This window comes from Eleutherodactylus coqui, chromosome 11, assembly GCF_035609145.1.
Source record: "Eleutherodactylus coqui strain aEleCoq1 chromosome 11, aEleCoq1.hap1, whole genome shotgun sequence".
In the NCBI taxonomy this organism is placed as follows: Eukaryota; Metazoa; Chordata; class Amphibia; order Anura; family Eleutherodactylidae; genus Eleutherodactylus; species Eleutherodactylus coqui.
The window spans coordinates 14,089,251-14,222,745 of record NC_089847.1 but is presented as its reverse complement, the minus strand read 5'-3'; the positions used below and the strand labels follow the sequence as shown (position 1 = coordinate 14,222,745).

General features: G+C 47.0%; 5 protein-coding genes across 9 annotated transcripts; 3 read left to right on the top strand and 2 right to left on the bottom strand.

The window, feature by feature from the left end:
• Nucleotides 1-3,984: 3,984 nt before the first annotated feature.
• ORC6 (origin recognition complex subunit 6) lies at nt 3,985-11,806 on the top strand. Of its 2 annotated transcripts, XM_066583043.1 has the most exons (7): nt 3,985-4,112; nt 5,864-5,993; nt 7,945-8,108; nt 8,857-8,946; nt 9,546-9,658; nt 9,782-9,856; nt 11,368-11,806. In XM_066583043.1, the coding sequence occupies exons 1-7, from the start codon at nt 4,045-4,047 to the stop codon at nt 11,496-11,498; spliced, it is 771 nt and encodes a 256-aa protein (XP_066439140.1). In that variant the 5' UTR covers nt 3,985-4,044; the 3' UTR covers nt 11,499-11,806. The 2 variants fall into 2 exon arrangements, with proteins under 2 accessions (XP_066439140.1, XP_066439141.1); XM_066583044.1 differs by lacking the exon at nt 8,857-8,946.
• A 3,652-nt stretch (nt 11,807-15,458) lies between these two features.
• MYLK3 (myosin light chain kinase 3) lies at nt 15,459-60,701 on the bottom strand. Of its 2 annotated transcripts, none has more exons than XM_066582765.1 (13): nt 60,605-60,701; nt 44,804-44,894; nt 44,280-44,637; nt 36,613-36,992; nt 35,378-35,483; nt 29,391-29,484; nt 27,834-27,943; nt 26,097-26,238; nt 22,501-22,571; nt 22,301-22,429; nt 19,707-19,859; nt 19,084-19,216; nt 15,459-17,543 (listed from the first exon to the last, which is right to left on the bottom strand). In XM_066582765.1, exons 1-13 carry the CDS (start codon nt 60,695-60,697, stop codon nt 17,472-17,474), a joined length of 1,932 nt encoding a protein of 643 aa, XP_066438862.1. In that variant the 5' UTR covers nt 60,698-60,701; the 3' UTR covers nt 15,459-17,471. The 2 variants fall into 2 exon arrangements, with proteins under 2 accessions (XP_066438862.1, XP_066438861.1); XM_066582764.1 differs by lacking the exon at nt 60,605-60,701 and adding an exon at nt 54,742-55,421.
• Nucleotides 60,702-77,152: 16,451 nt separating this feature from the next.
• On the bottom strand, nt 77,153-97,506 carry C11H16orf87 (chromosome 11 C16orf87 homolog). Of its 3 annotated transcripts, none has more exons than XM_066584076.1 (5): nt 97,377-97,506; nt 85,483-85,579; nt 83,937-84,119; nt 80,836-80,949; nt 77,153-77,642 (listed from the first exon to the last, which is right to left on the bottom strand). In XM_066584076.1, the coding sequence occupies exons 1-5, from the start codon at nt 97,440-97,442 to the stop codon at nt 77,524-77,526; spliced, it is 579 nt and encodes a 192-aa protein (XP_066440173.1). In that variant the 5' UTR covers nt 97,443-97,506; the 3' UTR covers nt 77,153-77,523. The 3 variants fall into 3 exon arrangements, with proteins under 3 accessions (XP_066440173.1, XP_066440175.1, XP_066440176.1); XM_066584078.1 differs by having other exon boundaries at nt 80,836-80,946; XM_066584079.1 differs by lacking the exon at nt 80,836-80,949.
• A 2,018-nt stretch (nt 97,507-99,524) lies between these two features.
• Nucleotides 99,525-113,234, top strand: GPT2 (glutamic--pyruvic transaminase 2). The gene is made up of 11 exons (XM_066582556.1): nt 99,525-99,780; nt 101,537-101,626; nt 101,700-101,808; nt 102,325-102,458; nt 104,646-104,889; nt 104,966-105,045; nt 106,823-106,959; nt 107,186-107,360; nt 107,444-107,599; nt 109,973-110,085; nt 112,056-113,234. Exons 1-11 carry the CDS (start codon nt 99,577-99,579, stop codon nt 112,144-112,146), a joined length of 1,533 nt encoding a protein of 510 aa, XP_066438653.1. The 5' UTR covers nt 99,525-99,576; the 3' UTR covers nt 112,147-113,234.
• Nucleotides 113,235-118,644: 5,410 nt separating this feature from the next.
• On the top strand, nt 118,645-130,280 carry LOC136581683 (borealin-2-like). Its single transcript, XM_066582308.1, has 10 exons — nt 118,645-118,927; nt 120,410-120,538; nt 120,695-120,738; nt 120,815-120,872; nt 121,087-121,172; nt 122,152-122,219; nt 128,193-128,276; nt 128,372-128,486; nt 129,431-129,517; nt 130,129-130,280. Exons 1-10 carry the CDS (start codon nt 118,789-118,791, stop codon nt 130,198-130,200), a joined length of 882 nt encoding a protein of 293 aa, XP_066438405.1. The 5' UTR covers nt 118,645-118,788; the 3' UTR covers nt 130,201-130,280.
• Nucleotides 130,281-133,495: the final 3,215 nt, after the last annotated feature.

Below are 133,495 nucleotides of genomic sequence, written 5' to 3'. Positions count from 1 at the left end.
TTTTACGTTCGCTTTCGGCCACAGCTCCCTGCGGCGACAGCGTGTTTTAGCGCACCCCATCATTGTGATGGGCGATGAGGTGCGCTAAGCAGCCAAAGATAGAAAAGTCTCCGCTCAAAAATCGCGGCGCTGCAAAGTGCCATCCAGCGCCGCAATAGAGCACATGTCTGCCAGCCTCCATTGATTTCAGTGGGAGCGTTCTACCGTGATTAATGCGGCGTTCAAAACACCATATTAATCGCGGTAAACAGCGCCTGCGTAAGAGAGGCCTCACGCCGTCTGCATGCGAACTGGTCGAATTTCGCATGCGGAAATCCATCTCTGACCGCCGCAGACGACCCTGCCTACTTGTCATGAATCTTTTTCCGTACTGCAGATGGTCCGGACGGCTCGCCGTTAGATGTGCGCAGTACAGATTTTTTTTATGTTTCTTTTTCCCACACCATCACTAGGCGATGACGCAGAATCCGCGACCTTTCCGTAAAGGGCCCCGCGGGTCGGACGACTTTAATTGACGGAATGCAGCATGCTGCGATTCTCCTCCATTGGTGGAAACGGCTATTGGTTTCCGCGAGTGTGCAGAGAAAAGCGATTTCCCACAGCATGTTATGAACTGCGTTCCCAGTGGATCCGCGGTCCGGGCACTGACCGCGGATTCTGCAATACAAATCCGTTTGTATGCGAGCAGCCTATAATAGTTCTCACAGCTGAGGGTTTGTTACAGTTGTCTGCAGTCCTGGCTCTGATCCGTTTTACCTGCTCTACGACATTGTAACAAACGGCTGGTGTGTTTACGGTCGCTCTTACTCAGGCGTATTGCCATTGTGTGCCACCAGATGCCAATAGCCCATTGATTTATATTGGGCCACATATGATTTTTTTGTGCACGTATTCTGAAAAAAAAATCGCAGTGCGCACCATCTTGGCGCAGATTACACACTCATACGTGCCAAGATGGTGCAAGGGGGTTGACTGGATATGACTGTGGCAAATCCTCAGCTGTGAGACGGGTCAGATGTGAAGGGTTCGCATCCTCAGGATGAAGACAGTAATGTTCCTGCTCACCAACAGCAAGCAGAGGTTTTGACTGCAGCGAAGAACTGAAACGCAAAAGAAGAATTTACTTCCATATTTGCGCTAAATTCTGAAGCAAATTTTGGCGCACCCCGCATTCACACTGAAATTTACAACTTTTTCATTCTCAATCCCCTCCTCGCACTTTTCTGAAAGTGGGTGGGCTTACCTAAAGCGGTGGGGCCATTGCAGTGAATAGAGTCTGTTGCATCACACTTTAGGAGTCACTGCAAGGAAAAGCTGTGGGGAGACAACCCCTTTAAGACAGTGGCTGGCATAAAGTATAACTTAAAGGGGTTATCTGGGACTCGAGACGGCAGGTTTTTCTGGCATTTTGCACAGGCTTCTCTATAGGCAAAAAAAAAACGTGAAAAGCGTTAAAATGTGTTAGTAAAAAAAAAGTCACCTAAGGAAGTCTTTAAGAAACAAATGTACCAGTAAGGCTAGCTTCACACGGGCAAGCGTGATATCGGGCCATAAGCCACGGTCTGATATCGTGCTCGCCAACATGCGATTTCTCCGTGGATGCAAGGCGTTTTTATATCAAAACCAATTCGCATCATCTTCGGGGAAATAGCGATCCTTCGGGGTGTCAATTGGAGACCTCACATCGCATCGACCGTATGCACCTAGCTCGTGGCGCAATGCTGCCGCCAGCTCCAGTGCAAACAATGGGCAATGGGGGGGCACATCCAAAGATAGGACGTGCCGCGATCTGTTTGTCGCATCGCATGTATAACCCCATGCAAAAGAATGGGCTTCGTATTTGTGCGAAATTTGTGCGTCGCGCAACATACAAGTCTCGCACGAGAATCTCGCCCGTGTGAAGCCGGCTTAAGGCCACTCTCACACATAGCGTCGGCACGACTTTACCGCAGGTTGCTGCATCCGACAGCGTTTTTTAACGCACCCTATCATTGCGATGGGTGATGAGATGTGTTAAAATGTGCAAAGATGCAACAAAATAGAGCGCGCTTGAAAATTGCGCCGCTTCTTAGTTCGTGAGTATGTCTGCGAGGCCCCATTGAAATCAATGGGAGCGTAATACCGTGATTACCGCGGTAAAAAACGCAGGTGTGAGAGGGGCTGGTAATATTGTGGTTTTTGTGTTCTCAGGGAGTTCACACAGAGGAATTCCTCTAAAAACTGCGGCAAACCTCGCGGCTTGTAGATTTAGCCCTGTAAGTGGCCGAAATCCGCAACGGAACGCATGGACCGCCAATAAATGGCGCTTCTCAGCAGCAATCCGTGCAGACGCACATTGGAATTCCGTACATGGATTTGGTGCATTGACAGAGCTAACTGCGCACGTGGAGCCGCCAAACAAAAATCGTGGCAGATAGCCGCGGATCTTGCTGGCTTTGAGGCAGAATTCACGCTGAAAATAGGGCGCGTTCGTACGGCGGAATTCACCGCAGAACATTCCATGGCGGATTCTGCCTCAAAGTCCGTCACTTCTTCATACGAAAACGCACTTCTCCACACATGGATTTTGTCCACAGATGTGGCAAAAAGCCGCCGATTATTACTCAGTGTTTAAGATGCAATCTGCGGTTACGGAGCGCAAATCAGCAGATTAAGCGGCGTCTTTAGGTGCGGACTGCAGAAATATCCCGCAGTCAAAACCTCCTCGCATCACTTCGGGGGAGCAGCGATCCTCCGCCATAGCTGGAGGAGGTTTGCAGAGTTTCTCCCATTGTTTTCAATGGGAGACATCCCACTCGCGTGCACCCAGCACGATGCCGCCACCGGTCCCATTGAAACGCGCGCTGCGAGAGATAGGACGTGCCGCAATTTCCCACACCGCGGTGCCAGGCAGGAACACATCGCTCATGTGTATGACCGCATACAAAAGAATGGGGCTCATATTTGTGCGTGATTTTCTCGCCATGTGGAGGCGGCCCTAGGGGGCGCTCTGGCTCCTGTTTTTCGGCGAGGTCAAAATTTAAGGTTTTATTCACACGACCGTATAAACGCGGCTATCGTAACCACGTAAAAAGAAAAGCGCCCATCTGAAGCATCGGATTCCAATGTATTCAGTCAGATAAGCTACTTTTTTTGGCACATAAAAAAATGGCGTCCGGGAAAATAGGACGCTGGAGACTGAAAACGGCGACCGTGCGTTAAAAGATTTTAGGGTTTTTTCGCCCTATCTTTGGCTGAGATATGCGGAGGCTCCCATAGACTTCTATGGTAAAAAGGGGGGGGGGGGAGTTTAGCCGCGTCCAACGATCGGAAAAGATTACAGCTACTCTGTTTAGCCATTACAAGTCATTCCGAGAATTTTTGACGACCGAAGGATTTCCGCTCTGCAGCGTATTTTTTTTTGCCGATATGCCGCCGGTGTGAACGTACAAGAAACGCTAAGATCAGCCCTTGATCATGGCTATTTTTCTTTCACGCAATTTTTTGGCGCCGTATGCCCGGACATAAAAACACACGCGGTTAGTTTTTTTACATGCTAAAAAAAAAATTCATTTCCATCAACAAACAGCAAACTTGTTTCTTGCCAACTTTATTAGTGCTTGTAAATAACCAGCACCTCCCGGACTTCCGGCCCCTGACGTCACATCTTCATCAACACTTCGGCCCTATTCCCCAATCAGGTTGCTGGAATTGTTAGACAGATAACCCAAACAACCAATCAGGTTGCTGGAATTGTGAATCAGAACCAATCAGGTTGCTGGAATTGCTGGATAGGGCTAAAGTGCTGCTGAAGATGTTAATACACCGCATATTAACATTTTCATCAGCATTTGTGAATCAGCCAACCCCAACAACCAATCAGGTATAAGCCCTGGGGCGCGCTGTGCATGCTGGGAGCGCACCACCCTGTTAGCTCTCACTTCCTTTTCAAACACTGCCTGCCGCACAAGAGTCTATTAGCTGCCCGCTGACCAATGAGGACACGTGTGGGCGGAGCTAGTGGAATCCTAGTAGTTTTCGCGCGAAAATCCGGCAGAGCAGCTGATGATGGAGTCCGAGGCGCTGAAGAGGCTGGCACCGAAACTGGGCATCACCTCCGCCAGGGTGCTGGGGTACGTATGGGGAAGGGGTCGGCTCTGCTCTGCTGGGGGTTGTAGTTCTACAGTCACTTGTAGCTGTTATGGTGGGGGAAGTCTGCAGGGGGCGGCGCTGGTGTGATGATACTGTGTGCTTATGGAGACCATGGCAGCTGGTTCTTCTAGATGGGGGGTGTAAACTCACTTTCACGGAGGGCGGTTTTTAAGCCTCATTCACGCAGGTGTGGTTGCGCTCTCTTTGGGGCGGCTGAACACGAACCGGTTTGAATGGCGAATCCGCGATTGTCACCTGCGCGGATGATCCATGGTATTCTGCAGCCACTTAAACAATAGAATGTTCGCATGTCTGCTCACACGATCGGATTGCGATTAGCGCTCACTAAAAATAAAATCACAGCATTTTTTATTTAAATGTGGATTCTGCGCGGATGGAAGTCAATGGAAGCCATCCGACCCGCGGCCCATCCACAATCGACATTTTTTGATGGGTCGCAAGTACCTGCGTCATTGTACCCACACATGTCCGATGTCGATCCGCTGCCGCCAACTGCAATACAGATTTAAGCCGTCCGGGAGCCTGCAGCGGAATTTGTCCGTGATCGCGGCTGATGACCGTGGGTACCTGCCTTCACCTGTGTTGTGGATGGCTGCGGTGGCTCGCCGTTGGTCATGCGCAGTATAGATTATTTTTTTAAATCAGTGTTTTTCCCATGCCGTTGCGAGGCGATGATGTTTGTTCCCGCGACCTCTCTGCAATGTCAATTGCGGATCGGACAGCTTCAGTTGACTTCAGTGGAAGCCGAACGTGCGGAATCTGCACTAAAATACAACATGCTGTGCTTTATTTCCATGAGAATGTTCTATTGTTTGAATGGATGCGGCATACCGTGGATTGTCCGTGCGGATGATGGTCGCGGATTCTGCAATCCAAACCTAGTCGTGTGCAGCCGGCCGAAGACAGGTACGCAGGGTGCCCGACCGCTATCAGGGCTGGCATCCGCTGCGGGCTCCTGCATATTTTTCACGCCTGTAATATGCACATTATGAACCCCATTGATTTGCCTTGGAGTATTCAGACGCGGTTTTCACGTGTGTATTTTGTGCACGTGAAAAAAAACCTGCAGCGTGGCCGGCTTGGGTCTGTAGTACCAGCCGATTGTAATCGTGTAACTGTGCAGCCAATATGGATGACAAACGTACATTCATTGTATATTTATGCAAGGCGGAAGAGATCTATGGGGCTTCGACAAGTTAGCGATTTCTTCCTCAGTGCCCTCTAGGGGGCCGCTGGTACACAGGATTTTTAGCGCCCGCCTTCGCTGTTTACACAGGATGAAAATCGCCCTTCGTAAAGGTACCTTTATCGCCCAGTTGGCGATTGTGGTTACACGGATTCACTGTCATTCGCCTTCACTCTTTCTAGTGACTATTTGGATGATAGTCGCCCCGTGTGAAGCCACCCTTGGTGAGCACTCATGTTCTGTGCACTTATTGTTCTAGAGGGCGCCGTATGCCATCATGAGGGTTGTGCTTAGTTTATGCTTCTGTAGCCGTTCTAGTAGCAGTTTGCCGCAACCATCACTCCCAGCAAAGTGCCTGAAGCCCCCTGCCCTATAGGTTGGAATTACTCAGTGTAGCGGTCTGCGCACGGGCAACTGAATATTTGGGTGGACAACAAATTCTCTAATTTAGGACAGTAAATGGGGGGGGGGGGGGGGGGAACAGAAAAAATCCTAATCTTGTATGTTTAAACGTCTGAATTTTAGGAAAGCGGAGGAGTTCCTACGACTGTCCCATGTGAAGTGTACCGGACTGTCAGCCGTGGCTACAGCGACCAGTAACGCAGTCATGTGTCTCCAGCTCGCAGCCACTTCGTTGAATCATCCCATCGACAAGGTGCGACTACTCGGCTTTCTTGGGGTTCACTACAAGGGTCAGCAGACCAGGACTTGAGAGCAATCTGCGGAACGTGGGCCGGACGCAATTTAAAAAAAGCGTTTTCTTGATGAAACCGCCCCTTTAAGGGTGATCATTTGTGAACTCTTGAGATCTTGGATAACACTGATTTCCATAAGGAGAGGCTAAGATTAAGATTTTCTGGTGCTGGAGAGCTGACGTATTTTAAAGGGGTATTGACTTGCCACCTATTCACAGAATAGCCTGATTGGTGGAGGTCTCACTGATGAGACACCCATCAATATTGAGAAATGGGGCCCAATGTCCCCCCTTCTCCTTGCTGGTGAACTAGTATACATCATTAGTCTAAGACACTGCACACCTGCTTTGATTCATCAGTGCCATCCGCACGAGCAGTGCTGACCAGCATGTAGTGTCTTTGTGTATTGGCATATACTGGTAGTCTAAGACACTACAGCACTGCTCGTGCGGACGGCACTGATTAGTCGAAGCAGATGTATATGAATATGCAATGAGCATCAGGTAGTCAGAGGTGGTGCAGCCATCTTTGTTTGTCCAAGACCAGAGGGTCACTTTTAGCTGTCATTGTTCTAAAGGGGTATTCCTATCTTGGACCCACAAGATATGCCATAAGTCTGATAAATGCGGGTCCCACCTCTCAAGATCTTGCATCCTCTGACCGTATCTTGGCTCTATGTGGTGGGTATGGAAATGGCGCAGTGCACCCCGTTTGGCGGTTTCTGTACTCCCAGCCACCCTGGCTGCGGTGTTCATGGGAGTATTCTCATAAAAACCAAGAAAAAGTCAGTGCTGGAGCTTTCTTGTATGAATAAGCCCATACAAGTGAGTGTTTTCCCATCGCATGTGAGTTCTTTCTGTCTCCAAATCAGATGGAACCCACAGGGGAACCTCGCACGTATGAATACACAGTAATACCCCATTTAGACGGGATGCCAGTCGTCTAAAAGACCGCACGAGCGTGGACGCCACCGCTAGGTTCACATGCGGAACGTTTAGACGGGCGGAGCACCGCTGGGTTCTCGTAGATTCTATGTGAAGTGCTGAGTGAGAAGTCCTGTTTGTCTGTTCTATCATGCAGCCTGTATTCAGATCAGATGGGTAGGTTAGTCAGACGGACATGACAGCAATGGATGGGCGTGGTGGGCCTAGAGCATGCACAGTGACATCTTCTAAATTGGCCACAATCAAGAAGACGCAGTGTGAGATGGTAGCTGTAGTACCCGGTTTCCCCGAAAATAAGACCCAAGATAACCACTAGGTCCTATTTTTGGGGCATGTCTTATTTTACTTAGCAGGCTCGGTTCACATCTATCACGCCGCTCTCCTGAGGTCCGTGCTTATCTTCAGCCACTCGTACATCACTTCCTGGTTAAGGGATTCTTAAATCCCACCTCCAGAAAGCAATGGCTTTGATTGGCTGAGCCGTGGCACTCGAAGAACCAGTCACAGCCATTGCCTTGGTTCATCCAGTGCTGCATTGATTGGCTGAGCCGTGCCGCTCGAAGAACCAGTTACAGCTATAGTTTCCTGGAGACGGAATTTATGAATCCCGCAACCAGGAAGGGATGTTGTACGAGTGGCTAGGACTGCGAGAACAGCGCGGACCTCTGGAGAGCTGCGTGGGGGACCCGGACAGCGCCTGTTAGGTAATGTATTCCTTTTTTTTTTTTCGTTAATGTAATCTAGCTAGGGCTTATTTTCTGGGGAAACGCGGTAGGACACACCTGGAAGGGGACATTACTGAAAATGGGCGCAGGCTGCCATAGAGCACCTACTTCACATGTTTACTGCCTCAGAAGACCCCTTTAATGAGACACGGTGCACTTACACGTTGTGGCCACTAGTGCACTCCTCTGAATGCTTCTCATATAGTGGCTACAGAAAGTAAACTATTTATTTCCTTTTTCAGGACTATCTGGTTCGACTCTCCGGACTAAACAAGAAGGTTTATCTGAGCTGTCAGAAGTCGTTTGAGTGTCTGCTGGGGGTGGACTCCAAGTTCAGCATCAGGGACCTTGCGGTACAACATGGCTGCCTGGAGGCTGTGAACACGGCGTCCAAAATCCTCAACAGGTCAGAAAATATGCAAATTACCGTTCGTGCATTGATTTTCGATGTAATCGTCATACTGGCTAATAACATTGATAAGCAGTAGGGAATGTCATCTGTGGGCTTCAGCCTCTGATCCCTACCGTTCCTAGAATTGAAGCTCCCCTCTGGGCCTGGAGAAACAAAGATGGCCGCACTGTTTCACTGACCGTACATTAGCATGCATCATTAGTATAAGACATTGCATATGACCAGAACCGGCCAATCAGAGCAGCATGCGGTGTCTTAGACTACCGAAGCTCAGTGTGCGTCCGGTAGCCAGAAGAGCAGTGCAGAAAGTAGGTCAAACTACTGATAAGATTGGGGAGCGGCTTGAAACATAAGCCCTACCCTGAAAATAAGCCCTATCTACACTACATTAATATATGTATTGTATTAAAATAAAATGTTTGTTACCTAGCAGGCACAGCCCAGGTCCCTCACACCGCTCTCCAGAGGTCTGCACTGTTCCGGAAGTCCTAGCAGCTCGCGCATCATCACTTCCTGCTTAAGGGATTCCTAAATCCCGCCTCCAGGAAGCGATGGCTGTGATTGGTTCTTGAGCACTGCGCTCAGCCAATCAATGCAGCACTCGATGAACCAATCACAGCTATTACATTGTGGAGGTGGGATTTATGAATTGGCTGAGCCGCGGCTTTCAGGGTCATGTTGGATGATTGTTTCTCTATTATTCACTAACGACTATTTGGACCCCTTGTCTTGTGTTCTGCAGATACGAGTCCAGCCTTCCGCAGGCTCAGCAGGAGGACCTTGATTTAAGCAAGCCGTTATTCATCGCCGCCGCTATATATGCCGCATGCAGGTAGGAATGTGTACCTGCAAATAAGTAGCTTCATATAGCCATATTGTCCATCTCTGAATGACGCCCACCAGAAGATGCTCCATGCGCCTCACTGCCCCTTCTATAGTATGAAGCCCCTTTTACACGGGATGGTGTCCTTCAGATTCTCTCTGGATCGCGGGAATCTGAATGATCGTTCGTTGTGCTGACATAAAAACCAAACGTCGATCAGCCCACGAAAATCGGCAATCCTTCATCTATGACAGACTGCCTGTATACTGTGATTGGAGGGGGGTGGCCGGAACGATCTCCAGCGTGCTCCACCGCCACTTACTGAGCGGTCATCGTTCCCGTGTCTCCTAAACGCATCAGGCCCTGTTGTGGAATAAAAAGGAGTCTGGTCTTGATTGCCTATTATTCCTGAGGAGGACTGCGCCATTCTGCCCAGCACTTCTGCGTTTACCTTTGGATACCGTACAACTGCGTCCCCCCTCCCCCCCCAAAAAAAGTTTTCTTTTTGTAAGTGGAGGACTAAAACAAAAGTCTAAAAAGGACAGTGTCCTTAAGGGGTTAAACTAGATTTAGGTTTCCCAGTCGGTGAAGTATGACTTGTTTCCTAGGTGCCTGAAGTTGAAAGTGGAAAAGAACAAACTGCTGTCGGCGTCAGGAGTGCGGCGGAGCATATTCGAGCGCCTGTGCGCGCAGCTGGAGAGGATCGGAGCGCAGATCTGCCGTGAGTTCATGCTGATTGTCGCCACTCCAGATGTTGTTGTGGCGCTCGGCTCGTAGATCAGAGCAGAATGTAACCCGTCTTGTTTGTTCTGTGACTTCTGAGGTCGGCCTCTTTATATTCTAGAGGAAAACACGGCAATCACACAGCAGCCGCGGAAAAAGACGAGAACCTTACTGGAGCGCATAGAACGAGACCGAGGTAAGCGAGGAGCGGGACGCGAATAACGATCCAGTCTTGCATAATATCGTACGGCGCTCTGTTCACGTCTCGCTGTTTGGCCACAACACACGTATTCTGTGACGGATGTCGCTATATAGACCTGCAGTTATGTGTTATCTGATAACTGGCATATAACGCTGGCTCTGATATCTGCGTCAGAGGTTTCATCGGGCACCTCCATCGCGGAACGTCTCGTGTTTTGTAAGAATAGCGGCAATCGGGACCTGTCATAAGGTGCGTGAGCTGCGGTTGGCATCTGCCATGGAACTCCAGCAGTGTTGTGGTTTCCATTTACTGGAAACAGTGCCGTGAGCTACGCAAATGTCCTATGCATGTTCTATCGCACGCCACGGTGAGGGCTGCATCTATTTAAGGCTGGGTGCACACCTGCGGTAAAAAAACATCCATATTGGGGTGCCTGCACACGAAGGGGGCGGATTCTACATGTGGGAGCTCACAGCAGAATCCGACCCTGTGCCTCACTGGCGTCCCCGTACTTTCTCTGTATTGTGGATGGTCCACACAGCTCTCCGTCAGACATGTGCAGTACAGTCTTCTTTTTTTTTTTTTGCCATGCAGTTGCTAGGCGATGATGCAAAATGCTCAGCCTTTCCGCAATGTCGGCAGGGCTGCGGAACAGGCGGCTTCGATTGACTTCAATGGAAGCCATCGGCGCAAAAAATAGAGCCAGCAGGAACCAGAGTCGGTTTCAGCAAGTGTTCCTGGAGAAAGCGTTTTTCCATCGCATGCTTTGGACAGTATTTGCTGTGGATCTGCAGTGCAGACGCCTGCTGCGGATTCCACAGCAAAAATCCGGTTGTGTAGCTGCCCTCAGGCCTCATGCACACGGGTGTATTTCCTGTCTTTTTGGGTCACCCAATCTCTAAGAAAAATGTATTTAAAAAGTGATCAAAAAGTCACATGTACTCCAAAAATGGTGTCAAGAGCGCCTCACAAATAGTACATGATGCTCCACAAAAGAGCCCTCACATAACTGGCAGCAAAAAACTTTTTCAAAGATTTTTTTTTTTTAAAGCGGTACAGCAAAAATTAAAACTAGATGAAATTTCTTATCGTCTTATTCCTACAAACCCACAGAATAAAATCAGTTTTGCTGGAAAGTGCACTGTGAAAGCAACACCCCAATGCCGCCCCCCCCCCCCCCCCCCCCCCATACAAGATGGTGGAATAGTGTGGTTTTTTTTGTTTGTTTTTGTTTTTCACGGAGAAATTTAAGTTTTTTTAGAGTACATTCAAATAGGACTATTGAAAGATACATCCCACCCTGCAAAAACCAAGCCCCCTCCTCCCCGACAGCTACAGCGGTAGAAAAGTAAGACTTTAGATTTTTTTTTTTTTTGTGCGGAGGAGAACCTCCTTTCCCCGGCATGAGATGTGTGGTTGATGATGTAATAGCCTGGTGCTTGTGACAGGTATGGAAAGAGAAGGAAGCCCCATGTAATTGGCGCATAATCTGTCTATGTCAACAGCATCTGATGATGAAGATGAGGACGTCCCACGCAAGCAGGCACGCAGCTCGGACGCCGATGTGGAGGACTATGAGGAGTGGAAGAGAAAGATACTGGAGAATGCCACCAAAGCTGCCAAACCAGATGTATAGCACTGAATGGACCCAGATAGCGCCGGCTGTAACCTCTTCCATGCCGGAGTAACCTGATGGTGATGATCAACAAGACCCGGAGATGTTCTATCAATTCTTGGGATCCAGAACCCATTTATGGGCGGGAGTTACATTTACTGCGAAGAAATGTGCCTGGCGGAGAGGAAATGTGGCGCATTCACGGGAACGTGTTTATTTGCATTGCGAGACGCACACAATTCACACAGAAGTAATCCCCAGTGGTTTTTGTTGGTCTGTTAACAAGTGGGATTTTGTCAAAATCTCTCCGGTTATTTATAATGGATGGGGGGGGGGGGGGGGGATCAATTTTTAATTTTTCATAATGAAAATGCCTTTTTGTTTTTTTTTTGTTTTTTTGGCGCATGAAATTTGCATAATCGGTGATGTGATTTTTTTTTTTTTTTCTTGCCAATCACAATACAATTTCACCAGCGTGATCTTGGTCTGAGTTCACTTTTGTGACAGTTGTGCCCGACTCGCACTGCCTATGGACACCCCATCCGTGTGTGATGTGGGGGAGACCGCACATCTGCATCTTCTCTTCTCATGCATGGCTTGCACTGAAATAGAACATGTATGATTATTCTTTTTCTCTGCCTGCATCGCTGCCAGGGAACAATCACCGTGTGAATACATCCATTGCAAATAATGGGTTATATAATTGCGCACCTCGCGATGCACAAAAGCCGCATGATTTTCTCTACCGTGTGAACGCGCCCTAACAGACTTGTAAATCAACCCCCCCCCCCCCCCCCCATCTGTCTTTTCAATCATTTTGCGCTCTCCACTGTACTTTTAAACAAGCTCCTGTGTCATGTGGCTGTACGAAGTGTACTGACAGCGCCGCCGTCCGCTCGCCGCCTCTTGTTTGATTTTTGTTTAATTGTTTTTAGTCTCCATTTCTGAAGTCGCCAAGTTCCTCTTCTTGGTCAGAATAAACATGAAGTTTTTAAAGATTGCAAAGCGATCAGAATGATTAAATTATATAAATTGTCTTGTATCAGTTCTCCTGTCAGTGAATGGAGACCTTCTTGGTGTTTCTATATGAATGGACTCTTCCTGATCATGTGGTCTAATCGTGTGCTATTGGCCCCATTCTAGCTATTGCTGCTCTGTCTGTAGGCGATAATATACCCCAATCAAAGAATAAACGCTGAACAAGTTTAAACAACTTTTTAATCCAAACGTTTATAAGAGCCTTTAAAAAAAATAAAAATAATAATAATAAAGCAGGTAGGTGGATCATCGTTACTAGAGATGAGCGAGCGTACTCGGAAAAGCACTACTCGCTCGAGTAATGTGCTTTATCTGAGTATCGCTGTGCTCGTCCCTGAAGCTTCGGGTGCCGGCACGGAGCGGGGAGCTGCAGGGGAGAGCGGGGAGGAACGGAGGGAAGATCTTTCTCTCCCTCTCTCCCGCCCGCTCTCCCCTGCTCCCCGCTGCGACTCACCTGTCAGCCGCAGCGGCACCCGAATCTTCAGGGACGAGCACAGCGATACTCGGATAAAGCAAATTACTCAAGCTAGTAGTGCTTATCCGAGTACGCTCGCTCATCTCTAATCGTTACATCTTGTATCGCCAATAAATGGCCACTATAATGAAATCCCCATCCGTTACCAGCCATCCCACATGCCTCACATGATGAATGAGCCTAGATGGCCTCTGTATTACACACCTGTTCTCCATCAGCGATCGCCATAACGCAAGTCCGGAAGTGGCACAGACGTAGACCACATCAGACGTTCCCATAGATAACTACAATCTCATGGCGCTCCACTCACGGACATGCGGATTACCTCTCTCGTAAGATTGGACAGTCACCTGCTCCCCCATAAACCTACAAGTACTTCTATGCCAAGACTACATTCCTCTTTACCCGAATACCCCATTCGCAGTCTAATATACAGCGTAAGTTCATTGGAGGATGGGGTATTCGGGTAGTGTTGGCGCAGAAGTACTTGTAGGTTTATGGGGGAGCAGGTGATCTGTCCAATCTTACGAGAGAGGTAATCCGCATGTCCGTGAGTGGAGCAGTCTATGGGAAACGTCTGATGTAGTCTACATCCACACCACTTCCAGACTTGCGTTATGGCGATCGCTGGGTATGATGAACAGGTGTGTGATAAGGGATTGAGCCCAATCAATCTTCTGTCTGGGGGAGGCATGTAGTAAGTAACGGGACGTGGGATGGCTGGTGACGGATGTACTTGTGTGCATTTGAATATAATGGACACTTCTTGGCGATAGCAGATGTAATGATGATCCAACTACCTGCTTTTTGCCTTTTTTTAAAATTTTTTTTTTAAGGTTTTTTTATGGACGTCTGGATTAGAGAAAAAAATATTTAAACGGTCGCCCCGTGTTGGTTCTTTGTGGTATAAGGTTACAGCTGAACACAAAGTGGCAAGTGCTTTTTTTTTTACTACTAAACGGAGGGGTTAATTTACTAATGCTGACTTAAAGGGGTTGTCTCGTGAAATCAAGTGGGGGTATACACTTCTGTATGGCCATATTAATGCACTTTGTAATATACATCGTGCATTAAATATGAGCCATACAGAAGTTATTCACTTACCTGCTCCGTTGCTAGCGTCCCCGTCTCCATGGATCCGTCTAAATTCGCTGTCTTCTGGCATTTTTAGACGCGCTTGCGCAGTCCGGTCTTCTCCCTGGTGAATGGGGCCGCTCGTGCCGGAGAGCTGGTCCTCGTAGCTCCGCCCTGTCACGTGTGCCGATTCCAGCCAATCAGGAGTCTGGAATCGGCAATGGACCGCACAGAGCCCACGGTGCACCATGGGAGAAGACCTGCGGTGCATCGTGGGTGAAGATCCCGGCGGCCATCTTGGTAAAGGAAGAAAGAAATCGCTGCAGCGCGGGGATTCGGGTAAGTAATAAACTTTTTTTTTTTTTTTTTAAACCCATCCCTTGGGTTTGTCTTGAGCCGAACGGGGGGCCTATTGAATAAAAAAAAAACAACCCGTTTCGGCATGAGACAACCCCTTTAAAGTTAGACGTGCAAACTTGGGGCTCCTGCACACAAGCGCTGTTTGAACGCTCAGCGTCCTGCTGTTTTAGCATGGCTATATGAGTGTTAAATTGGGTGAACGAATAGCGGCGGCGAGGGCTCCTCTTACACGGAGCGATGTATTATACGCAGGAGTGAGCAATGACTGGTCACAGGTCACAGGTTGCATGGCCAAAGATGGCAGTGCAGTCCTTCCATCTCAAACGCCATTTACTGATGGAAGTCGCCATAACCTTATTACCTGTACTAGAGGAGTACCCTCATGATGACGCTGAGCTGCCAAGAGGTGTTGTCATGGGGAGAAGCAGACTAGCTCACCTCTCAGGCCAGGTGGAACGGGTTGCTTGATAACTCCACAACCAGGAATGAGACGTATTTCACATTCTCAGTCCATGCGGAGCAGGCTTTACTGCAGCCTGGGATCCTGGAGTAGCATTAATGGTCATGACCCTCCTCCTCACTGTACAGTAGACATTCCTCAAACAAGCAATTACGGGCGCCCCCTAGCCCATGTGAGCACCCGCCAGGGAACGGAGCGCAAGGTCGCCAGTTGTTCCATTACAGCTCGGTATAAACAGGCAGTCGGCCATCTCTGGATGACTGTCTGCTTGCAGTGAATGGAGGTGGGTGACCGGAAGAGATCTCTGGCGCGCTACACCTCCATTCACTTCTGCACCCCTGTGAACTGACCCTGTGAGCGCAAAGTATAATAATATGCGCAGAAACGCATTGTTCGCGGCGCAGCGGCTCTTGCGCACTTGTGGAGGGGCCCCTAATGGTTAATCACACTGACTTTTACAGCATGTGTGGATATTTGGGTGTGTGTAATATGCCTTCCCCGTACGCCCGTGTGAGTGAGCCCTAATGGGTTTTCCAAACTGGACCCCCTCTTAAGAAATGATTCACCCCCTTCTGGATCAGTTTATTAACTTACAAATACATAATTTACTCATCAAAGCTTACTGTCCGTCACACAACGTCCCTAGTTCTAGACTTCACAATGACAAAGATCCCAACCTTCTTTGTGGCTCTTCTAGGTTTATTATACAGTCTTTTAACAGTTAAAGGGTTTTTCTGGGACTTCAACATTATCATGATTTAACCCAGCATCATGATCGGTCAGTGATGTCTTATTGATGGGGATGTTCTGCTTGAGACCCCAATGATCCGCTTGCTGTAGAGGCCCTTGGGTGAATACTAAAGCCACTTTACTACATAGCGGGCACAGCGCCGTAAGTTTCATAGTGGCTGTGCCTGGTATAGTGGCTTAATCCAATTCACTTGTAATAGCACAGACCTGAGTGCTATAAGCTCTTCCATCAGTTGATCAGTGGGGTGGCCTGGGCAGCAGACCCCAGCGCTCCAATGTTAATGACCTGACCCGTGAATAGGTTATTGACTTCTTGCATACGGGAAGCCCCTTTTGGGGACCTTTTACACAGGTGGAATATAGTTCTACAATATGCACCTTCATAAGCCACATGTATCAGTGCAGAATGTTCAAGGTCTGAATTGTGGAAATATTCCGCTTGTGTGAAAGGTCCCTTTACAGACCACATGAGTCGGAATTAGCCCAATCGCCAGCTATGGAATTCCCACATCAAAAACTGCAGGTTTGACTAGGAATTGTGATGCAGAATTGCAGGAAGGTTTTAAGCTATAGTCAAATTTGCAGCAAGCCTGTGGATTTTGGTATGGAACTTACTGCGGCTTGTCATGTGGTCTATTCCGTCCCGTGCGAAAAGGGCGGGGAAATGTCCTCCCCACCTTTTATGAATTATCCGTGTAAAGGGAAGGTAGACGAGCACCAATCTGATTGATCAGCGCTTGTCATTAGAACATCATCTAATTTAAAGGACTGTTACATGAATGCAGCCTACAGGTATGGCTTAATGGGCAATCTCCAATGGCAGCTCTGGGGGCTTTCACATGCCCATGGCAACCGAATAGCACCCTGCAGTCTTACCACAGGGGGCCATTCGGAACTCCCAAACTCTGATCAGGGCGTTTAAATACAGTTGTCAGAATTGACAGCAGCATTTAAAGAGTTAACAGCCACAATCAGTGGGAGTGCTGATCACTGCTGTTATAGGCACGTGTCCGCGGTAAGACACCGTTGACATCTACATTGTATGGAGTTGCATCGGGTCCCAATCTCCCTCCATACAAACCCCGGACTTGCCTCCATGATGTATCTACATCATGGATCATTAAGGGGTTAAGATACTCAGCGTGTCAATTCTGTTGGTATTATTTTCAGATTTTTCCCATTACTTTCAATGGGGAAGAAGAAAAGGGAAGGGGGAGCAGTCTTTCAATGGGGAAGAAGAAAGGGGAAGGGGGAGCAGTCTGCAATCTTGTCAAGCCAGTGATCCACTGTGTGTGACGTTCATATGCATGCAATGGAAAGAAAAGTTGCTGGAGTTGTAGTTTATGATTGCAGATTGTATGCAGCTCTTTTCCCTTCTGGTTCTGTTGCGATCCCGTACAATCTGCTCTATCCCGGGTAACCATTGGCCACAGAGCCGCTCGGTGCTACAATGTAGAAACTTTACTGTTACAGTGTGCCGCTACGAAACTCATACAAACACCGTGAGATGAACATTTAAACTAAAGTTTTGCTTTCAAGAAGCCTTTTAGGAAGGAGAAATATTCCATTGGGTGGTCCGTAATGCCCGCTCCTCTGTTATCGGACCATGGCGCTTGGCCATACTGTGACGATACATTCACTGTCTGCACAGAGGCCTTGGTGAAGCTGAAAGTTTGAAGACTCCTGGCGCTGGTGCTCGATGGCTCGTAAAAACTCTACTATATCCAAAATGGCTACATTTGTACTGTGTGAGCCGAACGCTCAATGTCCTTGTGTTGCTGCAGCTCTCGCAGTGTGCAGTGACCGGACCGATGTGCAGCCGTGATCCGTCCTCATTCTACGAGGGCTTGAGGGAAAGTAGCTGGAACTTCCTGAGCCGATTTGCAGCCGTCACCACGTAGAAATGTTTCTGGAGGAGAGGGTGAGACAGAAGAAGATGGTACATTAATCTGTACTTAGACTGGCAGGAGTGCCATCAATGATCTGATCTACCAAGGGGTCATCACCATCCATGGAGCACAGCTGTATATGGGGGGACTGGCAGAGAAGAAATATCCTACTTCACAGATTAAAACGAACACTTTTTCTGGGACATATTGAAATCCAAAATGTCTGACACCCCTAAACACAAATGCATCTCCCACGTGAGCCACGTCCTTATTCGTGGATACAGGTCTAGGTGGTGAGCTGGTTACTAGTCTTCTCTGTAGGGGGAGACGAGGCGTGAGGGTTGGGGACTTCGGCAGGTTCTGTACACTGTCCTACCAAAAGTGTTTGGATTGTGACTTATTAGTAGGTCACGTGTCCTAGACCACGCTACATAAGATGCAGACCCTTGGCGGTGTCAGCCATAGTCTGGGATGGGAACTGCATGCTATTGGATATACAGGTTATGCCGCTGCACACAAGCCATCCATCGTGAAGCACCATGCATTGGTCCATCTACAATGGTGCCATCATCATTGGACAGTTGAGCTATGGAAGAACTTTCTATTGAGTGACGAATCGCATTACTCCATCTTTGCTTTAGATGACGGTACCTGGGTGTGGAGAATCCCGTGGAACGTCTTCTGCCTGAGTGGGTTGTGCCAACAGTTAAGAATGATGGAGGTTCTGTTATGGTCTGGGGATGTGTTACATGCCATGGTCTCGGTCCGTTGGTTGTAGTGACAAGTACCATGAACACGGAGGTGACCCCGACATTCCAGACAATAATGTGCTGCTGACAATATGGTAATACTCTGGGAATGGTCGGCCATACTTCCAACAAGACAACGCGCCTTGTCACACATACTACGCTGCCTAACATTGGTCTAAGGATATGGATGTTCCATGTTTTGACTGGCTGCACAGAGTCCAGACCTGAATCCTACTGATCATCTTTGAGGTGATGGTAAACAGGCCATGCATCTTCTTTGAGAGAACTCACTAGACGTTTACAGGATGAATGGAGGGAAATACCAGCTGAAGTGTATCAGAGGTTAAGAGAAAGTATCCACAGAGAATATCTGATGTCATTTGGACCAGAGGAGCCCCACTAAGTATTAACATATGGGAATAAATACCACTTGGGATTCTTACTCAGTGGTCCAATTACTTTTGGTAGGATGGTGTACATTGGGGACTATAGCAGGAAACGTATAGGGCAGGACTCTGGGAGGCATTGTGTATGGGCCAATTTCAATTTTATTGTGGCTCCTTAAATAAGTGGAAAAGCCGCCCTCTACGCTAAAATAAAATTTCTGCACCTCGATGCAAACGCCTACGATTCTCCTAGTTTGGATGCCACAACCCACAGCCAAAAGAGCGCCTGCATTTTTTCAACATTTACTGTTTACTCTTCAAACACAGCAAAGCTACGGGAAAATATGCTCACGATTTTTCCAATGTGGTTTCTAAAAACTTCCAAACCGCCCCATATGAGTGCAGCCAATGAATGTAACACTTACTTTCCACTTCTTCTGGGCTATGTATCTCTGAAGCAGGACCTGGGACTTCAGGCGCACTTTGTACTGTTTGGCTTTTACAGGCAGGTTGACCAACCACTCGTGTTTCAGACATTGACCGGCGCTCAGTCTGCCGCTAGAAGGCAAAATACGGAGTAAAGAGATCTGGACTTGTGTGTTCCTAACATTATTAGAGGAGGCACAACTTGTTACTGCATCACTAACACCCGGCATTGTGGCTCCAGAGAGTAGATGGGCTACAGAAGCCATTGGATATGAAGCGAGCAACTAGTCAGCAACATTCATTATAGATCCCCTTTAGGGCCCATTTACATGGCCATACATTCCACAGACAGCTCATGGTCCCATTATAGCTTATGAGGCCGGTCAGACTTACAGTTCTTTTTACAGGAACCAATGGTCCGTGTAAAAAAAAAATGCTGCAAGTCTTCCTCTGGTCCTTTTTTTACGGACAAGAATAGGACATGCCAGGTCCGTAGAGATCGAAGAGGACAGGGTCCCATGTGCTGCCTGATGCAAGATGCTCCCAAGTTTCTCAAGCGCAGCTCGCATACGGCCATGTGAATCCGGCCTTAAGAAAATAATCGGATTCGTCCAAGTTTTACCTTTTTTCTTTCACTAGCAGCCTGGAAATAAAGTCTTTGGCATCTTCTGACACTTGATCAAATGTCTCGGAGTCAAAGTCCCAGTTACAGTTCACAATGTAGTTCATGGTCTCTGCATCACTCTCGCCCAAAAACGGAGACAGGCCACTGAGCCTAGGAAAGGAAGGGGCACTTAGTGCAACTGCGAAACTCAGTAACATTAAAAGGGGTATTTCAGGCATTTAACTTCTTGCAGTATATCCTCATGATAGGTCATCAGTAGTTGATCGGTAGAGTTCTGCCACTCGGGACCCCAGCCGATCAGCTGATATCAGCACTCACTGCAGCGGGCTGGATGCTAGTAACTCTATTTGCATTAGAGTCAGAGGCAGAAGTGCTATAGAAAGTATAGCAAATCACTTCTGGCTCCAACCCCAATTCAGAGTGCGGGGTCTGAGATCAGGTGATCACACGGGGTTTCGAGCAGCAGAACTCCACTGATCAACCACTGCTGACCTGTCCTAAGAACAGGTCATCAGTACTGCAAGGGGTTAAATGCCCAGAATACCACTTTAACTGACCTTCAACCTGTGGTTCTCTATAACTCCCAGCATGCACTGACAATTACACATGTAAACTCAGCCTTAGGATAGGTCATCAATATAAGATCAATGGGGTCCAACTCCATCACCCATGTTGATCAGCTGAGCGCTGCGGCCTCTGCTTTCAGCTTGTGGCATCACATTCATTGGTCACATTGCATTTCTGCAACTCAGTCCCATTCAAGTGAATAGGATTGAGTTGCAGTACCAGGCAATTCCACTACACAGTATATGGCGCTGTGCTTAGTGTACAATGAACAGGGCTGCAGCACTCGCTTGAGTGCCGAGGCTCCTTCAAACAGCCGGGTTGCCGGGAGTCATACCCTCATGGATCTGATATTGATGACCTATCGTAAGGTATTTTCCCATTAAAGACATTTATCCCCCTAACTGCAGTGATCATGAGATCGGCGCACCCCGAATACCCCATATGAATTGAATGACAATGCGCATTCTTGACCACCGCTGGATTCTCTTCTATGGGACAGGTGGAGGTTGATCGAAGCGCTGGGCAATCTTCCTCTGTCCCATAGTAGGGAATGAAGCGGTGGTCATCCATGCGCATTGCCACTCCATTCACATGGGGTATTCGGGGTGTGCAGATCTTGGGATCAATGGTGGTCCTGGTGGTTGGACCCCAGTAATCAGACATTTATTCCCTAGTCTTGTGAATAGGGAATAAATGTCTGTAGTGGGAAAATCCCTTTAACCCTTTCCTGACACGCGCTGTTCATGTACATCGGGTGTCATTGCAACAGCGGTAGTAAGGAATTGGAGATGACTTTGATCACAGCTGTTAACCACATAAATGCTGCAGTCACAGGATAGGTGATAAGTACCTCATCACTCGGACCCCCACTGAACACTAGAACTGAGGTCCTGCAGGGGAGCCCCAAACCTTCATGCTGTCTGAGGTGAAGTGTGAAATGGCACTAACATTTACCCCCCGCGAAGAAACTACTCATTTTACAGGCATTGAAGGTGCAAAATACACAAGATACCCAACACATTTAAACCACTAAGACTTGTCTGAAGTGGAAGAGTGATAGTGACCCCGGTAGTAATAGTGACCCCTCTTAGTAGCCCCAATAGTAATAGTGACCCCGTTAGTAGCCCCAGTAGTAATAGTGCCCCAGCCAGGCAGTAACCTGACCAGCATTTATCTAACTTGCCCTGTAGTTCCGCTCCAAAGGCGGTGCCTGTGGCCACCACTGCTGTGATCAGAGTGTGACCCTTGAACTCTCCTCCCAGTGTCTGCGTACAGGGACGCAAATGCCAGGCAAACAGGTCAGGGATCACACCCTGATCACAGCAACAGCAGCAGCGGCCCCAGCTGTTGTCGCCAGAGCGGAATTACAGAGCAGATGATTTAAATGCTCGTCGGGTTGCTGCCCGGCCATCTCACAGGTGATAATTATTTTTTATCAGCCAAGTAGCAACCCGTCACCCCTCTGAAGTCCTACAGATGCATTATGGTAGGGGTACCCCTGTGGTCCTGAACCCGTTTCTCCTCCCTGCTAGCGGGAAGGAGTTTAAATGGAGCGGTGGTCACAGACAAATGGAATAGACACAGTGCTTTAGACAAAGCCTATGGGACTGATGGAGTAAGCAAAGTTCAACACTCAGCTGGTTCTATCATTCCCATAGACTACGGATAGAGCGAGACCACTTGATCACCACTCCTACCCTGATGATAGAAAAAATGGTCTTCACTCATAAAACAGCACCATTCTTGCCCATGGGTTGTGTCTGGTATTACAGCTCATTTTTATTGAGTCTCAGCTGCAATACCAGACCGTGGGCAAGAGTGGCGCTGTTTTTTAAAAAGACCCTTCTTTCTAATATAGGACAGCCCTACGACAACCTACATTGGGTTGTTGGTGGTTCCAGAGCCTTCTAGCGCCTCCATTTTGCCCCCCCCCCCCTCTCACCCAATTGTTTACAGCTAGAGGTTTGTGAAGATGATTCAGAAAATAATTAGCATAGGTGACATCAAGCCAGCACATGACTCACAGCATGTAGGTAATGACTCCTACACTCCACATGTCCGTGGGGAAGGACACAAAATCGTAATTTACCACTTCTGGAGCCAAAAACTCCGGAGTCCCAAAATTCACTTTCAGCTTTTCACGTGGCTTGTACCTAGAAATCACCAACAATCATTAGCGTCGTGGCAGCGAGCTCCGCCGGTCACCTGATGAGAGGTCACTTACCTCCGCGCCAGCCCAAAGTCAATGATCTTTATCTGGTTCCCAGTGCGGCTGACACACAGAATATTCTCCGGCTGAAGGATACAAAGAATTAGCAGTTAGCAGGTTCTCTTTTTTTTTTTTTTTGCATAGTTGATTAATTGTTTTTAGAGGGTATGTTAACTTTTGCAACCATTTTTTAAATTCTTCCAATACATCTTACTATAAAAAGTGAAGCAACTTTACAAATAATCCTTTAAAAAAAATCTTCAGTTTTGTACATACAGCAACTACACAGAGCACTGTGCCTCTGCGATGCTACATACAGCAACTACACAGAGCACTGTGCCTCTGCGATGCTACATACAGCAACTACACAGAGCACTGTGCCTCTGAGAAGCTACATACAGCAACTACACAGAGCATTGTGCCTCTGCGATGCTACATACAGCAACTACACAGAGCACTGTGCCTCTGCGAAGCTACATACAGCAACTACACAGAGCACTGTGCCTCTGCGATGCTACATACAGCAACTACACAGAGCACTGTGCCTCTGCAAAGCTACATACAGCAACTACACAGATCACTGTGCCTCTGCGATGCTACATACAGCAACTACACAGAGCACTGTGCCTCTGCGATGCTACATACAGCAACTACACAGAGCACTGTGCCTCTGCGATGCTACATACAGCAACTACACAGAGCACTGTGCCTCTGCGATGCTACATACAGCAACTACACAGAGCACTGTGCCTCTGCGATGCTACATACAGCAACTACACAGAGCACTGTGCGTCTGCAAAGCTACATACAGCAACTACACAGAGCACTGTGCCTCTGCGATGCTACATACAGCAACTACACAGAGCACTGTGCCTCTGCGATGCTACATACAGCAACTACACAGAGCACTGTGCCTCTGCGATGCTACATACAGCAACTACACAGAGCACTGTGCGTCTGCAAAGCTACATACAGCAACTACACAGAGCACTGTGCCTCTGCGATGCTACATACAGCAACTACACAGAGCACTGTGCCTCTGCGATGCTACATACAGCAACTACACAGAGCACTGTGCCTCTGCGATGCTACATACAGCAACTACACAGAGCACTGTGCCTCTGCGATGCTACATACAGCAACTACACAGAGCACTGTGCCTCTGCGATGCTACATACAGCAACTACACAGAGCACTGTGCCTCTGCAATGCTACATACAGCAACTACACAGAGTATTGAAATGCTGCAGATTAGAAAATCTGCATCATGTCCTTGAAGGGACTCTCGGTTTCAGGACCAGATGGCGGAGGGGGTATATTACATGCACTTGATCTTCGACTCCTTCTCCCCGTTGCACCAGTTCCGCTCAGGATGACTGCTGCCATTTTCACTGCTCTATGATTGGCTAGCACTGATCACGTGAGCAGCACTGGCCAATCACAGAGCAGTCTTGGCCACCTAATAACAGGAGTGGAACCAGAGGGATGGAGAAGAAGATTAAATGCAGGTAATATAGCCCCCGGGGCAGAATTTTGACCTTAAACCATAGGGTTGCTTTAAAGGGCTTGGACCAAGATTGCAAGTTACCCCCTATCAATAGCATAGGGGCATCACTTGCTGATAGGTGTTTGGGTGTCAATCTTGAGATTAGGGGTCCCATGTCCCCCTTTCTCCTCACTATGGGGTTACTGCAGCCCCCTGCATTGAGAGGCTGAATGAAGCGTTGGTCGCACAAGCGCACCTGCGGTCTCTTCATTGTCACTTGGGTGTTTCTGTCAGCCCCATTGCAATGAATGAAGCACCGACCGTGCAGTCAGCGCTCCGCTCACACTGACATCACTGCGGAGGGAGAAGCGACCGCAGTGGCAGGAGAACGGGACAGGAAAGTCCTCTTCTGCAGATTGGCGGGGGTCTCAGAAGTGAGACCCCCAACACTCAGTAAGTTATTCCCTATCCTATGGATAAGGTATAACCTCTTGTTTGTAGTCTAATCATGGAAACACATACACTAGCCTACCAAAAGTAGTATTTACTTCCATATGATAATACTTAGTGGGGATCCTTAAGCCCTAATGACATTGGATACTCTCTGTGGATACTTTCTATAACATCTCATACACTTCAGCTGGGATTTCCCTCAATTCATCCTGCAAACATCCGTCAAGTTTTCTCAAAGCGAATGGACGCTGTTCATATTTCCTGATTCGACGTTCCAGTTTATCCCAGAGATGATCAGTAGGGTTCAGGTTGGGATTCTGTGCAGCCGGTCCAATCGTGGAACATCCATATGCTCAAACCAACATAAAACAGCGTAGTATGTGTGACAATGTGCGTTGTCTTGTTGGAAGTATGGCCGACCATTCCCAGAGCATTGCCACATTGTCAGCAGCACATTTTTGTCTGGAATGTCGGGGTCACCTCTGTGTTCATGGTTCTTGTCACTACAACCAACGGACCAAGACCATGCCATGTAACACATCCCCAGACCATAACAGAGCCTCAGCTGTACTTATCTGTTGGCACAACACACTCAGGTAGAAGGTGTTCCCAGGATTCTCCACACCCGGGTACATCCATCTGATGTGAAGATGGAGTAGTGTGATTCATCACTCCATAGAACGTTCTTCCATCGCTCAACCGTCCAATGACAACAGCCCTTGCAGCATTGTATACGGCCAATGCATGGCGCTTCATGATGAACTGCTTGTGTGCAGCGGCATAACCCGTATACCCAATAGTGTGCCGTTCTCATCACAGACTATAGCTGGCACCTCCAAGGGTCTGCATCTTATGTAGCGTGGTTTAGGACATGTAACACGCTAATTAAGACATGATCCATTCTATTGATAGTGGGTCCAACTACTTCTGGTAGGACAGTGTAAGTCTGCATAGGAGCTGTATACCAAAATAATAGAAGACTTTTGGGGTAGAATTAGTTGCTTTATGTCTTTCATCTAGCTGCACTGGCACTGTGTACCGCCAATGGCTGTGATGGTGGACTTGTGCTGTTAGTAGAGAAGAGCAAGTATACTCGCTAAGGGCAATTACTCGAGTGAGCATTGTCCTTAGCGAGTACCTGCCCGCTCGGAAGAAAAGATTCGGGTGCCGACGCGGGTGACAGGTGACTTACGGGAGTGAGCAGGGGTGAGCGGGGGGGGGAGAGAGAGATCTCCCCTCCGTTCCTCCCCGCTCTTCCCCGCCACTCCCCGCCCCCCGCTGGCACCCGAATCTTTGCTCCCGAGCGGGCAGGTACTCGCTAAGGACAATGCTCGCTCGAGTTGTTTGTAGTGATGAGACGTCCCCTTTAAGATGAGAGTATCGTAACGCGTCCGTAATGCGAATCCGCACGCGTTACAGATGACATTACAACCGTACGTCATCGGTATCTGATCTGTTTTTGCCTGGTCCGTATTTACCCAATAGAAAACAATGGCAATACGGAGGCAAAAAGACACAACAATAGGTCATGCTGCGTTTAAAAAAAATGACGCTAAAAAATACGACCACGCGAATAGATACTATAGATTTAACTTAGCCCCGTATTCCGGTCCGCAGCTGAATACGCTCATCTGAAAGCGGCCTCAGTAGCCCTCAGGCTGGGGTCCATTACCTTGAGGTCCAGATGTAGGATATACTGCTGGTGCAGGTAGTAAATCCCTTCGCAGATCTGTTTGGTGAACATGATGGCGTCCAGCTCCGTCAGAGGGAAACTCTCATCCGTGATCCGGTCAAATAACTCCCCTCCGTCCAGACTGAGGAGAACGAGTACAGAAAACGCATTAAAGACTTTAAGGAGTAACTGCGCTTCTTACAAAGTTTGGACATATCAGAGCAACAGGTCAAAAGTTTTGATCAGTGGGGACCGAGACCCCCACTGACCACTGAAATGAGGGGGCTGCAGTTCTCACCCAAGCACCGTGCCCCTTTGGCTGTCTCCTCTGCCCATCGGCTCCTCTATAGACTTCTATGCATCCACAACACGCAGAGATTAGAACCCATTGGGCTCATTAACATGCACGTGTTTTACGTGCGCATTTCGGTCACGCCAAAACATACGCAGCATGCTCTACTGACCTGCACATTTGCGCAGGTAAAGAGAACACATCGAACTCGTTACACTAATCTGCCAGCACAATGGCTGAGAGTATCGTTGCATGTTTTTTTGCACGCACACATGCGCAAAGGGTACAGTAAAAAAAACGCACGTGTGCGCACAAATACACAACGCACATCCCATAAGCACGCAAAAAAAAAGTACGCATAAATGCGCATACGCTCGCGTGAATCTGGCTTTACGCCATTTTCAATTCTGCATCAGGTAGCTGTGTTGATTTTTGTGTGGAATGTAACGCCGCCGCGGGGGGGTTGCAGGTTAATTCCACCCACGTGAGAGCGACCCAAGGCGGTATTGGCACGGGCAAGTGCGATTTTAGTCAGTGAAAACTGACTGTCGTCTATGTGATTTTAATGCGCATTTTTATTGCGCAGTTTTCTCTGCTCTGCACTTCCTGGTCCTTTTTCCAAGTGCCCCCCCCCCCCCCCATAATAATCTGTGTTAGGGCTCTTTCACACAAGCGTCGTTTTAACGCTCAGTGCGGCTATCTGGGCGTTAAATCGAGTAAACCAATAGCAGCCGCGAGCATGTCGCGGCTGCTGTCAGCAAGTATGCCGCTCTCCTGTCCCCCATCCCTACCCTTTGCCAGCCGTCTCCCATAGGAGTCTATGGGAGCCGCCGGCACTGTGCCATCAAAAGATAGGACATGTTCTTTCCTTTGATGGAGAGAAATCTCGGCGTCAAAAAATGTGCCTATCATTTGGCGCGCAATTTTTTCAGCGTGTCAAAAAAAAAAATCGAAAAGAACTCAAAGGAAACCATGGAGAGCCCTTAAAAACGTATTGCACTTACATGAAAGTAGCGTAGGATGCATTTTTTTTAATGCTCCCATAAAAAAATAATAGGCGACTCTTGAACAAGAATCATCTTTAAAAAAAAAAAAAAAAAAAATCGAACATTTTCTTCTAACTCCCGTGTGAATCAATCAATGGGTTCTTTTCCCGTACGAGTTCTGCTCATGTCTGAATCGGACAGAACTCGTACGGGACAGTCACCTGCGTGAACATAGCCTCAGGCGCTGGAGCTTCCGGAGGTTAAGGGCGTTCCCATTCACTGACAGACGGCAGAGATATTAGGCATGGAGAGGAACTGTAACATAAGGAATATTCCGCACTTGCGGGACTTTCATTATATGTTGATTACGGTTTTAATTGCATAAATCAGATCTTTGAAAGAACCGACTTATTATTTAGGGATTTTTCTTTTAAAGGGGAAGCGTCACTCATTACATACTATTCCATGATCAGCGTCAGGTCGTTCCTGCACTCGAAGGCATCGTATAACTGGATCAGGTTGACGTGATTTAACTGATTCATCACATTAATCTCGTTCTTCACTTCGTCCTGGAAGGAGAAAAACGAACAGTCACCATTGTGCTGACATCTCCTGGGAAAGGGGTACATAAACAGATAATTAGTGGCAACAGGTGCCCTTCTGAAAAGTGCCAGGGTGCCCTTTTCAGGTCCCCTGATCTGAGCATGTTATAGGAGCCCTGACAGCATCGCCAACTAAGAGGCTCATGAATATGCAAACGTATTCCAGCGAGCTCGTCAGAATCCCCGCCGTACGTCTCCGCACTAAAGGGCAAATGCCTTCACAGGCGGCTGAAGAGGCGCATCGTGGTGCAAAGTACTGAATAGCCATTAAAAGGGAAAAAAAAGAACAAAAATAACGAGGAAATTTCAGTCTGTTGGTCGCAAAAAATCTATCAAGGTTGGATTTTCGTGACCTTGGACCTGCAGTCGCGACAAGCTGTAGCTCACGCTGCGGCCCTATTCACTTCAATAGGAGTGTGAGGTTGCAGGGCTACACAGTGACCCCTGTTGCTGCCAAAAGTCGCCATCTAGCCCTAGCCTTGGTTTAGTCCATACTCAAACATTTGACCTGTGCTGATACATTGTAACAAACTATCAGAGAGAAAGGGTGGTTTAACACCTGCAGTCGGGGTTCCCCTTTCAGCTTTGTTACGGGAGCAGGAAAGGGGAATCCCCGCAGCCGAACGGCTCCGTCTCAGGCCGGAACCGAATAACGCAGAACGGACCCCATTAATTATAATGGGGTCCATTCGGCTTCCGCCAAGCTGGCCGGGTTTTGGACCGGTATTTGAAGTCGGATCTGCGACAGAGGGTCCAACGCAGATGTGAAACCGGCCAAATTTTGTTTGCTAATGTGTGTAGCCCGGGCTGAGTGTAGAGTCAGTCAGTAAAAAAACGGACCATTTTCCGTGCAAATTTTAACCCTTTCCAATCCAAGTTGTATTCTGGTTTTCCTAGGGGGCTTACTCTTACTCTATTTCTGCTATTATACAACGGCGCTATCTGCTGGCTAAAGTCAGTACTGCATGAGGTGACATGTTGGATAGGCTCTGATAGCAGAGAGGCTGGCAATATACAGTAAGAGAACCCCGACGGACGTCTTCCAACATCAGAGCTGTACAGCCTTAAATCATAATGTCTTCAGAGGTCAGACAGTGGATTGGAAAGGGTTAATGCAATTTCCACGCCTTTAATAGGCATTTTTGCGACTTTCATGCAGAATGTTTTCTGTCTATTTTTCACTGCTCCGCACTTCCTGGCTTTACTTTCATGGGGTTTCCATAGTAACAGGCATTAAAAACGGATCGCAGTCACATGACATGCGAGTGCAATTCGCTTTTTGTAAGCTGCCATTCAAAATAATGGGCAAATCTTAAACACGAATCGCACAAAAATAGATCGTACCGGAAAATTTGCGCGCGCAATACGTAATGAATAGAACCCATATCAGTTACGTCTCTTCTCCTCTACTTACCCGGTCCCTCGGTGCTTTTACTTTGATGATTTTTGCAGCCAGACGGAGCCCAGATGTAATCTCAACACACTTGTGAACTTGACCAAAGCGCCCCCTAGTGATCAACAGATGAAAGTGCGAAAAGTAAAGGCAAAGTACATTCAAACTAACAACCCAAATATATCTTTATTGCCTTGCTATGGGTTATCCTCTGTGCGCTTTAATTTGAGCCTTTTGATAACCACCAGATGGCGCTGTTGCTGTGACTGCATTAGACAACCACAAGTGAAGTTTGACCTCATAAGTTTGGAGCCTGCAGACCAACAGGGGAAAACTCAGGGTCGCTCCAGCTTTGGAGAACTCTTTACATATTTACACTATTCATACAGCCCATTGGTTTCGATAGGCGAAACAGCAGCTAATCATCTGGGCCGCTATGATTGGTCAGTGTAGCTCTGGCCAATCACAGCAGCAGATTTGAAATCCGCATCACAGTGGTTTCCGCACACAAACTATGTCAATGGCCACATGTGGATTTTGCGTGCAGAGAATGGGACTAAATCCGAGTGCCGATCCTCAGCGTTTTAATGCTAATCCGCAGCGGAAAACTGGGGGTCAGCGTTGGATTTCTGCTGTGGATCCCTTCGGTAAAATCTGCTGTGCATACGAAACCTCATACAAAGGCAGAACGGCATCCTACTGCATGGATAAACCCAGAAAGTAGTCTAAACTTTAGAGCTCCTCAACTCCAGTCCTCAGAGACCCCCAACAGGTCATGTTTTCAGGATATCCTATAGTAAGAACACCCGAGGTGGCGACAAGAATTACATCACCTGTGCAATACTGAGGAAATCCTGAAAACATGCCCTGTTGGGGGTCCCTGAGGACTGGAGGAAGCAACAGGTACGCTGGGGGATACTTACTTAGATTGGCGTTTCACTTGCCAGTGGAAGTAATCTATGGGCCCGTCTACCTGCAATAGTTGTGTTAAAGGGAACTGTCATCAGGTCCACGATAAACCTTTAACAGCGCTGCTAATGAGATGTCCTTATGGCTAATTGGTTCTGTAATCCGTGCCGCGGCACCTTCACAATCTGAAGAGTCCCAATTCGCAGAAAAAATTTAGATTTTTCCCTCAGCGCCGCTCCGGGGACGCCACTGATCTTGATTGGCATGCATTCCGATTTCTCGCAGGTGCCATAGAAAACCCTGCCCGTGCACCACAACTCAGGGAAAAGTTTGACTCTCTTCTGCAAATTCTGACTTTTTTCAGATCATTAGAATAGTCTGGGAAAACTTTGAAAGCAGATTGTGAAGGCGCCGCGGCGCAGATTACAGAACCGAATCGCCATAAGGAAATCTCGTTAGCAAGGCTGTTAAAGGCTTATCGTGGATTGGATTGTAAAAATTTGATGACAGTTCCCTTTAAGAGGCCCAATCTTCACTATTTCATCAGGTGGCGCCTTCATGCGCTCAACCGAAAACCCTACCGCAATCAAAGTAATGTAAACCTGGACCATTTTTTTCCGTTTTGCTGCCCCTTCGATGGAACGCTGATGTGAACGAGTCCTGACATCACATCCAGCCCTCTACATCCTCCGCTAACTGGGGGCATATGTAGGACAGCAGAGTTAACCCCCACTCTGCCACAAAAACAAAGGCTGAAGGAACGGAAAAAGTTAGACAAGTGGTTTACTGTGAGCACAAGCCGTGCCCCTAAGACCTCCGAGATGTTTTGGGAGTTCGTCAACGTGCTGTTGTTATCGCTGTTTATAAATAGCGCCGCTACGGGGTAAACAGCATTGAAAGACCAGGAGCATAATTCTCATCTTTCTCACACTTTACATTGGATTAGCCACTTGCCCAGCTGTCCACTAACCGCGTAATACAATGTTACTGCGCTTTCTGTATGCTTTAGTCGCATGCCGCTCGGTGTAAATATATCAGCCGGCGACAGACAACTCTGTAAGATCATTAGAGGCCATATATAAAGGGGGGATGTATACGAGCGTATCAGGATTGGCTGCATAATGACTCCTTTAAGGACCTTTCACACAGGCTGCACGACTTCATGCAAACCGCGGTAAATTAGAGGGAACTAAACAAGTCTGTGCACCATGGAGAGGCAGTCTATCGTATAGCAGATAAACAGAAACTGTGTGATTTCTTCACCAGTCTTCTTTTAACCCCTTGAGTGGCACGCCCGGAAAATTTCCGGGGACGAGCTCCACTGCTCATAGCAACATAGCCCGGAAGATTTCCGGGCTATGTATCACTATGGGAGCTGCAGAGCACAATGCCACAAGCTGTGACAGTGTGCTCTGCCTGCACAGACCCACACAGAGCAGTGCAAGGGCTTTGAAAAACCAGCAGAAGATATTGCCGACATGTCGGCAACCTCCTGCTTTGTTTACAGGTTGCCATAGAGACCATCGGCTTGTCAGAAGCAAGCCGATGGTCTCTGTGGCAGGGAGAGCTGGTTGTTAGCTGTCAGAGGACACCTAGGTACCAGCTCTTACAGCAGAGATCAGAGAAAACCTCCGATCTCTGCTGTGTTAACCCTTTACATGCTGCAGTCTATGTGACTGCAGCATGTAAAGGGCTGTCACCATCGGACCCCCGGAATGTGATCAGGGGTCCTGATGGGTCCCTGTGGAAGTCCCCTAAAGGGACAAAAAATAAAAAAATTAAAAAAAAAGAAAAAGTAAAAAAATTATTTAAAAAATTAAAAAAACACTTGTCTCCCTTTACTTTGTAAAAAATCAAAAATACAATCACACATGTGGTATCCGTGTGTGTCGTAATGACCCAGAGAAGGAAGTTAATACATTATTTAACCCCTTAATGACATGGCCCCTTTTTTTCTTTTTTCCCCATTTCTTTTTTTCCTCCCCCCTGTTTAAAAAATCACAACTTGTCCCGCAAAAAACAAGCCCTTATATGGCCAAGTCAATGGAAAAATGAAAAAGTTATGGCTCTTGAGACGCAACTGCAAAACTAGTTGAAATTCAATGATTAGACCATTTTAAAAAACCTGCCCTGGTGGGCACGACAGGGTGGTAGAAAACCTGCCACTCAAGGGGTTAAAGGGGTTTTCCAGTTTTAAACTATTGATCACCTATTCTCCTCTACAGAATGAAAGGGACCACGGAGTACACTGACCGCCAGTCTGTTGTATTCTTAATTCATGTTGCCTTAATTAGAGGGTACAAAACAAGTCTGTGCACCATGGAGAGGCAGTCTATTGTAAAGCAGACAGATGCTGCATGATTTCTTGACCAGTCTTGTCTTAATCCATGCTATTTGAATTAAAGGGAATTAAACAAGTCTGTGCACCATGGAGAGGCAGTCTATTGTATAGCAGATAAACAGAAACTGAGTGGATTTCTTCACCAGTCTTCTTTTAAAGGGGTTTTCCGGTTTTAAACTATTGATCACCTATTCTCCTCTACAGAATGCCCGGCAGTCTGTTGTATTCTTAATCCATGTTGCCTGAATTAGAGGGCACTAAACAAGTCTGTGTACCATGGAGAGGCAGTCTATTGCATAGCAGACAGATGCTGAATGATCTCTAAACCAATTTTGTCTTAATCCATGTTATTCGAATTGAAGGGAACTACACAAGTCTGTGCACCATGGAGAGGCAGTATGTTGTATAGCAGATAAATAGAAACTGCATGATTTCATGACCAATCTTTTTTTAAAGGGGGCTTCCATTTTTAAACTATTGATCACTTATTCTCCACTTACAGAACGAAAGGATCCTAAACAAGTCTGTGTACCAGGTAAGGACAGTCTGCTGTGTAGATGCTGCATGATTTCTTGACCAATCCGGTTTTAAAAGGGTTCTCTGGGACCTTCACTATTGATGACCCATCCTCAGGATAGGTCATCAGTAGTTGATCGGTAGGGTCCATTGTGCGGAATCCTTGCCGATAGCCAGACTTGCTGTCAGTGTGGGCAGGTAGCAGGTAGCGCTGCCATACTGCAGCAACCCAGCGGACACGGCGTACATTGAATTCAGTGAGAGCTTTTCCTGCCGTTGCAGTGTTGAAAGCACTAGGTGGCCATAGTTTGGAAAAAAGGTCAATAGAGAAGGGTTCTCTGCTGTGGAGTGGCCTCATTAGGCTTCTACTGAGAAGCTCTCATTGCAGCTCCTGAGTTCCTGGCTCCACTGTAAAGAAACTATATAAGCTGTAGACCTCAAGACACAACAGGGGAGGAGACAACCCCTGTACTAGGATATGATTGCTGATACATAATGGTCATCTGAAGCTTCTGGGCTCCCCTGCTGCAGTAGAAGAACGGAAAGGCGAATGAAGCTGTGTGATAAAGCCTCAGTAAGGCAAACCACGAAAGGGTATGAGATGCACCTTGCGCTGGTAAGGGACTGATTGTAAATCAGTCTATGCACTATTTGTGTAAGGTCTTGAAGCACTAGACCAACTGTAAGTAAGGGCAATGCTAAATGTTTAGGTAGAGGCCAGGTGGCCAGAATTTGTCAGAACCAGTTTTGAAGATGTTTCTGGTAAGAAAAGATGGCAGTCCCAATGGAGTGACTGCCGTAATACCCTCATGTCACATTATTTACATACCTATTGGTACTAAAATAGTGATCACCCAAAAAGGAAGTCAAATGGAAAAGACATTATTATGCAGTTACTGCAGTGGAGGATGAAGTCATTGGGTTGTTAATGGGGGTGTCCATCTGTAAACTATTGATGTCCTGTCTGCAGAATAGGTCATCAATAGTAGATCAGTGATGGAATTTCAACTGGGCTGATTTCTGCAGTTAGCAGACAGCTCCATTCCACTGCAGTGGTGAGGCTTGGTATTACAGGAAAAATTCCCATTGAAGTGAATAGCCTGTAATACCAAGCCTGGCCTCTGCAGTGAGAGTGGAGCTGTCTGCTTCCTTCAGAAATCAACTCATTGCATGAATGCATCGGGCCACCATACAGCTGATCGCTGGGGGTCACGTATAGCAGTCACCTGCAAATCTAATGGTCTGTCCTGCAAATAGACCATCAATAACTTACGACCGGATTTGTATTTGTTTCTGAACACGCTGGTAAGTAGTTTAACCCCCACTACAGCTCCAACAGGGACTGTCACCCAGCTTTCCTGCCATCCTGACCAGCACATCTGCCTAGTTAGGCAGTACTACATATCCTGGGCCACAGGAAAGCTGAGTGCTAGTAAGGCTGTATCAGACTGATATTGCACTCTCAAACCTGCGATTTTTCAAGTGCAGTGAGTTTTTGAGAACTGTATACTGTAGATGCGATTTTCACGCACGGTTTTCGCTTGGGTGAAAAAAATAAAAATAAAATAAAATAAAAATCGCATGTTGTTCCTATAGTTAAAGCAGAAAAAAATGCATCAGACTTGTATGCAAATCACAGAACATGTGACTGCGAGGCTTTTTTCAAAGCGCAATTGTTTGCGAGGAATCACACTAAAATAGGACATGCCGCGACTTTTTTTTCATCTTGGACTTTAATTCCGAGGGGGGGGGGAAAAAAAAAAAAAAAAAAAAAAAAAAAAATCGCTCCTGTGATTCCATCCATATCGCAAGCGCCCGCGTTATAAGGCATAAGGGAATTGCGTCAGACACCTAATATACGGTGCAAGCAGATCAGAGCCAGATCCTGGCAGCAGCAGGTGATTCCCGGCTGCCGTACATTAGAACACGCTGCTGTTTCCACCAAACGGTTAAACATTCCGCCGGCTCATGAGGAGCGGGGTGACATTTATACATTCGCCAACACAAACAACATGCAGGTGTTTTTAAACAGACGTTTTTCGGATTAAACATCTTCTGTTTTCTATCTCAATTTCACTGCCAAGTTGTAAATGTCGCGGCTAATTATTGCGGCGCGCTGGGGAAAAAAAAAATCACATTTTTCATTTCAAGTCCATTTACAAATAAATCTCTGTTTTCCCTATTATTCCCCCCAATATGTTAGAAAAACCAAAGGGGGTGCAGACTAGGAGACAGAGCTTACCCCCCCAGGACTTCGTGCTGGCACACCGTGTAGCAGGACGATAAGAGGGCTTGCTTGATGCTGACTATCCGGTGGTTGAACGGTGCCGGAGGGGGCGGACAGTCATCTGCAAGAGAATGATACACAGGTCTGACCCGTAGGTGGGTAAAGATGGCAGCTGATCACATGACTCTCATGCATTTGTTGCATCGCATTGTTGGAGTTGTAGCACAATGACTGCAGGAAATTACAATGTCCCTTCTTAACCTGCCTTATGGTTTAAACATTTTTCACCTCTAATAACATAAGTAAACAGGTCACTGCCGCCTTAGCACTTGTTGCTGAAATACTCTGTGCTGCGGGGACTCTGCACCATCCACTCATGACCCTGTCACATGCAACCCTGTCTTCACTAACTTTAGTGGACAGCTCACAGTCAGCCATATGATCACATTCCTCTCCTGAAATCCTTTGTGATGCTATAGATGCGTGCTCGTTCCACATGACCTTCTGCTTGTCTCCATTCTCCTCCTTACATTATGACAATTCTGTACTGAAATACTCTGTGCTGCAGTGTATTATGTTCTATACTCCATCCACTCCCATCTGTAACCTCCCTCTTGTCTGCATTCTCCTCCTCACATCATGACATTGACCCTCTCGTGCAGCCTTGTCATCCTTAACCCAATATAAGTCGACACATCATAAGATTAGCACAGTTCTGTAGTGAAATACTCTGTGCTGCAGTGTATTATGTGCCATGCTCCATTAACTCTCAGTCTGTAACCTCCCTCTTGTCTCCATTCTCCTCCTCACATCATGACATTGACCCTCTCAAGTGCAGCCTTGTCATCATTAACTTAACATAAGTGGAGACCTCATAAGATCAACACAATTCTGTACTGAAATACTCTGTGCTGCAGTGTATTATGTCCCATGCTCCATCCACTCTCGGTCTGTAACCTCCCTCTTGTCTCCATTCACCTCCTCACATCATGACATTGACCCTCTCATGTGCAGCCTTGGTATCATTAGCCTAACGTAAGTGTACACATCATAAGATTAGCACAATTCTGTATTGAAATACTCTGTGCTGCAGTGTATTATGTGCCATGCTCCATCCACTCCCGGTCTGTAACCTCCCACTAATCTCCATTCTCCTCCTCACATCATGACATTGTCCCTGTCACATTCATCCTGGTCCTCACTAACCTCATCACAATAGTGGACAGTGCATACATGATGTGATGACCCACCAATTATATTTGGAGGACAGGCTTCGGGCACTTTGGTGGCATCATCCACTGAACTAGAGGCCTGGGTCTCATCTGTTGTCTGGGTGGCATCACAGTTCTTGCTCGGGTCTCCTTTTAGATGCTTTACGCCACTTTTTCCTTCTTGGAGGATGTCTTTACTGTCTCTTCTTACGTGTTCTCGTCCTTTGTCCACATCAGTTGTCCTCTGGCAGGACTGAAGGTCTACGGTCTTGGCAGCAGATGACACCGTCTTGTTCTTACTTGTGGCTTCTGCTCCCCAAGATGTCCGTTCCTGCCTACTCATGTGTGGGGTAGATACATTGGACTTGATTTCTGAGCCGGAGACTTGTTCTTCTCCCGCGACCCCATGAGAAGATTCCCTGAAAAAAATATGTGTCAAATGTGTCAGAAAATCCCCCAAATCCAGAAGAGGACGATTCGCACATCTAACCGGATAGTCTGGCAAGAGGTTCCCAGACAGGAAAAGACATTAAAGCTTGTCTGGGACTTTAGTATGGATGATGTGTCCTCAAGATTGGTCATCAATAGTTGATCGATGGGGGCCTCCCTTTGGTATCCCCAACAATCAGCTGTTCAGCCGGCTCACTCTCGGTGCAGTCGAGCCAGACGTCCGTATTGGGGTTGGCTTCTACTGAAATCAATAGGAGCGACGCCTTCCATTGCACTTCCGATTCCGACCCCAATGTGGACATCCAGCTTGGCTGCACAGACAAGAGGCCGACCCCCGGTGGTCAATTATAGATGACCTACCCTGCAGAATGATGTAATACCATCTGATAGGCATGGCTGGATAAGCAATCTGCAACAGCAGCACTAAAGGCTTTCTGGAGACTCCCTGCTGCCATGCATGCACGACTGAACAACAAACCATAAATTCATTCTTCATTCAGTTTCTGCATGCATAAAAAGTGAATGACGTATCCACCCGTGTGAACAGGCAGACATCCATCTATGAACAGCTGCCTGCTTACTATAATTGGAGGTGAGTGGGCTGGAACGATCTCCGGATCACTCAGGCCTCCATTCGCTGAGCGATGACCGTTCCTGTAAAAGCATAGGACCGATTATTGCTGGGAAGACCTGTTGGGCAGCTGCACCTGACACCTCATCCCATGTAAACGGGCCCTAAAACACCAAACATTTACCCCAAATTAACCCCTATTACAATCCCCTGCACTATTCAGTTAGTCCAGGTGATTGCATGGTCAATTTTAATAACTTATTCAGAAATAAATTACATTTTAACCCTTTCCAATCCACTGTCTGACGTCTAAAGACATTATGATTTAAGGCTGTACAGCTCTGATGGTGGAAGACATCCGTCGGGGTTCTCTTACTGTATATTGCCAGCCTCTCTGCTGTCGGAGTCTATCCAATGTGTCACCTCATGCAATACTGGCTTTAGCCAGCAGATAGCGCTGTTGTATAACGGCAGAAAAAGAGTAAGCCCCCTATGAAAACCAGGATACAAATTGGATTGGAAAGGATTAAGGGCAGATTTCGGGGCGGATCCACACCATTTGTGCGAATTTTGCCGTTTTTTTTTTTAACGCAGATCTGCAGCTGATTTCCCCTTTTGTAATGTAGGGGTGAAGAATACTTGGAGGTATAAAACGTATTTAAAGTGAAACATACCAGATTTCAAAGCGTGGCCCTCTCATTTAGGCTGAGCTCACCCAAGTGGGTTGGATTCCGGCTGTGAGGTCGGCCGGTGTCCATGCGTTACCTGTAGTGCGGATGACCGCGGAGGCTCGCAGGCGGTTCTGTGCTTAGTGATGATGTGGGTACCCACAGGCCATACGCAATGTTAATTGCGCATGGGCTGCGCATTGGACGTCTCTATTGAGTTCAACGGAGACTGTCCACTCGGATTTCGCGGCCCAATCGAGAATGCTGCAATTTTTTTCCGCTTGCGGAATACGCAATTCATATCCACAAGTGTGGAGGAATAATCAAAAGAACATGAATTTCAACGGCGAGCGCGGAATCCGCAATGTCTTTTGTAATTGTTACGTCACCCTTTGAGTGTAATGTAAAAAAAGCAAAAAACAGATCCTTCCTGTTCGCTTTCCGTTTTTTAGCAGGAAAAAAGTGCTGCAATCTGCGCTATTTTTTCTGTAATAAAATGGAAAGCGGACGGAATATAAAGGAAGCTCAGAAAATCGCACTAAAACCAATGGGAAGAAAACCGGAACCGCTGTTTTCTGTTATGCTGCTCCACCAGAACAGAAGAGCAGAAAGTAAAGTGCTGATGTGAACGAGCCCTTACAGATGTAGGCTGGACCAAATATAGGTAAGAGGTGAGAAAGAGCCGGGGAATATCTGACCCTCTTGTAGAGACCCTTCTAACGCTGCCCTAACAAGGCCGGAACAAACAGTAATGAGTCCATCCTAGATATAAGAATGAGCGGCCGCCACAGATATCAACACCAGGCAGTAAAAATAGCAGATAGTGAGGCAGAGAGGTCGGAGGAATGTGCTCCAAGGGCCTCGAGAGGAGCGCCAGACATCCCAACTCTTCTTACATTTCCATCTTGCTATACTTTATCTCTTCTTCCTCGTCTGGATATCTATTCCAGTATACTCCTTGTCGAAAAGCCAATCCCTCCCCTAGAAGTTGTCGGATGGATGAAACTTACTCTGTGATTATAACATTGTTATAAGTGATTACATATCAGAGTAAAAGGGTCATTTATTGTGGAGAACGGACCCCTTGTAGGGAGGCTCTAGTACCCTGTTGTACCGCCTCTAGCTTGGATACAATATGTGATACAGAGGGGCATGGAGGCTCTAGTACCCTGTTGTACCGCCTCTAGCTTGGATACAAGATGTGATACTGGCAGGCGTGGAGGCTCTAGTACCCTGTTGTACCGCCTCTAGCTTGGATACAAGATGGGATACGGGCAGGCATGGAAGCTCTGGTACCCTGTTGTACCGCCTCTAGCTTGGATACAAGATGTGATATGGGGGCATGGAGGCTCTAGTACCCTGTTGTACCACCTCTAGCTTGGATACAAGATGTGATACAGGCGGGCATGGAGGCTCTAGTACCCTGTTGTACCACCTCTAGCTTGGATACAAGATGTGATACAGGCGGGCATGGAGGCTCTAGTACCCTGTTGTACCACCTCTAGCTTGGATACAAGATGTGATACGGGCGGGCATGGAAGCTCTGGTACCCTGTTGTACTGCCTCTAGCTTGGATACAGGATGTGATACAGGTGGGCATGGTGGCTCTAGTACCCTGTTGTACTGCCTCTAGCTTGGATACAAGATGTGATACAGGTGGGCATGGAGGTATACAGGTTCTGAATGGTATCCTGTGACCTATCGCTCCATATTTGCTGTAACTGAGCCTCTAGATCGTGTAAACTCATAGGCTGTGGAAGTTGGCATCCCAGGTGGTCATACATGTTCTGTTGGTGATAAATCTGGTGACCGGGCGGCCACAGAAGTGTGACAATGTTGTGGGGGCTCCTGGGACCCCCTTGTGTGTGCGGCCGAGCATTATCCTGCTGGAAGCCGCCATGAGAGGAACACATGTGGCTGCAGGATGTCCTGAACATATCGCTGAGCTGTCAATGTCCCTCGTACCACTACTAGGGGGGACCAACTGTCATATGCGATGGTCCCTCAGACCTGGTGGCCAACAAGCTCTACACAAGCGGAAGAAGAGGTCACTACACACAAGGAACCTCCGAGAGCCTCTTATAGGCCAAGGGGGGAACCACTTATAGGGCCTCTGGTGACAAGACCGTTCATCTAATCACCACAACTCTCATCATTACAGATCTGCTGAGATGGAACTGCAGGACGGGTTTTACAGCCAAACGACAACTTCTTCTGGGGGCGGGATGGTTTTTGACAAAGAGAGTATAATTGGTTCAACCTACACGCATATACCATAGGCCAGGTAAGGCTACGATTACACTAATGTTATTTTGACTGATCTAGTTTTGCTAAAAACAGAAATCAGCAAAATGGAAGTGAAACAGAAATAAGTAGAAAGCTTCCCTTAGTTTTTTTTGGCAGATTTATAGAACGGGTCCATCAAAAAACTGGATAGAGCGCTTTTTGCGAATTGCATTTCATAACAATTAAGATGAATCCATTTTCTTGAGCAACCTGATAGAGATAAGCAAGCTGAACCCACACAACAGTGGATGTGGCCCTTCTGCACCACAGGAGGCTTCTGTGCTCCCCTTAGGACACCTGCATTATTATTGGTGCTGGTGCCTCTTTCATAAATGTAGCTCAGTTGGCCTTGTTGCTTTGCAGCGCTGGAGTCCTAGGTTCAAATCTGACAAAAGTACAACATGAAAAACTTCCCACAGATATTGTCCGTGGTCAAACCTATATCTCCAGCACTGGAGGGCAACAGTCTTAACCACTGAGCCACCAAGCTTCGTCTTCCTTCTTTTCTCTCTTGCATCTTCTTTTCCTCTGGAGGAGTAAGAGAAGAAGAAGTAGAAGATCTCCCTTTTCTTTTTCCTTCTCCTCTTGCTCCTAGAAGGAGAAGAAAGGGGAAATCTTCTACTTCTTCCTTCTCCAGAGGAGGAAAAAGAAGCAAGAGTGAGAAGGAGGAGAAGGAAAAAGGAAGGAAAAGCATGGTGGCTCAGTTGCCCTACAGTGCTGGAGTTGTAGGTCCAAATTTGACCAAGGATAACCTCTGCGTGGTGGTTTTCATGTTGTTCTTGTTGAGATTCAAGTGTAGGACCCAGCACTGCAAGGTAACAGTGCTAACCACTGAGCCACATTCATTGCAAAGCCACGACTGATCCGCAGTTTCAATACATTTTCATGGGCTGTGAAACTGAAAATGTTTTCTTTCCATTTTGCTGTTCCCATGATGGAAGAGCAAAGCTGAGATGAAACCGCTGGTGTGTAGAGGCCCTCATGAGTATATTTGTATTTTGCTCTTCTGGATTTACACTTCCGAAATTGGCAACTTGTGGAATAACCTGCAGCAGGATGCTCCTTAAAATGCAGTTTTTTCCTCTACAGAGTTCATTTCAATTCAAACTCACTACCTTCATCCATAAAGCCCTCCACAGCACCGCGCCGCCCTACATTGCCTTCCTCATCTGAATCCATCACCTAGCCCGCGCCCTTCGCTCCGCTAATAAAATCAAATTAAGTGCCCCTTTATGACCCTCTTATTTCCACCTCCAAGTCTTCTCCAGAGCAGCACCAGTCATCTGGAATGCGCTACCCAAAACTATCTGGATAATCCCTGACACACAAAACTTCAGGCGTGCCCTAAACACGCACCTCTTCAGGGAGACATACCGCATTCCCTAAACCAAACCCTCTGTACTCTGCCTGATAACATGCTCCCTGACCTACTGACTGCAATCCCTGTTAGCCGTAACCAACCATATGCTGCAGTCATACCGATTCAGCCATCACCTGGCTTAAGTCTGACCATTGTCTGTGTATAGCATCCCTCACTCTCCACCTCCCCATACCGTGCACATCTCCAGCCTCTTTTCCTCCTGTATCACCCCATTATCTGCAGTATGTAAGCTCCTTAGAGCCCTGGACCCTCACCCCTACTGTTTCCATCAACTGATTACTCCATATAACAGTGGTTTTTGTATCTTTGTTTTTTGAATCTGTTCTCCCCTGTTTTGTTAGCGCTGCGGAATATGTTGGCGCTATATAAATAACTAATAATAATCTTTATTTGTATGGCGCCACCTTGTTCCGCAGCGCTTTATAAATAAAGATTATTATTATTTCATCAATGACATCACTACTATGAATCTCCTCTGATTGCAACATCCATATACTATTCCCTGCTTTATCTGGACCTCCTGTGTGTTATTCCTCCCACATTCGCTTACCTCTGTCATGTACAGTATGTTCACTGTGATTGTATTTCTTTACACCATTCCATTATTTTGTAGCTTGTGAAAGGGCTCCTCTTGCCTTAAACATCACCTTGTTATTATCTTGGCACTGCCATTAAAGGGTAACTAAACTTTTTGGAAACTTTTGTCTGTTTCTACCATGCATTGCGAAGTCTATTGAGTCTTCACAATGACAAATGAACAGACACAGCACTCAGCAGAGCACTTCTGCTCATTCATTTAAGCAATCAGTGGGGTCTCCGTACCCAGAACCCCACCGATCAAGGCTTCTGACATCTCACTATGACATGTCAGAAGTTTTTTTTAAAGTTTAGTTACACTTTAAAGGGCCACTCCAGCGAAAATACATTTTTCATTCCAACCTGATTGTCTGAAGGTCTCCTCTATGTATCACAGTAACTTTCCTGTAGTGCAGCCCCCTGCCTGATGCTTATCAGATACCATCTTTGAGAGTGAGATTTTTTTTACTTTCACTTTCAATCAATCCCATGATGCATCAGCCCTAGCTGAGGCTATACCATTTTTGCCTGCTGGGAGGACAGTTTAATTATCATTACCTTCTATATTCACCTACATAAACTACAGATCATAAGTATACAGTCAGGAGGATGAGCTGTGATCTCCTCTATTATATCTGTGTGATCATCATCAGTAACTGTGACAGGAGCGTTTACACCCCCATCTAGCCAGTTTTAGTGGTAGATCAATGTAACAGCTTCATGCAGACCAAGAAACTGACTAGAAACTGAACACATAAACCCAAGTAGACCTGAGCTTGTGAGAATTGAGATCACATGACAATCTGAAAAGAAAGAGGCCAGGTGTTTTAGGTAGAAATAACTAACTAACCAAGGTAATACAAGCTTAGGGCTTATTCAGATGACTGTATATCGTCCGCGTATTAACGCCGGCCGATATACGATGCCCCTCTCTGCAGGGGGAGGAGGCTGGAAGAGCCAGGAGCAGTGCTCTGAGCTCCCGCTCCCTCTCCACCCCTCTGCACTATTTGCAATGAGGGGAAGCGGGATGGGGGCGGAGCTAATTCCAGGAACTCCCTCCTCCTCTCATTGCAAATAGTGCAGAGGGGCAGAGAGGGGGCGGGAGCTCAGAGCACTACCCCTGCTCTTCCAGCCTCGTCCCCCTGCAGAGAGGGACACCATATATCGGCCGGCGTGAATACCCGGCTGATATACGGTCGTCTAAATAAGCCCTTACCTATATATACTGGGGGGATAACTACATGGTGAATAGAAAAAAAATCACCGGACTGGCCCTTTAAAGTTTTCTCTACAACTACTAGCACTTCCATCTCAGTGTGTGCCGTCCTTTTAAAATATTTGACTCCAATACTGGATTTACACATAAAGATAAATTGAAGGAAAGGGAGCGGCAATCGAGTATATAGTGACTCATCAGCATTTGCATGATCATCTTTTACACATGCTGTTAATCATGCATTTACGTTCGTTTTTTGAGATCGCTTATCGGATCACCTCGGAAGTGTTTCCCCTGCACTCTACACTCTCATCTTCAAACTATTTGCCAATTTTCCGTTTATACAGCTCACTTTCCTGCTGAGCAACAATAAATGTTGCCGGCATTAAAGATGCAATCAAAGACAAACAAGTAAACTCTCTTTAGGACACATTCGCACCGCACGATTACTGTTCATATTTTCTATAGAAAGAAACAGCCCTAAGCTGTTTTGTAACCCTTGTCGTAATCCCCCATGTGCTTCCATTATGAAACACAATGAAAGTTTTATTCATTTACCTTGGAAGATAGATTTCTATACAAGGAGGAGATATCAAGGAAACTGATTTCCTATTGACGGAACTCTGATTCCCTCCAGGTTCTTCTGGTATCTTCTTATGTTCCTCAAGCCTGTTGTCCTGGTCTATTGAACTGTGGGAACATTGACTGTGAGGGACACTTGGTTCTCCATGAACACTTTTCTCTTGAGGCTTTTCGCCTGCTACTTTCTGAGCCCATGGCTTGGGGGTCGGAGATGTTTCTGGACGCCGGACAGTATCAAGAGGAGATTTGCAGTCTACTTTGGTCTGAGGGCTGCTGTAGGGAGGCGTCTTTAGTGGGATCTTCTTCTCATCCAAAGAATTGCTTTTATGGGCAGCTGTAGAGAAGACAACATGGTATCAGGGCTACAGTGCAACAAACCATGCAAACTAGATGAAGCTTAAAGTGCCAACCAATCCAAGCATCTATGATGTTCCTGATCCTGCAGAGCCCATATCTGCCAGCACCCAGCTCAAGCCCTGATCACATATACAGAACATTACCTGTTTCGGTTCGCTGCATCTCAGCAGGGGAGTCTCTACTGGGGAGCACATGCTTCGTTTTTGTCTCTTTTTCTTCGGATTTTTCTTTAGCCTGAAATAAGGAACCATATTTTCCCATGAAATAACACAAACCGTTTTATATCTGGTGAAAGTGAACTTTAAAGAAAAACTTTTGACATCTGCAAAGTATTGAACAGTGGGGGTCCACTTTTCTGAGCACTTTGCCCATTTGGTTATGAGCAGACTTATGGACTTTCTACTGACCCGCATACAGTACACCAAACCTGGATGAAAAAAGCTTAGGTGACACTAAGGATTCTGCCCGTTTGTTTGTTTTAGCAATCAATAGGGGTCTCAACACCCGGACCTCACCAATCACTATGACATGTCAAAAGTTTTGTTATCGTTTGCTGGGAATATCCACTTTCAAACACCATGTTTTTTGGTTGTATTCTATATTAATTAAAGAAGTTTTCCAGGTCTAGAAAAATACTTCAGAGGCAGGGAAAGGTGTTAAAGAAGTAAGCCATAGCCTCCTCCTTAACCCTTTGCAATCCAATTTTGGATTCAGGGTTTCCTATGGGGCTTTCTCTTTCTGCCATTATACAATGGCACCATCTGCTGGCTAGAGCCAGTACTGCGGTATGGGACATGCTGGAGAGGCCCCCGACAAAGAGCGGCCAGTAATATACAGTAAGAATACCCTGCCGGACGTCTTCCGACATCGGAGCTGTACAGCCTTCAATCAGAATGTCTTCAGACGTCAGACAGTGGATTGGAAAGAGTTAAGCGTCTCTAGTGCTGGTTTCTGCCGCCACAGTGATCCCTGAAGAAGCTTCAGTGGTCATGTGCCATTCATCGTGCACATGACAACACAGATAGTCATAGGCTTTGGTAGTCACATGCCAGTGATGGCAAAATCACAACTGAAGCCTGTGATTGGCTGAGCAGTCATGTGTACAATGAAAGGCAGGTGAATACCCCAGCTTCTTCTGGGATCAGGGCAGAGGGGCCAGTGCTTCTGCACAGGACAGGGGGACACTTAAAGAAGTGATTAAGGCTGATTTCTTTATTTTGCTCTATTCCCTGCCCCTAAATTGTTTTCGTCCCAGAAAGCCCCTTTCTAACTTTTTAATATACCTTTATGACGGCCAAAGCTAGGTTTGTCCTGATACAAAGCTCCAAATCTCCTGCATAGATATAGAGGGACCGTAATGTTCCTCAATCACGCTCTATAATAACAGTCTGCAGTAAGGCCTCCTTCATACGGGCGTATGCACAATTGCACTTGTCTAAGCGCAATGTATTTGAGCTTTTTTTGCATGAGTTTTGGCGTATTTTACGGTACTTTTTGTGCTCACAGGGCATGATGTTTTTGCGCATGGGACACAGTCACACCCAGATTTAATGGCTAATTAGCCTAATGAGTTTTTTTCCTAGAGTATGACTCACGCATTTGCCCACTCCCATTGTCTTCTATGGGGACCTTTGGTGCGTAAATGCCCAGGAAAACAGAGCAAACTGCGTTGTTTTTTTTGCGTGACCGAAATGCATAGGAAATACGTTCATGTGAATGAACCCATTGAAATCAATGGGTTCTATTCTCTGCGCATTGCACATGTAAATTCTGCATACGCAAATACGTCCGTGTGAATGTAGCCCTAGTGATCTCTCCTGCACTTGAGTCAGCTGGACGGGTTGTCAGCCACGGGATGTGAACAAGAATGCATTTATTCACTGACTGCAAGCAGAGATATTGAAAATGGTGAAAGATTGAAGCTGAAAGCATGTTAAAAAGTTGCAGATTTTTTTCAGTGTACAGTCATTAAGCTTCACTTTCAGACATTTAGGAACCCCCTTTAATAAATCAGAGGGTGAGCATCCAGCATATAAGGTCCCACAGGTGTTATTCGGGGTGTGGATGGCCATTAATGACCAGGCGGCTATACGTGGACATTATGCCAGATGACTTGTCCTTAGCTCTGCATCTATTGAGTTAACTATATATGAGACTTAATTCCCTTTCAGGCAGCAGATGCTGAAAAATCAACATTCTCAGTCTGGGAAAATATTGAAGAGCCGCGCAGCGCGCAGAGACGTTCCATGGTATTTTAATTCACACTCGCTGCCAGATGCCATCCAGACGTCAGGACCAGCCGCGGGTTCGCTGTCCTAGAAGTCTGTCGTCTTTGTTTTCTTTATCTTCGTGAACGCTGCGAATACAACAAAGCTGCGATGTAGAGAAGGAAGGACACGGGGAGCGCTTTCATATTTCCTCTTTCTCTAGAAGGCGGCTCATTTCTCCGGCGCCCTGCGGAGAGTCCGAGCCACTTCATCTGTCTGACATCGTAAGATCTGTCTTGTGTAAAGCTTTGAAAAGTGTCTCTAAATCGACGGCCGCAGATCACCCCGCCAGTGAGTGGATGGTGGGAAGTGTAATGAAGCTCCAATATTATGACACTTGAGGGCTATGGTGGGCGGCAAATCGCTCGCGACACAGTAGGTCGGGGGTCCAAACCTGCTGCTTTCCAGCTTTTTGCAAAACCCTTGTAGTTTCGCAGTGTGAAATGGCTATTAACATAGAGCATTAGGGCTTATTCACACGGGTGATTTTCACATCCATGTGCTGTCCGTACAGCACACAGACAGCACTCTGATCTATTACAGGCGATGGCGTTATATAGACACACAGTTTTTTACATGGAGCATAAAAAAATACAGCAGGTCCTATTCTAGACTGATTTCTTATTGGTGCTGTCCAACCACACACAGGGGTATCCCCATTCAGTGGTGGGGATCCACATGCAGGATTAGAATGGAATACACCTGTGTGCAGATGAGCCCAATTTAGTGGAGTAGCACTATTCACTTGTGCCCAGGAGTATCCCCATTCAGTGGTGTGGATCTATGCACAGGAGTATCCCCATTCAGTGGTGTGGTCTATGCACAGGAGTATCCCCATTTAGTGGCGTGGATCAACACACAGGAGCATCCCCATTCAACAGTGTGGATCTACGCATAGGAGTATCCCCATTCAGTGGCGTGGATCAACACACAGGAGCATCCCCATTCAGTGGTGTGGATCTATGCACAGGAGTATCCCCATTCAGTGGCGTGGATCAACACACAGGAGCATCCCCATTCAGCGGTGTGGATCTATGCACAGGAGTATCCCCATTCAGTGGCGTGGATCAACACACAGGAGCGTCCCCATTCAGTGGTGTAGATCAACACACAGGAGTGTCCCCATTCAGTAGTGTAGATCAACACACAGGAGTGTCCCCATTCAGTGGTATAGATCTATGCACAGGAGTATCCCCATTCAGTGGTGTAGATCAACACACAGGAGTGTCCCCATTCAGTGGTATGGATCTATGCACAGGAGTATCCTCATTTAGTGGCGTAGTTCAACACACAGGAGCATTATCATTCAGCAGTGTGGATCTACACATAGGAGTGTCCCCATTCAGTGGTGTAGATCAACACACAGGAGTGTCCCCATTCAGTAGTGTAGATCAACACACAGGAGTGTCCCCATTCAGTGGTATAGATCTATGCACAGGAGTATCCCCATTCAGTGGTGTAGATCAACACACAGGAGTGTCCCCATTCAGTGGTATGGATCTATGCACAGGAGTATCCTCATTTAGTGGCGTAGTTCAACACACAGGAGCATTATCATTCAGCAGTGTGGATCTACACATAGGAGTGTCCCCATTCAGTGGTATGGATCTATGCACAGGAGTATCCTCATTCAGTGGTGTAGATCAACACACAGGAGCATCCTCATTCAGTGGTGTGGATCTATGCACAGGAGTATCCTCATTCAGTGGCATGGATCAACACACAGGAGCATCCGCATTTAGTGGTGTGGATCTACGCACAGGAGTATCAGTATTTAGTGGTGTGGATCTACGCACAGGAGTATCCCTATTTAGTGGTGTGGCTCTATGCACAGGAGTATCCCCATTTAGTAGCGTGGATCAACACACAGGAGCATCCCCATTCAGCGGTGTGGATCTACGCACAGGAGCATCCCCATTCAGAGTCGTGATTCCACACGCAACACTAGAATGGAGCACATCTGTGTGCAGATGAGCCCCATTCAAATGGTGCGGATCCATGTGCAAGATTAGAATTGAGCACGTGTGTGCAGATTAGCCCCATTCCATTGGGCTGACCCACCTGCAGCTGCCCGATGGGGAGTCTGCACCAATAAGTGACATTTCCCTTGTGTTATGCAACTTAGATTTCAAATTACAATCAGTGGGACATGGTATGGGGACAATTGAACTGGTGATGATTATCCATTTAGTCACATCCGACCCTCGGTCACCACGCATTCCTGTTTTTCACGGCTTCTTTCAGTTCAGGCGATTGACATATTCGTGGTGGCCTTGATTGTATCTAGCCACCACGAATATGTCAATCACGGATTGAACCAGCTTCTGTTTTATCTATGCATGCATGAGGTTTAGGTTTGAACAATGACTTGGCTGGTGTATGTCTGAAGGAGTGGACAGGGTTGTGTTCTGTGTATGATGTATTTCCCCTGTCTGGTGTATCTGGGTGTTACTATCTAGGGTGAGCCAGGTACCTAGGTTCCAGTGTGGGGCCGTCCTTATTGGGACGATTGGCAAGGTTCCCTTTTTGTGGTCTTAGTTGTCTTGTGAGTCCCTACTCTAACAACACAACAAGGACCCTTGACGTGGGCTTGTGTGCTTACATATTCTGGCCACAATACAAACCAATTACCTGTACTTCCATCTGTCTTTGTACTATTGGTACAAATTGGTCCTGTTTATGTTGTTTTTGGTGTCCAACGTGTATGCATATCCCTACTCCTCTTTCTTCCCACTAGCCTATATTGGGCTTGCGTTTGTGTAGGTCATTGTTCCTGCAGCCTACACGAACATTATAATACATACAGAATATCTTCCAAGGATCCCATATTATGCAGGATTGCCTTGCATAATGGGCTACAAAGTGGGAGTGGCTTATACAAATATACATGAAGGTGGTCATTTATGAGAGGCTTTGTGTACATTTAAGGATGGACTTAAAAGTGTTCCACTACTGGGGATGCAAATGCTGGGAGATATGCATATAGTACATGAGTAAGACAATAGACGCCATTCAGGGTTTATAGAAAACTGAGGGACAGCTGTGATATGCGTGGTGATATCTGCTCTTAGTATCTTGGAAACAGTGCCAGCCTTAGCTTAGATGGTACCATATGCAGAATTTATATTAGCATCCAAGTCATCAGAAAAAAACTATATACATTGCATTGATAAGCAGTCTGCTCGTATTCTGCTAGACGAAAGGAGCAAAATAGAAGCATACACAAACCAGAACAGCGCAGAGAATAAATAAATCCTGTACCAGAACCAAGCTCAGTACATAAATACAACCCCAGAACCAAGCTCATAAATAAATGAATACAGTACCTGAACTAAGCTCATAAATAAATACAGCCCCAAAACTAAGCTCATAAATAAATACAGTCCTAGGACCAAGCTCATAAATACAGCACCAGAAACAAGTTTATAGCATAAATACAGCCCCAGAACCAAGCCTATGACATAAACACTGTACCAGAACCATGCTTAGTACATATATACTGAACCAGAAATAAATACAGCCCCAAAACTAAGCTCATAAATAAATACAGTCCTAGGACCAAGCTCATAAATACAGCCCCAGAAACAAGTTTATAGCATAAATACAGCCCCAGAACCAAGCTTATGACATAAACACTGTACCAGAACCATTCTCGGTACATATATCCTATACCAGAAACAAGCTCAGTACATAAATATGGAGCCAGAACCAAACTCATTACATAAATACAGATCCAAGCTCAGTACCCAGATACAATTCCAAAATCAATCACATCACATAAATACAGTAGCAAAACCAAGCAATTGTGTTGCAGGGGAACTGAGGGACTGACAGGAGTGCATCGGAAGATCGCAGGGAAGGAGGCAGAGCTAGGAGGAGGAGGATTTGTGTAGGTCCAAAAGACACTTCTGCATGGAAGAAGGTCATCTGGCTGGGCCGACTTAAGGGAGGGGCGATCGCCTCCAGCCAACATCCATCTGGTGCCTCCCTAACCAGCTGGGGGCTAGTGTCCTGTGCGACCACATGAGTTGAACGTATCTAAGGCCGGCCATGCTTGGAAATCTAATGTAGCATCTATTAGATCAAAATTACCGATGGACCGAATGGTATAGTGATCTATTTCTGATACTTTCATATGCTAATAAATGTTGCCTGGAAACTATGAGAGAAGAAACTGCACTATGAGGGTTGTAACCGCCATTAAAAATATAGACTCCTTGTTCAACCCCATCCCTCCCCTAGAAGTTGTCGGATGAATGAAACTTACAATATTAGAGCAAAAGGGTCTTTTATTATGGAGAACTGACCCCTTGTAAGGAGGCTCTAGTAACCTGTTGTACCGCCTGTAGCTTGGATACAAGATGTGATACAGGTGGGCATGGAGGCTTTAGTACCCTGTTGTACCGCCTCTAGCTTGGATACAAGATGTGATACAGGTGAGCATGGAGGTTCTAGTACCCTGTTGTACTACCTCTAGCTTGGATACAAGATGTGATATGGGGGCATGGAGGCTCTAGTACTCTGTTGTACCGTCTCTAGCTTGGACACAGATAACTGGGACTGTGGACTCATCTGTCATCCTGTGAATCCTCCCTGTCACATCACTATTTTGTCTGCATCGGTGTCGCGCTGGCTGATGTAAAATTTGGACTGTAACAGTTTTTTTTAAGTAAACAAGCTCTACCCACCATTCCCGGTTTTGCTCAGAAAGTTATCCCTGTGTGTGGACTTTTTATTACCAACTTCTGGATTCACCGCAGAGGATGGAATGGTGGCATCACAAGTGAAAAAAGACTTAAAGGGGTTGTCTCGCGCCTCAACGTTTTTTTTTTTCCATAGCCCCCCCGTTCGGTGCAGGACAACCCCAAAGGATGTGTTAAAAAAAAAAATGTATTACTTACCCGAATCCCCGCTCTGCGACTTCTTCCTTCTTCTTCCTTCACCAAGATGGCCGCCGGGATCTTCACCCACGATGCACCGCGGGTCTTTTCCCATGGTGCACCGTGGGCTCTGTGCGGTCCATTGCCGATTCCAGCCTCCTGATTGGCTGGAATCGGCACACGTGACGGGGCGGAGCTACGAGGACCAGCTCTCCGGCACGAGCGGCCCCATTCACCAGGAAGAAGACCGCACAGCGCAAGCGCATCTAAAAAAGCAAGAAGACATCAGAATTAGACGGATCCATGGCGACGGGGACGCTAGCAACGGAGCAGGTAAGTGAATAACTTCTGTATGGCTCATATTTAATGCATGATGTATATTACAAAGTGCATTAATATGGCCATACAGAAGTGTATAACCCCACTTGCTGCCGCGAGACAACCCCTTTAAGGTAAACCAAGGACTAGGTTTTCCCTGAGAAACTCCCCCAGCAGTAACTTAGTTGGGTCCTGTGCTACCCCCAAGGGAGGAGATGGTAGAGCCCCGTGACAAGGCCTCAATCTACCCCGCTATCTCCTCGGCTGTGGGCCCGCTCCTCGGACGCTGCACAAGATGTGATACAGGTAGGCATGGAGGTTCTAGTACTCTGTTGTACCGCCTCTAGCTTGGATACAACATGTGATACAGGTGAGCATGGAGGTTCTAGTACCCTGTTGTACCACCTCTAGCTTGGATACAAGATGTGGTATGGGCGGGCTTGAAGGTTTTAGTACCCTGTTGTACCGCCTCTAGCTTGGACACAAGATGCGATACAGGCGGCCATGGAAGTTCTAGTACTCTGTTGTACCGCCTCTAGCTTGGATACAAGATGCGATACAGGCGGCCATGGAAGTTCTAGTATCCCGTTGTACCGCGTCTAGCTTGGATACAAGATGTGATACCGGCAGGCATGGAGGCTCTAGTACCATGTTTGGCCACCTCTAGCTTGTATACATGATGTATTACTGGTGAGTATGAAGGCAGTAGTACCCTGTTGTATCGGCTCTAGCTTGGGTACAACATATGAAATAGGCAGGTATAGAGGATCTAGTCTGTTGAGGGTGTCCTGAGCCCGGTCACCTTGTGTGCCCTCACACATCCACTGGTCCCAACACCTCCTAACAGTCTGGTCAGAACGGCCCAGGTGGAGGCAATTTATGGATACAACCATCCTGCTTCTCACATCCCAATAATGCGCCCCTCTCAGACTCTGGTAACAGGGTGAAATCTCTTCTCTGTGTCGTAGAGGCGTCTAGTGGTCAACAAGCTCTACAAGCGGAAACAGAGGTCACTACACACAAGGAGCCTCCGAGAGCCTCTTATAGGCCAAGGGGGGGAACCACTTTTAGGGCCTCCAGTGACAAGACCGTTCATCTAATCACCACAACTCTCATCATTTACAGATCTGCCTGAGATGGAACTGCAGGACGGGTTTTGCAGCAAAACAACAATTTCAAGGGGGGCGATATTATTTATTTTTTGTACAAAGCGTCTATTACCAGATATACTTTTATTCTATATTACACTTCCCACATGTCCTTCCTGCGAAGGTTGTTGAAATCAATCTCATTTAACTCAAGTGGACCCTCGGGCTCCCCTTAATCACACAAGAAAGGAGAAGAGGTGCCGCCGGCTAAATGTCTCATTATTCAGTCTTTCTTCTATCATTTATGAACACAGAAGATCAGCAAGACGCGAATAACACAATCTTCAGATGAAGAGTCATTCACATGTGAGGTTATGCATTTTAGCTTCATCGTAGTTACTCAACTTCATTGGAAATATACCTTAAAGGGGCAGTTTGGGAGACAAGACACTAATCTGAGTCATGTGTATGGATCTCAAAGCTGTTGGGCCCCAATGCCAAATCAGTAACAGGGCCTATAATGCTTTATTCTTATTCTACAGCATTTCCCCCACACCTGCCTCACACTTTTACACAGTACTGTAGATACCTCATATGCCATCATGTACAGATGCCACATAAATACCTGATGATCCAGCATTTTCAGATGCCACATACAGTAGATAACCCAAATACAGATTCTCCATAGATATGCCATATACCACAGTGTACAGCTACTCCATAGATACCCCATATATCACCACATACAGATATCAGGTAAGGAAGACAAGCTTAAAACCTTTAAAAGGTGTTGTCCCACTTCTAGCTGTTTTCAGACTGCATTGTGCAATGGTCCAGATTAGTACTGCAGATTATATTGTATTGAAGTGAATAGCACTCGGCCTGCAGTACCAACTCAGGCCACTGTGCAATGTACGGCGCTGTCTGCAGACAGCTAGAAATAGGACAACACCCTTAATTAAGAGCAGTGATGGTAGCATCAAGTAACATGCTCATCGTATCCGGTGCCTTTCTACTGGAAGAATTAGATATTTATTTTATGTGGCAAACGTAACTGGTTACATTAACTACAATACATAAGTGTAAGGGGGAGAAACTGAGGAAATTTGCATTTTTTTTTTCCAATTTATGGCTGTTTCCCTATAAAGCTGAGACAACTTCTAAAGATAATGGTTTTCTTTTTGATCCCATTAAAAAGACTTGAATGTACTGCAAAAACAACAAATTTTGGTAGGCAATGAAATATAAAAAATGCTCAACTTTAGAATGTATTTGTCAAAAATGCATTAATGACGTTTGGTCCTGAAGGAGTTATGAGGTCAGCTGAATTCCCTCTTTCCATTATATGCAGACTTAAGGTTTATTATCTCTTTAAGAGGTCAACAATATTTGACTTTTATCTTCTTAGATATTGAAGACCTTAGGTTTGGTAGTCCACTAAGAAGTCAACAGAATTGGACACTTACCTTCATAGTAAATCAAGGCAACAACAACATAAGAACATTATAATATCGAACATATAACCCACCTCTTCATGTGCCTCCTTCCTCCAGGGCATAGTACCTTTCAGAATAAACTCCACAATTTTAGAGTTTTTCAGCGTGTTCCCTACAAACTCCACAACCTTATCCATGGTGGAAACCACTTTCTGAAGACCATCAATCTTCTCTTGTTGGATGACAGAATCCATATGTAATACTTTAAGTAAATGGATTAACTCGTTGAAGCCGCCCTGCTCGTTGACCTGCTCATGACCATCCCTGATGTCACGCTGTCCTTCTACCATCCTTGGTCCACCTCCTGGAGAAACTGATAACCTGTCCATTCCTCTTTCTAGCACATCCATGCTATGATAGACCATCTCCAATTTTCCCATGACATCTTCCTGGAAGTTTAAGAGTTTATCCATCTTCTCGTTGAGGAGACTCAGTTTCCGGTCCATGGTTTGGACTCCACCGGTTGACTTCATCTGTGATTTTCCAGGCCCTGCAGAATGGTCCAATTTGCTTTCATACATTTTGGCCAAGCAAGAGGTTATTGAATCCTGCTTACTCATTTTCTGTTGTGGTGCCGATAAACACTCTTAATCTTGTTGTGTCCCGGTAATCCTTCTCTTAATTTTGCATGTACGAGGAGGATTTAGGTTTATACAGCGGTAACTTTAGACGGACGAATGGGCGTTAAATTCCTTGTGTGCACAGACATTTAGCTGGGACTATCTGCCTTCTCACGGTGAGGCCTCGAAACAACTGTCTAAACTTGGCCGCTGAAGTTCTTTTCGGGGGTTCTTTGACGTCACAGGGACATTTTAAATTCTTTCCTGAGAGGGTGGTGATGGATAAGCACGCCGTTAAGAATCGTTACTGCCTGACAATGACAAAGGAACGACATTGGACCATCCTAGTACAATGTATAGCAAGCCTTAATATGATAGGAACTCATGGAGCAGACCCCTCAACGAGGTCCCGAAGAGCAACATGAAGATTTTTGTGTTTATCATAAAACAGTCATTATAAGAGATCCACAACACATTCGGGGAATGACAAAGCTGACAGATTCGGCCGTGACTTGTGACTATTAATAGACAACAATGACAAGTCTACACGGCTCACATATAGCTCCTTGGAAGGGGAATCTGATAAGAGGGCGCTCTGCTCTCCCGTAAATACAAGACGACGATTCATTTGTTCTTGTTTTCATCACATCCAGTCAACAACAATTTAGGGTTTGGTGAAGTCCACATACGGGTCCCATTAAATAATGGACACTACGATCAGGAGTTTTGTTAACCCCTTAAGAACCTGGCCTATTTCGGACCAAAGAATGCAACGATTTTTAGGGGATTTTCAAAAACCATAAATTTTTTATTTTTTCGTCAACATGGCCGTATGAGGACTTGCATTTTGCCGCGATGCGTTTTTAACATTAGAAAGCCCCATGGACACCTGGGGGGAAAAAAACGCAGCAAATTCGCAAACGTGGGTCAATACGATTCCAACAATAGCAACATTTTTATTACATTTTTGGGGATTTTTTTTCTCCACTTTTGCACAACAAAACACCTTTTTTGTGGCAATTTTATTTTTTTTTCACATAAACCGAGCTCTGTAAGGGCTTGTTGTTTGCGTGACGAGCTGTAACTTTTATTGGTACCTTTTTGGGGTACATAGGGCCTTTTTGATCACTTTTATCACATTGAGGACTTATTCACATGAGCATTTTTACTCAGCTATTTAGCCGCGTGAATACATCTGCTGAAAGTCGCGACCATCTGAAGCATTGGTTTCCAATGTATTCGTTCAGATGACCAATTCTGAGTCGTGCAAAAATGGCGCGCCGGAAAAAATAGGACATTTATATGCTGACGGTAGGTCTTGCCCTATCTTTTGACAAATATACGCTGATGGCTCCTATAGGCTTCTATGGGAGCTGCACAAAAAGGGAGGGGGAAGGAGTTTAGCTGCGTGCAACGCTGGGAAAAGCTTACAGGGGCCGCTATTTAGGCATTAGAAGCTATTCTGAGGATTTATGTCAACAGAGGAATTTCCAGGCTGCGGCTTTGCTAATATGTTGCACCCATTGTAGTAGATTTTTGACTATTGAAATCCACATGTAACATGTACTTTGCTATGGATTCCAGCTGAGCGTTATTCGAGTCGAGCTTTTCGTAAAATTCGAGAGCTCTACTCGAGTAACGAACCCCATTGACTACAATGGGAGACTCGAGCTTTTTTGTATGTGGGAGGCCGGGTCTCTCCCTCTTCCTCTCTCCCTCTCCCTCTTCCTCTTTCTCTCTCTCTCTTCGTAGGAGGATGGGGCAGAGCGTAGGAGGATGGGGCAGAGCCTAGGGTATGAGGCAGAGCAGCAGTCTGAACCTCTGATGAGACAAGCTGGATGTCAGACTACCTCAGACTCCAATACATAATGTTGCTGAGCTGGAATTGCTACTCATGGTTGTGTCCTAATATAGACGCAAAAAGGATCATATACAAAGAGCAGGTCTGAGGACTTGCTTGGATTGGCAATTTGGCTTTTGCTAATGACTGTGCAATAGTTGGGTAGGTCCAGCACCTATGTAAAGGAGGGTTCTCTTTAGGTCCTTCCCCTCTATGGATCAGTAGTGTTTCACAGGTTCAATATATATACTCTTATTGAAAGGCATGTAAGTTGCGGTAGGTGGTCCACTGAGAGGTGGAGGTACTCTCTGGCACCAGTGTCAGGCGGATAATGGACAGAGATAGACACAGCATTGTTAGTCCCCAGCACCAGGGTGGGCCTGAACTTCACGATGAAGGACGCAACTGCCCAACCCATGTCCCTGCACATCTGCTACCTTGTAGAGAATCGCCCATCGCAGTCTTCGGCCTACAAGTCCTGTATGATCACTTGTTACTTTATTACATCAAATGGTACATCCCGTTTACATTCAAGGTATCAAAATGTGGCACAGTAACGCATCTTATTCCTATGAAGAGGACAAGTTGGGATCCGTGGCCGAATTGCACAGACCTGGGGTTCTATCTGGTACCTAGGTGAGCCAGAAGTTTCAAAGTCCAACCAGCTGCCAGCTTCTGAGGAGCCTCCCAAGGGCAGGTGTGATCTCCGTTGAAGCTCCCTTGTGGTCCAGGCCTGGGTCCTGGGAACCCCTCAGCTTTCCTCCGGCCCATCCACACCTAAACCCAAGCTCTGAGGAGAAGACAAGTGGACTACCCAAAAACAGTAAACATATTGCTACTACAGCAACGGTAATGCAAAGGATGGTAGAAGCTGCTGGATCACACACTGGAGGGAACTTAATGTGAGAGTATCTGACCCCTCTATCAGCATGTAACACCCCAACGTGTCGAAAGGCTTATCTCCTGCCAAGTACAAACAATGCCAACTTTCCCTTCCAATCAAACCGCTCTGTTCTCCTGAAAGCAGTGCATAGGACAGCTACTAAGGACATTATATTACATTCATGCATTTATATTCGACACGTTGCAGAATATTCAGAGACGTTGCTGTAGGAAGAGTTCTGACGACCTTATTCCCACCTGCAGGCCATGAGATTGGCCATTTGTAATGTTGGTGCAACCGTCCAATGAAAGTTATGAGACAATAGAATGAAATATCCAACTTCTCTGAATTTAGTGAATTAAAAGCCAACAAAAGATACACGTTTGGGGTGAAGCCCTTCATCAGAAGGACAGATGAAATAATTACAACATACAGTGAATAATGTTGGGTTTTTGAGGTTCTGTTAAGGACAAGTTTGCCCATTAGTTTGCTTTTGCAAAGTGGAATTACCCCCCCTTGCACGGCCTTATGAATCACCAACCGGTGCGACTACTTAAGGTGCTTTTAGACGAGCCGATTATCGTTTGAACGAACAAATGACATCACTACTAGCTTGTTCGCTCTCATTCAGCCTGTTTCGAAAGTCAATGGGACTTTCTAATGTTAAAAACGCACCAAAAACGCAAGTTGCACTGTGTTGCGTTTTTAACATTAGAAAGTCCCATTGACAATCGCGTTAACAAAAAACGCAAGTGTATGGGAGCCCTAAGGCAAGAGTGAGCACTCCAAGGGTTCACAGAGGGGCTGGGCGTACATGGCGAGCTACTGTCCAGCTTTCCCACTGACACTTTGGAAGGTGTAATAGAAATGGCGCCCCCTCTGTTGGAAGTTCTTCCGAAAGGCTCCTTTTCCCGGGGATAGGTTCTCTTTAAATGTCCCAGGTACCATAATTCTCAATTTGTGAGGAATCCATAAGAGAAGACAAAAATTCATGTATTGTCACCCTCCTTTCCCAATTATACACAATGTTTCAACCCTTCCTCCCATAACGACTGGAGACTCAAGGCTGTACCCTGCACCCTCCTGTCTCAAAACACTCCTTGCTCCAAAAGTAATTTCACATGGTAGCAAATAAACGGCACCATGCATTGCCCACATAAAAGTGCCAAGCAGCGCTACAATAATAGAACAGCTGAAAATAACACCGCCATACAGATCAAAAATAGTAATACAGACAATAATAATAATATTGCTATACAGTGTCTACATAGGTGCACAGCTGATAATATAACGCTATACAATGCCTAAACAGTGGTACGGCTGATCACTTCTGCTATACAGTGTACAAATTGCAGTAAAGTTGGTAATTATTCTGCTATACAGTGCATAAATAGTAGCTAGTAATACTACTACTACATAGTGTACAAATAGCACTGCTGTGAATAGTGCTATACTAGGCATGAGCAGTAGCACAGCTGGTAATAATATCATTAGATTGTGCATAAATAATAGTAGAGCGATTTATAATACTGCCATGCCATGCATGAGCCATAGGTAAATAGTAGCAGCGCTAATAATAGTACTGCTAAACAGTGCATGAATCGTAGCACAGCTGCTAATAATATCGCTATACAGGACATGAATCATATCACAGCCTGTAATAATGACTAGTAGCACAGCCAGTAATAATACCATTATACAGGGCACAAATAGTAGCACAGCTGATAATAATGCTATACAGTAGCACAGACGGTAATAATACTGCTATATGGGGCATTAATAGTACCACAGCTGATAATACAGCTAAAAATAGTACAGCTATACAGTGCATGAAGAAGAGTAGCACAGCTGGTTACAATACCGCTATACAGCACATAAATGGTAGTAGAGCTGTTAATAATACTGCTATATAGTGCATGTACAGTACCACAGCTAAAAATTGTACAGCTATACAGTGCATGAATAGTAGCACAACTGGTAATAATACCACTATGCATTGCGGAACTACTAGCGCAGCAGGTAATAATACTGCTATATGGTGCATATATACTTAGCACAGCCGATAATAATACCATTATACGGGGCATAAATAGTACCACAACTGATAAAACAGCTAAAAATGGTACAGGGGAGAGGGACTTGTTATTTGTATAGCTATACAGTGCATCAATAGTAGCACAACTGGTAATAATATCAGTAGACAATGCAGAATTACTAGCACAGCTGGTAAAACTACTGCTACATGGTGCATATATACTAGCACAGCCGGTAATAAAACAACTGCTATACAGAGTACACATAGTAGCATAGCTTGTGTCTTGTAATGGGTGCACGAAGAGCCATGGTTATACCACAATGTCACCTGCGGTTTTACATAGGACTACAGAGAACTTACTACATTGTCTCAACCTCACAGAGTTCGATGACAACTTCAGCCCTGCTGCATCTACATATGAAGTCTTACATAGTGTCATGTTGTAATGATATAGTTTAGCAGCTGGAAGCCGCACCTCATGATACGTGTGACTATCACTGACTTTCCCAGTATTGATCAAAGCTGAGACTTGTAGTTCTATAATGACATAGCGCCACATAGAAAACTGAACTGTTACCGCAAACTTCCTGATATAATTGGAGACGCTGAATCCTCCCGTGGCCAGCCGGAGAGATCTGTGGAGAGTGGAGTCCTGGTACAACGTCCCCATTTTCTTCCAACGGGAACCGATCAAAAAGCCGAAAGTTCTTTGCTAAGGTTTTAAGGGGGAAAAAAAAAACTACCCGGAAGCTTCCAGTCTAATTGGATCTTGTGTTTGGAATTTTGTTTTATCAGACTGCGCTCCTGGCGTCACCGCCTTGTCACCGCCTTATCTCCTGCCCAGCGGAATATAGCTTCCTGCAGAGGAGATACTGCTGGGCACAGCAGATGTGGCAAGACAGAAATCTCAAGGGGGCGTGCGGGGGTCTGAATAATCCCCTCATATTTCCAGAATATTCCAGGACGGGAACGTCATTTACCTTCATTTCTGAATATTGGTGTTATTATATGGGCGGTACAATAGGATGGCCCTGAAATGCTCCGGGTACATATATAATAAATTCCTTTTATCTGGCATTTGGTAATCCAGAAATTCTTATATCAGATTTTATCTTAAGTTTGCAACAAAAACCAAAGTCAGTTCCTGATTCCCGTAAGCCTTCCGAAATGTAAATGCTTCTTTAGCTGTAGCTTTCTTCTTCAGGTGGCAAAAAATGTGCAAAAATGGCAAAAAAAAAAAAAGTCCCACGTCACTGGATGAACACAGAGCCCCTCCCTAGAGGAACGGTTTGCAGAGATTTATACTCTAAAGACAATGGAGGATCTTATAGCTACAACTCCCCCGGCCCAGGAGAGATATGTTAATATATGGGGAGCCTGGCTGGACTTCCTCACCGCTGACTCTTATAAGTGTGTGCGGTTATAACTGTGTAAGGTGCCTCACCCACGGGGTGTCCGCCCTGTGGTTTAGTCTTGTGTTCAGCCCTGGGGCGCCGGGGGTGATCGGGGTGTTGCGGGGTGTTTGTGGGGGGGGGGGGGAGAGCTCCCCCCTGTTCCCCCCTGCTAACCCCCGCTCCACCTCACTTTGCCCAAGTAGGCTGTTACTCGCAAAAAGCCATGCTCGTTCGAGTAATTGCCCTAAATGAGCACTTTCGCTCATCTCTAATTGGGAACCTTTCACAAATGTGGACATAGAGAGAACGGAGAAAGAAAAGGGTAACTCTGGACACTACAATGGCTGCCCCTAGTGGTTGTTATTTGTATGCACAACACTGGTTGTAATCACTCTGTTATGTGTAGTAGACGGTGCTCTCCAACAAAGGGATCCACTACCTGATTACCTCAAAATAAGTTAAAGGAGCATTTTAAATGAAGAGACACTGCCGTAACTATAGGAGTTACAATGGCCCCTAAGCCAGGGGGGCCCAGAGGCCCCATTCGCCATGCTAAGGCTGTCTGACTGCACTGTCCAACACTACACCTAGGTCCTTGACATGGCGCATAAAATGTAAGCACTGCGCAGCTCCTTCTGCATGGTTATTGGTAGTCAGAATCATCAATGACCCCGGCTCAGGCTCCTCCGCTCCAATGTTGTTTCCTCCACTACGGACTTTGGAGGTGAGGAGACTTAGCTGGTCTGGGGAGGATGTTTTGACTATCAAACACCGTGCAGGAGAAGCTGCCTAATTCCCGCGCCGTGTGGAGGTCCTAGGAGGAACGTTAAACAGTGCAGTCAGGTAGGCAAGGCGCATCATCTCATATGACATTGGAGCAGAGGAAGAAATAAAGGGGCATTATATGTGGTAGGGGGCAGAGGAAGAACTACAAGGGGCATCATGTTTGACGAGAGTAGAGGAAGAACTACAAGGGGCATCATGCGTGATAGTGGAGCAGAGGAAGAAATAAAAGGGCATCATGTGTGACAGGGGGCAGAGGGAGAACTATAAGGGGCATTATGTGTGACAGGGGGGCAGAGGGAGAATTATAAAGGGCATCATGTGTGACATGATGGAGATGGAGAACTACAAGGGGCATCATGTGTGACGGGGGTAGAGAAAGAACTACAAGGGGCATCATGTGTGACAGGGGTAGAGAAAGAACTACAAGGGGCATCATGTGTGACATGAGGGAGAGGGAGAACTACAAGGGGCATCATGTGTGACCGGGGTAGAGGAAGAACTACAAGGGGCATCATGTGTGATAGTGGAGCAGAGGAAGAAATAAAGAGGCATCATGTGTGACAGGGGGCAGAGGGAGAACTGTAAGGGGCATCAGGTGTGACAGGGGGCAGAGGGAGAACTATAAGGGGCATTATGTGTGACAGGGGGCAGAGGGAGAACTGTAAGGGGCATCAGGTGTGAGAGGGGCAGAAAATGAACTACAAGGGGCATCGTATGTTATGAAGGGGGAGAAATATAAAGGGCATCTTGTGTGATATGGGGACAAAAACAGCATTCTGTGTGAGATGGCAGATGGCGAACCATAAACGGGCATCCTGTGTAATAAGGGAGGAAGGGGAGAATTAAAAGGGGCATTCTTAGTGACAAGAAAGATGGACAGAATCCTAAAAAAAGCATCCTGTGTGATGAGGGGGTGCAGTGAAAAGAATGGGGAGCTATCTACGAAGAGGGGAACTACAAGGTGCATTCTGTGTGATGGGAAGGGGGCAGAACCATAAGTCTGTGTAAAGAGAAGGGAATGATGAGGAGCAGTTTGTGTGAGAGGTGAACAGTCTGTGAGAGAGGGCAGCATAGGGAGCAGTCTGTGTGAGATTACTTATTAGACGTTTTAAGGCATTATTAAAGGGGGTAGCAGGATTAACCTTTGTGAATAGTGTGGGGATGTGGCGTTTGGGGGGAAAGTGTGGAGCCATAGATGTATGTGTTACAAATTCTGCAATGAGGAGTGCTGGGTAGAAGGAGTTGTCATGGTAGTCTGGGCCAGGTAGAGAAGAAAACTGAAAGTGAATAATACTAATCAGATAGGAGGTCACTTGTGATCACTGAAGGTAACTGCACTCTAATCGCTATCACTGTGTAGAACTAGTATCTGACCATTATATGCTATATTTCCCTATTGGAAGTACACTACAGTTAAGCTGCTGCATCTGAGCCTAACATGGGATGAAAGTTATCTTATGTTGTATCCAATACAATATATTTTTTGCTTTTTGTGGAAGAAACAAAACATTTGTCTTGAGGCTTGTGCTGCATCGATAAATCACTTCAAGGGCCAGCAATGGTGATAAAAGGTTGGGCAAGACACGGCCTTGAAGTAAAGTTGCAAGGAAGAAGGGGGCCAAGCAGAACTTTTGCACCCAAGCCCACGAGCCTTTAGCTACGCCCCTGTGAAGATGGGTATGAAAACAGACAAACTTTTACAGAAAACTTCTGAGAGGGTATAGCAGGATATTGCAGCAGTGGGCCTTTCCCCAAACAGGACCACAACCCCTGTAATGGTTCTTAATTTAGGATCCTGTGACAATGCAGCATTTCTTGTACATACTTCATGAGGAAGAATGATGCACAGGACCCAAGAGCCAGGAACATGTATAGACCGACCATTGTTAGGGAACTACATGATTCAACATGCCCCACTGCCAACCGCTGGCAATACGCAGAGACTGGCAATATATAGAGACTTAGTTATATAGAAATGCTGTAAGAATTGTGAGAAGCCTTCAGGAATGTAATCCGATTAGTAATGGTAAGCTTTTATAGAGGTGTTTTATATTATAGAACAAAAGGCATAATCTCGCCCACACCACCGCAGCCGGTCAACGCTCCTGCAGGGTCCGTGAGCTGCGGCTTTAATCAACACAGAACACAACTGTAGAAGAAGAAAGTGATGGTGGTACGGAGGAAAACGTTATCCAGGGCAAAACTAACTAGTCATGTTAAAGGCGACACTATACAATATATATTCCCATAGGGCAAGCAATAAATGGATTTGCTACCCATTTACATCTATATTTTAGTCTATTGGAGGCAGAATTATGGTATATGGTACATAGGAGCAGTATTAGAGTAGTTATATTCTTGTACATAGGAGGCAGTATTATAGTAGTTTTTATTCTTGTACATAGGGGGCAGCATTATAGTAGTTATATTCATGTACATAGGGGGCAGTATTATAGCAGTTATATTCTTGTACATAGGGGCAGTATTATAGTAGTTATATTCTTGTACATAGGGGGCAGTATTATAGTAGTTATATTCTTGTACATAGGGGGCAGTATTATAGTAGTTATATTCATGTACATAGGGGGCAGTATTATAGTAGTTATATTCTTGTACATAGGGGCAGTATTATAGTAGTTATATTCTTGTACATAGGGGGCAGTATTATAGTAGTTATATTCTTGTACATAGGGGGCAGTATTATAGTAGTTATATTCATGTACATAGGGGCAGTATTATAGTAGTTATATTCATGTACATAGGAGGCAGTATTATAGTAGTTATATTCTTGTACATAGGGGCAGTATTATAGTAGTTATATTCTTGTACATAGGAGGCAGTATTATAGTAGTTATATTCTTGTACATAGGGGCAGTATTATAGTAGTTATATTCTTGTACATAGGGGGCAGTATTATAGTAGTTATATTCCTGTACATAGGGGGCAGTATTATAGTAGTTATATTCTTGTACATAGGAGCAGTATTAGAGTAGTTATATTCTTGTACATAGGGGAGCAGTATTATAGTAGTTATATTCTGGTACATAGGAGCAGTATTAGAGTAGTTATATTCTTGTACATCGGGGCAGTTTTATAGTAGTTATATTCTTGTACACAGGGGGCAGTATTATAGTAGTTATATTCTTGTACATAGGGGGCAGTATTATAGTAGTTATATTCTTGTACATAGGATCAGTATTATAGTAGTTATATTCTTGTACATAGGAGGCAGTATTATAGTAGTTATATTCTTGTACATAGAGGGCAGTATTATATTAGTTATATTCTTGTACATAGGAAGCAGTATTATAGTACTTATATTCTTGTACATAGGGGGCAGTATTATAGTAGTTATATTCCTGTACATAGGGGACAGTATTATAGTAGTTATATTCTTGTACATAGGAGGCAGTATTATAGTAGTTACATTCCTGTACATAGGGGGCTGTATTATAGTAGTTATATTCTTGTACATAGGATCAGTATTATAGTAGTTATATTCTTGTACATAGGAGGCAGTATTATAGTAGTTATATTCTTGTACATAGAGGGCAGTATTATAGTAGTTATATTATTGTACGTAGGGGGCAGTATTATATTAGTTATATTCTTGTACATAGGAAGCAGTATTATAGTACTTATATTCTTGTACATAGGGGGCAGTATTATAGTAGTTATATTCCTGTACATAGTGGACAGTATTATAGTAGTTATATTCTTGTACATAGGAGGCAGTATTATAGTAGTTACATTCCTGTACATAGGGGGCTGTATTATAGTAGTTATATTCTTGTACATAGGAGCAGTATTACAGTAGTTATATTCTTGTACACAGAGAGCAGTATTATAGTAGTTATATTCTTATATATAGGGGGGCAGTATTATAGTAGTTATATTCTTGTACATAGGGGGCAGTATTATTATAGTAGTTATATTCTTGTACATAGGGGGCAGTATTATAGTAGTTATATTCTTGTACATAGAGGGCAGTATTATAGTAGTTATATTCTTGTACATAGAGGGCAGTATTATAGTAGTTATATTCTTGTACATAGGGGGCAGTATTATAGTAGTTATATTCTTGTACATAGGGGCCAGTATTATAGTAGTTACATTCTTGTACATAGGAGGCAGTATTATAGTAGTTATATTCTTCTACATAGGAGCAGTATTATAGTAGTTATATTCTTGCACATTAGAGGCAGTATTATAGTAGTTATATTCTTGTACATAGGGGCAGTATTATAGTAGTTATATTCTTGTACATAGGAGGCAGTATTATAGTAGTTATATTCTTCTACATACGGGGCAGTATTATAGTAGTTCTATTCTTGTACATAGGACAGTATTATAGTAGTTATATTCTTGTACATAGGGGGCAGTATTATAGTAGTTATATTCTTGTACATAGGGGCAGTATTATAGTAGTTATGTTCTTGTACATGGGGGCAGTATTATAGTAGTTATATTCTTGTACATAGGGGGCAGTATTATAGTAGTTATATTCTTGTACATAGAAGCAGTATTATAGTAGTTATGTTCTTGTATATGGTGGCAGTATTATAGTAGTTATGTTCTTGTACATAGGGGGCAGCATTATAGTAGTTATATTCTTGTACATAGGAGGCAGTATTATAGTAGTTATGTTCTTGTACATAGGGGGCAGCATTATAGTAGTTATATTCTTGTACATAGGAGGCAGTATTATAGTAGTTATATTCTTGTATATGGTGGCAGTATTATAGTAGTTATATTCTTGTACATAGGGGGCAGTATTATAGTAGTTATTTTCTTGTACATAGAAGGCAGTATTATAGTAGTTATATTCTTGTACATAGAGGGCAGTATTATAGTAGTTATGTTCTTGTACATAGGAGGCAGTATTATAGTAGTTATATTCTTGTATATAGGGGGCAGCATTATAGTAGTTATATTCTTGTATATAGGGGGCAGCATTATAGTAGTTATATTCTTGTACATAGGAGGCAGTATTATAGTAGTTATATTCTTGTATATGGTGGCAGTATTATAGTAGTTATATTCTTGTACATAGGGGGCAGTATTATAGTAGTTATTTTCTTGTACATGGGGGCAGTAGTAGTTACATTCTTGTATATGGTGGCGGTAGGATGATAATTATTTTCTTGCATAAGGGAACAAAATTTTAGTCAATCCTGTTGGAGTGCTACAGTTTGTGTATATCTGATATGATTTGTTTCAGCCTTGTCTTGTTTTTTTTTTAATAATGTGAAAATATTTTAGAGCAAAGTCATACTGGGGGACAAATTCTTGGGTCTCTCAAAATTTAGACATCCTACCTGTCACAGTGCACAAAAAGGCCAACATTGAAATCCATAGCACCATTTTTACTTAATGATCATATATTGAAAAGTTTCTGCAACTTTTTAAGATACTTTATATCAAAGCTTTGTGATAGCTAAAAACACTGTTTACTGTCCTTGGCTCCATTGAAACAGTCTATGTTCAGAGGCAAAAAGCATATCCTCCTCACATAGCTTCAGAAGTCATATAACTGTGGGAATAGCACATATTACGGTCAGGTTACAGACTTTTAGTCACTGTCAAAAAACTGGTATGAAAAGGAGGAAAGAAGTAAGTACATAAAACCAGAAAACCCCTTTAACTTTAATCAAGCATCCCCTCTAGCTTATCTCCACTTACGTTTGGTCTTCTTTGGTACCAGCCATGGAGACATCTGGAGCTTGATACCAGCATAAATCACGGAGATTTCCGGTGGGGGTTCTTACAGCAGGACACAGCGGAAAGGACTGAGCATCCAGTAGGGAATGCTCTGGGATGTGCTCAACCCAGAATTGATCGTGGATATAAAAGTAATCCCAGTGGTGGCAACCACAGTCCACACCCATTGGGCATCTCTGGGCGAAGCTCCTGGCTGCATGCTATAAAGATTAATATTAAAGGTCATCCCCTACAACCCCGGCCAAAAGTGTACATCAACTCAAGGACATAAAAATAGCAGCAGCCAATGTATCATTCTGCTATTTCAGGTACCTGGAGACAAGATGCGCTCACTTATTGTCTCCAGCATCTTGTACTACAAATGTAGCAGAGCCGAGTTTACAGTGTGAAAGGATATCACAATGTTATTCATATGGATGGAAGTATCTTAACCACTTAAGGGAGGCCTTTTTTTCCCCCCATTTTCGATGTTTCCAAAAAATTATAACCCTTATTTATCCAACGCCGTTGCTGTCCGAGAGCTTTTTTTTTTTGCGGGACAAGTAGTATTTTTACAGCGATACTACTTAATGTACCATATAATGTATTGAAAAACTTGAAAAAATTTTTGAGTGGCGTTATATGGAAAAAACTGCAATTCCACCATCCTTGAGAGGGAAGTGTATGTTTTTACGGTGCACACACAGCAGCCAACATGCCATGGTGACCTTATTCTGCAGGTCAGTCCAATTACGATGATACCAAATTTATGTTATTGATTCCATCTTCTAACCGCCATAACTCTTTCTTTTTCCATCTACATCGTTGTGTTGGGGCTCATTTTTTTTGCGGGATGTCCTGTAGTTTCCATTAGTACCATATTGGAGTACATACGACTTTTTGATCACTTGTTACATGTTTTGCTTGGAGACGGGATGACCAAAAAAAGGTTACATTCTGGCATCTATTTCTATGCCTTTCTGATGACATTCACCGTGTGGGGTAAATAATGCTTTATTTGATAAATCGGACTTTTATGGATGCAGCGATACCAAATATGTGTTTGGTTTTTTTTAAGGTTAGATTCTTTAAATTATAAATATGGATAAAGTTTTTCACATTTTTTTTAGCCCCCATAGGGAACAAAAAACTTGCGATGCATTGATCAAAAGCTTGACAAAGACTGCTGTATACAGACGAAACGTTGATTTGTGTACAGAATGAAGGATTCCATATGAAGAACTTGATGTGAGTATTCATTTTTTCGTTTGCACCTCTGCTGCTGCTCTACAACTTTGAATTTTGGGACTGTTTGTACATGGACCTTGAGGTCCGGATCCATCCGTAGAGTGTGCAGCGTGCAAATACGTTTTTGCTCTCCCAGGTGGGACTTTGTTGGTGTGGTGCTGCTGTGACACGCTTGATGATTATCCTACCGTCAAACACCATTAAGTAGGGTTCTCTACAGGATAAGGCCCGTATCTCACCAATCTGTCTAGTGGATGTAATAGCTACCACAAAGCCTATTTTGATGGATAGGTTTTTAAGCGATACCTAGTGTTTAGGCTTAAAGGGAGGTTTGCATAGACTAACACCAAATTAGGATCCCAGGAAGGAGCCGATTTCCTAACAAAGGGTTTGAGCTTTTCTGTTCCACATTAAAACCTGCGTACCCATCTATTTTCTATTAATTGGGTGTCAAAAAAAACAACTAAGAGCCGGCACCTGTACCCGCAGGGTTCTGAGGCTAAGTCCCTTATCTAGATCTTCTTGTATGAAATCTAAGATATTTGTAAGGTCCAGGCTGCTCAGATCTGGACTATCTAATCCGCACCAGTTGCAGAATTTCCTCCATACCCTAGAGTATATAGTGGAGGTAGAATTCTTCCGACTCTTAAAGAGAATGTTTATTACTTTGGGCGATAGTCCTTGGTTTCTCAATCTCTGTTGCTCAGTAGCCAAGCCATCTGTTTCATTCAGTGGATCTACTGGCAGAACACCAGGCCCTGGGACAGAAGGTCCTGCATGAGGGGCATTGGAATCAGAGTCTGTATTGCCAGAGAAGACAATAACAGGAACCAGGGCCTTTTTGGCCACGTCAGGGTAATATAGATAACCCTGGTCCGGCAGTTCTGGATTTTTTGCAGAGCCTTGGAAATTAGGGGAAGGGAGGGAAAGCACACACCAGGTCCAAGTTCCATTCCTGGGAGAGTGTGTCTAGTGCCAGGGGATTGTTTGCTGGATTTAAGGATACATTTTTTTGCATTTTGAATTTGTTTTTGATGCAAAGAGGTTTGCCTGGCGGTAACCCCACTGAGACGTCAGTAGATCGAATATCTCCAAATTTAGAACCCATTCCTCTGGATCTAATCTTTTCCGATTTAGAAAGTCTGCAATAATGTTCTGGAAGCTTTTTCGGTGAATAGCCAATAAGAACTTTATCCTGTTCTCCACCCCAGAGAATATTCTTTTTGATAAGCTTAGAAGATGGGGGGGGGGGGGGGGGGGGGGGAGGGCTGGTGCCACCCTGATGACCAATAAAAGACGCTGTTATGTTGTCTGACAATATTTTTCTGTGTTTCCCACGTATTATATCTTCTGCTCTTATCAACGTTTCCCAAACTGCTCTGAGTTCTCTATAGTTAAAGGATTGAGAGTAGACATAGGATCACCAGGAACCCTGCAGTTTCATATCTGACACCTGTTCTCTCCAACCAGACCTACTAGCATCGGTGGTTACTGAAACAAATGGGGACAGGGACCACTGCACCTTTTTTTTAAGGTTACAGAATGACAGTCACCAGATTTTAAACTTTTTACCTAGCAAAGATTGTTTTTTCATCACATATAGCCAAGATTTCTTGTTGGAGACTCTTGGAGTGGAATTGTGCCCAAGGAACCATTTGCAGACAAGTGGTCATTTGTCCAAGAACCCTCATACCTTCTCTTATAGAGACCCAGTCTCTATTCTTAAAAATTCTAATAGAGGATAAGATCTTCCCTTTAAGATTGAGGCAAGAAGGAATAACCTTTGGAGGAGTCTAGAAGAACCCTGAGAAAAAAACTTCGAGCGTCCAGACTTAGGCTGGATTTCTCAAAATTGATAAGCCAACCCAGCTCGGAAAACAGTTTAAGTGTCTGCCCCAGATGCCCCTCCTGTTTGAGATAATTAGGTGACCATCAAGATAAGGAATTATATTAATCCTCCTGCCTCTGAGAAAGCCAATTGGCTCAATCATAACCTTGGAAAACCTCTGGGGGCTCATAGCACCCGTCTAGCGGAGTTCCCCCACACCGTGTTTTTTGCAGAGAAAAGTGCCGATTCTGCTGAAGCATCCACCAAGAATGCAGTGGCCATTTTGAGCAATGGCACGCACTTCAGTATCTTCTCTCTGGAGGGTCTCTTTTTTAGGTGCGACTCAAGTTGTGAAAGCCACAGATACATAGACTGTGCAACAGAGGTGGCTGCTATACTAGGTTTTCACCAGACTAGATGTGGACTCCTATGCATTAAGCAGAAAATCGGCTTTTTTTTTAAATTTGGAAGGATTGACGCCGCCGGAGCGTGCATCTGATGTTATCATACTGCACCGGCCGCTGCGTTGTTCACCAGACGCCGGCCCGATGCTCAGGGATGCTGCGGCATATGAAGATGGGCAAGTGATACACAGACCATCACTGCTCGCTGAGCAGACACCGGATTCGGACAGTCACTGCTAGGTGAGCGATCTTTCCGTACTTCCTCCAGCACTCCATGGAGAACTCTCCTCTGCATTCGTTTGGGGCAGGAAGAACACTGGAAAACGGTGGTAATAGGTGTCCTTTTGAACGCTCCTCTTCCTGTCCCAACGAGGTCAAGAGGGCAACCTCCAGGTGTGCCGTTAGGATGGCTGGAAAGGTAAGCTTTCATTCCCTCTGCCATCCTCTAGGGAAAGTATGTTGCTGTGTGTGTGTGGACAGACAGGGGGATGGACAGGTTCGAGAATGAGTATCAGCTGGGTATTACACCTATCATAGAGTCAGAAGTGATTATAGCAATGAAACGACTAGCCAAATATAAAGCGCCAGGCATAGATAAGATACCGGCAGAGCTATTACTGCCAGTACCAGTGAAAACCATCAGAGCGCTGTGCCAGGCAGTATGGGCATCCACACAATGGCTACAAGACTGGAAAAGATCTGTCTTCATCCAGCTACCAAAGAAAGTGAACTCCCAGAATTGCTCCAACTACCGAACAATAGCCTTCATTCCGCATGCAAGAAAGATTGTTCTCAAAATTATACAGGAAAGCCTGAGATCAGTAGATGAAGCGGCGCACCATGATGCTCAGGCAGGATTCGGGCAACAATGTGGCACCCGCAACTATATTGCAAATCGGGAATGGGACCATGGAAAAAGCTCAACAATACCAAAAGAATATCTACAAGTGCTTCATCGACTTCATCAATGCCTTTGACTGCGTCAGCCATGACAAGCTATGGCGGGCCCTACAAGAGCTGGGCGTATCGGCAAATCTAGTCTAGTTAGTAAAATCACTTTATACCAATCACGATGCCACTGTGAAAACACCGTATAGGGACACAGATTGGTTTGGGATCAGCTAAGGCATCCAACAGGTCTGCATGCTCTCACCCTTCTTGTTTAGCCTATAAACGGAAGTGATCATGCATAAAATGGGCCTCGACGAAATGGAAATTGGAGTGAAAAATTGGTGGAAGAAACATCAACAATCTCCATTATGCGGATGACACAGAGGCCAAGCCGAGCAGGCTCAGGCTCACAGAGGCCAAGCCGAGCAGGCTCAGGCTCACAGAGGCCAAGCCGAGCAGGCTCAGGCTCACAGAGGCCAAGCCGAGCAGGCTCAGGCTCACAGAGGCCAAGCCGAGCAGGCTCGCGCTCACGCATTTTGGCCATGTAATGTAAGTAAAGTTGCTAGAAAAATTTATCATACTTAGACAGATCAGTGGCAAAAGACAACCCGGCGCCAGACAATGGCCGATACTGTCAGAGCGAAACCTGGCATGGGTATCACACAACTGAAAGAAGCAGTGCAAAACTAAAAAACACAAAGGGAGCTTGCTTTTACAGTTGCCAAGGGTAGTGAACGACTAAATGGCTAACACCAGCACCTATCAGTATATAAATAATCCTGATAGGTTAAAAGTTTGCGATGTACAGTATACGGTTCTGGTTGGCACATGTCGTCTGAATGGACAGTCCACAGAGCAAGGCGGATAAGAATAGTTAACTTTAGAAGACAACATCCTGATGAACGTGAGAGAGGAGTAATGACTCTGATCTACTTAAATAGCACAACAATGGCCTCCAAATTTATCAGTGCTGACCTTGAGCAAAACTATTCTGAGCAGCGCACTGTGCCAGGTTGTTTTTTTTCTCTGAAGAACAGTAGCACCACCTAGTGATAGAAAATGGAAGTGTGTCTGCAGGGCACAGCAATGAATGTCACATCATACTGCAGTATAATAAAAAGACACAAGCAAAGGAAACAATCTGTCTCGTTACGTTAACGATCTCTTCAATTATTGACAAACTGAGAAGATTGTCGATAATTCACATTCACATTACCCTATATGTGGAACAGGTCCAAGCCATATTCAGTTATGTGCCACACTTCACATCCACATCCTTCCACCTAGGGAGCAGTATTATAGTAGTTATATTCTTGTACATAGGAGGCAGTATTATAGTAGTTATATTCTTGTACATAGGAGACAGTATTATAGTAGTTATATTCTTGTACATAGGGGGCAGTATTATAGAAGTTATATTCTTGTACATAGAAGCAGTATTATAGTAGTTATATTCCTGTACATAGGGGGCAGTATTATAGTAGTTATATTCTTGTACATAGGGGGCAGTATTATAGTAGTTATATTCTTGTACATAGGAGGCAGTATTATAGTAGTTATATTCTTGTACATAGGGGGGCAGTATTATAGTAGTTATATTCTTGTACATAGGGGGGCAGTATTATAGTAGTTATATTCTTGTACATAGGGGGGCAGTATTATAGTAGTTATATTCTTGTACATAGGGGGGCAGTATTATAGTAGTTATATTCTTGTACATAGGGGGGCAGTATTATAGTAGTTATATTCTTGTACATAGGGAGCAGTATTATAGTAGTTATATTCTTGCACATAGGAGGCAGTATTATAGTAGTTATATTCTTGTACATAGAGGGTAGTATTATAGTAGTTATATTCTTGTACATAGGAGGCAGTATTATAGTAGTTATATTCTTGTACATAGGGAGCAGTATTATAGTAGTTATATTCTTGCACATAGGAGGCAGTATTATAGTAGTTATATTCTTGTACATAGGAGGCAGTATTATAGTAGTTATATTCTTGTACATAGAGGGTAGTATTATAGTAGTTATATTCTTGCACATAGGAGGCAGTATTATAGTAGTTATATTCTTGTACATAGGAGGCAGTATTATAGTAGTTATATTCTTGTACATAGAGGGTAGTATTATAGTAGTTATATTCTTGTACATAGGAGGCAGTATTATAGTAGTTATATTCTTGTACATAGGGAGCAGTATTATAGTAGTTATATTCTTGTACATAGGGAGCAGTATTATAGTAGTTATATTCTTGTACATAGAGGGTAGTATTATAGTAGTTATATTCTTGTACATAGGAGGCAGTATTATAGTAGTTATATTCTTGCACATAGGAGGCAGTATTATAGTAGTTATATTCTTGTACATAGGAGGCAGTATTATAGTAGTTATATTCTTGTACATAGGAGGCAGTATTATAGTAGTTATATTCTTGTACATAGAGGGTAGTATTATAGTAGTTATATTCTTGCACATAGGAGGCAGTATTATAGTAGTTATATTCTTGTACATAGGAGGCAGTATTATAGTAGTTATATTCTTGTACATAGAGGGTAGTATTATAGTAGTTATATTCTTGTACATAGAGGGTAGTATTATAGTAGTTATATTCTTGTACATAGGAGGCAGTATTATAGTAGTTATATTCTTGTACATAGAGGGTAGTATTATAGTAGTTATATTCTTGTACATAGGAGGCAGTATTATAGTAGTTATATTCTTGTACATAGGGAGCAGTATTATAGTAGTTATATTCTTGTACATAGGGAGCAGTATTATAGTAGTTATATTCTTGTATATAGGAAGCAGTATTATAGTAGTTATATTCTTGTACATAGGAGGCAGTATTATAGTAGTTATATTCTTGTACATAGGAGGCAGTATTATAGTAACTCTATAGGGGCCTATAACAAAGCACAATGTAGGTTATATTTTTTGTATTTATACGTTGGAGCCGATAAATGGGTAAAGGCCAGAATAATAAATGTAACCCCCGTCTGGCAGAGTATTGAGGCATATATTAATGCCCAGGAAATATAGCATCAAACAGGTATATACTATGTGGTATATCCCCTATTATGGTGGATAATACCCTGATGCGATAACCAGCTATAGTAAACACGGTCACTAATTTTATCTATATAGTGACTCGCTTGACTGACGTCATTTAGCGTGTTTATCTAGTTTATATAAAAGCTGGCAAATAGACTGCAGCGCTGAGTGGTCTGTAACTAGGAGTTAAATGGTGCAAGGACATATTACAGCACCAAACGTTCCTTTTATTTTACCACATTCCCATTAGGGACAGACACAGCGGAGAGTCTTAGACCAGGGTCATTAACTCATAAGACCCTGTCACATGGACTAAACACTGCTGAGTGCAGCTAATAAAAACAGCTGATCACTGCTTCACTAGAGATGAATGCCGCTGTTTGTGAGATTTTATAATCACCAGCAGCTACGAGCAGCTAAACTGAAGAGGGTTCAATAAGATATATAACGAACCCTCTTTGTCAGTAACTGCTGCATTCACTATCACCATTTAAGCATAGATAGCCCGATATACAATGATGTGGACATCTGTGGCATGTCAAGCACAACAATAAGGCTATCTTAAGCTGCCTAACACCATCTACGCGTTTCCACGGTCCTTAATGCAGTGACCGCATCATCAGGATGGTGAATCTAGGTTATAGAACCGAACAGCCTGAACGGCTGTGTGAAAATGAGCAGCAATCATTGATGATGCGGTCACTGCATTAAGGACCGTGGAAACGCGTAGATGGTGTTAGCCAGCCTAAGATAGCCTTATTGTTGTGCTTGACATGCCACAGATGTCCACATCATTGTATATCGGGCTATCTATGCTTAAATGGTGATAGTGAATGCAGCAGTTACTGACAAAGAGGGTTCATTATATATCTTATTGAACCCTCTTCAGTTCAGCTGCTCTTAGCTGCTGGTGATTATAAAATCTCACAAACAGCGGCATTCATCTCTAGTGAAGCAGTGATCAGCTGTTTTTATTAGCTGCACTCAGCAGTGTTTAGTCCATGTGACAGGGTCTTATGAGTTAATGACCCTGGTCTAAGACTGTCCGCTGTGTCTGTCCCTAATGGGAATGTGGTAAAATAAAAGGAACGTTTGGTGCTGTAATATGTCCTTGCACCATTTAACTCCTAGTTACAGACCACTCAGCGCTGCAGTCTATTTGCCAGCTTTTATATAAACTAGATAAACACGCTAAATGACGTCAGTCAAGCGAGTCACTATATAGATAAAATTAGTGACCGTGTTTACTATAGCTGGTTATCGCATCAGGGTATAATCCACCATAATAGGGGATATACCACATAGTATATACCTGATTGATGCTATATTTCCTGGGCATTAATATATGCCTCAATACTCTGCCAGACGGGGGTTACATTTATTATTCTGGCCTTTACCCATTTATCGGCTCCAACGTATAAATACAAAAAATATAACCTACATTGTGCTTTGTTAGCCCTTGTGGCCATTTATACACGTGGAGCTGTACACAACCATAATATATATCTCCACCCATGCACCAACAATATAGATTGGGTCATTGTGGTTGTGGAGTTAGAACTTAGCGCATCATCTGGTATATACTTATATGGACTTACTACTGTTAGAATATCTACTTGTCCAGTAGGAGTGTAACTGGAATAAGAGTCCACGCCTTTTATACATTTTTATTTTTATCTTTACCTAATAAAAGTTATATTTTAGTGATTCCCTCGGTGATAGGCTTGTTGACACACAGAGTTTTCCTTTCTGTCACGGTGACAAATACAGTTTTGTTTTCATGCTACACTTCTAGATAATAAATAAGGATCCAGCCTGGGCTGTGCTGTGAGCACCCGTTTAATATATAAAGTGTATATAAACTGTACATTTGTCAGACACTTTTAATTTATAAAATTGCAATATATATCTTCTTCATTTATATCAAGCATTAAATATATGTGTTCCGGCTGGCGGCCAGGATGAGTCCTTCTCTAAAAACAGAATAAAATCACCATATTGTACAGGAAAGGACATAAAACCGGCTGACGTGTAGAAGATTAGAATATTGCTCTACCAAAAAATAAAATACATAGAAGTCTTTAGTGCAGGTCGGTCATCCTTGTATCGTATTCTTCAGACGCACAAGTTTGGATTTTGGTATCGACAGTCACATGGATTCATTCGCGGTGGGGGCGGCGGTCCTTTCCCAGTCATAGTATGAGCCTCTGGTTGATTATTTTCCTGTTAATCTCTGCCAGCGCCACTGAAAACACAAAAGCCTTTTCGTCTGAGAGGTTGGCATACATGTCCACCTCCTTCTCCTGTTTCTCTACAAGAAAAAAAAAAGAAAGAAGTGAGAAGTTCAATATGCAGTCATTTAAGAACTAAGAAAAAGGCAGCAGCAGAGGAAGCAGGCAGCAAGTGATCCCTGCAGCACCTCCACAGGACAAATGAAGTATTACACGTGCCCACTGAAATCTGTCAATCACTGTGTAATCCATGCATGTGCCAAATCCTTCAGGGAAAGACAACAGCAGCTCCCTTCTGTGGCCAAGGGTGGTATAACATCTGCTTTGGAACCTCCGACCGGAGATTATGTCGCAGATCCAGCACTAAATACTGGAAGATGAAACGCTGCATGCAGAGAATTTTCTTCCTGCTAAAGTCCAGACAGCTGAGCGGAAACCGAGCAAATTCCATTACAGTCAGTGGGATCTGTTCGGGGCTGTGTGGTTCCGCCCGGCCACAGGGATTCCATTTTCCTGTTCCTTGAACGGTATGCATCACTGCATTACTAAGCAGAGTCTTGGAAAGCCAACAGACAGCAACTGTGGGAGGTGTTACGGCAGCCACATTGGTTGCCACTTAGTAATACAGTATTTTGCTTTTTCCGTACTTTGCCTGATAGGTGGCAGCAAACCTAAAAAGTCTCTTGCTATAAATGGATTAAACGCAACAACTAAAATGCGGTTTCCCGGATTAGAAAAACACATCCAATTGCTTCCAAAAACAGCGCCACACCTGTCTACAGGTTTTGTCCGGTATTACAGCTCAACTGCATTAAAGGGGTTGTCCCGCGCCGAAACAGGGGTTTTTTTTTTTTAAACCCCCCCCCCGTTCGGCGCGAGACAACCCCGATGCAGGGGTTAAAAAAAACCACCCGCACAGCGCTTACCTGAATCCCGGCGGTCCGGCGTCTTCATACTCACCTGCTGAAGATGGCCGCCGGGATCCTCTGTCTCCATGGACCGCAGGGCTTCTGTGCGGTCCATTGCCGATTCCAGCCTCCTGATTGGCTGGAATCGGCACGTGACGGGGCGGAGCTACACGGAGCCCCATTCAGAAAAGAAGACGACCCGGACTGCGCAAGCGCGGCTAATTTGGCCATCGGAGGGCGAAAATTAGTCGGCACCATGGAGACGAGGACGCCAGCAACGGAGCAGGTAAGTATAAAACTTTTTATAACTTCTGTATGGCTCATAATTAATGCACAATGTACATTACAAAGTGCATTAATATGGCCATACAGAAGTGTATAGACCCACTTGCTGCCTCGGGACAACCCCTTTAAAGCAAGTAGAGCTGAGATGCAATACCACACACAACCAGTGGACAGGTATGGCGCTGTTTTTACAAGAAAACAGCCATGTTTTTCTAAAACCCTTTCAAAAAGAGGTTTGCCCATCTTTTCAGCCTGTTAGAGGTTCAGTTCTTGGCAGCTGACTGAAGCTAAATGACCCTAGTCGGACTGCTCTAAGACACAGACATGTGACACGGAGACCCCACATATACATTATAACATCTTGTATAGTAACCTGGAAGAAACAAGCAGGTGAAGACAAGAACAAACAGTACGGAACTGCACAGTGTGAACAGCGATGGCGGACACGGTGGTGATGGATGACAGTATTACAAGACGAACATTTAGAACGACACCAATATGCCAATTTGGTGGGGTCTTCAACCGGCTGTCGCCGAAAAATTCAGGTGGTGACATCAGTGAACCTCAATATCTCAGCTTCCTGCGAGTGTTGATACGAGGAGCTGTTTGCAGGGATGTTTTATCTCCCCCCAGCGGTCACTGGCGATTCCCTCCCTAGCCAAAGAGAAATATGGCGGTTCTGCAGGCTATTAAAACTATACTTTTGTCCCCAAATACAGCGCCCCATGTCTCGGCATCCTGAATAATAGGGGTTCACTGCGGTCACCTCTAAGTTTTTCAGCTTAGCTTCTGCAAATAGATGAGGGTCATGTAAGAATTATTGGTAACACCCGGCTATATAGAACAAAGTCACGAGTGTCATCTGTAGTACCGTTCATACTTCACCCACCAACCGGAAGGTGCCAGCACCCGCCACATGTCGCCCTATGACAAATGCCTGTTCGCCACACGCTTTTTGAAGGCCTTGCTGATCCTTCCAAGCATTCTTGCCACGAGCAACCTGAATTTTCAAGTAAGAACTCTAACGTTGAGAGAACATCATGTTACAGGGCGGTATTTAGTGAGATGGCGTCATGTGATGGGTGCTGACACCTTACAGTCGGTGGAAGAAGTATGAACGATACTATGTATAACCCTCATGACCTCTGTATAATATACCCCATTCTCTCTGACTTTGATATACTGCAAATGTAGCGGGGTGCTGCCAATAATTTTTACATGACCCTTGTATACAATACAGATGTGAAAGCAGCGATGTTCAAGGGGTTGTCCAGGACTTTTATTATTGATGACCTATCCTCAGGATAAAAGGTCCACTTATCAGGATTCCCCACCACTCAGCCGGACCGGCCATCAGTACGGACAGCGCTGAAAGCAGATAGTGCTGTTTGTATTGCAGTGGCTTAGTTTGGTACTGCAGGCACTGCTTCCATTGAAGTTAATGGGAACTGTGCCTGAAATACTAAACCTGGCCACTGCAACGTTGACTGTGCTGCCTTCAGCACTAACCACATTGGCAGTAAGCCTGGCAATGAGCTGATCGGCAGGGATTCCAAGCGGCAGACCGTTGCCAATCAACTATTGATAGCCTACCCCAAGGATGTCATTAACCCTTTCCAATCCACTGTCTGACAACATTCTGATTGAAGGCTGTACAGCTCTGATGTCGGAAGACGTCCGGCAGGTTATTCTTACTGTACATTACTGGCCGCTCTGTTGTTGGGGGCCTCTCCAGCATGTCCCATACTGCAGTACTCGCTCTAACCAGCAGATGGCGCCATTGTATAATGGCAGAAAGAGAGGACCCCCTAGGAAACCCTGAATCCAAAACTGGATTGCAAAGGGTTAATAGCAAAAGTCCAAGACAACCCATTTAACCGTTCAGTCATCTGTGTCCAATTTTTCTGACGCCAAATGTGGGGATACAGGAACAAACTGCAAGTAAGACAGACGACAGCCGTGACAATTATTCGTTTCCTCCCCAAAAATTTTTTTTGAACAAAACCAACACAAAATAAAAACAAGTGCTTAACCGAGCAATTGCCGACCCGGTACAATTGCTCTCAAGCAGGTACATTACCTTCTCCCATCCACGGTTGCCTCCTGCTACCCCGGTCTCCCCGCTGCACTCGCACGTCTTCAGCGTATCTTGCGGTTGTCCCTTCAGCTCCGTAGTCCTTGCCGCTCCTCCCTGCTGCCGAGTAAGACTAATGGGTTAGGGTTAAGCAGCGTGAGGGGCGGAGAAGGTGACATGTGGTGGTGATGGCGGTGTGGGAGTAGACTATGCTAAAGGTTAGAACTGCAACAGGGAAAGACGGAAATGGAAGACAGCTACAGGTCTGACTGTAGGAAGAATAGCAGCCCTGGTGGCCAAAATAGGAGAGGGATAGGAAGGTCTAAGGTTCGGCGGCAAAAGGGGTGGTTTAGGTATAGGGAGGGTAAGGCTTCGAGGAGCATGGGTTGTGGGTAGCATCAGGAGCCCAGGAGGGTTGTGATGAGGATGCCCTTACCTGCACACATCCAGCGGTGAGCGTCACCACATTGCACCAAAATGTTATTTAAGCCGGTACTCGAAATAAGATTCCCCTCATGAGTATTGTACAAGAATCCCCCTGCTTCCCTTTCACAAGTGCATTTGCAATCAAAATTATTCAGTCGCCGTTGCAAAATAGTTTCGCCAAATTTACAAAAAAAACCCCAAAAAACAAATGAGCAAGTTTCAATAGCTCAACACAATATAATCTCCGAATTCTATACAAAAGGTCACTTTTACTGCAGTCTCAGAATTATTCAACCCCCCTGAGTAGAACCCCTCAAAAAGAGCAATTTGCAAATCAGGTATTGTCTCAAGCACACCTGATGCAACTAATTGAAATATAAGCCCTGCCCCAAAAATAAGCCCCATCTGCCTATAAAAATCTAAAACCACATCGCAATACATCACTCAACAGGTGCTGTCAGCTCCGCCGCGCGTCTCCTCTGCAGCTCCGGCAAACTTGCCTGTAGTTTTCAGACAACGCTTCCTGGTCAGAGGTTCAGAAACCCCACCTCCAGGAGGCACTGTCTCTGACTGGTTCTCGAGCACCGCAGCTCAGCCAATCACTGCATTCCTCGAGAACCAATCAGAGCCAGCACTTCCTGGAGGTAGGCTTTACGAACCTCCAATCCAGAAAGTGCTGCTTGAAGACTTCAAACCAGGGCCGGAGACCTAGGTGGAGGAGTGCAGCGGGGCTGACAGCGCCCGTTAGGTAATGTGTTGTGTTTTTTAGTTGTTTTTTTTTTAATGGTTTAGTTTAGGGACAAACAGTAGGATGTCCTACTGGAAAAGTTGCAACGCACCGCACGAAAACGGTGTTTTTGTGCAATGTGATGCAACAGAAAAGAAAGCTCCATATGGAAACAGCGAAATACGGGCTAGAAAAATCAAAAAAAAAAAAAAAAATCGCAGCAATGTTTTTTCCCCCTGCAGAGTAGCAGCCTATAAAACATCGCCAGTGTGAAGGAACCCATCAGCAAGCCTCACAATCAAATCACGCAATTTTGACGCCGGTGTGAAAGCGGCCTAAAACACATGCTACAATGAGCCTCCTGCCTACAGGAAGCATGGCGGCGGCTCGGTGAGGCTCTGCGGCTGCTGAACGTGAAGGACAAGAAGGATTCAATGAAGTATCAGGAACTCCTAGGAGAAGACGTCACGCCTTCTGCCAGGAAGCTGAAGCTTGGGAGTCACTGGACTTTCCAACAATAATCCCAAGTGCACCTCAAAAGGTGGTTGGTTCCAGAAGTAGTCCTGGAAGATCCTGGAGAGCGAACTGCATATAAAGTCTTTGGTGGAATGTGAAGAAGTCGGCCGCAGCACACAGACCCAAGAATATTAGGCCGGGGCAATGGAACGGGGCAAGACTCCTCAGGGGGGCTGCCAGGGGCGCTACTGAGTACTAAAGACACTGAAGGGGCTGAGACTGCAGGGGTCAGTAAGGTGGCAGTTTATGGTGAACTTTGAGAAACCGCTGGTTATACTAATTGTGTTGAGCTTTTTAAATTGTTCTCGTTTGATTTTTTTTTTTTTTTGCAGACAGCTGAAAGCTGTGAAATAAACCTAATTTGTAACGGGGTGGGGGTGGGGGGGGGGGGGCAGCTGTATCTACCCAAGAGGCAATGTGAATATTCAACGCACCTCCACTTCTTTATTTATAATCTTCGATTTCCAATGATATCCTGACACGCTCCAGTCACATCCAAAGCTGCATTCAAAACTCTAATAGTTTCTGTCCTGTATTACATTGCTGAAATGCTTTCTGTAGGATGCCATCATATTAGTGCCCCGTGGCAGATCGAGGAGCCCTTGGGGTAAGAGTTTCCTTAAACAGCATCTGTTCTGATGTTTGGTAAGACATATGCCTAAGGCCGCCTGCAGACGAGCGGGTCGGATCCGGCAGCAAGAATTCTCGCCGCGGGACCCGACCCGAGAGCCTGCAGGGACGAGCACGTACTCTCCCGCGCCTGGCGGCCCCGGCTTTTTCATGTGCCGGCTGCCGCGCAGCCAGCGCATGCGCAGACCGGTGCCGGCGGCCGGGTGAGTGCGAGCCCCACACAAAAATAGGACATGCCGCGGTTTGTTTGCCACGCGAGATTTCGCGCGGCCAAACCACGGCCGTCTGCATAGGAGTGCGTATTGTAATGCACTCCTATGCAAACTTTCAGTGGCTGAAATCCCGCGGGAAATACCGCCGCGGGATTTCCGCCCGTGTGCAGGCGGCCTAAAACAGGAACCATCTTTATGAATAGTTAAGCCAGTCCTGTAGAGATCTTGATGGGACATCCTACAACTTGAGCGCTAACCTGCAGAATTCTGAATGCAGCTCTGGAGGTGATTAGAGAACAGAGCAAGATCAACGTTGGGGGAAAAAAAAAAAAAAAGAGGGAGAACGAACACTTTAACACATAAAGATGAGCAATTCTAATTCCTACAGGGGAGTAGTGGCATCAATCTACCGTATTTGCAAAATAATCTGTTCCGTGCGGCATTTAACCGCTGTCTAAACGCTCCGGAATGGATACGCGGGGGCCGGTGCCGTCGATGGAAGAAATAAAATCATTATGGAGGAAAACAAATCATGATGGTTCTATTTACCACAACAAAACCCTTCAGGGTTCTGTCCCTTTAAGTTAACCCTTTACCTTTCTCTTCCTCCTGTTTCTTGGTAGCTGCTGTCTTTGGTCGGCCTCTGCCCCGTCGTATCGGATCCGATTGGCTGTTGGATCGGGACCTTCGCCGGTTCTCCAAGTCTTTACTGACCGTAAAGTTCGTCCTTTCCCTCTTGATTCTCTCCGTTCGCCGTCTCTTGGGATCGGAGCGGTTTTCTGTGAGGACAAGGGGTTCACAGAGGGTCACTGCTAAATTACCAGATCAACCAATCAGATCATCAGTAAGGTTGGTGGTCCTGCACCCCTGAACCTAATTAGAAGTTGGGTGATGCCTCTTATAAATGCCAACCTGGGAGGGCAGCTGCAGAGAGCAGAGGTGTAACGAAGCTCCTGGGCACCGGTACAAAACCTGCAACGGGGCCCCAACTATAATGGTTTATTCACAGTACTGGGCTCCCTATATGGGCCCCTAGGACTCCTGGGCCCGGGTGCAACCGCAACCCCTATAGTTACACCGCTGGCAGGGAGTATAGATCTGATAGCTTAAGGGAGCCATGTTCATGACGGCAGAAGCTTGTGGAGCCCCTAAGGAACCTACTGGGGATGTTACACGGTTGCCACTCAGCCACTAAGTCACTGGCCCAACCAGTATTTTTTTTTACCGGCCATATTTATGGCCAGGAGCGCTGTCCCGCCTAGTGTAGTACACCTCCGACGGCGGAGCGCTGTCCCGCCTAGTGTAGTACACCTCCGACGGCGGAGCGCTGTCCCGCCTAGTGTAGTACACCTCCGACGGCGGAGCGCCGTCCCGCCTAGTGTAGTACACCTCCGACGCCGGAGCGCTGTCCCGCCTAGTGTAGTACACCTCCGACGCCGGAGCGCTGTCCCGCCTAGTGTAGTACACCTCCGACGGCGGAGCGCTGTCCCGCCTAGTGTAGTACACCTCCGACGGCGGAGCGCCGTCCCGCCTAGTGTAGTACACCTCCGACGCCGGAGCGCTGTCCCGCCTAGTGTAGTACACCTCCGACGCCGGAGCGCTGTCCCGCCTAGTGTAGTACACCTCCGACGCCGGAGCGCTGTCCCGCCTAGTGTAGTACACCTCCGACGTCGGAGCGCTGTCCCGCCTAGTGTAGTACACCTCCGACGCCGGAGCGCTGTCCCGCCTAGTGTAGTACACCTCCGACGTCGGAGCGCTGTCCCGCCTAGTGTAGTACACCTCCGACGTCGGAGCGCTGTCCCGCCTAGTGTAATACACCTCCGACGTCGGAGCGCCGTCCCGCCAAGTGTAATACAGCTCCGACGTCGGAGCGCTGTCCCGCCTAGTGTTAGGAACAGGTGTCGGACCTCGCTGAACACCGGAGCTATGCAGAGAAATCTAAATGTCGGGCAACTCCTAGACTGGATTGGAAAGCGTTAATCGAATACTTGGAAATGTCTTCTCCCATCTTGGGTCATACAGCATTAACGTTCACAAAGGATAGATGCCTCGGTGCGCCGCCGGTGAAATGCTGCATACAGCAGAACGGGAAAGATCAATCATACCACACTGACAGTAAAAGACAGGCGGTCCGGCGGGTACCTGACGTGGGGGGCACTCGCTCCGTCTGTCTCCCGTGTAGAAGCTTTCGGCTGATGAAGATATATCCACAAGGGCAGGACTTGCAGGCAACAGGAACCTGGAAGACACAACAAACAGGCAGTAAGAACCAGACAAGGAACCACACGTCCCAGCATAAATGGACATCATAGTGTACTGCTGAGCCCGTGTATCTAAGCTGATCATATGTGATCCTGTCTGCCGAGCCGCTGTATCTAGCCCTATTATGTGCAATACTGTCTGCTGACCCCATGTATTTAAAGGGGTTTTCCGGGACTACACTGCTGACGACTCATCCTCACGATAGGTTAGTACTGGAAAACCCCTTTAAGTCTATCATGTGTGATTCCACCTACAGAGCTCATGTATCTAAGCCTGTGATGTGCGATACTCTCAGAACCACACAGTACTTCATCCTCCAAATCTGAGGCCATCTATGGTGTGTCAGAACAGAAGACATTACTACAATTAATGGATTTTTTTTTCATTTACATCAAGACTGAAAATCCTAAATATAAACTTAGTTCGGATTTGGCTAAAGTTGATGATATTCCTGGTGCTATAACGACTACCGACCACTAGATGGCGGACTTATCTATGTGAAGTCAGCAAATTGTTTCAGCAGTCAATTAATTCACAAGATTTAACAAGAATAGAACCGCTTCTCCACCCCCAAGCCCGGCCTAGAGGGGGGATATATCATATCTATTTATATGAAACCAGATAGCGAAACATTTTCTATTTTTCTAATTTTTTTTTTTTAATTGTAGTTTTTTTTTTTCATTCTGTCTGTACATGACTACACCGGCGGCCATCTTTTCTGGACTGCAGGTAACAGTATTTAGAGATTTGTTTTACAGCATCCTCATGAAACACAATGGACAGGGGCGGACCCATTGATTTCTATGAGAGACTTTTGTGGGCATGTTCAGTGACCTGTGCAGTGAGGGGGAGGAGGTGAGCTGTGACATCGCCTATTGTGAATAGTGGGTCCTATGTTATCTATATATACATATCACTTCTTAGTGATTATATTGAGATGACTGCTGAGAAGTTTCCTCTACAGAACAGGAAGTAAAACTATTATTAGGCCTAGTGGTCAGTACGAGAACTGGAGGGTCACACGTTTAGAAGAAAAACAACTAGAATCATGACATAAAAAATGCTGAGAAACAAAACAAAACAAAAACACAAAACAAAAACACACACCAAAGCTCAAAAATTATTACAAAAGCGACTCATACAATAGGTCTTTATTTGATGACCCGTTTACACGTACGGCATCTTAAAGGCACATACCCCATGCACTTATTACGTATGCGGTCATCCACAGCCTACGTGGTGTATGGAAGAGGCTTGGGAGCCAAACCCGCTCCGAACACAGTGGAAACACCCGCTGGCACCAACTGCCGCCAAAGAGAAGTGATCTCAGCCGTTAACCATTTAAATGCCTCTCAGTTCTGACAGCGACATTTAAATGTCCTGATAGGGATTTGAATGTCCTTAATGGCACCCATGCGATAAGATCACAGGGGCTGCAGTCCGGGTGTCATGGCAGCCGTGGGACTTCTGATGGTCCTCAGGGCTGCCATAACTGTTTGCCTATTACAAATGTGCCTGTGGCAGGTCTTTAATAGGCAGGCTGTTATAATGCAGTGTAATGCAATACCCTGGTATTGCATCATACTGCATAAGCAATCACAAGTTCAATAAAGAAGATAAAAAAAAAAAAAAAAGTAATACATACTAAAGATTTTTTCTTAAATTTCAGGTGTGTCGGAGGATCGGCAAGCGTTTCCCCACTCATTTCAGTGGGAAGCATCACATCGCGCGACATGCAATGTGTTTGACCGTCCCATTCAAAACAATGGGCGATGCGTTCGGAGGAAATGCAGGCCTCTGCAGGGGCACGGGACTGCGAGGATTCTCGCAGCGGGATCCGACCCGGCCGTCTGCAGGCGGCCGTAGACTAATCGGTACTATTGAAAAATACAACTCGTACCACAAAAAACAAACAAGCAGCCCTCGTGTGGATGGGTCACCGAAAAAAAAAAAAAAATTAGGATTTCTTGAACATGGGACCACCGGACTGCAGAATGTGATTGGGATGCAGGCGCAGCAATGACCCTCGCTTATAAAGGGAACAAGCTAAAAAGGGGGTGCAAACGAAAATTGCCAAACGCACGCACGAGTTTCCTCTATACCTGCGCCAATATAAACCCGCAATCCCTCCCGCGTGCATCGCTCCATCACTCCCATCCAAATCCATTGCTTATGATCTGCGATGCATTCCAGCAGCTAAAGAGTTAAGTAGAAACGGCATCCATAAGACGAAGCGTCCCCCCAGGCCGCCCAAACCTCTCCCAAGAATTGCCAACTATTGCATATTGTGTGCTCATGCTGCGTTCCCCCGGGGGGGCGCCCACACTGCGGGAAACCAGCAGAGGTCAGGGACAGACAGAGCCGCGTCTGCAGGCATCGGCTCCGCGGAGACCCCATAGTGGAGGTGGGAAATATCTGGCCTGATGACCCCCGCAGGACTTGTCACTCAGCTTTCTTGGGCTCCGGCATGACAAGTCTCTCTACTGATAGGCCGCATTCACATCAGCGCTGGAGGCTCCGCTCAGGGGGGCCGGCACCAACCACGGAAGTAGCACAGCATACCAGGGGTCCATTTATGGAAGCTAGACAGACCCCATTATAGTCGGAGTCCATTGGGACCATTCGATTCAGTCATAAGGCAGATCCATTCCTGCTCCCTTAACGGCGCGGACACATGGAAACACGAACAGAACCCAAGCGCAGATGTGAATGAGGCCCAGGATGTTCCATTTATTACTTTACCCCCCCACTGCACACACATACGCCATTGGAGTGCGATGCCGCATAGTGGTGTTACATGGATGCCCCGAGCCTGCGCCGCCCAAAGAGGGAGCTGACTGACAACTGGCATCCTGCTGAAACCGAAGAGATTGGTGAAAAACCTGATCCCCGCTGTTAACCACTTGCATGCCACAATCAATGTTGATCGCAGCATGTACGAGGGTCACAGAGGGAGGGTGCTCCCTCTGTGACATCCTCAATCCACCGCCATGTCATCGTGGAGTGCCAACCGGTTGCCAGTCATTGACGTGATTGCTATGATAAGCGTACATCTGAGAAACCATGAGACTGCAAGTTCAAGTCTCCTATAGGGACATTAAAAAAAAAACCAAAAACCTGCAATATGCGTAATCATAAAAGTCATATGTAAGCCGAGACGGAACCAAAAACTGCAAAGAACACACAAAAAAAAGCTAAAAGTTCTACATTCCATTATACGTACCCAAAACTGTAGCAATAAAAACTACCGCTCGTCACGCGGCGTACAACCCGATGGCAAAATAAACGGTATGGCTTTTGAAGAGTAGGAATGAAAATCCCCCCCAAAATCATCACGTCCTTAAGGGGTTAGAGAGGAAATGTCCTCATGCAAGTGGGCTATTCTGGGACATGTAGTCCTACAGCAGCTGGAGGAGCCGGCACGGCCTGGTGTAGAGTAACAAAACCCGACAGCTGCACCGCGCTCCGAGCGGCCAAGATAAGCGGCATAATAAGCGTGTCAGAGGGCACAGACTCCGAGTCACAAGACAAGCGTCCGATACCAGGACTCCCCCTCTACATACTGCATGGAGTTAAAGGGGCACCCAAGACGTCATATCCACAAGATTGGCGCGGCGCTGTAGCAATGAATTCCAGGTTAGTGAGAATTACCAGGGCAGCTTTTAACCCTTTCCAATCCAATTTGTATCCTGGTTTTCCTAGGGGGCTTACTCTTTTTCTGCCGTTATACAACGGCGCTATCTGCTGGCTAAAGCCAGTACTACATGAGCTCACACATTGGATAGGCTCCGACAGCAGAGAGGCTGGCAATATACAGTAAGAGAACCCTGATGGACGTCTTCCAACATCGGAGCTGTACAGCCTTAAATCATAACGTCTTCAGAGGTCAGACAGTGGATTGGAAAGGGTTAAGGTTAGAGTTTTAGGTGAGCACAATCCGCCATGTTGTAACGCGCGTTGCGTCACACGTGGGTTTTGGGTACATCGTAGCTTCTCATCCCCTCGTTGAAGACGTGGAAATCCACAGCAAAAGCCAAGGATATAAAATCCGTCCCGCCGGTCAGTGTATGCTGCGAATGTTCTCCTCCACGCGGCGTTTACCTGGATGCGCCCACAGGTGCCGGATTAATGGAATGTCTCCGTTATCCACATTTATCGCCGCAGGTCACTGCCGCCCTCAGATGATTTTTAGGGCACACGCCAAGACGTACGCAGAAGAGCTCATTGCTTGGCTAAGCAAATCCGTAGTGAATACGCAGGTTTCTTGCATATTTGCGCGGCCCGTTCACTTCCATGGCCTACTGCTGTGGGCAACACGCTCCAAAATGGGCCACGCATATTTTCACGCGATCGATCACTTGAAAAAAAAAATACCCACATGCGAATGAGCCCACTGAAAGCAACGGGTTCTATTCACTGCGTATCACAGCATAATATATGGCGCAAAAGCCTATGTGAGCGAGCCCTTAGGCCGGTTTCACGCAGGTGATGATAAAGCGCGGTGAAAATGCAGAATCATGAAACTCATGCTTTTCAATGGTTTCCTTCTCTGATGCGTGAAAAAAAAAATTTTTGTAAATTGCGCCGTGCTTTTTTTTAAAAATTGCCCCTCGTTTCCCAGCGGCGCCTTCGTTTTATCACACAAACTTGTGATTTTCCCGTGAAGCGATGCGTTTTTTTTAACATTAGAAAGTCCTATTTCTTGTGAGAAAATCGTGCGGAAAAAATATGCGAAAAAAGGTCAAGCGGCCGCGATGATTGTGAGAAAAATCACAGGAACGAAGACACGATTTTACCGCGTTGATATCGTGCGTGTGAAACCACCCTCAGACTCACAGTACTTGCTCGGGGCTTCGGCTCGGCGCGCAGCGAGTTTCTTGGAATGCGTACGAGGAGCGTGACTAAACAGATCCTGGAAAACAAATTCCAGAGCGCTGGATAATATGCAGCATGTCGCTGCACGAGTGCCAGGAGCGGAGAGAAGCGGGGCCGGACGCTGCGGAGCAGCTACATACAGATCCATCACAGGGGGTCCTGCCCGACCACATACAGCCCGCCACTAATTACACATGAAAGCCACGCTTCAGGAAGGAATTGCGCGAGCGGAAGACTAATCCCAGCATGCTCCATTTTAGCACGGATTCCGCGCCTATGGTCTCTATTGGTCAGAGAGCGAGCGGGAATCGCGGGGGCGGCCGGCTGTGCGAGCGGGAATCGCGGGGGCGGCCGGCTGTGCGCGGTTCTGATATCATTCCCTCCATGTGAGCTTTCTTCTGCACGGACGGTACGCTGTTCATATCCCTACATTCTCGCAAGGACCGTTCGCAATTTGTTTCCGCGAAATCTGACTCGTTTGTGTGACTCCGCCCTTAAATGTTTAATCATTTTTTAAAAAATTTCCACGTTACGGTCTATTTTTTTTTTTTAAACAAATCCTAAAATCCTGCAGTTCTTACACTGACCGTTAGGCCCAATAGTCGGCTACTTCCTGCGCTGTCCAAGAAACTTATCATCACATGCAGGTAACATCTCTATATAGATGGCACAGGATCCACAATAAGTGATGTCACAGCTCACCTCCTCCACCCCCCTGCACACATCACATATTTAAATGCAGCACGGGCAAGAATGCTGCACCCAGAGTCGCACGATTCCACGTTGACTGTGCCGTCGCTTCTGAACACGGATCTACATGGAATCTCGACGGAAAGTCCACAAGCAGATATTGCCCTTCGCAGGGCTGAATCCGTGCAAAAAAAGAAAAATGGCAGAAATGTGTGGTTTTTGAGACAAAATCAGACTCTGAAGTCAACCAAACGTGCGTTAAACCAACGGGGGCGATCAAAACATGAGAAGTACAGAATCCGCAGAGCGGACACCGTCACGGTGAAATAAACAGCGCTGCAGAGTAAAGGGGAGATTTATAAGGCGCGCGGATCGGAGGACGCAGGCGACATCACACAGACTATGCCGAAGGACTGGCGAGCGTGTCGATGACATCACACAAGGCGGACGTCCCGGCGAACCACCGCAGCGCACAATGGTGATCCCACTATAGCATTATTGAATTACCCTAATTGCCCATTTTAATGAAGGCGGACATGCTGCGTGGTTTTCTGCACGATTTGCGCACGCAATTACAGGAAGTACAGCATATGGGGGGCTTTTAGGAAGACGGGACAGAGAGGGCCCGCAAAAAGGGGATCCAATGGATGTGTGAAGGCGGGATCGCCGGCGGTTATCAACGAGCAGCTGAACTTTACAGTCGCCAGAAACCAGAAGAATCCAGAGACCGTGACCTGCAGCAGGACATGAAGGGGTTACAGGCGCAGACATGGCTATACATGTGTGCGGTGGAGGCACTACTGATTGTATCAGTAACTACCTGTGGCACCCCAAAGCAGACAACACGCTCCATCTAATCGCTTTATTTATCATAACCCGTCAAGTTTGCTGGGCGCTACTTATCCATATGTGTTGGACTGCCTCTAGCTTGGATACAAGATGTGATACAGGCGGGCATGGAGGCTCTAGTACCCTGTTGTACCGCCTCTAGCTTGGATACAAGATGTGATACGTATGGGCATGGAGGCTGTAGTACCCTGTTGTACCGCCTCTAGCTTGGGTACAAGATGTGATACGGGCGGGCATGGAGGCTCTAGTATCTTCTTGTACCGCCTCTAGCTTGGCTACAAGATGTGATATGTGCGGGCATGGAGGCTCTAGTACCCTGTTGTACCACCTCTAGCTTGGGTACAAGATGTGATATGGGTCGGCATGGAGGCTCTAGTACCCTGTTGTACTGCCTCTAGCTTGGGTACAAGATGTGATACGTGCGGGCATGGAGGCTCTAGTATCTTGTTGTACCGCCTCTAGCTTGGATACAAGATGTGATACTGGCAGGCATGGAGGCTCTAGTACCCTGTTGTACCACCTCTAGCTTGGATACAAGATGTGATACGGGCGGGCATGGAGGCTCTAGTATCTTGTTGTACCGCCTCTAGCTTGGATACAAGATGTGATACTGGCAGGCATGGAGGCTCTAGCACCCTGTTGTACCACCTCTAGCTTGGATACAAGATGTGATACGGGCGGGCATGGAGGCTCTAGTATCTTGTTGTACCGCCTCTAGCTTGGATACAAGATGTGATACTGGCAGGCATGGAGGCTCTAGTACCCTGTTGTACCACCTCTAGCTTGGATACAAGATGTGATACGGGGGGGGCATGGAGGCTCTAGTACCCTGTTGTACCACCTCTAGCTTGGATACAAGATGTGATACTGGCAGGCATGGAGCCTCTAGTACCCCGTTGTACCGCCTCTAGCTTGGATACAAGATGTAATACAGGCGGGCATGGAGGCTCTAGTACCCTGTTGTACCGCCTCTAGCTTGGATACAAGATGTGATACGGGTCGGCATGGAGGCTCTAGTACCCTGTTGTACTGCCTCTGGCTTGGATACAAGATGTGATACGGGCGGGCATGGAGGCTCTAGTATCTTCTTGTACCGCCTCTAGCTTGGCTACAAGATGTGATATGTGCGGGCATGGAGGCTCTAGTACCCTGTTGTACCACCTCTAGCTTGGGTACAAGATGTGATATGGGTCGGCATGGAGGCTCTAGTACCCTGTTGTACTGCCTCTAGCTTGGATACAAGATGTGATACGGGCGGGCATGGAGGCTCTAGTATCTTGTTGTACCGCCTCTAGCTTGGATACAAGATGTGATACTGGCAGGCATGGAGGCTCTAGTACCCTGTTGTACCACCTCTAGCTTGGATACAAGATGTGATACGGGGGGGGGGGCATGGAGGCTCTAGTACCCTGTTGTACCACCTCTAGCTTGGATACAAGATGTGATACGGGCGGGCATGGAGGCTCTAGCACCCTGTTGTACCACCTCTAGCTTGGATACAAGATGTGATACGGGCGGGCATGGAGGCTCTAGCACCCTGTTGTACCACCTCTAGCTTGGATACAAGATGTGATACGGGCGGGCATGGAGGCTCTAGCACCCTGTTGTACCACCTCTAGCTTGGATACAAGATGTGATACGGGCGGGCATGGAGGCTCTAGCACCCTGTTGTACCACCTCTAGCTTGGATACAAGATGTGATACGGGCGGGCATGGAGGCTCTAGCACCCTGTTGTACCACCTCTAGCTTGGATACAAGATGTGATACGGGCGGGCATGGAGGCTCTAGCACCCTGTTGTACCGCCTCTAGCTTGGATACAAGATGTGATACTGGCAGGCATGGAGGCTCTAGTACCCTGTTGTATCGCCTCTAGCTTGGATACAAGATGTGATACAGGCAGGCATGGAGCCTCTAGTACCCCGTTGTACCGCCTCTAGCTTGGATACAAGATGTAATACAGGCGGGCATGGAGGCTCCAGTACCCTGTTGTACCGCCTCTAGCTTGGATACAAGATGTGATACGGGTCGGCATGGAGGCTCTAGTACCCTGTTGTACTGCCTCTGGCTTGGATACAAGATGTGATACGGGCGGGCATGGAGGCTCTAGTATCTTCTTGTACCGCCTCTAGCTTGGCTACAAGATGTGATATGGGCGGGCATGGAGGCTCTAGTACCCTGTTGTACCGCCTCTAGCTTGGATACAAGATGTGATACTGGCAGGCATGGAGGCTCTAGTACCCTGTTGTATCGCCTCTAGCTTGGATACAAGATGTAATACAGGCGGGCATGGAGGCTCTAGTACCCTGTTGTACCGCCTCTAGCTTGGATCCCATTGAAGTCCCATTAAAGTGAACGGCGCTGAGCTGTAACCTAAAATGACAACCTGTTCCAAGTGTGGTGCCATTTCTGGGGGCAAGTAGCTCCAGCACAGCCCCCGGTGTCTACCCCTGTGGAGCAGCACCAGGTACCCAGGGGCTCAGTGGTTGGTAGATTACAATGTCCTCTTTGTTTCCTGCAGGTTACAAGTATTCATGTAAAACAAACCAAGCCAGGAAACCCATTTTAAGCCATAAATGAGTAAAACAATAGATTTCTGTATCTGCCGCCTGTGCGCTGCCCCTTGTGGGGAGAGGAGGAACAATGTTTGGGATTTGCATCAATGGGAAGTTAAAAGGGGTTTTCCAGGACATGAAAAAAAGTTATCTGAGGTTAAAATGAAAAAGATTGAAAACTCTCTTATTCTGGCGGCCCTAATGCCCGCCGCTCGGAGCCCAGAAGAAGGGGCGGGAGGTCACATGACCGCTCAGCCAGTCATGAAACAATCACCGCTGAGGATTGTGATTGGCCGAGTGGTCACATGCACAATGAACGAGGTGTGACCTCGAGGGCCGTCCAGTCTACAGGACCTCACAGGCGCTGCATCATCCAGGGTAACACGCAGGTCCAGCGATCGCGTAGAGAACCCCCTCCGCTATTACCGCACGCCCCACAGAGGCCTATTAGCTGTAGAATAGTTACAATCTGTTAAAGCGTTTATTACGGGCGCTATTAGGCGTTATACACGGTAATCAGCGGTGTTCTTTTTTACGCGTATCATATATACAATTATAAAATGCTATTACGCGGGCGCCGATGAAAACCAATGTCCATTCACTGCGTGTGTAATACGGCTGCCCTGAGGCTAAGGATGCGTACTAATGCAGTCAGAGAAGCGCTGCGGCCATCTTGGTCTCTCCAGGCCGGAGGAGGGTCGCATTAAAGGGCTTATCTGGGAACAGAAAAAAAAGATGGCTGCACCATTTTTTTTGTTTCTACTAAAAACGGCGCCATGACGGTCCACAGGCTGCATCGGGTACTGCAGTCCAGCTCACAGACAGACACAGTCCAGCCCCAATATTACAGCCCGCACTTCTAAATATGATGGAAGGGATGTGAGAGGAGCGGGGACCTTCTGCGACCCATTTCAGTATCTGCACTCGCGGTCCGGCACCCTTCGGTGAACTTCCTTGAGTGTTCTGGAGCTACGAGGGGTTAATGACTTATTTCTCTGGACAGAAGCTTTCTTACGATTCACAGCCGTTCGCAGTGAAGGTAGAAGAACGGGATGATGTGGGCCGTATTCGTGGTCAACAGGCCGCCACGTTCCGTAGGCTTCCGATACCTCTGCCTGACAGTCCGCGAGTGCCGCAGGTGCGTGTAGTTCATCGGACTCCATTAAAGTCATTTAACACGTATCAGACTGGGGCAGACGTAACGCACGCGGGCCGGGGTTGGGTACAACTGGGGGGTAATAGAGGTGATTGAACACATATTGTGGACATCGGTGCCAGACCTTGCATGCTGGGTGCTATCAGTGGGCAGATGGGGGAGGGGGGGGCCGGATCTGGCTGAAAATGCCAGAAGAGAAAGCGACAAACCCCTTTATAGTCAGCACGGTGCGCCCAGCGCGGTTCGGTCCAACCATTTGGCCGCGGGGGTTCCCCTTTCCGGCGCGGTTCGGTCCAACCATTTGGCCGCGGGGGTTCCCCTTTCCGGCGCGGTTCGGTCCAACCATTTGGCCGCGGGGGTTCCCCTTTCCGGCGCGGTTCGGTCCAACCATTTGGCCGCGGGGGTTCCCCTTTCCGGCGCGGTTCGGTCCAACCATTTGGCCGTGGGGGTTCCCCTTTCCCGCGCGGTTTGGGCCAACCATTCGGCCGCGGGGGTTCCCCTTTCCGGCGCGGTTCGGTCCAACCATTCGGCCGCGGGGGTTCCCCTTTCCGGCGCGGTTCGGGCCAACCATTCGGCCGCAGGGGTTCCCCTTTCCTGCCCTATATATGAACGCTCCCTTTATACCGAGCACCGGAGGCCTTGAGATGGAGAACAGTCGATGGGATTTTTTTCCTCTTTCTGTGCCTCTAAATACTTTTTGGGGGGGGGATATTATGATTTGCGTGAATCTAGTCCCGTTGTTATGGCGGGCGAGGGGGTGTTCTATGTACATTATACGCATGGAGGTGGAAACGTGTAGAAACTATACGGGGGCATCGGCTGCAACATATTACCAAACAAGGGGTTAAAAAAAAGTATATAAAAAAAAATGATAATAAGTGTATATCACAGACATGTAATATATTACCGGACACATATTACACCCCCTGTAGATCACAAGGCCCAGACATGCGGCCCCCGTAGACAGCTGCACACGAGGCCGGCGCCTGCCGTTAACCCCTCCCTCCCCACATCCTCTCACTTCCCTCCAGGCAAATACTATTTACAGTAACTATTAACTGGCGCAAAGAAAGGAAACCTGATCTGCTCCCTGCAGAGGGGGCGCCCCTCCTCCATCATTAACCCCCCCTCCCCCACGGCCATGGAGTTTGGGGGAAGAACATTAAGTCACCCCAAAATGAAATACAAAAAGTAAAATAAAAAAAAAAAAAACAAACAAAAAAAAACCTCCCAGTCTCTATTATCTACTTACATTAACCCCTCAGTGTCCGGGCTGCACTTCCTGTAGACCCCCATCTCCCCCTGTAATTAAAGCAATGCGGCTACAAAGTATCAAATGACCCCTCTGCCCCCTACAATTAACCCCTTCAGCCCTGCAGCCCAGCTGATATCTCCAGGCTGCAGAGAACAAATAAAATGTTGCATTTTTTTTAGAAAATATATAAAATAGTTACAATATATAATAACTACAGGATTATAACATGCCCCATATAATAATATCCAACCAGTCCCCATATCACACACATGATACATAGTATCAGCCCCAGTATATAATCACAGCAGCGCCCTCCTCTCCGCAGGGATGCCAGGCACGCTCAGGCAGCTGTTGCCCGGGTTGTGTGGCCCTCGGGGGCCCCGGGCTGCCCTCACCTGTTGGTCGCACTGCGGGCAGGACTTGGTGGCCATCTTCACTTTCTTGGCTCTGGCCGTGGACATGCTCCCTCTCGCCGGGCGCGTCCACAGCGCGCATCCCCGCCTCGCCCCCTCCTCTGCACAGCCCGCTTCCCCGCCTCTCGTGAACGCGCATGACGTCAAACGTGCGTCCAGGATTGGCTCAGCCACAACGGAGGGGGCGTGGAGTTCTGAGAGTCAACCAAACTAGGCTGGTCTGATAGAGGAGCAGTGTTGCCTATAGCAACCAATCAGAATGGAGCTTTCATTATACTCTATACCGAGGATAAATGGATGCTGTGATCTGATTGGTCAGTGGGGAGAGCGCTGATACATTCTGTTAGTTGTCCGGGAGCCGCAGACGTCACGCATGCGCACAACCTGCTCCTCTCCCAGATCTATACAGTGTATTTTCTTGTCCCTTCCTGAATTCTATGATGGGCACACCGTGACCTCTCCTGTTGGGGTCATCCCTGCGCTGCGGCATCATTATACTAGTATGACATCACTGCGTGCGTTACGTAGTCGGCGGAATATAATTATTTCAATGTGTTCGCTCACGGGCGCATATTTTCCTGCGCAATTTGGTCACGGCAAAAAAAACAAAAAACGCATCGTCTCTGTTTTCCTGCGTATTTTCGCACCAAAAGACCCCAAAGACGTCAATTAGGACGCAAAAACGCCCACAATAACGCCAAGAGATGCGCAATTCAGCTGGAAAAAGACCATCCGGAAGTCATCGGGCCAATAAAATGATGGCGGGATTGTTCCCCTATGGGCCGCAAAACATCCTGGCGGGCGCAAATGGTGGGAAATATGCCGATGCACACGCAAAAGAGTCGCGTTCATAGCGCAAATATATTGGGCTGAGGCGTACGCAATTACACATACACCCGTGTGACGCCTTCAGACGAGCGTCTGCGCAGATCCTCGCGCCTCAGCGAAACATAGTTGTGCGGTCAACGAGGTCGCTTAGTCCACAAAATACGTGCGCAAAAACTGTGAGGCTCCTTCACGCGAGTGCGTTTGCGCACAATTTTGCGCACATTAAACATAGAGGACAGAACGCATTGATTTCAGTGGGTTCTCATAAGCGCACGTTGCACGTGCATCCCGGGCGTACGCAAAAAATAGGTCCGCCTCTATTTTTGCGCAGCAAAAGTCCCATAGAAGTTGGTGCGCAAATACGCAAGTGGAAGCGTGACGCACTGCGCAACATCCGAGGGGAGAAGACAGACCGCCCTCATCAGGATGTAATAGCCATTTATTTCCACGGAAAGGGACACGCGTTCATGTGAACCGGCCCTGCGTGCGCCATAATTACAGGACTATGCGTAGACGCGCACACAACGGCCTCTTCAAGCCTTGTTTATGCCCAAAATACGCTGCTCTGTGGCGAACGTATTTGCGCAAACACTCGTGTGACGCCACCCTAAAGGCTCTTGCACACTTGCGTTTTTCTTGCGCGTTTCTTTCACAGGTTAACGCTACGTTTTTTTAAATGCGAATGTCAATGGGACGTTGCAATGTTAAAAACGCATCGCAAATTGGCGTGATTTTTGTGCGATGCTTTTTTAACATTACATTGACATTCGTGTTAAAAAAACGAAGTCTGTGGGCGCCCTTAGGCCGGCCTCACGCAAGCGTTAGCCTACTTAAACTCGCTATCGCACTTTATTGCGCTGCCCAAACCGCTCACCCCCTCGTAAATAGCACATGTCACGTGTTTTTCCCTACGCTCAAAATGCGTGCGTTTTGCGTCTTTGTTCCCCCGGGCAACCAATCACAGCGCAGCATTCATTTCACATTCTGCCTTGAAGAATGGAAGCTCCTCTGTGATTGGCTGTCATTCCGAGTTCTTTCCCCTCTGTGTTTTGCACTTGACATCTTTAGAAGCTTTTTCTTTAGGCCCCCAAACAGCCCCTCTAATAAGGGACCCCAAATGGGTCCTGCCATGTGATCACGTGACATTTGTTATGGGTGGTTGCCCATAGCAACGATCACGGCACGCCATAGCAGCCCGGCTCTGATTGGTTATTAGAGACAACGCCTCTGGCTTCCACCAGGCTCTGTAGTTTTTACGTATTACTACTAGAGGGCGCTGTGGACACTGCCCGTCACCTGGCAGGTCACGTGGTGCCCGGCGAGGAAAGCGGGAGTTGTAGTCCGTGCCGGTGACATGCGGCTCCGCTCCGCGCTCCGGGACCTCTTCCGCGGCCCCCGCAGGTGCAGCAGCTCCGCCGCGGAGGCCCCGGCCGCCCGCCGCTCCCGGGACAGGATCCTCACTCTGCAGTCCATGAACCCGCAGGTCCGGGCGGTGGAGTACGCGGTGCGGGGAGCCATTGTGCTGAAAGCCGGGGAGATAGAGAGGGAGCTGCAGCAGGTGAGGAGCACCACAAGTCCCAGCATGCCCGGGGGGGGCGAGAGGACTACAAGTCCCAGCATGCCCGGGGGGCGAGAGGACTACAAGTCCCAGCATGCCCGGGGGGCGAGAGGACTACAAGTCCCAGCATGCCCGGGGGGCGAGAGGACTACAAGTCCCAGCATGCTCAGGGGACGGAGAGGACTGCAAGTCCCAGCATGCCCCGGGGGGGCGAGAGAGGACTACAAGTCCCAGCATGCCCTGGGGGGGGGGGGGGGAGAGAGGACTACAAGTCCCAGCATGCCCCGGGGGGGCGAGAGAGGACTACAAGTCCCAGCATGCCCCGGGGGGGGCGAGAGAGGACTACAAGTCCCAGCATGCCCGGGGGGAGGACTACAAGTCCCAGCATGCTCAGGGGACGGAGAGAACTACAAGTCTCAGCATGCCCATTGGGCTGGAGGAGAACTACAAGTCCAAGCATGTGTTGAGGGGGATAGAACTACAAGTCCCAGCATGTCTAGGGGGGGGGAGAACTAGAGCCATCATGCTGGGAGTTGTAATCACAAAGTCCATGATTCAGGCCATCACACGGCAGGGAGCGTCTGCTGGGGGTTGTAGTCCTTCTGCTGCTCATTCCGGATGGAAGCTAAATCTCCTCGCTGATCGTCTTCCCTTCCCGGCGCTGCGGGTGACAATTACATCATCGGCGCCGCTGCTCTCCCCCCGCGCACAAGTATCATCCCTGTGATCATCGGCGCCATAAGAATGAAGACGAGCGGCGCTGATAACGGAGCCGCCTGTTTCTGCCGCTGCGATCGGTCGGTCGGTTCGCACCGCGGGTTTTTTTTGCAGCGGAATTTGCGCAAATTAACATTTCATTACGTTTAATGGGATTCAGCGCCGCGGCTGCACAGCGATATAACATCCACGCGCGGAAGCAAAGCGGATTCCGTGGCGCCGCTGGGCGGAGTCCACCCTGGGAACAACACATGAGGGGTTGTCTGTTGGAAAGGCCTCCATTCCTGCGCGGCGACGGATCTAACCCCGCCCCAAGGAGGCGGTCCCACGTACGGGTAGGTCCAATGGATGGTGCGGCTGAGAAGCTGAGCCTGCGCCAACCACAGCAGGCATCGGCCTCAGCGGGAACACCGATCCCTGCTGTTAACCCCTTGCATGCAGCGATCAATGTATTACAGTGATCATAGAGTCACCGGTTCAAGACCCCTACAGGGCCACAAAAAAGGGGGGGAAAAAAAATTAGTTTAAATTTTTTAAAAAAGCCAAGTTTGATATCGTCGCATCTGTAAGATGGGGGACCGCGAGCGCGAATAATATTACAGTTTGGTAAATTTGGGCAACATTAAGAAATAGTAAAGCTAAGCATCAAGGCTGCGGATGGCGGCGGCGGTGGCGACCGTTCCTGACGCCGTCTGAAATGTCAACATTTTGAGACTATTTATTTTTAGAGCTGAGAAATATTGAATATTTCTGGAAATCTCCACAATGGGCTCTTTGTATGGAATACAGTTACCATGGCAACAGCCGAGCCCTCGTCCCTGCCGCTACCGGATACACGGCGGGGGGAGGAGGGGTGTTATACAGCATGTGAATCCTATTACTGTAGCCGTAGGGGGGAGTGATCCAACTGATGTAGAGGTTCATCTCGCCTACAGGGCTTCCTGTGTCAGTAGTTCTGTGCTGCTTGCATTCTATTCGTGAACCAGGAGGCTCAGGATGAACAGTGGTTGAGTTGACTGATCTTGTTCTCTCTCTGCAGGGAATCAAGAAGCCGTTCAGCGAGGTCATTAAGGCGAACATCGGCGACGCTCATGCCATGGGACAGCAGCCAATCACGTTCCTGCGGCAGGTAAGTGGCGCCCGTTGTACGCTGCTGACCCTCGGTGCCAGCGTCTCCCTGTATGCTTGTCGTCTTACCGCAGGTGGTCGCTCTTTGCACGTATCCCGACCTGTTAGATAGCCCTCGCTTCCCACCAGATGCCAAAGACCGGGCCAGGCGCATCCTGCAGTCGTGCGGAGGACAGAGCCTCGGTGAGTGACGCCGAGTCCAAGACATTGGCGCAGAGAATTACTCCATTTCTCTTCATTTACGGTTTTCCGAGTTTTTAGTGTTCTGCTTAAAAAAAATAAAGCAAAGCCGTAAAGGGTTGTTCAGTTCTAAGCACTTGATGCCCGTCCCCAGGATAGCTCATCAGTACTAGAGGGGCTGTTACCGAAGACCCCCGCTCATCAGCTGTTTGCTGGGCTGGTGGGCTGCTGTACTGAGCTGCGTTCTGCAGGAAGTAGACAGCTCTGTTCTCACTGCAGTGGTCAAGCTTGGTATTACAGGCCATTCATTTCATTAAGAATTTGGCCTGCAATACCAAAATAGGCCACTGCGGCGTGAACGGAGCTGTCTGTTTCCTGCAGAATTCGGTTTGGTGCACACACACACTCCCTTCCCCCATACGAGCGATTAGTAGCCATTACTGGCATTGCCCCAGATCAGATTTATGCCAAGCTGACCTGTGTGACTCTCGGCCCAAATAGTCTTATTCTCATTTCCAGGCTCCTACAGCGCCAGCCAGGGGGTCTCCTGTATCCGGGAAGATGTCGCTCGGTATATCGAGCGGCGGGACGGAGGCATTCCTGCGGACCCAGACAATATCTATCTCACCACTGGAGCCAGTGATGGCATCGCTGTAAGTTCTGCCGACCGACTGGGTCATATAAATGGAGGCAAGTGAGGGGTGCTGCGCTGCAAGGGGGGCTTTACATGGGATGACTGTTGGGTGCGTACATTTTAGGGGAAACTGTCAGATACTTATCACCCTTGTGCGTTCACATAGGATCGATGGTCGCTCAGAGCGGAGCGTGCTGGAGATCTCTTCCGGCTGGCCGCATCCAGTCATTGAACAGGCAGCCGCTCAAAGAGTACAGACTGCCTGTTCCAGGGAGCGAGAAACCGCTTACTAGTTGCTTCATTTTACGGAGCTGACGCGACCAACAACTGATGAGTGGTTTCCCGCTTACTAGCCTGTCGGATCTCGTGTTTCCGCTGGACGAGTGTCGTTTGAGTGAACTTTTTTACATCCGGTAGTTGCCCACTCTAAGGGCCGGGGGTACAACTACTATGTAGTGTAGGGTATCTCACTGCTGGGGATTATAGATGGAGGGTCCGGGGTTTGGCTGCCGCTCTGGACACAGTCTATGGAATCGGTGAGCAAAATGCTCCTCATTTACACTGATTTTCATATCAAAGGGTCTTTTGAGTCTCCGGGTATCTCTTAGGTTGGGTTCCCATGGGACGGAAATCTTGAAGAATGTCTGCAGCGGAAGTGCATAGGAATTCCACGAGATTTCCGCAGGCTTCTTCAAATCCCGCGCCATTTGTAATCCGCTGCGGAAATCTCTACCCATAGAGAGAAGAGAAGCCGCAGCGGAAACGGCGATACAATTAACATGTTGCGATTTTCAATTCTTCAGTTCTTAGCGGGACATCAGCTGAAAGTGCCGAGAACAATGCAGCTGTTTGCATATACAAAACGGCTGCATTGTTCTCGGAGACATCGCGGCAGTATCCTGTTCCGCCTGCATGAAGGCCCTTTTAGACGGGACGAGTGTTTGGCAAACGATGCCCGATACTGGTCCCTGCACTTGCTAGCTGCCGTGCACCCGCACAGGAGCTTGTATCGTTAGCTTTCAGCGGGGAGGCTGCAGGAGATTTCTCTCCCCCACCCCTCTTCATTGACATAACATAGTGGTTGTTTAGTACTGAATGGCCGCTATGCATAAATGATGGAGGATGAGCTGATCGCTCATTGTTCAGTGTATATAGCAGCTGTTCAGTACTGAACGGCCGCTATGTTATGTCATTGGAGAGGGGCGGGGGAGAGCGAGGAGAGAAATCTCCTGCAGCCGCCCCGTCCTCCTACTGGCCGCTCTGTGAGCGAACCAGCGATACTAGCACCCATGCAGCAGCACTGGAGCGAGGACACACAGGGACGAGTGTCAGGCATCGTTTTCCCGACATTCGTCCCATGTAAACCCAGCTTTACTCTTAAGTAGCTAATTAGCTACTTGGAGTTCTGCAAAGATGATCACTTGAAATATCGTTTGAGCTAATTTGGAGTGATCATCGCTCCGTGTAAATGGGCCTTTAGACTACTAATACACTGGACCTTCTCTCTGATCTGCCTGACTTGCTGGCATGATCAGTATTGGCTAATTGGAGGGCAGTGCCCAGTGTGCATTCGGTAGTCAGAAAATGGCTATGACTATCTGGCAGAATTCTGTCCTAAATCTGGAGGGTCCCTTTAAACGCCACATTCTTCAGGTCACAGCCTGTTAATGGGCATTACCAGGGTCATATCTCCTATTTTATTAGGATGGACAAGCCCTTTAAGGCTAATTCCACGCAGACTACTAAGACGTTGTGCCCAGCAGCTTGCATCGGTCAGCATGTGGATATCCATTGTGGACTGAAAATCGGGCAGAAATATTGTTTGCATGCAAGTAGCTGATGCCCACTGCATGTATTAGGGGAGAATCCGAACCCCCCAGTTTTAGCAGGAGCGGGCGCTGTTGGATGCGTCTGGGGGTTCCTAACTTTACCCCAATAGATGATGTTGGGTGGGGGACTCCTTGTATACAATGTCCGCTCCCTTTGTCCTCGGTGGAGATAAGTTACCACCAGGACGCCGCTGCACCCCTGTAATACAAGTGAGCGCTCATGCGTTTGGTGGGGGAGCTGTTGGTCCGACGACTGGCGGCCATGAAAGGTCTAAGGGCAGCTTTGTAGCCAGTAGGGTTTAAAATGCCCAGCGATGGCTGAGAAGTTGGGGGGATTTATCAGCAAACCCGAACACCGAGGGGTCTTTGTGTTTCAGAGCATCCTGAAGATCCTGGTATCTGGGGAGGGGACGGCCCGGACGGGGGTCATGATCCCCATCCCTCAGTATCCCTTATACTCGGCGGCCATATCTGAGCTGAACGCCGTGCAGGTGAACTACTACCTGGACGAGGAGCACTGCTGGGCTCTGGATGTCAGCGAGCTGCGGAAGGCCTTGTACCGGGCCAAGGAATACTCCAACCCCAAGGTGCTGTGTATTATAAACCCTGGGAACCCCACCGGTGAGTAAGGGGGGTATATAGGCTCCGGGGTATATATGGTGTTATTGGAGCTCACCGTCCTCTCCTCCTCGTATAGGGCAGGTGCAGAGCCGGCGCTGCATAGAAGAAGTCATCCACTTTGCCTGGGAGGAGGGGCTGTTCCTTCTGGCCGATGAGGTAAGAACAGTTTTGGTCAGCTGTATATGTCACTCGTCACACGTGGCGATGTACAGCCAATCAGCAGACCAATCCATGTTTGCTCATTGATTGGCTGATCTTTGGCGCTTTCACCCGGCCGGCTGGTTGTGGGCCCGATAACCATGTAAAAGGGCCTCTACCCCCCCTTAGTACTACAGGATGTATATGTATGTCCTAGGTGCACAGGGTGTGTATGTAGCAGGATCGGTTCGTACACGGCCAACACCGGGCCACCACAACATTGATCAGTGTTCACCCCAATCGCAGCAGTTAACCCTTTAAATGCCGCTGTCAATTTTCCCTATGACATTTAAATGTTTAGTTTGACATTCAGGGGTCTTGAGTACCCCACTCTGCCCCAGGATTAGATAGCGAGGGGCTTTCCCAGGTATCGTGGCAATTGGGAGCCTTCTGAAGACCCCAGGGTTGTAATGTGTTTCTGCCTATTAAGGCCTGTGGCAGACATATTGAAGTATTGCAGTACATGGTGTAAGCAATAGAACGGTCACAAGTTCCAGTCCCCTTTAAAAAAAAAAAAAAAAAAGTTTTAAAAACTTTTTTCTGCTATTTGCCGCATCCATAAAAGTCCAGTCCGTTAGAATAACGCATCATTTATTCCGGAACGGTCAACTTCATCAGAAAAAAAGTACACAAAGACAGAATTGCACGTTTTTGGTTACCCCATCTTCAAGAATTTTTTTTTTTAATAAAGTGAACAAAATGTTGTACATACTCCAATGGTGCCGGTAGAAACTACACTGCGTCCCGCAAAACACGGACCCTCGCACAACCCCGGTGACAGAAAGGCCAGCCTGTTATGCTGGTCAGGGGAAAGAAAACAAAATCAGTCTGGTGTCCTCACAATCCTAGCGGCTGATCCGCAGAATGAAGTTGTCATGATGCTTTTGCCGCTGTAAACACAAGACCCCCCCCCCCCTCCGCCCCGCTCCCAAAAGATTGCGGAATTAAGTTTTCGCCATTTTGCTACACTTAGAAATTTTTAAAAGTCTTTCACTGCATTATATGGTCCCATTGGGAAATACAACTCGCCCCGCAGCGGGCCCTCGGATAGCGGTGTTGCCCGAAACGTAGAAAGGTCATGATGTTTTGAAAGTGAGGAAGAGAAACCAAAAATTTATGGGGAAGTGGGGATTGGAGGAGAAATGTCTGCGTCCTTAAAGGGGTTGTCCCGCGCCGAAACGGGTTTTTTTTTTTTTTCAACCCCCCCCCCCCCCCCCGTTCGGCGCGAGACAACCCCGATGCAGGGGTTAAAAAAGATCACCAGACAGCGCTTACCTGAATCCCCGCGCTCCGGTGACTTCTTACTTCTGTGCGGTCCATTGCCGATTCCAGCCTCCTGATTGGCTGGAATCAGCACGTGACGGGGCGGAGCTACACCGAGCCCCATTGAGAAGATAAGAAGACCCGGACTGCGCAAGCTCGGCTAATTTGGCCATTAGACGGCGAAAATTAGACGGCAACCATGGAGACGAGGACGCCAGCAACGGAACAGGTAAGTGAAAAACTTCTTATAACTTCTGTATGGCTCATAATTAATGCACAATGTACATTACAAAGTGCATTAATATGGCCATACAGAAGTGTATAGACCCACTTGCTGCCGCGGGACAACCCCTTTAAGGGGTTAAGCAATGCATTATAGCCAATGGAACGCTGTGGGCCTAACTGATCTGTGGGGGCGGAGCCTCTCCCAACCGCTGCTGGCCACTCATTGGTCTTCGTTGTGTATTTGCAGGTCTATCAGGACAACGTCTATTCTGAGGACTGCCAGTTCCATTCCTTCAAGAAAGTCCTGCATGAGATGGGTCCAGAATACAGCGGCACCGTGGAGCTCGCCTCGTTCCACTCCACCTCCAAAGGTTACATGGGAGAGTAAGTGGCGGAGGGTCGAGCTCCTGCAATGTGGGGGAACTCCTTAAGATGGTGACCCCATGTATCACTTAGATCCGTCATTCATATTAATTAGCAACCAGCAGATCCAACCATTCTTTAATTAATAGAGGGGGGGGGGGGGTCCAGAAAAAAACCCGTAAAGGACCTGCAAACTCCATGCTTCTTCTCTGACCCTGTAACAGCGACCCCCCCCTGTGTGTTTCAGGTGTGGCTACCGTGGGGGGTACATGGAGGTGCTGAACCTGCACCCCGACATCCAGGCCCAGCTGGTGAAGATGCTCTCTGTGCGCCTGTGTCCTCCGGTGTCCGGCCAGGCAGCCATGGATGTGGTGGTGAACCCCCCAAAGCCTGACGAGGAGTCCCATCAGCAGTTCATCCAGGTACGTCCGCTGCAGCCCCCACGGGAGTCTGCGCAAGTGTCGGCCGTTCTGTGAAGACCCCCGACCATGTAATGTCCTTGCAGGAGAAGGAAGCCGTTCTCTCCTCTCTGGCTCACAAGGCTCAGCTAACGGAGGAATTGTTCAACCAGGTTCCTGGCATTCAGTGTAATCCCCTGCAGGGGGCGATGTACGCCTTCCCCCGAATCTTTATTCCTCCAAGCGCCGTAGAAAAGGCTGAGGTCAGTGTGCAGTAATGTATCTTCCACGCTTCTCTTTCACATCCAGATAGATGAATGGCTGCAGAGCGCCACCTGGTGCTTATAGCAGGAATTGCGCAAAAGAAAATCTTGTTTCCTGGCATGATTATTCCCAGACAATAAATGGCTATTTCCATCTTATAAAGTAATGCTGTATCCCCAGGATATGGGATCATTATGATGGGTGGGCATCTGGGATCCACATCGATCCATGGAATGAAGGGAACCCAATGCTGGTGTAGTGCTGTGCCCCCTTTTATGGACAGCAGTGTTCCCAGCCAGGCGACAATATGCCATCACATGTGGGACGAGTTGGATCTTTCACCGGTCCTATAAAATGTACCATATAATGTACTGGAAAAGTTTTAAAAAATTCTAAATGGGGGGAAAAAAAACTAAATTCCGCCGTCTTTGGCGTACACACTGCAACAAAAACAACATGATAACTTTTTTCTGTGGGTCAGTACAAATACTTAGGCCGCCGGCAGACGGCCAGGTCGGATCCGGCTGCGAGAATTCTCGTAGCGGGACCCGACCCGAGCCCCTGCAGAGAGCAGTGTGGACTCGCCTGCTTCCGCGGCTCCGGCTGTTTGATGTGTCGGCTGCCGGCGCAGACCGGAGCCAGCGGCCGGGGAGTGAGATTTCTGTGCGGGGCTCGCATATAGAGCAGGCCGCGATTTGTTTGCTGCGCGAGATTTCGCGCGGACAAATCTCGGCTGTCTGCCTAGGATTGCGTTTGTTAACGCAATCATATGGCAGCTTCCACGGGTGGAAATTCGGCGGGAAATCCCGCTGCCGAATTTCCGCCCATCTGCAGGCGGCCTTAGACTTAAAAACCAAATATATATATAGTGGGTTTTTTTTGTTTTGTTTTGTTTTTTTTTTTCTTTCCCCTGAAGATATTTCATTTAATTATTTCCTCCCGCCATCTTCTGACAGCCGTGCCTTTTTAAAAAAATTTTTTTTCCGTCAACATAGTTGTGTGAGGCCTCTTTTTTTTGTGAGACATCCTGTAGTTTCTGTTGGTACCATTCTTGAGTACTTACAACTTTTTGATCGCTTTTTATATTTTTTTCTTGGAGATAAGGTAATCAAAAAAGTGCACTTCTGCGGGTTTTTCTGTTTTTTTTTCCTGACTATGCTGACCGGGCGGGGTAAATAATGCGTTACTTTGATATTTTGGAGTTTTACAGATGCAGCGATACCAAATAATATATTTTTGTTTTTATTTAGATCCTTTTATTATAAATATGGCAAAAGGTTTTTTTTTTTTTTTTTTAACTTGTATTACCTTTTTTAATAAAAATGTTTTTTAAAACTAATTTCTACAGTCTTTTTTTTATTTTTTATTTTTTTTTCTTAGTCCCCAGAGGGGACAAGAACCTGCGATGGTTTGGTGTAATGCCATAGCAGGTCTGATCTGACAGGCAATCTATCAAGCCACATCACAAGCATGGCCTGATAGGCAATGTGCAATGGTAGCCATGGTGGCTTTCAGAAGAATTCCTCCAGGAAACGCTCCCGTGATCTCATTGCTGGGCGCAGTGTGAGACCCCCAAACATCGATCAGAGCATTTAAATGCCACTGTAAGCACGGACTGCAACATTTAAAGGGTAAACAGCTCTGATGAGCAGCGCTGCGTATCTGAGCTGTTGCGGGTGGGTTTCAGCTGTAAGAAACAGCCGGCACCTGCGTTGTATGGAGCGGGATCGACCCACGACCTCTCTTCATGCATTCCCCAAACCTGCAGGATGTAACTGTACATCCTGTAGCGTTAAGGGGTTAAAGTGGGTTTCCAGGACTAAACTAGTGATGACCTTTCCTCAGGATCAGTCATCACTAGTTGATTGGTGGGGTCCCCCACTTGGGACCCCTGACATCAGCTGATTGTACTGACAATGGCACTCGGGTGCACGCCAGCGTCACATCAGTTCATACCAGACACAGCACTGGTCATTGTATAGTGGCTGTGCTTGGTACAGCACCTCAGTTCCACTCACTTGCATGAGACTGATCTACTCTCAGGCCATGGGATTGATCAATGTGACAATAGGGTGGAGTAGACCCCCTAACACAGCGGCCTCTGCAATCAGCTGATTGGCAGGGATCTCTGAGCGCTGGACCTTGCCAGTCAACTATGACTTATCCTGGGAACGGCTCATCAGCAATTTAGTCCTGGAACAACCCTTTAAGACACTTTTGCCCGTGGCAGCACCAAGCCACGTTGTTAATGTATAGGGGATTGTTATATGGCCGACGGCCTTTTAATTCCCCTCCATTCTGTTGCCGTTCCTGGATTCTTTGCAGACGGGGTTAAATCTAAAACAAGGCTGCGTTTTCGTTTGTCCCCGCAGGAGTTGCAGACGGCCCCTGACATGTTTTACTGCATGCGGTTGCTGGAGGAGACCGGGATCTGCGTCGTTCCTGGAAGCGGATTTGGGCAGCGAGACGGGACTTATCACTTTAGGCAAGTTTTTTATTTTATGTTTTTTCTTACTGGCACCGCTGCGGGGTTGTATTTATTTAAGCCTCTTTCACACGGGTGACAACAATATCGCCACGGTGATATCGCAGCTTTATCCCCGTGACTTTGTAAAATCGCGCATTGCATCGCTGCTTGCCGAGATAAAATCGCAAGAAGGTTTAGTCGTACCTCGAAACTAAGCCCTACCTGCACTCCAGAAAAAAAAAGTAATACTTATCTAAAAGGCTCATCCGGGTCGTCCCGCTGCTCTCCAGCGCTCCGCTGGGGGTCCTGCAGTTCGCCCCCACAGAAGATCACTTCCTGGTTGCCGGATTCATAAACCCCACCTCCAGGAAGTGATGCTGGGATTGGTTCATCCAGCACTGCATTGATTGGAGGACCTGGACCGAGCCTGCTAGATAAGCATCACTCATTTTTTTTTATTTGCAGTGCAGCTAGGGCTTACTTTTTGGGGTAGGGAGTCTCCACACCAGCTGCAAACCGCCAGACTGAGTACTGCTGTATCCATAGCAACTGAGGCCGTGGGGCTTTGTGGGGGATGTAGTCCACCCATAATCCCTCATTCAGTGCACAAGGAGGATAAAGGACCTGTGATGACGTCAGCGTCATGTGATCAGGGGGCGGAGCTAAGAGCCGGTAACTGACATAATAGGTGCTGTCGGGCTGTGCAGGTAACTCAGGCAGCACATACGGATTGACGGACAAGTGGTCGATACCAGTTTGATGGGCTCCAAAACAAAACAAAAAATCGCAAGATGGCATCAGAGAAAACATCGCGAATGTGAAGGAACCCATTGGAAAGCATCGCTTTATATACAGGCTTTCTCTCACTCTATTGCATCGCGGCAAAATCACACGATCTGGTCGTCTGGGTGAAAACGGCCGACACAAAGGGAAGTTGGCAACTTGTTAAAGTGGTTGTACCAAGCGTGACTTCTATCACGTGTATATATAGAATAACAGACTGATTAGTAGGGGGCTTACCGCTGAGGCGCTCATCGTTCTTGAGATTGGGGGTCTTATGTTTCCTGCTTCTCATCTGCCCCCCACCCACAGTGATGAATAGAGCGGCAGTCACACAAGTGCGATGCTGCATTAGGACTGTCGGAGATAGCCAAGGCTTTGCACTCTAATTCTGTCTGCCCCCTTGAAGTTGAAGGGAGCGTCGCTGGGCCTGTGGGTGTAGCGAGCCGCAGGGAGGAGGAGAGGGGGACCTGCAACCCTGTTCTGGGGATGAGTGGGGGCTTCAGCAGTGAGCCCCCCACTGATCAGACTTTTATCAACGATCCCGTGGAGAGGCGATAAGACCATTTTGGGATAACCCCTTTACCCCCTAGTAAGTACAAGAGAAACCTCTGATCTCTGTACCCCCACTTAGGGCGGATCACTCCGCAGTGGAGATATGTGACATGAAGTAGTGAGTATGTTGGTAGGGTCATTATGCACCCTCATCACTCTTCTCCCAAACTTGACGTGGCTGGTAACTGAGAACAATAGCTTATCTACGTGTCCTACAGTCACCCTCCCCGCAGCTGGCTGACAGCAGGGAGCAGTAGCTTGTATTCCCCCTGTCCTATTGCCACATCCTATAGTACAACATTAGTTTACTTAAGGTACCTTTACATGGGACGCCTGTCGGGCGCCTGACAACCACAAACAGCCCCGACGACTATTATTGTCCTTCATTCAGGAGCAATAGTCCTTCCAATGACTAGTTCTGCTACAACCCAAGCGACTTCTTTCTCCGTGTCCCATCGGCGACCGCGTGTACACTGGATGATTATCACCCGCATTCGCTACTTCCAGCGATCATTCGTACGATAATCACCCACTGTAAAGGCACCTTTTTTTAGTCTCTCCCTAATCTGAAATGGCTGATGACAGAGAAAAGTAGAGTACACCTTACTGTCCAGTTAACGGTCGCAGTAACCGGTGTCTCTTCTCTCTTCCAGAATGACCATCCTGCCGCCGGTGGAGAAGCTGCGCCGCTTGTTGCAGAGCGTGAAGGATTTCCACGTACGTTTCCTGGATGAATTCTCCTGAGCTTCGATAAAGGCCAACAAGGATGACCGTGAACCGCCGCGTCCATCTTACTAAATGACTGTGGCTGGGAAAGGGTTAAACCAGGTGCTGGGGGTTTACCTCTACGCTGACGTACAATCCTCCGGCACGAAAAAGTGAACAAATAATGTGTGATGTGCGCCCCCTGCTGGCTGCGGCTGTACTGCCCCCTCCTCTTCTTCCTAGTGTCCGTGTTTTAGGGACGGTTACATTGTGTTAGGGAGTTATTGGCTCCATGATAGGTTTTTTTAAATAGTTCTTAGGGTTTTTAAAGTTTACATATTTTTAGGGCCGATCGGCCCCATTTTATAGAAACAAACTGAAAAAATGGCAGCTGACTGTTCAAGAATCAGAAGGCGGGACCCTCACTGATACGGTTGGCCAGTATTTGTGCTTCATGGTCAATGGGGGGATTATCAGAACTCGCAGACATTAGTTCCAACAGTCTTGCGTAATCCCGCTGGGAGAGCAATAATATGTAAGATTGTTACACGGTATCGTTATGATCCGGACCATAAGATCACCAAAGACGACATATCCACCAATAACCGTGAAGACCAGCAACTAACGGGGCATTATATGGGCAGGATGAATACGCACATCCACAACTTCTCATGAAGATTCTTTATAGTGTCACACAGACTCAGTGTGTCTGGCAACGTTTCAACTGTTCCATACAGTCTTTATCAAGCATACAGGAGCATGTTACAACCACACCCCCCCCCACCAAGACATCCCCCAATAAAAACACACCACCTCGGAGGGACACATACCAATGATGGGGTGGCGTGGATCGAACGCCACCCGAATGTAATCCAACTTGTAATAACTGGATTATAGCATGTCAGCCCAACTTGCTGAGCGCCATAGTAGCACATGCAGCAGTCACAACTGTGCATGCGTTCGCTCCCACGAGACTGTGCGTCTAAGCACAGTGACCATTATACTGGCATGCCAATGTATATATACACATACAAAGGGTGTCCCTTTGTGTAATATAAATAAATATATATGTGGGTCGTTACATGCAGCTGTATGCTTGATAAAGACGGTATGGAGCAGTTGAAACGTCGCTGGAGACGCTGTGTGACACAATAAAGAATCTACGTGAGAAATTGGGGATGTGAGTGTTCATCCTGAAAGTATAATGCACCATTAGTTGCAGCTCTTCAGGGTTCTTGTTGGATAAAAACTCGCAGACCTACCAAGAACGGCCAGGATGAGGACTTGGAGAGTTGGTCCTAGAAAAGCAAGTTCTCCTTTATCCACTGGCTGCTAGATAGCGGGAGACGCCCGAGCGATCCTGAGAACGGGAGTCGGGTGCTGCGTGAATCAGTTTACAATTCCCGGTCAGTGTTATAAGGCTTGTATAAAGAGTCTGACATTGCCTTGCAGTAATGCTGCCTTCCAATAGGTGGCGTTGCAGCAGTATTGTTCCATCTTCCCTATTTTGCGTAGTGATTTCAGGTTGTCGATGCTGTTCCATTCATGTCCATGACCTGTTAGTGATAGAAGAGTTCAAGTGCTTGGCTCTTTGCAGCTGCCCCCCTCCCCCTTCTTCCTAACCCTCACCATCATCCCTTAGGGTTGGGAACACCAGCAATGCTCCACCACAAAGTATTCGTCCCCAGTCCCAGGACATGCACTAGGGAGGATGCTGAAGACGCCGGAGTATCGCATAGTATACCATAAGGCTGGCTTCACACGGGCGTAAGAGCAATTGCGCAGTAGTTCACTGCCCTGTACTTCCTTTCCCTGACTCCCCATGCTGCATTGCAGTCTGTGGTTCAATCAGCAGGGAGGCAATATCTAAATGCCCTCCCCTTTCCTCAATTCATTTTTCTGTACTTTTTGCACCTGATGGGCATGTTCATTTGCGCGTGACAAACAAATATGCACTAATTGAAAAGGCTAATTAGTTCCAGATGTGTTCCTTTTCCAGCGCAATCACGCAGTATTTCACGCAACTCCTTGCGTATTGCGCTTGCGTTTGACCACCCTTCAGTGTCTTCGATGGGAACCTTTGGTGCACAAATGCGCAGAAAAATTGAGCATGTTCTATTTTTTCGCCTGACTGAAATACACGACCAAAATACGGAAATCTGAATGAACCAATTCAAATCAGGGGGTTCTATGCTCTGTGTATTGTGCGTGCAAATATGCTCACATGAAGCCGGCCTAACAGAGGCTAGTAGATAAGTTATCTGGTAAGTTAGGGCCTCTTTAAATAAACAGAACTAATATACTGATAGGAATTAAAAAAAAAATTGATTGTTAAAATATCACATCTTATTGGGCACAAAGCTGATCGAGGGGTTAAAACTGTTTAAGGGGGGCACTAACTTTTCAGACCACTCCTGCCTATCTACTAGCTTTGGTTAGTCTCATCATAGCTAACCCAAATAAGAGGCGAGAGATCGCACTGCACCATTATTCATCAGGATGTTGGGGAGGTCATCGCCAGGAGCCCTGCTGCTTCCAGTAACATCTCATACAGTGGAGGGCCATGTCACATACCTGAGCAGTAACCGCTGTTGCAAATAGAGGTGTCCCCCAAGCGTTGGACCCCCCCCCCCCCACACACACACACACATCCATCATCTACCCTAATAGCACCTGGTAACACCTGCTTTCATAGTTTTGCTGTCATCAGAACTGTTCCTCTCTGCTGGGACCAATGCGATGGGATACTGTACTGTGGATCGTGCTCAAGTCTTATGGCTGACTGAGCCTCGGTCCACATCTTGTTTCTGTCTCCGCCCTTCATCTTAAAGGCCCAAAATCAGGACAGAACTATAAGCTTTAGGTTCTGTTCACGTGAACAATTTTTCCGCCCGATTTTCAGACCGAAAAAATTAGATGGAAATAAAGCGCAATATACTTTTGTAAATCACATTTGAAGTGGCTGCCAGTAGGGGTCTCCCAGCTTTTCCGCAATCCACTCTCGTTGGGTACAGAGCTCCCATAGTAACAAGGACACAAATGATTCCATAGCAACGGGGGGAGAAGCTATCTTCAGAGGTGGCTTCTGTGCACTCAGTGGCTGCAGGCTGACAGATCTGCAGGTGCTATGATAAGGATCTCCACAATCAGCCTCCTGCTGTTACAGCGTGTAGGTGTACACACATTACACACACATTATAGTGGTTTTTTTTTACAATTTAGCCAGAATGTCTCTAAATGACTCATTTTCCTTGGAAAACTGCCCCCCCCCCCTGCTGCTTAGACCACAGATTGTGCAATACAGCATGGAGAGTCAAGGAAAGGAAGTACAGGACAGTGAACTACTGGCGAAGTGCTAGGCTTGCTACATGCCTGCTCCCTGATAGTGGATTGGAAATAGCAAAACAACTGAAAAATGGGGAAACTACCTAAAAATCATAACTTACCAGCAGCACATGAGAGGAGGGTAAGGAGAACCTGTGTAATCTACATAACTTGATGAAAACTCCGCTACGTTTTAAAAACAGCCGTTAAAAAGATGCAAACCAAAAACTTCTAGGATGTACCGAACTCCCGTTCTTGGGATTGGTAGAAGTCCCGGCATTCGGCCTCACACCAATCAGCAAGTTATCATGGATAGAAGATTATTTGCTTTCATGGGACAAGCCCGTTAATCGATGGTGCTTCTTCCTGCACATTCTACTGCAGCTCTGTGGAAGAAGCAGCACTTACGTGGGTCTGCAGCTGCTTCACCCTACTGCCTGCTCACTCCAGAGGTGGGAGACTGGTGGCCGGTGTCGGTACCTAACTTTCTGACTCCTTCCAGGATGCATTTACAAATGTCAGATGTTTACATTGTAATAATAACTTTGCCTTAAATGTCTGTTACATAATCAATAAAACTGTTCAGCAACGTGTTTTATAATAAAAGGAGGTAAAGTCTTCAGTCAGAGATGGCAGATCGCACTGCGCCATTAGTCATCAGGATGTTGGGAAGGTCATCGCCAGGAGCCCTGCTGCTTCCAGTAACTTCACTGGAACGAACACACACACACGTGTTACAGTCCTATTATCAGAACTGTTCCTCTCTGCTGGGACCAATGCGATGGGATACTGTACTGCGGATCGTGCTCAAGTCTTATGGCTGACTGAGCCTCGGTCTGCATCTTGTTTCTGTCCCTGCCCTTCGTCTTAAAGGCCAAAAACCAGGACAGAACTATAAGCTGTAGGTTCTGTTCACGTGAACAAGTTTTTCCGCCCGATTTTCGGACCGAAAAAATTAGATTGAAAGAAAACGCATTATTTTAAATGGTTTTATTCGCACTTGGTCAGAAAATCAGATGAAAATCCATGAATGTTCTATATTTTTTTTTTTGTGTCACCAGAATGCGCATACAAAATACGGAAATGTGAATGAACACACTGAAATCAATGGGTTCTATTGTCTCCGTATTGCGCACGCAGATACACCCATGTGAAGCCGGGTGTTATTAACAGTAATTTTCATGCGCGCAAAATCCACAAGTCTGTCTGTTGATTTCGTGCACCAACACTCAAGTATCGCGTATTTACACATTTCCATTGACTTCTGTACTACTAATAGTAAGCGCTGTGCAGATCTGAGTACCTCAACGCAAATCAATGGAGATTCATAACTCCATATTATGTGCATAGTACGGAGCGTATATACTGACGTGTGAACGAGCCCTTAATGTGTGAGATAGAGACTCTGGTCTCCGTTTCACAAGGTTTCCACCCAGTTTCACTTGTTTGTGATGGTACCCCGAGACAGACGGGGCGCACAGAAGTGAATGTGAACTGAGGCTGAAGCAAGGGGGTGCACCATCTATGATAGCGCAATCGTTCAGTGAAGTCACTTCTGCATTTGTCCTTGGAGAATGTGCTAAACACAAGGATTCTTAAAGAGTAACTGCGCTTTTAGGAAACTTGAAAGGTCAAATGTTTTGATCAGTGGGGTCCGGGTGCTGAAACCTCCACTGATCATTGATATGAAGCGGCTGCAACGCTCATATAACCACTGTGCCCCTTAAGCCATCATCGTTGCTTGTCAGCTCTCGGCTGCTGAAGACGAACGCGTTGACTTCTCAGCTGCTGAAGATGAATGCATAGACTTCTCGGCTGCTGAAGAGGGGCTCATAGACTTCTTGGCTGCTGAAGATGGGTGCATAGACTTCTCGGCTGCTGAAGACTGTTTCATAGACTTCTCAGCTGCTGAAGACTGGTGCACAGACTTCTCGGCTGCTGAGGACTGGTGCATAGACTTCTTGGCTGCTGAGGACGGGCTCATAGACTTTTCGGCTGCTAAGAATGGATGCATAGACTTTTCGGCTGCTGAGGATGGGCACATAGACTTTTCGGCTGCTGAGCATGGGCACATAGACTTCTCGGCTGCTGAGGACGGGCGCATAGACTTTTCAGCTGCTCAGGATGGACGCATAGACTTCACGGCTGATGAGGACGGGCTCATAAACTTTTCTGCTGCTGAGGAGGGACGCATAGACTTGGCTGCTGCAGACGGGCACATAGACTTCTCGGCTGCTGAGGACGGACGCATAGACTTCTCGGCTGCTGAGGAACCGGAGCATAAACTTCTTGGCTGCTGAAGACGAGTGCATAGACTTCTCGGCTGCTGTAGACGGGCGCATAGACTTCTCGGCTGCTGTAGACGGACGCATAGACTTCTCGGCTGCTGAGGAACCGGAGCATAAACTTCTTGGCTGCTGAAGATGAGTGCATAGCCTTCTCGGCTGCTGTAGACGGGCGCATAGACTTCTTACTCGCTGAGGAAGGGCACATAAAAGTCTGTGCATTTGTCCAGCTGCAGAGCAGAGCCATCAAGAATCAATGCCCTGTCTGTACAGGAAATCTGCTGGATATCATTCATCCCAAGGCAGGTAATCAAGTCTACGGTTATTAAGACGGGCGTAATTTAACCCTATTATGCAGCCGTGATAATAACACAAAGCAGACAGTTCTTCACTGCCCTCCATCACACTCACCCGTGTGAATACAGACTAACTAGAGATTTCCTGCCTTAGGCCTCCAGTACGCTGGCGTATCTTGCTCTGTGCGGTCTATGATAATTCACGGACAGCGCACAGATCCATTATAGCCTCCGGCGCTGTGCGCACTGCTGTTTCTCATTGCGGTTTCTGTTCGTATCGCAGGTGAGAATAAGGACCTGCAAGTACATGTCACAGGCGATTTTCATGTTAATGGGGGTTATATACACGCGCGATTCTTCTCTTGAAGCAATAGTGCAACATAGAGAAATCGCAGCGTCTCCTATTTTCGGACCCATTATTTTCTATGGGAGACAAAAAAAATCACATTGCACTCGCAGGTTTCTCTTGCAAAGTGCAGCACAATCACTGAAAAATAGCAGGTTTATGAGTGCGATATCCATCCGATTTTCTTATACCGATACCGCACCCGTCTGTGTAAATACTGCCTTCCTGAGGGATGAGGCGCCGTTACAGCTGACAGGTCCCCTTTAACACACAGGTGCTTTGGGGAGACTCCACCCTCACCTGCTTGAGTGACTCCGCCCCACTGCTAGCAGCCTCACTCCCTCCTTATATAAAGAGGTCGGCTTGTGTAGCTCTCTCTCAGCTTCTTGGGGTCTTAATAGCACTGAGTAATAGTCTGCATAGAGGAATAATGCCCCCAAAGAGAGTGAGAAGGAAGTTGGGGTCCCGGGCTCAGGGAAGCGGGGACTCTGGGCTGGGAATGGTGAACCCCCTGCAGGAGCAGAAGAACGAGAAGATCCGACTGTTCATGGAGGACTTCATGCAGCAAAGTAAGTGGCACCCAAAAATGACTCTTAAAGGGGTCCTCCGACCGGACCGGGCCTGACTGTGTGTCTGGTCTGGTGTGACACAACCAACAACTCCTCTTAGGGTGCTCGGACCCCCAGGCTATGGTGGGAGCTGTAGGCCATAGCTGATGATGATCTCTATTACTGGCTGCAGTTCAGAACCCCAACATCATAGGGGGCTTCTGTAACATGTGATCCTTGTCAGAGGCGTAACTTGAAGCTCCCGGGCCCCGATGCAAAACCTGTATCAGGGCCCCCAACTATAATGCTTTACTCATAGTACTGGGTTCCCTATATGGAGAAGAGAGGCCTTATGGGCCCCCTAAGGCTCCAGGGCCCGAGTGTAACTGCATCCCCTACATCCTCTATAGTTACGACCCTGATCCTTGTATCAGGAGAGGACGGGGACAATCATAAGGGGGTTTATACCAGTCTCTGCAAGTTGGCAATTGCAAAAAGTGTGTGTGTGTGTTGAGAGCGGGCATGGTCAGCCGGACCACCACATATATGTATAACTTGCTCCAGAAACTGGACTCCCCTATAATAAAGGTATCTTCCTGGTCAGACCTGGCATAGACTTCTGTGTAGGCACACGGAGGTGGGAGATGTGACCAGTATATGAAGGTGTGCGCCCCTTTTATGTATTGGGTGCATAAGGGGGGACCTCCTATTAAGGGTGCGTTCACACAGGAGCGTCTCATGCATGATATCTGACAGACTGATGGGGACATCTTGCTATCAATGTGTCCGGTCACCTGAGCGATATCTCTTGGCCTTATGATCTATGATGGAAGAAGCGTGTTTCCCCCCCCTCCCCCCCCCCCCCCCCCCCCCCCCCCATACACTGAAACAGTCCAAAAACCAGATGGAAATGGGTGACTTCCTGCACGGAGGCCTTTCTTTACTTGGAGTGATAGACTGCAGCATGTCCCATTCTTGGACCCAAAAAAAAAAAACCCCACGTCAATGCAATGCCCTGCATTCGCAAAAATCTCATCCACACGCTGTAACTAACATGCGGCATGGACATCAAAGCCATGGCATGTCAACTGTTTCGCCATTTCTGCGCCGAGGTCTGTTTGCTGTCCGTGAATAGAAACCCTATTTAATACCCATAAAGACCAAGACGTCTTCCAGGGATTCGGCTCAGAGAGGATTGCCTAGACTGGAGGCACTTCAGCTGCACACATCTCTTGCCCTGATGGTTTGCTACAATGTATCGGGTTAGAGGGGGTTGCAGAGGATTGTGTAGACTGGATACATTGGAAGCTGCTCTCGGTTTTGGGTCTCTGCAGGGTTTGTCTGCTGCTCCGTTGGACTTGTTCACCAGTGAGGCGTATGGTGTGACCGTTCACTAGTAGGGGCCCCCAGCTTGATGTCACCGTGGGGCCCTTGCTCAGATGTCATGTTTTTGCCTCGTTCACATCGCAGTCTAGATCTCATTTCTGCTCTCAATTCATCCAGAGAAGGAACGTATGATGGAGGTCAAGAAGGAACTGGAGGCTCTAGCTAGGCTTCCCGATCAGATCCTGGAGGTGGAGCTCCTGAAGATGCCGATGTCAGTGAGACAGATGAAGGTCGGGGAGTATTACAGTGAGTATGGTCTCGTGTATAGGATGGGGCCCTGTTGTACTCCAGAGCTGCACTCACTGTTCTGCTGCTGGAGTCACATACAAGATGCAACTCTGGATCCGTACAGGATAAGTCATGATCAGAGTTGATGGACTTGACTCCTTCTTGTGTTTTCAGAGTTGATGGAAATGAACAAGGCAGAACCTGCTCCTCTTGTGAAGGTGAGGGGTCTCCTAATATTTACCGTCCTGTCCCCCTGGTGTCCCATTTATGTACTGTACAGGATTTTTGTTGCAGGCTGACAGTCTGGATGAAGAGCTGCGAGAGGCCGGACTTGTAAAGAACGGCAAGAAAGGTAAGTGTGTGTCGGATGGAGGCACTGCTTAAGGCTTGTGGGCTAATTGCCGAAATTCAGCATGGAGGCCTGCCACAACTGTACACTGGGCTCCCCTAAGACTCCAGGGCCCGGTAGGGACTGCTACCTCTGCACCCCGTATAGCTACGCCCCTGGTGCTCGAGTTGGATGACACTTGGTTTGTAATGAAGGGTTTACAGGAGTCTTCTCACAGGTAAAGTGATGGCGTCTGTGGAATCCCACCGTTCTGTCAGCTCTAAAGGGATGTCAACCACACAGAAGAACAGGACCGTCCAAAAGGTGAGCTTAGGTGTGACTGCAAGACCTGGGCTACAGACCCTTAAAGGGGATGTACTACTACAAGTTGCCTCCTATGCACAGGATAGGGATAACATATGGAGATCGGGGTCCTGTGGCCCATCCTCACTGCAAGGTTACTGCTCCCCTTGTAGTGAAGACACTGAATATAGTGCAGGTCACACAAGCGCTCCATTCACTTTCGATGGGCTTGCAGAGATATCCAACTGGCGCCTGCCCAGGTATATTCGAAATTATTGAATTTTTTAAATGTATTGTTTTAAATGCTCGGCCATCGCTCCATTCCGACTGACGTCACTGCAGGAGGACAAGCGACCCCCGCAGTGACAGACAGGACACAGGAGTCTGTTCCACAGGTGGGTGGGGGTCTCGCCAGCGAGATCTCCACCAATCAGCAAGTTATTCCCTGTGGATAAAAACCTGTAACTTTGGTACTCCCCTGCTTCTCCTCCCCCACCCTCCTATTCTAATTGTAAGACTGGGATCTGCAAAAACATAACTTATTGCATTACTAGGAAACTACTGCAAGTCTTCAGGGCCAACTTATTAACCCTTTCAAATACTTAGCGTAAACTTAGACCGGACAGTCTGAAAATGCACCAAACTTCAGCGGTCCATGCTGGATGATAAACTTGGTGCATCTTTAGGACTTTCTATTGGATGACTTGGTCTACAGTGGTACTTTGCACCAAAGCATTGTGCAATTTTTGGTGTTCTCTAAACCACGCCCACTTGTCAGCTGAGATCCAAAGAAAAAAATCCTACAATATAGAAGTGTGGTGCACAATATATGAACTAGATTTGTGCTGCACCCTGAGCCCCAATTCTGGTGCATGTACCTTAGACCCCCTGCCCCCCACTGTGCCCACATATAGATACTGTAATATGTGACATTGGACCTGTGGGGAGCGGCTGTGACTTCTGCCTTGTCATATACAATTTCATGCTTTCCCCCTCATAGGTTCCCAAAAGTAAATCTCTTATATCGCTGACGAAGGATACAGGGAAGACGTCTACATCTTTACCAAGGTAATACCCAATGAAAGGTCAACACTAACCCCCGAGGTGCTGGGCTGGAAAACTACAGGGCGTCTGTTATATCAGTTCTTCCATTGGCTTCTCCCACTCTGCAATAACTCACTGATGTCCTAATATGTGTGATGGACTGGAGAGATGTAATCTGAAGGTACTGGGCCCCAGTGCGATATCTATAAGGGGGAGCCCTGGCGCAAGTGTGAAAGGGGCATAACACTGCGTCCCCACCACACGGGCAAGTAAAGCACTCTCAATAATCTGCTGCAGTATATGATGATGCTATAACTAGTGGGAAACACTTGATGTTTATCCAACTTTGTCTTGTTTTGGGTCTACAACCTCTGTAGATTAAAGGGATTGTCCAGGGTTTAAAAGATCATGGCTGCTTTCTTCCCACCTTGGTGCCACCCTTGTCCGTGAGTTGTCAGGTCTTGCAGCTTAGCTCCCATTCACTTCAATGTAGCTGAGCTGCAATACAACACACAACCTTATGGACAAGGGTGGCGCTGTTTGGAAGAAAGCAGACATGTTGACCTAATCCTGGAAAATCTCTTTAAATTCTCCAGGGCCGGTTGCACCAACCACCCTGTTGATCTGGGTTTAAACTCATCAGTTCTTATCCTTGGTTTAAGGAATGTTCTGCGCCAATACTTCCTGATCTAAAACTTGCAAACCCGAGTTCACTTGATCTGATTGAAGGTTGAAACTAGAAGTGTATCCTACATGGTGATTGGTGACTGTAGGCAGGTGATCTTGTCAGTAAAAACATGGCTACTATATCAGCAACTGTTGGGTGTAAACTCATAACTCAGGAAAAGCTTGTTGGCTGAGTCCGCCATCTTGGATTTCAGCTGCTAAACTAAGTTCAGCCAGTTTGATCCACCAAAATTAGGGGATCAAATTGAACCAAGATCACAGGCTAAACGGTGTGGGTGCAAGGCTATTCTGTTTTATCTTGGATCAACTCTTATTGATCTCAGATCAAAATTTTGATGCAATAGCCTTAGATCATGGCTCTTATATCCTTAGAGCTGCTGACCCTAAAGGGGTTGTCCAGTGATAAAATATTGATGGCCTAGCCTTGGGACAGGCCTCAGGTGTAGATCAGTAGTGGTCCACCCCCCCAGGACCCCTGCCATTAACTGTTCACCAGGTAGATGCACTCCAATTGAGGAAATAACTAACTGGTAAGGGTCCTGGGCAGCTGACCCCAGCTGATCTACTGTTGATGGCCTAGCCTACAAGGCCATCACTAGTTTGCGCCTGGACAACCTTTAAGCTATAACCTTCACCACTAGGGGGAGCTGCTCATACAGACTTCAGTTCAATGTAATCTGTATGTAAGAAGTGCCCCCTAGTGGTAGCTGCAGACCCACTCTTTTATAATGGGCTTGTGTAGCATATAATCAGATAATCGCTCCAAATTAGTAATTTTTCCCCGGCGTCATCCTGACGGCAGACATGAAGGTTGCACCTTGACCTTGTAGGGACAGGAAGCAAGAGATTTCAAAAGGCTCCTCCTGCCTCCCATTCACCAGTGCTTCCTGTCCCTACAGGGGGGCAGGGCCAGTGACACGGTGTGACGTGGGTTTTCCCTTTTGTGCATGCATGTATATTTTGCAGGGCAGGGAATCCACCGGGTCTAAACAGGACCTAAAGAAAAAACACAGGTAATGCGCCCTGTGTCTTAAAAAACTGGACAAGGCGTATAAAAAGCCGCTATGCCCCGATTGTACCTCTAAGATCCTTATGGATGATCAGGCCGCATTCAGTGAACATATTAGATCCCTGGTTAGAGAGGAGGTCTGGGCATCGACTTCCAGTCTCCTTCCCATCCCCCCCCCGCCAAGGATGAGAATAAAAAGTATTTCTCATCTGGGGACCTGGATGACCGGATCAAAGCAGTCAGGGACACGATGAAGGTCGAGGATGTGGTCGAGCCAAGGTCCGTACAGGACGACATGTTCAGTGGGCTCAGGCCAAGGAACCGCATCGTCTTTACGGCTAATGATACCCTGAAGAAAGTAGTCATCGAGGAATGGGCTTGTGCGGACAAACATCTTTATTTGTCCCGCGAGTATAAAGAGAGACTCCGCTTTGCGGAGGAAGACGTGAGCATCTACGAGGAGGTCCCCAAGGTGGACGCACAGGTGGCCAGAATGGCCAAAAAGACAGCCCTACCATTCGAGGAATCCTCTCACCTTAAAGACCCGATGGACAACAGGGTTGATGCCTTGATGAAACGGGCCTGGCAAACAACGGCCTATACGCTGAAGTCCAATCTTTGGCGCGGACTTGGAGGAGATCCTAAAAAGAGCTACCGACAAAACCCACAGTTTCCCGGACCAAGCAAGAACAGGATTTCCCCACAAACGTCAGCTATTCTTCAAGCCATACCGGGGCAAAGGAAAGATGGGGCGCTGGTCCTACCCCAAAGGAGGCAGGGGTAAGATAGAAACAACCCCTACCCCCATAGAGGAGTACTAGGTGGGGGGCAGGCTATTAAACTTTTCTCAGGAATGGCAGGAGATTACAGATAACCCGTGGGTCCTGCAGCTCATAGCCCAAGGGTAAAGAATAGAATTCTTCACCCGGCCCCCCCCAATAATTTCAAAGTCACCCCCACGCAATCCCCTGCCCTGCAGGATATCTTTAAAAACGAAATTTCTAAACTGCTACAAATGGGGGCGGTAGTCCGGGTCCCCGCAGCAGGGCTTGGGTTTCTACTCACCCCTATTCCTGATCAAAAAACCGAACGGCAGTTTTCGAATGATCCTTAGTCTGAAGGGCCTGAACAGATTTATTACCTACAAAAGGTTTAAGATGGAAACGTCAGGTCTGCAGTAACTCTGATCAAACGAGGGGACTTTATGAGTACTGTCGATCTAAAGGACGCATACTACCATGTCCCAGTCCTGCTGGAACACCACAAGTACCTGCGGTTTGCCATCAGGATAGGCAGCCGTGGACGCCATTTTCAATTCCAGTGCCTACCCTTCGGAATTTCAACGGCACCCAGGATATTCTCTAAAATAGTGGCAGAGATGGTGGCGCATCTCCATGTGGCAGGCATAAACATCATCCCATACCTGGACGATTTCCTGGTAATTGCATCCTTGCCGAAGATCCTCAAAGAGGATACTAGCTGAGTCGTCTCCCTATTTCAGAGTCTGGGGTGGATACTTAACTTCCCTAAATCTAGTCTTCTCCCCGAGACGTGAAAGACCTTCCTGGGGGTACAAATAGACTCAGTGTTGCAGACCTTGTCTTTGCCTCCACCCAGGCAGGAAAATCTTAGGCTGGCAGCACAGAAATGCGGCCAGAAGAAACAAACAACGATTAGGGACGCAATGAGGCTCCTGGGCCTCATGACCTCCTGTATCGGCATTATTCCTTGGGCCCAGGCGCACTCGAACGCTACAGAGAGCCATCCTGGGCAACTGGGACGGGGCAACAACCTCTCTGGACGGCAGAATGCCCGTGACATTATCGGTCACAAGGTCCCTCCACTGGTGGCGGTCAACTGACAATCTAGAAGCAGAGTCCCCATGGGTGGCAGAGCCCTTCATCTCCGTAGTCACCGACGCAAGCCAGTCTGGCTGGGGAGCGCAAGTGGGGCAGCGTTTGCTCCAGGGCAAATGGGGTCCGACGTTGCGTGCTCAGACCTCAAATTTCAGAGAGCTTAGGGCCATCTGGGAGGTGCTTTACAGAGCTCAGGATATTCTAAAGAAGAGACATGTTAAGATCTTCTCTGATGATGTGACCGCTGTTTCACTTATTCGCCACCAGGGAGGCACCAGAAATTTTCACCTGCTGAAATTAACAGCCCGGATCTTCCGATGGGCCGAGTCCACGGTACAGTCCCTGATGGCGGTCCATCTCAAAGGATCCTAGAACCTGACAGCCGACTTTCTCAGTCAAAGACGCCTAGACCCCGGGGAATGGTCTCTGAATCAAGAGGAATTTCGTCTCATTTCAGAAACCTGGGGCAGCAAAAATTCAAAATGCCCCGCTGACTTTTTCCCTAGATCCAAGGGGCTAGACGCTTTTTTTTCCCCAGAGTTGGGATTTCGGTCTGGCGTACGCCCCCCCCCCCCCCATACCCCTGATTCCGAGAGTTCTTCAGAAGGTCCAGCAGAGCAACATCAAGCTGATCCTGATCACCCCACACTGGGGAAAAAAGGGCATGGTTTTCGGTGCTGCTAAAGCTCGCCATCTCGGAGCCAATCTGCCTTCCATCCAGGAAGAACCTTCTAGCGCAGGGCCCAGTTCTTTGCCCCAACTTAGAGAGACTGAACCTCGCGGTGTGGATATTGAGGAACAGACGCTACTAAGACAGTCTGTCCTCCAGAGTTATCGCGACTCTACGCCAGTCCCGTAAACCTGTGACCTCAGCTATCTATAATATCTGGAAAAAATTCTCCGCCTGGAGGGGGCTGGAAGTCTCCAATCTTGACACTTCGGTGGTGGAGATTTTGGACTTCCTCCAGGAGGGTCTAGATAAAAACCTGAGACCAGGAACCCTGAAAGTACAGGTATCAGCGCGCTCGGCCATTCTTGATTAACCTCTGGCGGATCATAGACTGATCCACAGGTTCATGAAAGTGGCAGAAAGAATGAGGCCAGTTAGCCGTAGTATGGTTCCCCCCTCACCCCCCCCCCCCCCCCCCCCATGGGACCTGAACCTAGTTCTCCAAAGCCTCTGCAGAGACCCCTTCGAACCTATCGATCAGATTCCAATTAGGCTCCTCACGTTTAAAACTGTTCCTGGTAGCTATCACAACAGCGAGGCGCGTAAGCAAGCTCCAGGCCCTATCTTGTAAAACGCCTTACCTATTAGTCCAGGACGATAAGGTCATACTAAAAACAGACCCCCTTTTTTTTTCTTCCAAAGGTAGCCTCAAAATTCCACAGACAGCAAGAAATTATTCTCTCATCCTTCTGGCAAGATCCCCAAAACGATAGGGAAAGAGACTACCACAGCCTGGATGTAAGGAGGGCCATTCTATGCTACTTAGAGCAGACATCCTTTAGGAAGGCTGACTGTCTTTTTGTTCAATTCCAGGGGCCGGGCAGAGGAAGAGCGGCTTCTAGGAGATCCATTAGCTGCTGGATAAAATCCACCATCCAGCAGGCCTACTTGTCCTGCAACAGAACTATCCCGGAAGGACTCAAGGCCCATTCAACCAGGGCCGTATCCTGCTCCTGGGCAGAGAGGGCTATGGCGACGCCGAACCAAATTTGTAAGGCAGCCACATGGTCCAACCTGCACACCTTCGCAAAACACTGCAGGCTGAATGCGGACCTCTCCTCCGATCTCTCATTCGGGAGAAAGGTCCTGCAAGCAGTGGTCCCTCCCTAAAGAGTTAATCTGGTATACTCCATGTCTGCCGTCAGGATGACGCCGGGGAAAAGGAGTGAATTTCTTACCGAAAACTCCTTTTTTCCGAGTCATCCTGACGGCACGTATTTCCCTCCCAAAAATTCACATGTTTATGAGGCTCCTATGTTGGACATTTCCTTTTATGCAGTAAATTTGTGCATATTATCTTGTGTTTAAGTCCGGGTAAGCTACCCTCTTGTTTATGTTCCAATGGAACTAACCATGTTGTTTTTTTTCGGAGCAAATAAATATCTTCCTTGGTTAACCATGACATGTCCATGTAAGTAATTTAGAAGACACTGGTGAATGGGAGGCGGAAGAGCCTTTTTGTAGTCTTTTGCTTCCTGTCCCTACAAGGTCAAGGTGCAACCTCCATGTCTGCCGTCAGGATGACTCGGAAAAAAGGAATTTTCGGTATGAAATTCACTCCTTTCCTGGCCAATGAAGAGGAAACACCTGCCCAGACTCGCTGCAGTACCATGAGCCTATGGATGAGTGGTGCTGTTTCTGGAAGAAGGCAGCCATGTTTAGTCTCCTATAACCTCCGCATGACTGTAGTAACCTGTTGTCTTCTCTGTACATAGGTCAATATCTGTAACTCCACTCGGTAAAGCTCCCAAAAAGATGACTGCAACGTCCACCTGGAATACTGGATCCAGACCTTCAAGGTAGCTTGGACTAAATACTTGAGCGTTGCGGTTGCCCCTTGTACATCCAATGGCGCACTTCTCTTACAGCTTCTCCAAAATGTTTTTATATTCAGAAATATGACCGGTCCGGTCACCCGGTCCACAAGAAACCGGACTGCCTCGTCGCTGAGTGACGACCCTCTACATGAAGGCCTTCCTTTCGTACATATACCACTGGTGGATGGTCAGGTAATGGGACTACCACTTGTCTTGGGCTAGTGGTCTGCATAGCAGAAAGGGGGCCGAACAGGTCAGAACTGGCCCCATTATGGTGTTGGGTTTTGCTACCCCCTCCATGCGTTTCATGACATTGGGCCAATTCCTTATCCTCCATCGTCCAACCAAGCAGTTGCTCCGAAGAATCCGGCATGGGTTTCTGACTTTTAGTATCCAAGGGGATTATGCCAACCAGACTGGCATGTGGTGGCGGACTAGTGGTCCGCAGGCCTTGGGCTCTTCACACAACTTGGGGAAGGGGTGTGTGTGGTAATAGAATAGTTTCCACTAAAACCTTTAATTAGCTCTTCTAGTAAGAGCTCCACAATCCAGACTCTCGGGGTTTGTTCACATGTGGTGGATTTAGTGCAGGTTTTCTGCAGTGGAAAATCCACAACTAAAGGTGTCGCTCTGACGGGATCCATACCAAAACCTACAGAATAACTGCAGATTTTGATGCGGATCTGCAACAGATTTCACCCTTTCAATTGAAGGGATAAAGTCTGCTGCAGATCTACACCAAATCCAGTACATGTGAACACAACCTTTATAGTAATGGTGCCCCAAACGTGGCAATATACCGCTCTAGCCAGCAGTGCTGTTGGGGCCAAGCAGTCACCTGGCAGCCTTAGAGCCCAACGCCTCCCCTGCTTTGTGCTGGAGACAAAGGGGAGGAGTCAGACTCTGATGCTGCTGGTGATCACATGACTAAGTGGTGCTGTGGCATTACAGGAAAGCTTGCTATGAAGACACCACTGGGTGTCCCGGGTGCATTAGAGGCAGTTTGGGTGTCCAACCAAAATGCTCCTACTGCAATCTGCCAGGTTCTGTGCGCTCCACCTCTACGGCCGGTCCAGCCTCATCCTGCACTCATTTATAGGTTGGGACCTCACAGAATACTTCTTCTTTCCCTGCAGACTTTATCATCAGCATACGATGACCTGGAGTCCCTGAATGTGCAGCTGCTGAGACAAGACACGGTGCAGCACATCCACACGCTGGTGGTAGGTGGTCCTCATACTGACACGCATGCTGCATACATGGACTACGGTAGTAACTAAGGACTGTTAGACCTCTACATTAAAGCGGTCCCTCAGTTTTGTATTATTATAACTCACATGACAATCCCTGCAACTTTCTCATATCTAAGACCTGTGCTTGTTATAGGCGAATGAAAACCTTCATATTGCTTGGCAAACCCTCAGCTGTGAGAATGTTACATCCGGTTTGGGATACGGTGTTGGATCCCAGTCTGATACTCGTCATTACCTGCATTGTAGAAGTCAGGAGAGGTTGTGCCACTGATGGATGAGTGTAGACTAGACAGAACTGTAGCAAATCTCAGCTGTGAAGTGAGGGATCAGGAGCGGCTGCCATCCTCTGGATGTAAGGAATGTTCTCATGTACTGACGGTGAACACGCTGTTTCACATCTTCACCACTTTCATGGTCTTATAGGAAGGTGTAGAAGTTTCCATTAGTGATTAAAGGCATCTTCTAGGACTGACATACTGGCACTATTCTCTGGATGGGCCACCAGTAGTTCAGCTCTAGACGCCCCTTTAATCCTCCCATCACCTTGGTCTACATACACTATCTGCTTCCTGTCTCCTCAGGGTCAGCTCACCAACCTGTGCGCAAAAGCATCATCCACACAGAATCTTGCAGGGAGCAACGGGTCAACGTGATGCTGTAACCTGGCGTTGATCACATGATGTCAAGCGGAGGTCGTCCGGAGTCTGTTTTATAAATGTCTTATTTATGTGGTTTTGTAACAGTAATAAAGAATTAATTGATGCTTCGTGTTCCGAGCGCTGACTTGTGGATCTGCACGCTGTTTGGTCACAATTTGACCAGCAGGGGTGAGGAACAATGGCCCTTACAGGAAACCATCAATCTTATGTAGAATCATAGAATGGTAGAGTTGGAAGGGACCAATATCTAATCTGTGTCTCCTCCCTTTCAGTTTCATCCCATTGCTTCTAGTCTTTCCTTGTTCAGATGAGAATAGAGCTGATCCCTCTGCACTGTGACAGCCCTTCAGATATTTGTAGACAGCTATTAAGTCTCCTCTCAGCCTTCTCTTCTGCAAGCTAAACATTCCCAGATCCTTTAACCAGTTCTCATAGGACATGATTTGCAGACTGCTCACCATCTTGGGAACTCTTCTCTGAACTTGCTCCAGCTTGTCTTTTTTAAAGTGGTGTGCCCAGAATTGGACACAGTATTCCAGATGAGGTCTGACTAAGGAAGAGTAGAGGGGGATAATTACCTCACGTGATCTAGACTCAATGCTTCTCTTAATACATCCCAGAATTGTTTGCCTTTTTGGCTGCTGCATCACATTGTTGACTCATGTTCAGTCTGTGATCTATTAGTATGCCCAAGTCTTTTTCACACATGCTTCTGCTTAGTCTGATTTACTCACATTCTATATGTGCTCTCACCCCTCCCCCCCCCCCCCCCCCCCCCCCCCATTTTTCTTGCTCAGATGTAGGACTTTGTATTTCTCATTGTTAGATACCATTTTGTTAGTCGCTGCCCACTATTCAAGCGTTTCTAGATTGTCTTTGTATACTCTCTCTTCCCTAGTGTTGGCTATCCCTCCTAGCTTTCTGTCATCGACAAATTTGATCAGTTTCCCATCAATTCTCTCCTGCAGATCATTTATAAAAATGTTGGCCAACCCTTGGCCTCGGACAGAGCCTTGTTGTCCCCACTTGATACATTCTTCCACTTGGGTGTGCAGCCATTTATTACCACTCTTGGAATACAATCACTCAGACAGTTGTGAATCCACCTAACACTTGCCTTGTCAATCCCATAGTTGGTCATTTTTTTTCAATTAGTATGGTATGTGATAATTTGTCAAATGCTTTACTAAAGTCAAGATATCACCCAGTCGGTGATTCTGTCATAGAAAGAAGTTAGATTATCTGGCATGACTTGTTTGTTACAAACCCATGCTGGCTCTGGGTATTTACTCCACTCTTATCTAAGTACTTGCATACATGCTGTTAAGTAATCTGTTCAAAGATCTTTACCACAATAGAAGTCAGATTCACAGGTCTGTAGTTTCCTGGATCCACCTCCTCCTTTTTTTTTTTTTTGGGAAGACGGGGACTTCTTTGAAAGTTCTGGAGAAAAGATGATGGTGAGTGGCTCTTCACTTACCTCCTGCTACTGCCTTTAGTACCCAGATGAATTACATCCTAATTCATTTAAGTGCTCACACTCTCTCTGCTTAGAGATGGCCTGCGTTCTTTTAAACCCCCAATAGCACAGGGAAGAGCAGTTGATGTTACATCTACTTTCTGAAAGAGAAGACATACAAAATAAGAATGTCGGAGAAAGTGATGGCCCAATGCGGCTGATGTGATGTCACGGTTGTCATCTGGTCTGTGTTGTAGTAGTGACATGCTTAAGAAGGTGAAAGGAGGTGGACAAATCACATGGTCCTGACTGACTTAAAATCTGTCTAGCAAGGCTACTGAGGGCCACATTAGTATAATGGATTGTAATTGTAAGACTGTATTTCCTTTTCTCTGACTACCTGGTCCAACCCAACACCTTAAAAACAATCTGGGAGTTAGCTGAACCTAGTGAAAGGTTCCCAAAACTTCCTTAGGGCTGAGTCCACACTCACTGGGACAAGAAGTAGTTTAACATCCCCTCTGATCTGTGCAGCCGGCGGTCAAGATATGGACAGGTGTGCTGGAACAGACTGTCTTCTGCAGGATGGTAGTGAGGACCAGCGACACTGTACTGCAGGATGGGCTCAGTGGAAGAAGCGGACAGCAAGGTGCACACCAAAGGCTTTGGGGGGCTGTAGTGATGGCTACAGCACTCAGTCTGCATGCATGCAACGTCAGTGTAGGACCAACATGCAGCGGGGTGCAAATGAGTCCACATTGTGCTGGCGCATATTGCTGGCAATGGCTCAGAAGAGGCTCTTCAGTGCCCAGATCTCATGGGCCTTGGGTTTGCCTGGAGGTGTATAAGTATTGGCGGAGGTGCTGCGAACCAGTTATGTCTCTAGGATGCAGGCAGCGGTGTAGGTGAAGGAGTTGGAAGGAGCCAAAATAGACCATGCAGCAATTTTCAAGAGCGTGAAAACCGCATGTCTGCATACCCCATTGGAAATCAATTGCACATATAATACAGAGCGCAAATATGCCCATGGGAAACTTCCACATAGAAAATCCCCATCATACAGCACAAGGTCAGAAAATCTCATCACAAGATGTGGAAAGATTCCCTGTGACATCTGCAGCGGAATCTGCACCGATTTTAAGTCCTTTCCTCTTGCAATCAATCAGCCATAGCTGAGGACTTGGAGGAGAAGGGATATGCATCTTTCAACCACTCCTGCCTTCTCCTTTACTGATTACATAGCGCTAAATGAACATTATGTACTAGAGTGAAAGTCAAAGTGTTTTTTTTGCTATGTGACCCAGTGATCATGTGACCGGTGGGAGCCCCCTGTTACAGCAGAGCTGCAGGGTCCTAGCAGACCCCAATCAGCTCTGACAGTGACTATTGTCAGTACAGGGGGATGTTTCCTCTGTAACTGAGGCTCCTATGGATGCGGCTACAGTGGAAAAGTAAGAACAGCATTTCCACCCTGTGCGAACACACGCTAAATGTGCCAAGTGGGCGGTCCTCCTCATTCACTGTCAACGGGTTACGTTAGATCTGAATGATAGCGAGCCGTGGATATTGTCTAGTTAACGCATTTTCAGCACCAGTAACCAAATCTAGCAACGGCCGGGATTGGAGAACGGAGGCGAGCCGCAACAGGAGAGAACCAGAAATGAAATCCACTGGGCTGAAGAACTACAGAGTTCGAGCGACATAGCGGATCTTCTGGGATATGGCAGCTCCACAGATATCTCGACCTCACACTGTCAGGTGGGAAAGGGGAGCACATTGTGGTTACTTATATGGAGCGCCAAAGTCAGCAGAAGCAGAAAGGGACGCCAC

Excerpts from the sequence above, each read along its gene's own strand:
- ORC6 (XM_066583043.1), top strand. The coding sequence starts at position 4,045 with ATGATGGAGTCCGAGGCGCTGAAGAGGCTGGCACCGAAACTGGGCATC. Across the intron at positions 8,947-9,545 it reads GCTATATATGCCGCATGCAG|GTGCCTGAAGTTGAAAGTGG; the intron begins GTAGGAATGTGT and ends CTTGTTTCCTAG. Across the intron at positions 9,659-9,781 it reads GATCGGAGCGCAGATCTGCC|AGGAAAACACGGCAATCACA; the intron begins GTGAGTTCATGC and ends TTTATATTCTAG.
- MYLK3 (XM_066582764.1), bottom strand. The coding sequence starts at position 55,269 with ATGAGTAAGCAGGATTCAATAACCTCTTGCTTGGCCAAAATGTATGAA. Across the intron at positions 44,895-54,741 it reads GGAAGGAGGCACATGAAGAG|GCTAAAGAAAAATCCGAAGA; the intron begins GTGGGTTATATG and ends TCCTTATTTCAG. Across the intron at positions 19,217-19,706 it reads CTGCTAGTGAAAGAAAAAAG|CGGCAGACTGAGCGCCGGTC; the intron begins GTAAAACTTGGA and ends TTTGCCTTCTAG.
- C11H16orf87 (XM_066584076.1), bottom strand. The coding sequence starts at position 97,442 with ATGTCCACGGCCAGAGCCAAGAAAGTGAAGATGGCCACCAAGTCCTGC. Across the intron at positions 84,120-85,482 it reads GCGAGTGCCCCCCACGTCAG|AAAACCGCTCCGATCCCAAG; the intron begins GTACCCGCCGGA and ends TTGTCCTCACAG. Across the intron at positions 77,643-80,835 it reads GCAACCGTGGATGGGAGAAG|AGAAACAGGAGAAGGAGGTG; the intron begins GTAATGTACCTG and ends TTTTTCTTGTAG.
- GPT2 (XM_066582556.1), top strand. The coding sequence starts at position 99,577 with ATGCGGCTCCGCTCCGCGCTCCGGGACCTCTTCCGCGGCCCCCGCAGG. Across the intron at positions 99,781-101,536 it reads TAGAGAGGGAGCTGCAGCAG|GGAATCAAGAAGCCGTTCAG; the intron begins GTGAGGAGCACC and ends CTCTCTCTGCAG. Across the intron at positions 104,890-104,965 it reads AAACCCTGGGAACCCCACCG|GGCAGGTGCAGAGCCGGCGC; the intron begins GTGAGTAAGGGG and ends CTCCTCGTATAG.
- LOC136581683 (XM_066582308.1), top strand. The coding sequence starts at position 118,789 with ATGCCCCCAAAGAGAGTGAGAAGGAAGTTGGGGTCCCGGGCTCAGGGA. Across the intron at positions 120,539-120,694 it reads GAAGGTCGGGGAGTATTACA|AGTTGATGGAAATGAACAAG; the intron begins GTGAGTATGGTC and ends TTGTGTTTTCAG. Across the intron at positions 122,220-128,192 it reads ACGTCTACATCTTTACCAAG|GTCAATATCTGTAACTCCAC; the intron begins GTAATACCCAAT and ends CTCTGTACATAG.